This window comes from Pecten maximus, chromosome 17 (genome assembly GCF_902652985.1).
Source record: "Pecten maximus chromosome 17, xPecMax1.1, whole genome shotgun sequence".
Lineage (NCBI taxonomy): Eukaryota > Metazoa > Mollusca > Bivalvia > Pectinida > Pectinidae > Pecten > Pecten maximus.
This window is the reverse complement of record NC_047031.1, coordinates 19,933,944-20,078,122: the sequence shown is the minus strand read 5'-3', so window position 1 is coordinate 20,078,122 and position 144,179 is coordinate 19,933,944. Positions and strand designations below refer to the sequence as shown.

Below are 144,179 nucleotides of genomic sequence, written 5' to 3'. Positions count from 1 at the left end.
AAAATCAAGTTCCGTTGCGTCATCTTATTCATCTCATTCTTTAGAACGGTAAGCAATCGAACATATGTCTGTTCACGTTTGTTTGGCAGCAGGGCAAACGCTAAAGGGAAAACGTTTTCCACATATCCATGGATAGAATAAAGTTGAAAAAACAATCCCGAAAAAGAATAGATAGTTCCATCTCTAAACGTTGTCGGCGATGCAAGCAATCGTCTCGGGTTGTCCTCTATAGCAAATATAATGATCCTCTCCCCAGATGCTGTCTCTGTCCAGCTTCCTTGACGGTATATAATATTATCTCCTTGTCTTGTTGGAAGCTGCCGGGTGATCTTGACTCGATTTCTGTACAGTCGCTAAAGGTTGGGATCTTTCCAATCATTATCTCGACACTATTATCAAATTTTCTGTTGCAGAGTTTGCCAAGTTCTTCATCAAACAATGATGGGATTGGATCAGTCTCCTCGCGACATCGCTTCTTTACGATGTTCAGAAAATCATATGAAATTGCATTCAGAAAAGTAAAAAGAAACGAAAGTTGTGGTGAAGATAAAATCCTGAATGAGTTATTTTTAGATTGTAAGAATGAAATATCACCATGCATTACCAAAGATTTTAACAATGTCTTCCAATCTGGGTATTTTCCAAAAGCCTGGTACAAAGCATATGTTGTACCAATACACAAAAAGGGAGACGTGGATGACCCTAACATCTACAGGGACATTTCGTTATTAAGCTGTTTTAGTAAATTATTTACTGGAGTGTTAAATCAGAGACTACTTGAATTGGAAAGAGAACATGAAATAATTACCGATGCGCAAGTTTTTCGACGGTATATTTCATTTTTATCCCCCGCGAAACGCGTTTGCGGGGGATATTAAATTGGGCTCCGTCCGTCCGTCCGTCCCAGATTCTTTTCCGGGCTATAACTCTATAACCGTTCAACGCAGCTCCTTGAAACTTTCTGTATATATCAGACTAGTGCCCTAGTTGTGCCTTTTGCTGTTGCGGACCTTCCATTTCCGTTATTTTTTCTGTCACCATGGAAACTTAATCAAAAATAACAAATTACTGTTTCCTTTGTTTCCGGGCTATAACTCAAAAACCGTTCGACGCAGCTCTTTGAAACTTTCTGTAGGGAACAACCAACCAATTGAAAAAATATATTTTTGAAACAGCCCCTGTGTATAGAACGTTGAGCCAAGGATAAAATGTCTGGCAGCCACTGATTGGCCAGTATGTTATGAAGTGAGAAAATAGATATGTAGCCTGATAGGTAACTATCAATAAGAAATGATGATATAAATTTCTTAAGTCCGATTGGTTTTTTTCCCAAAAGTTCACGTAATAATAGTAAACAGGTAAACATTTAAGATTTTTGAGAATTTTTACTGCGAAATTCACCTATTTTCAAAATGGCTACCCTGGAGAAAATTTGAGCTGAAGGACCCAACTTTTTTTTTTTGATTAGGTGTTATATCAGATCCTAAACTTTTGTTATAAACCATAATCGTCATATTCAATTCAAGAATTTGAATGAAATAATCCAAAACGTTAACACTAAGGTCTATGGGAAAACAATTGGTTGGTTGGTCTCTTATATCAGATCCTAAACTTTTGTTATAAACCATAATCGTCATATTCAATTCAAGAATTTGAATGAAATAATCCAAAACGTTAACACTAAGGTCTATGGGAAAACAATTGGTTGGTTGGTCTCTACATATAGCTACCGCATATGACATTTTGTGCCATCTAGCGTCCCTGGAAACCAGATGATGGGACCGACTAGCACATTTTCGGACGGGATTCTCATCTTGGAGGCATTGTAGCAGAATTTGGAGAGAAATTGAGATTCAGGGGGGATTGATGATGAAAATATGACACATGTAGTGTTACAAGGAGGACCATAGACCGGACAGATACGGACATACATTCTATATTTCAATTGTAGCGGTATATATCGTGGCTTGGGGTACGGTGGTATGCTGGTTGTACTGCTGGCACTACCCCGGTTCAATGTGTGGGTGTGTGTCTGGTTGTTCTGTTGTCACTACCCCGATTCGGTATTCGGTGATATGTTTGGTTGTTCTGTTGTCACTACCCCAATTCAGTGTTTGGTGATATATCTGGTTATTTTTTGTTGTCACTTGCCCGGTTCCGTGTTCTGTGTCTGTGTTTCGACTCTTTTATCTAAATAATGGCTCCACTCCTATTTTTTTCTCTCGTTCGGCCTTTTTTTCTTCATTTTTTACAAAAAGACCAGAAATTAGGGGGAGGAGGAGATAACATTGAGTTATCTCCCCCTGATCTTTATTCTATATCTTATTTGTTTATATTTCTGAGTAGCACGATTTCTATACTTGGCTGTTAACTAAAAGCCATCACTTTAAATTCAAAGCTTACCAAGATATTAAAATTTACATTTCAAAATTAACTCAATTTTAATGTGGTTTTCTCTTAAGAATTTCATATCCGGTACCAATAGAAGAATCAACCTACCAGCCTAAGACTTGCAGTCAGGCACTGCATATTTTGATAGCATATCCTATGGTTCTATCCTGTTCCAGAAAAGTTATTTTTGAAAAATGTGAAAGATGCTATAGGGAACAACCAACCAATTGAAAAAATATATTTTTGAAACAGCCCCTGTGTATAGAACGTTGAGCCAAGGATAAAATGTCTGGCAGCCACTGATTGGCCAGTATGTTATGAAGTGAGAAAATAGATATGTAGCCTGATAGGTAACTATCAATAAGAAATATTGATATAAATTTCTTAAGTCCGATTGGTTTTTTTCCCAAAAGTTCACGTAATAATAGTAAACAGGTAAACATTTAAGATTTTTGAGAATTTTTACTGCGAAATTCACCTATTTTCAAAATGGCTACCCTGGAGAAAATTTGAGCTGAAGGACCCAACTTTTTTTTTTGATTAGGTGTTATATCAGATCCTAAACTTTTGTTATAAACCATAATCGTCATATTCAATTCAAGAATTTGAATGAAATAATCCAAAACGTTAACACTAAGGTCTATGGGAAAACAATTGGTTGGTTGGTCTCTACATATATCAGACTAGTGCCCTAGTTGTGCCTTTTGCTATTGTTAACCTTCCATTTTTGGTATTTTCTATTACCATGGAAACTTAGTCAAAAATACCAAATAACTGTTTCCTTTTGTTTCCAGACTATAACTCAAAAACAGTTTGACGCAGTTCCTTGAAACTTTCTGTATATATCAGACTAGTGCCCTAGTTGTGCCTTTTGCTGTTGCGGACCTTCCATTTCCGTTATTTTTTCTGTCACCATGGAAACTTAATCAAAAATAACAAATTACTGTTTCCTTTTGTTTCCGGGCTATAACTGCAAAACTGTTCAACGCAGCTCCTTGAAACTTTCTGAATATATCAGACTAGTTGTGCCTTTTGCTATTGCGGACCTTCCATTTTCGGTATTTTTTTCTGTCACCATGGAGACTTAATCAAAAATACCAAATTACTGTTTCCTTAATAACTCTTACTTTGAGCTTGATATATACATGTAATTGGGTTTTCATACCAACTGCGGGGCGCGGGGGATAATGCCAAGCTTTGCGGCTCCTTGTTGTATTACAAATCTTAATCAATAAAACACTTAAAGTGAAGAACAGACTATACTGTTTTAATTGAAAGAAGTTTCTTGTGGTCTAAGCTCATACAATATGGTGTCAAAAGGGAAATGTTGACTAATATTCAGTCGTTATATAAAAATGTAAAATCGTGTATAAAGTTCAATGGTTTCTTTTTAGATATTAATATCCAAATATTACAGGTGTGGGTATATAAGATTCCAAGGCCACTTCGCTGTTCATGATACTTTTTATTCTCCGTTAAAAAAACCTACAATTACAAGAAATACTTATCATACACACATACATTCTAAACTACAGACCTGACAATCAAGGGACATAACTCTTACATGTAACATACTAGTATTTGAAACGATCACAAACAGATGGCACAATAACTGTTTTAATACGTTAACAGACCCAAATACTAATATATTTGTTTTTAGAATACACATATTGATAACTAGAATATATTAAACTAGTTATTCACTCTTTATAGACAATAGATATACAAATATCAAATTAGCAAATTATCCCTACCTTTATCAGTTACATTGTACATTACTATTAATATATATAAACATGGATAATTAACCATAGACTAAATCACCAAATACATAATGTACTGTACAATTCACATAATTAAAATAACCAAAAATACAACTCGCCCCACATATCATGCGGAGGTTTCCAGAACAGTTTTCATTGCAACCAGATTCACAAGTGATCACCAGCTGTAATCAATGAATAATCTGGTCGAATATATATATACAAATAAAAAGGTCATATACAAAATATATTGTATTATGATATTTACCAATTTCAATAAAACAATAATACAAATAAAAAGGTCATATACAAAATATATTGTATTATGATATTTACCAATTTCAATTTAAACGTACATGAAGCAAATAACTTCTGACAAAGCACAAGATATGCTTTCTACACAGATCTATTCAAGATACTAATTCTATACTTAGTTAACATAATAGTATCAAATGAAAGTAGAAACTCACCAGATCTTCAATATAATTTAAGCTCTGACTTCTACAATGTGTTATCAGCTAGAGCGCCAGAAGAGAAGTGATTTGAAATACTAAGAGGATTAAAACATGCAGTACAGGTAAAAACTGTCCAATGAGATTGTCCATGTCATGTCACATGTCATACATACTCACATTCCTTTCATACCTATTAAGGTTTCTCGCACCAAACAAATACCAACAATACATTAAAGATGCACACTCCATGAAATATAACATATAATGCTTTTACACAAAATAGAACCCTGTCACACAAACAAAATCGCTTTATTCCAGGGAGAGATTACCTCGGCGATTCTGTACAGTCGATATGTAAATGATTGCGAAATGAAATGTATCACTAAAATTGTCCATCTATTAAAATAGGTCTCTTAAATTTGTTTTTACTTATATATGCAGATGACAAGGTATTGATTGCAGAAACACCAGAAGCACTGCAGAAACGTTGAGATTCATTATACGTATACAACTTAGAATGGAATTTAAAACTTAATGTTTCAAAAACTAAAATTAGTTTCTTTCGAAATTGTGGTAACATCAAAGATGGTGAAAAATGGACCTTCAATAACCAGGAAATTAATTTAGTAATTGGGAATGTTGATGAATTTTAATTCAAAGTTTAATGTTACTGATAAACACCTGCCCTGCAGGTAGGGCGTACGAATTGTACCTGCTGCCCCCATTGCATGATCGTAAGAGGCGACTAAATTTGGGATCCTATCTTTTCTCTTCTTTCTTAATAACTTTCTTCTTCCTAATGTCTCCCTTGACACTGCCTCACTTTTTGGCCTTTAGTTGAGCGTTCGCCCCTGTGAGGAAGGTTTTGGGTTCTGTCCCCTAGCCGAGACATACCAGAGTCTTTAAAAATGGTAGTTGCTACTCCTGCTTAGCGCCCCGCATATTTGGAGTGGGACGACTGGTTTGCCCGTTGTCAGTATAATGTGACCGGGTGGGGTATGCTGCTGGGTGTCTTCGGCAGTATGCTTCAGTGAGGTAGCACTTTAAATCGGCAAAAGTTCTGGCCTATCACATGGCGACTTAACACGAACATACCGCAGCCTCCCAAAACACACATACGCATTCACCACACACATGCATGTCGCACGCACGGGAGGCCGTCCTTAAATGACCTTAGCTGTTAATAGGACGTTAAACTAAATAAACCAAACCAAACTCTATTTGCAATTAAAAGTAAACTGAAGAAAACAAATTTTGAATATTAGCACAAAATGTTCAGTGTTTGATACATATGTCAACAGTATACTGGAGTACCTACGAGATATGGCGGCTTTCATAAAGCACCAGATATTGAAAAGGTCCATTCTGGTTTTTGTAAACGTTTGCTTGGCGTTAAAAAAGGTATAGTACAGGTACCGATTTTGTATATAACGAACATGGAAGACAGCCACGTTACATCAACAGAAAGTTTAAAGTGATAAAATACTGGTTAAAATTAAAAGAATCAAACAATTGTATATAGACCACATGTTTAAACTTTTTTTTTAAGATGGCGCCCGGGCATGCCGTGTATAAGCCTCGGAGATGGAGACGACTTTTAAGGATATTTTCGGTTGAGTACTGTTAATTCAGATGAACTATTGTCTTATTTAGCAGTGATGTTTTCTGTGGTTATAATCATATGTATGTGACTTTATTAAAAATTGGCTTTTAGAGACATGTTTTACTCTCCTATATAGCCTTATACGTAGTGCTATTTATAGCCATTGAATAGCTATGCTCACGCGCTTACCTGTACACCTGTAAAAGAGCCTCATCGTCGACTATTCGTCACGCTCTTTATTAAACTCTGGTGTTGCTTAGCACTCGTGTTGTATACCTTACACATACACTTATCTCATACTTACCATGGGTAAACAAAAGGGAAAGAGAGGAAAACTGAATCCGTCAGTAATATTGAAACGTCTGGTAATCTGTCCGTTAGCACGGCAATTAGGGAAGCCAATGAAACTCTATACGGATCAGATACGGTGACATCTACCCCTATGGCTACGTATTCTAGTCAAGATCAAACTCGATTCCAAAATGACATGTTCAAAAAGTTTGAAAATATCATGAAAAAGCTAGAAAGGCTTGAAATAATCGAAAGGAAAATCGACAGAATGGAATCGGGAATGGCAGCAAGCGAAAAACAAGGATTTGAAACACAGTCTAACTGAACATAAGTGGAGATCTATGAAAAACAATTTGGTATTCAGTGGTCTCGCCGAAAATCCAGAGGAAAATACAAAAGCGTTATTGAGAGAATGTATTGAAGTTGAAATAGACCAATACTTTTAATTTGGAAACGTTCATAGTTTTGGTAAACTCGTTGTTTGGAAGAGCAGGCCTATAGTAGCGCGCTTCATCTACAATAAAGATCGTGAAGGGGTATTATGGTGTGCGCGCAGGCTACAGGAACAACTTTTTACATTAATGAACAATTCCCGACGGAAATCCAACAACATCGTAGGGAACTGGGTCCAACAGTTAAGGATCTGCGGGGCAAAAGGAAACATGTGCGGTTAGTACGGGACAAACTTATTGTTGACGGGAGGCTGTAGGATGGTCCTATCATCAGAGTTTAGTACATGATCGACAACCGCCAACCTCAGGCGACAGCAGAGCTGGTACTAGTGCTCCTTCGTACAGTGATGTGACACGTGAAAGAACAACACCTTATAATGGTACACGCGACCTCAACTCGCGCACCAAAAATGTGTCTGAACCTGTAAGAAGCCACTCACATTCAGCGGGGAGTTCTCGTAATGGTCACTAGGACAGACAGAACAGTGATATCTCCTTAACTCGTTTAAAAACTAATATAAATTCATGGAACGTTAACCGTGGCCTTCAACAGAAACTAACTGATCAGAGTTTTGTAGATGTTTGTCGAAATCTGATATTATATTTTTATCAGAATGCTGGATATCCAAAGATAGTGATTTGGACTTCAGTAATTTTTATGACGAGTTCTTTTTTCTACATTTCCTCGACAAAAAGGTAAAGGCGGAGGCCTTGTGTTGTTGAATAAAATTATTATTAATGCATCTATTGTTTCTTATGTAGCAGATACGCTTATTTGGGTCAATTGCCCTGCAGGTAGGGCGTAAGAATTGTACCGGCTGCCCCCATTGCATGATCGTAAGAGGCGACTAAACTTGGGATCTTATCTTTTCTCTTCTTTCTTGATAACTTTCTTCCTAATGTCTCCCTTGACAATTACTCACTTTTGGCCTTTAGTAGAGCGTTCGCCGCTGTGAGGAAGGCTTTGGGTTCTGTCCCCTAGCCGAGACATACCAGAGTCTTTAAAAATGGTAGTTGCTACTCCTGCTAAGCGCTCAGCATATTTGGAGTGGGACGACTGGTTGGCCCGTTGTCAGTATAATGTGACCGGGTGGGGTCATACACACACTCATACATGTCGCACGCACGGGAGGCCGTCCTTAAATGACCTTAGATGTTAATAGGACGTTAAACAAAATAAACCAAACCAAACCAAATTCATCACCGAGTTTACTGTGCGCGATTTTAACGAATGGTCTGATCATGCGCCCATTGATTTTAAATTACGTGTCACAAGATGCATTTCGACTAATGATCCTTGTAATGTTCCTGTATACATAATTGTCCAGTTATAAGATTAGAGTAGTGGAGCCTAAATTGTATGACGTAGCATGATTCGTTGACCTGGGGCACGAGCGCGTGTTCTACAGGGAATCGGGCGGCCATGTTGGCTAATAAATGGTTGATTCAATTCGACGTTTGTGGTTAAATCCGGAACACGACGTAACAATCCTGTTAACAGTGATATTGCTAATAGTAGTGGTAATAGTTCTATTAAGTCACATGTGTACAGATGGAATGCTGATGAAGACCAGCAGATGAGTCATAATTTGGACAACGCCATTGTTTTATTAAATCACGTTGTTAATGATATCCAGTCTTCCACAGTTAGATCATGGAATCGATGTTTTCTCATCAGTGTTATGTGAAATATCTAGTCCTTGTTGTAAGACCCATTCCGTTCCTTGTTCTGTTAATAAGAAAAGGCGTCAAGTTCTTAAGTCCTGGTTTAATAATAAGTGTAGACGACTATATAATACCTACAAACGTGATCTCCAATTAACAGACTAGCTCTTGTTGAAACAAAACGTAATTATAAACGCCATGAAAGACTAGTCAAGCACAGGAACCTCAGATCGGAGGGTGACCGTATTAGTATGTTACGGAGGAGGAATCCAAAATTATCAGTATTTTAAGAGAAAATCTAGTTGTTGTTCCAGTGACCTGAGTCTTTCCGACTTTTTTGAACATTTTAAAGCTGCATGCGGTGGTGTTGCTGATGATGAGAACGCAGATAGCTTCCCTGCAGAGGCTAATGTACCTATTTATGCCGAATAAGATAGTCCCATTTTACCACATGAAATAAATGTTTTAAAAAGCGCCAAACTTGGTACATGTGTAAGTCTGGTATCGATAACATGATAACATGGGGGTTTTTGGGGGGGTTTTTTGGGTTTTTTTTTTTTTTTTTTTGTAAAATTTAAAGAAGTCTTTATTCCAGTACTTTCAAAATTATTCAATGTTATTCTTGATAAAAGGGAATTCCCATCAAGTTGGTCGAAAGGTATAATTTTTCCATTATTCAAAAAAGGCCATCCCAATGACACGAACAATTACCGTTAGTAAGTTGCTTATCCAAATTATTTACAACCGTTTAAAATAATAGGTTACTTAAATGGTTGGCGCAGTTTGATATCATCACTGATGCCCAGTTCGGCTTATAACCTGGTCACGGCACCATTGACGCCATATTTGTTTTACATGGTATGGTAAAAAAGCTACATGTACTTGCAAAAAGACACGAGCTTTACTGCTGTTTTGTGGACTACCGCAAGGCTTTCGGTAGTGTTATAAGAAATAAATTGTTTTTGAAGTCGTATCAGAATGGAATAAGAGGAAAACTATTGAATATTTTGAAATCCCTTTATGAAGGCTTAAAGTCGAGTGTTAGGTACAAGTCAGAGCTTTCTGATTTTTTCATGCACTCAAGGCTTGGTGCAGGGTCAATGGTTATCTCCATTCCTTTACTCTATGTATGTAAATGATTTTGAACATGAATTTATTAATACATCATGTGATGCACTTTTTCTAAGAGATATTTCTCTATAGTCATCATGCTTCGTCCGTCGTCGTGCGCCGTGCGCCGTCCGCCGTGCGTAAACTTTTCACATTTTAAACTTCTTCTCAAGTTCCACCAGTAGGATTGAGCTGAAACTTGCCTAAAATGATGCTGGGATGGTCCTGACCAAGTGTTGTTAATTTTCGGGTCGGTCCGAAATCCAAGATGGCCAAAATTGCCGCCATTTTGAAAACACATTTGAAACTTCTTCATAAGTTCCACTGGTGAGATTGAGCTGAAACTTGCCTGAAATGATCCTGGGATGGTCCTGAGGAAGTGTTGTTATTTTTGAGGTCGGTCAGAAATCCAAGATGGCCGCCATGGCAACCATCTTGAAAAACACATTTTAAACTTCTTCTCCAGTTCCACTGGTGTGATTGAGCTGGAAATTGGTGAGGATGTTAAGGAAGGAGAGCCAATAAAGTGTTGTTATTTTTCGGCTTCGTAAAAACTTTGACATGGCAGCCACGGCAGCCATTTTGTAACATGATTGCGCAATCATTGTTCTTCTGAACAACACCTATTTCAAACTTCTTCTCAAATTCCATCAGTGGGATTCAGCTTTAACTTACCAGAAATGATCCTGAGATGGTCCTGACCAAGTGTTGTTATTTTTCAAGTCGGTCAGAAATTCAAGATGGCCACCATGGTATACGTAGCCATCTGGAAAAACACATCTTAAACTTCTTCTCCAGTTCCACTGAAGTCATTGATATGGGAATTGGAGAGACTGTTAAGGAAGGGGAGCCATCAAAGTGCTGTTATTTTTCGGCCTTGTAAAAACTTTGACATTGCAGCCACGGCAGCCATTTTGTAAAATGATTGCGCAATCATGGTTCTTCTAAACAACACCTATATCAAACTTCTTCTCAAATTCCACCAGTGGGATTGAGCTCTTACTTACCAGAAATGATTTTGTGATGGTCCTGAACAAGTGTTGTAATTTTTCAAGTCGGTCAGAAATCCAAGATGGCCGCCATGGCAACCATCTTGAAAAACACGTTTTAAACTTCTCCAGTTCCACTGGTGCGATTGAGCTGGAAATTGGTGAGGATGTTAAGGAAGGAGAGGCAACAAAGTGTGGTTATTTTTTGGCTTCGTAAAAGCTTCGACATGGTAGCCACGGCGGCCATTTTGTAACATGATTGCGCAATCATGGTTTTTCCTGAACAACACCTATTTCAAACTTCTCAAATTCCATCAGTGGGATTCAGCTGTAACTTACCAGAAATGATCCTGAGATGGTTCTGGTCAAGTGTTGTTATTTATTGGATCGGTCAGAAATCCAAGATGGCCACCATGGCCAACAGTGCCACTATATACTTGCTACAGAGAATACATACTACAATAATAGAAGGTTTTTAATTTAGAGTCAGATGACCGTTAAGGCCCCTGGGCCTCTTGTTAGGTCATCTGACCCGAAGGGTCAGGATGACCTATAGTCATCATGCTTCGTCCGTCGCCGTCCGCCGTGCGTAAACTTTTCACATTTCAATCTTCTTCTCAAGTTCCACCAGTGGGATTAAGCTGAAACTTGCCTGAAATGATCCTGTGATGGTCCTGACCAAGTGTTGTTTTTTTTCAAGTCAGTCCGAAATCCAAGATGGCCGCCATAGCCGCCATTTTGAAAACACATTTTAAACTTCTTCTCAAGTTCCACCAGTGCTGTTGGGCTGAAACTTGCCAGAAATGATCCTGAGATGATCCCGACCAAGTGTTGTTATTTTTCGGGTCGGTCCGAAATCCAAGATGGCCGCCATAGCCGCCATCTTGAAAAACATATTTTAAACTTCTTCTCAAGTTCCACTGGTGCCATTGAGTTGAAACTTGCCTGAAATGATCCTGATATAATCCTGACCAAGTGTTGTTATTGGGTCGGTCCGAAATCCAAGATGGCCGCCATAGCCGCCATTTTGAAAACACATTTTAAACTTCTTCTCAAGTTCCACCAGTGCTGTTGGGCTGAAACTAGCCAGAAATAATCCCGAGATGATCCCGACCAAGTGTTGTTATTTTTTGGGTCGGTCCGAAATCCAAGATGGCCGCCATAGCCGCCATCTTGAAAAACACATTTTAAACTTCTCAAGTTCCACTGGTGCCATTGAGCTGAAACTTGCCTGAAATGATCCTGATATTATCCTGACCAAGTGTTGTTATTTTTTGGGTCGGTCTGAAATGCAAGATGGCCGCCATAGCCGCCATTTTGAAAACACATTTTAAACTTCTTCTCAAGTTCCACCAGTGCTGTTGGGCTGAAACTTGCCAGGAATAATCCTGAGATGATCCCGACCAAGTGTTGTTATTTTTCGGATCGGTCCGAAATCCAAGATGGCCGCCATAACCGCCATCTTGAAAAACACATTTTAAACTTCTCAAGTTCCACCAGTGCTATTGAGCTGAAACTTGCCTGAAATGATCCTGATATGATCATGACCAAATGTTGTTATTTTTCGGGTCGGTCCGAAATCCAAGATGGCCGCCAAAGCCGCCATTTTGAAAACACATTTTAAACTTCTTCTCAAGTTCCACCAGTGCCGTTGGGCTGATACTTGCCAGAAATAATCCTGAGATGATCCCGACTAAGTGTTGTTATTTTTTAGGTCAGTCCGAAATCCAAGATGGCCGCCATAGCCGCCATCTTGAAAAACACATTTTAAACTTCTTCTCAAGTTCCACCAGTGCTATTGAGCTGAAACTTGCCTGAAATGATCCTGATATGATCCCGACCAAGTGTTGTTATTTTTCGGGTCGGTCCGAAATCCAAGATGGCAGCCATAGCCGCCATCTTGAAAAACACATTTTAAACCTCTTCTCAACTTCCACCAGTGCTGTTTGGCTGATACTTGCCAGAAATGATCCTGAGATGATTCCCACCAAGTGTTGTTATTTTTCGGGCCGATTCGAAATCCAAGATGGCCGCCATAGCCGCCATCCTGAAAAACACATTTTAAACTTCTTCCCAAGTTCCACCAGTGCTATAGAGCTAAAAATTGCCTGAAATGATCCTGATTTGATCCCGACCAAGTGTCGTTATTTTTGGGTCGGTCCGAAATCCAAGATGGCCACCATAACCACTATCTTCAAAAACACATTTTAAACTTTTTCTCAAGTTCCACCTGTGCTGTTGGGCTGAAACTTGCCTAAAATGTTCCTGAGATAATCCTGACCAAGTGTTGTTATTTTTAGATTAGTCTGAAATGCAAGATGGCCGCCATATCCGCCATCTTAAAAAACACATTTTAAACTTCTTCTTCAGCTCCACTGGTGCCATTGAGCTCGAAATTGGTGAGGATGTTAAGGAAGGAGGGCAAACAAAATGTTATTTTTTTGGCCTCGTAAAAACTTTGGCATGGCAGCAATGGCGGCCATTTTGTAACATGATTGCGCAATCATGGTTTTCCTGAACAACACCTATTTCAAACTTCTTCTCAAATTCCACACCGTGGGATTCAGCTCTAACTTACCAGAAATTATCCTTAGATGGTCCAGACCAAGTGTTATCATTTATTGGGTCGGTCAGATATCCAAGATGGCCACCATGGCCAACAGTGCCACTATATACTTGCTACAGAGAATGCATACTACAATAATATAAGGGTTTTAATTTAGAGTCAGATGACCGTTAAGGCCCCTGGGCCTCTTGTTGTTGATGTAGGCTGATGATACTGTTCTTTTCTCAGAGTGAGCTTCTGCATGGTTTACAAAGATGTTGGAGACGTTGAAACTATATATTGACTGATGGCAATTGTCAGTTAACATAGATAAAACTAAAATTGTTGTATTATGAAATGGTGGTAGAGTTAGTGCCAATGACAAATTTTATTTTGAAAACAATGAAATAGAAATCGTTGATAGCTTTAATTATCTTGGTGTCTCCTTGAACTTTAACGGTAAATTTAGTATAACTAATTTGCAATAAATTAGCTCTAAATGTTGAATCTAAGTTGAATATGTTTGATGTATATATTTCACCTCTCCTTAATTACAGCTGTTTTATCCCGGCTGATCAGATAAAAAAAATACATACCGACGTTTTGAAAAGAATCTCGAATGTTAAAAAGAATACACCTACTTTTATGTTATACTCTGAGGTTGGTCGTTTACCTCTGAAAATTACCGGGAAATGCCGAATAATTAAATACTGGTTGAAGTTAACTATGACTAATAATTGTATATTAAAGTCAGTGTATGACGATATGATTGTATGTAATAACAGAAACTGTAATTGGCGATGCCAGGTTAAAAACTTACTGATGTCTACTGGCTTCGGTGATGTTTGGTTAAATCAAAGCGTTAATAACGAAAAAGTATTTTTGCCTCTTTTCAAACAACGCCTAACCGATTATTTTATTCAATTAAAGAGTTTAATGGGTTTACTGAAAATTCATCAAAATGTTGTTATCTGTATAAATCTTGTTAGACTCTTTTACTCTACAGTATTATTTAACAAAGTCAATTCCAGATATTTATTCTCGGCTAATATCAAAGTTTCGTTTATCATCTCATCGGTTAAGAATAGAAGAAGGTATATATCGTAATATCCCAAGGGCACATAGAATTTGTATTTATTGTAACCAAAATCAGGTAGAAGATGAATTTCATTTTATTCTTATTTGTCATCTGTATGCAACTTTACGTAAAAAATTGTCAATAAATACTATTGGAACCGTCTGTCGTCGTATAAACTTAAACAGTTACTAGCAGTACGTAATAGTAAGGAACTTTGTCATTTAGGTAAATATTTACGATGAAGATTATTATTACGTTTAATGCTTCAAGCTTAATATGTAACATGTATTGTTTAATTACCATGCATTTTCTTTCGGTTACCTCCTGCAAATGACATTTTCTGGCAATTTGTTTTAGATCATATGTTATGCCTGTCGTCTTCCAATCTATCAAATTATGAATATGACTTCATACAATTATTTCATATATATTTCACAGCTGTCCGTCATTCTATAAAATTCATTCTTGTCTTGTACAATGTAAGTTATTTTTCATATCATACTTAACATTTTGTATATGTTTTTGATATCCTTATTGTACGTGCACATGACACTACTCTGTTTTTGCTGTAATACCGATGGGCCGCAAGGCTTAAAGTGAATAAACAATGAACAATGGAATATCATTCATTTTCTTTATTTCCTCCAAAATTCGATTGAACAATGAAACATTGTTTAAGTGCATATTATATGAATAAAAGTAGAAAAAAAAGTTATGTGAAGACATATAAATGTATAATGATATGTATATAAATATAAAGTGAAAATTTAAATCTTAATGAGGGTCCTTGAAAAGGATGGATTGGCTTGATACCACACATTTAACAATTCAATCAATGACAATACGCACGTTGTAAGACAAAACATAAATTGCATTCATTGAAAGGTCATATTATGACATATACATATACATATAGTTGTACTGGATATCTATTAACAAATTTGGTAAATAAAGCATCACGCAAGTGAGAAATTTCTGGTTCTCTGCAGTCTAATAAACAATGGGCAACTGCATCTTTGTAAAACCCGCACGGGAGGCACGTCCTTAAATGACCTTAGATGTTAATAGGACGTTAAACAAAATAAACCAAACCAAACCGTTACAACGTGCACACAATAATTCACAAATAGGTGGAGTTATCCACATGTTCGCAACAACTTTACAAGCCCTATTGAAGTTAGGATACATTTTCGAAAAGGACCAGACAGCAGACGGGACCATTTCAAGGTGTAAAACTCGGAATCTAGAAAAATCCGTAGAACGATTAAGACGAGATTGCCAGTCATTTGTTTCTTTACATAAAAGAACAAATTATACTAAATTTTTCATCGAGACTTGGAAGGACATTTGCTAAAATTTAATAAAATCAACCAAAATATCTTCAAAGTTATATTTGTGCAAAGTAACCCAGATGTCACTAATGTAAGTATTTACACCAAGTCGCTTTTGATGCAACCGCAATAAAAATAATTGTTTAGACGTGCAGTCACCCTTAGCTCTGCATAAAGCACCCCAATAACGAAGTTTACATTGATCTACATATAAATGCAGTGACGATAAACCTAGCATATCTAGTGCAAAATCATATCTAGTTCCCAAGGGGAATCCTTGAATCAATTTGGCACATAAATGATGAACGGATTCAAGGCGACGCCAGTCATTAACATCAGCAATAAAAAGTGAATATGGTGAGTTACAAAGATCATTTAATAAATCATTAATATAATCAGAGTACAACCAAGGGGAGATAATACTTCCCTGGCAGGTTCCTTGGCTGATTCTGAATAAATTGGACGCAAAGTTTTGGTACATAACTACACTAAACATATCTTTATACAGTCATACACTCTTGGTTTTTCTATTGAAACCCAAACGAGCAAGTTTAAAAAAAAACAGTCCATCAAGCCAGACAAAGTCAAAGGCTTTGGACGCATCTAAAAATCACTAGAACAGCTTACTATCGTGTTCAGTACTGTACATGACGGTTTCGTGCACGAGAAAAGAAGTCATTGTGTTACTTAAACCTTTTTGGAATCCGTGTTGCAATGAGTTTACATGAAAAACATTGGAGGACTCTAATCTAGCCAACAGAAGTTTTTCATAAACTTTGAGTATGACAGGAAGCAGTGAAATTGCCCGATAACTATTCGGATCATTTTTTGGCTTATTATGACCCTTATATAAAGTGCAAATCAAACCCTGTTTAAGGGAGAGAGGCAAATATTCAAACTGAACAAATGCGTTAAATAAATTACATAGACATAGGTACAATGAGTCACAGGCGTATATAAGGTTATCATACACAATAGAATCAATGCCTGAAGATTTACCATGTGTGAGACTTCTACAAGAAAGTTTGATTTCGTCACTCGTAAAAATGAAATCGGAATTCCCTGGTAACGGAACATCATGACGTAATAATTCATCAAGCTCAGATTTTATTTGATGTTTAAAGTTATCGTCAAACGAACAATCTGACGTGTGAGAATAAATTCCGGCGAAGTATTCTCCCCAGTGCAGCGCTAGCGCTGGAGGGTCTCTGCCAAATACAACTTCGGCACCTGCCGAGCCTTTTCTGTATTCCGCTAATAATGTCATTACTATGACAAGGTTATTGTTTCTGTATTCCACTAATGATGTCATTACTGTGTCACTTCTCTGAGACGAGCGATTAGCAATGAATGATGATTGGCTAAACAAAATTAAACGAGGGGCAGATAAACTTGGTTTAAAGACGTACACCAAGGAAATGAGAGCAAGGACAGTTAATGCTGCCGGGATGACCTATATAAACATCTAATTGACCATTTTTAGGTCCTCTGACCCGAAGGGTCAGGATGACCTATAGTCATCATGCTTCGTCCGTCGTCGTGCGCCGTCCGCCGTGCGTAAACTTTTCACATTTCAAACTTCTTCTCAAGTTCCATCAGTTGGATTTAGCTGAAACTTGCCTGAAATGATCCTGGGATGGTCCTGACCAAGTGTTGTTATTTTTCGGGTCAGTCTGAAATCCAAGATGGCCGCCACAGCGCAATCATGGTTTTCCTGAACAACACCTATTTAAAACTTCTCAAATTTTCTTCTCCAGTTCCACTGGTGCCATTGAGCTGGAAATTGGTGAGGATGTTAAGGAAGGAGAGCCAACAAAGTGTTGTTATTTTTCGACCCCGTAAAAACTTTGACATGGCAGCCATGGCGGCCATTTTGTAAAGTGATTGCGCAATCATGGTTTTCCTGAACAACACCTATTTAAAACTTCTCAAATTCCACCTGTTGGATTCAGCTCTAACTTACCAGAAATAATCCTGAGTCTTGATCAAGTGTTATTTCTCAGGTCGGTCAGAAATCCAAGATGGCCGCCATGGCAACCATCTTGAAAAACACATTTTAAACTTCTTCTTCAGTTCCACTGGTGCCATTGAGCTGGAAAATTGGTGAGGATGTTAAGGAAGGAGAGCCAACAAAGTGTTGTTATTTTTTGGCGCCGTAAAAACTTCGACATAGCGGCCATTTTGTAAAATGATTGCGCAAACATGGTTCTTCTAAACAACACCTATTTAAAACTTCTTCTCAAATTTCACCAGTGGGATTCAGCTGTAACTTGCCTGAAATGATCCTGGGATAGTCCTGAGGAAGTGTTTTTTTTTTTCCAGGTTGGCCAGAAATCCAAGATGGCCGCCATGGCAACCATCTTGAAAAACACATTTTAAGCTTCTTCTCCAGTTCCACTGGTGTGATTGAGCTGGAAATTGATGAGGATGTTAAGGAAGGAGAGCCAACAAAGTGTTGTTATTTTTTGGCCCCGTAAAACCTTTGACATGACAGCCACAGCGACCTTTTTGTAACATGATTGCGCAATCATGGTTTTCCTGAACAACACCTATTTAAAGTCTTGATCAAGTGTTGTTGTTATTTGTCGGTTTGATCTAAATTCCAAGATTGCCATCATGGCCCACAGTGCCACTATACCTGCTACAGAGAACGCATACTACAATAGTATAAGGGTCTTTAATTTAGAGTCAGATGACCGTTAAGGCCCTTGGGCCTCTTGTTACATTAAGTAGTATTTACTGAAACCCATTGACTCTATCTATAAACAAATCTTTAGCCATTATGGGATTGTCATCACATCAGTTAAAAATTGAAAAGATATCGTATTAACATTGGTAGGCGACGCAACTTTGTGAATGTTACCAAAATAATGAAACTGAAGATGAGTTCCATTTTATACTACTATGTGTACAATGTTTATTTTACATAGAACTTAGACAAAAGCACTTTAAAAGGTATTATTAGAAATCACCTAGCGTCTTCAAACTCGTACAATTGTTAAGTGTATTGTGACAAATCCAGCCTCCGGCTGCTACTTGTGACGAATAAGCCTCCAGCTCTTTATATATCTAACATATATCTATCTATAGCAGCCTCTGGTTGCTTGCCTTTTGCTTCTGTCGAAAGTCTAAACCTCGTTATGTCCAGTTATGTCGACAACCGTCTGTAGTCGTTAAGTGGTGATCAGTAAATGTTTATAACTCTGTAATCAGAGTAGTAGTACCGCTGCCACCATATGAGCGTGACGATTGATTAGCTAAACTATACTTGCCTTGTTGAATGACTCTTGACCAGTCCCATATATATATGTATTGATAATTGAGACTAGTGCAATGGGTCAGGGCTCGATTTGACAGGCCGTCACTTAAGTTTATAAAAGACTTTACTGGTTTTATGGTTCAATGATAACGTGTTACGAGCCCGAGCCCTAAACGTAAACGATTCCAGTACCTTAATTAAAAGAAAACCATGATTCATTACGTACAATTATATACATTTATTATGTGCCAAGTTTTTACATAAAAGTTTGATATCCTGTGGCTCCGTAATCCAAAATATGGCCAAAATAATGGATTCCGCTGTCCCAGATTTCCACAATGGGCGTGCCCGGCATAGCTAAACCCTACCGCTCCTTCGAGTGCGTCCTCTCCGTTCGGCCTGTGCGCAGCTGGCGGTTAATCAACTACTCCCCTACAGTGCCTGGGAGGGATCGTGTTTCACCCTGGGCGGTGATAACTATTGGTCACTCCCGCTGATGAAAACCTAACACATTGGTCAACCGTAAGACTGTGATCACACGTACTCTTCTAATTGTAAATGTTATAAAACTAAACTGTATAACTGCCCGGTCGTTCAAGAGACGTGGAGAAAACTTGATGTTGTAAACAATTTCAAAGTAGAATTCCTCTAGAAGTATAAGCACCGGAAATTTAGAATGGCAACACATAGCATATGACATAGCATGAAAATCCCTGTCTCCTTATCGGGTAATATTTCAAGATAACACAATGTAAGACACCGTACCCTCGCTACACTACACTACACTACACCAACTGAATTACATGTATATACAGCAAACACATCAATCCTTAATGAATGTAATACACAATATAACACAATAGCACGGCACAGTAATCATATAAACCCCTCGTCAATAACACAAAAGCACTGCACGGTAGTCACATCAATCCCTCGTCAATAACACAATAGCACTGCACAGTAGTCGCATAAATCCCTCGTCAATAACACAATAGCACTGCACAGTAATCACATCAATCCCTATCAATAACACAATAGCACTGCACAGTAATCACATCAATCCCCATCAATAACACAATAACACTGCACAGTTTGCACATAAATCCCTCGTCAATAACACAATAGCACTGCACAGTAATCACATAAATCCCTCGTCAATAACACAATAGCACTGCACAGTAATCACATAAATCCCTCGTCAATAACACAATAACACTGCACAGTAGTCACATAAATCCCTCATGAATGTAACACAATAACACTGCACAGTTAGCACATGAATCCCTCATCAATAGCACAATAGCAATGCACGGTGGTCGGTCACTCCACATTTAAGTGAATTAGTGAATCCCAATCTGTAATGTTCTTTCAATGGGTTAACACTTTTAAGATGGTCTCCTGTATATTGTTCTAGTAATCAGGCATGGCAAAATGGTGATTTTATTATCACTGCTGTCACTCCTGTGACCACTGACACTGCAGCTAAAAATCACCCCCCTTCATGTCTGAGGATGAGATAAGGAGTTAACTACACACAAGTAGTTTAGTTAATTGATAAAGAGGGTTTGTTAGTGACTAACCACGGTTAGTGATACCCTTACATAATGAAAACTCTTATGTATGAAATACAAAGTTATCAAAGATTCTCAATAATTGCACTAATTATAATATAAGATCAATCTATAGTAATTGATGATCCTTAGAGCAAGTAACAGAACAAAATGATGTATTTACCCAACAGCCTGATAACACAGCTTGAGTCATCTCCTGTGATGTATCACTGCTAATGATGGGTATGTACCTCAATAATCCTTATCAAAATTCGTGTGTCCACCTCTCATCTGCTGGGTGTCTTCGGCAGTATGCTTCAGTGAGGTAGCACTATAAATCGGCAAAAGTTCCGGCCTATCACAAGGAGACTTAACACGAACATACCGCAGCATCCCAAAACTCACATAAGCACTCACCACACGCATGCATGTCGCACGCACGAGAGGCCGTCCTTAAATGACCTTAGCTGTTAATTGTTGGTTTGTTTGTTTGTGTTTTACGGCCCATCGACAACTAGGGTCATTTAGGGCCAAACAATATACTAACAAGTTATATTTTTAAAGTTAAAATCAGATAAAATTTGTCATTTTTAAAAGCATCCGTATTGTATATTTAGATCATAATGATAAAAAAGTTGGTTAAAAATGGTAAAATATATACATGTACGAATAGATTATATGAAATAATATGTACGAATAGATTATGTGAACTTTGTTATAAATAGAACGTCAAAGACAGTAACGTAAAAGACATCAAAGTCTATAAAATAGATCGATTTCTTTCAAGTAGCTAAATATTGTTTTCGAGTCCACGGAACTGAAAAGGGTTTTCATGTCCGGGACTCGAAAGTATTTATCACGAATGTGCTTGAAATCGGAACATTCTATTAAAAAATGCTCCACTGTGAATTGAGCATCACATGCATAACACATCGGTGGATCCTCTCGTTTCAAAAGGAACGAATGAGTAGGATATGTGTGCCCGGTACGGAGCCGAGAGAGGACTATTTCCTCTCTACGATCCTTCCGACTTGGTTTTGATGTTTTAAGTTTTGGTTGTACTTTAAAAAATGTGTTGCTCGTCTCGAGAGACCAGCGTTGCTGCCATTTACTCTGAATTGCAGAACTAATTACAGGTTTGAAATCTGTATATGGTATTTTAATATTTGTTTGTTGCAGATTTAGAGCAAGTTTTGCTTGGCGGTCAACAAGTTCGTTGCCTTTAATTCCGACATGGCTCGGAATCCAAAGTAATGTTATTTTGCATTTTTTTAAGATACGAGATATTCGTAAAACAAGGTTTTGTATGAGTATATTCTTTGGATCTCGTGATTGTAAATTCTGAAGGACAGATAGAGAGTCGGAACAAATTATTGCCTTTCTAATGCGTTGATCCTCGATATGGTCGAGGGCCAAATCGATGGCACATGTTTCCGCAGAGAAGATAGAGGCACCATCTGGTAAGCGGATTGAAGAGCAATGGTGGTCGGAATAGCATGCTGCAGAGACCTTTACTCCATCTTTTGAGCCATCAGTGTAGATCTGAATGTGATCGGGAAAATCTTTAATGCATTCCCGAAAGGAGGATTTGTGTTCTTCGGGTAATGCACTCGATTTTGCCCTCACGTGTAGAGTAAGGTTAATATCAGGTGTTTCGACAAGCCATGGCGGTACATCCGATACGGTGTATTCGCCTATGTTGTCTAAGCTTATGTTAAGTTCATGAAGAAAATTCGAAATTCTAATGCCAAATGTTGGTAAGAGTTTTTGGTTTTGAGTGAATATGTTTCGGTATTGCGGATTGACAACAAGATCAAAAGCCGGGTTTTTCGGGTTGGATTTCAATTGGGCGGCGTATTGAAGCGTAAGTTTTTTCCTTCGGTCATTTAAAGATGGTTCATTTGCCTCTACATAAAGGCTCTGCACTGGTGTTGTTCGGAAAGCACCAAGTGCTAGACGTAATCCTTGATTATGGATAGGATCCAACATTTGCAGGTAAGAATTCCGTGCCGATCCATAAACGATGGACCCATAGTCGAGTTTTGATCGAATAAGTGCCCTATAAAGGCGCAAGAGCATTTCACGGTCCGCACCCCAGTCGGTGTGGGATAGTACGCGTAAAATATTCATTGCCCTTGAGCACTTATCCTTTAGGTGTTTAATATGTGGAACAAAGGAGAGTTTTGAATCGAAAATTAGTCCGAGGAATTTGGTTTGCTCTACAACTGGAATTTTGCTTCCATTTAATGTTAGATCGGGATCATTATGTGGCTTTCGTTTTTGGCAGAAGTGCATGCAGACAGTTTTTGATCTGGAAAATTTGAAGCCATTTTCATCTGCCCATGTTTGTAGTTTGCCCAAACATTGTTGAAGTTGTCGTTCTATCGTGTGCATGTTCTTCGACCTATAGCAGATCAAGAAGTCATCAACAAATAGAGACCCTTCAGTTGACTTACCGAGACATTTAGTTATACTGTTGATTTTCAGACCGAAAAGAGTTACGGAAAGGATCCCACCCTGAGGGACTCCCATTTCCTGTTTAGCTGTTTCAGAATACGTTGAGCCAACGCGAACCTTAAAATGTCTGTCAGATATGTAGTTTGAAATGAATTTTGGGAGATTCCCACGTACACCAAATTCATGCAAGTCTTTCATAATACGATATTGCCATGTAGTATCGTATGCTTTCTCCAGATCAAAGAACACAGCAACAAGATGTTCCTTCTTTGCGAAAGCTTCTCGAATAAAGGTTTCTAATCTGACCAGGTGGTCTACTGTTCCTCTGCGGTTTCTGAATCCGCTTTGGAGTAGACTCAAAATATTATTGGATTCAAGGAACCAAACTAGTCTATTGTTTATCATCCGTTCAAGTGTTTTACAGATGCAGCTTGTTAGAGAGATAGGGCGATAATTATTTGGTTCATTGGCGTCCTTACCAGGTTTTGGAATCGGAATAATTGTTGATTCCTTCCAAGATTCAGGGATCTTACCGGAAGCGAATACTTGATTAAAAATATATAAGAGACATCGTAATGATGATTCTGGTAAATGTTTCAGGAATTGGTACGGAATTTCATCTGGCCCAGCTGCTGAATCGGTCGATCTTTTTAGCGATTCAAGCAACTCCTGGAGATCGAAAGGCTTGTTGTAACTTTCTGTGTTGGATGATTTAAAGTTAAGACGTTTCTTTTCTTTGTCTTTTTTGAAAGTTTGGAATTTTTTGGAGTGATTTTTGGCGGATGAGTTCTGAGCTATATTTTTAGCAAATGCATTTGCAATTTCAGATGTAGAAGAGAAGATTTGGTTACTTTTGATAAGATGGGATGCTGGTGCCGTTTTTCGTTTTCCACTTATTTTTCGTATCTGATCCCATATCTTTTTTGACGATGTGTTTGAAGATATTTTAGAAATGTATTCCTTCCAGCTATACTTTTTGTCGGACTTTATAGATCGCCGAGCCTTCGCCCTCCAAATTTTAAAATTATTGTAATTTTCAGTTGTAGGGGAAGTCAGGAATCGTCTTAGAGCTGCCTTTCGGCCGGATCTATTGATAAAAGATTCTTCAGATAAAAGGAACTTTGTAGGTTTTGGGACGGACTTTGGTATCGTTTTTGTGGCAATGGAAGTAATCGTTTCAGTGAATGTTTTAATTGGGTCATCGAGGTTAGTGAATTTTTCAACAGTAAGCTCCTCGTTGCATAGGTGTTGGAATTGGCCCCAATCTGCTTTGTGCACATTCCATCGAGGAAGTGGTTTATCAAGAGGGTTCCCAATATTCTTAAGAAATATAGGGAAGTGGTCACTCCCACATAGATCATCATTTACCCTCCAGTCATAATCGAGTAAGGAGCCCCACAGGCTGTTATGCCCATTAAAATCTCCGAGAATTATGTATGGTGTTGGGAGTTGCGAGACGAGGTTATTAAGTTGCTCACTAGTGAAAGCAATACTCGGAGGAAGATAAATTTAACAGACAGTTACTTGTCTGCGTAAAGTTGCACAGACAGCAACAGCCTGTAAATTTGTGTTTAACGTGATAATTCTGTGAGGAATAGTTTTATGGACAGCTACAGCTGCGCCACCCCTGTTTCCTACCGTTGCGATGCTATTGTAGAGCGAGAAATTTCTGAAAGAAATTGGGTTTTTTAACATGACTTCCTGCAGGCAAAATAAGGCAGGTCTAAATTCTTTTCATAAATTTTGAAACTCTTCTAAATTTGCCCTTAGTCCGCGTATGTTCCATTGTATGATAAAATTGTTCGTATTGCTGACCACTATCCAGGTTCGTGATGGACGCCCTTTGGACTGACAGGACTACTTGGTGTAGGTTGTCTGGTAACAGCAGCATTGCTGTCACCAAACTCACTGTCGTCCGCAAGAACGTCGAACCTGTTATGACCATGGATAGGGTCATTTGAGCCTTTGCTGGGCTTTCAGTTGTTTAAGGAAGGTAATCTGTGTAGTTTTACCTTCGGTTTTCTTTGGTCTTGAGGTGGTGTAGTTGCTGGTCGTTTATTGGTATTACCAGTAATCTTTTTAAGGTCTGACGACTGTGATACAGTCCGTCTATGGTGGGTGGCCCTCGGCGTCGATGTTTGTGTTATATGGCGGGCAGGTATATGTGCTGAAGGTGCTGGCATATTGGTCTTGATAACTGCCGTTTCGTCAGGCTGGGAAGGTCTAACTGATGTTGAGGTGGTCTTAGACGCTACCCTTCCTGACTTGAAACGGCATGCCAAACCGAAAAGAATCTTGTCATTCCTTTCGTCCATCAAAGGTGGTACCTCCGCACCGAAAGCTGGCTTATCAAAGTAAGCTTGTACTTTCGCATCGCTGACTGTAATTTGATGCTGTTGTGTTTTGGATTTTGTTATTGATGCATAGGACAACGCAGCAGGGTCATTACTCTCGACTGCTCTCCTGGTTCAGGGAAGGAAATGTTGCGGGTATACTTTACCCGCAGAACTTCCCTCTCCTTCCAGGAAAGACAGTCTCGAGATGAGGCTGCATGGTTGCCCTTGCAATTAACACATCGTTTGCCGGTGATATCGCAACTATCAGCGTCATTATGGCCCTCTCGTCCGCAGTGTTCACAAATCTCCCTTCGCCTGCATCTGTCCTCATGATGGCCGTATCTCTGGCAGTTACGGCATCGTAGAGGATTCGGTATGTAGGGCGAGACGTTACATCTCATGTAACCTACCATTACCGATGGAGGAAGGTTTGGCACCGCGAACGTGAGGATGAACGTATTTGTGCTTACTGTTTGGCGTTTTATTTTGATCCGCCTTACCTCCGAGATCGGGATATTCTCCGATTTGAAATGTTGCAGAATCTCTGCGTCAGTGTCGTTCTGCAAGGCAGGGCATCTGATTACCCCCTTGCTGAAGTTAAGAGACTGATGGGTGTAATACACGTATGGCATACAATGTTGTTTTTTTTACATGAGTAGTGCCAAATTAATAACTGTTTAATTGATTTATCAATTATTTATCTATTATTATTATTATATCACACCTTCGTGTGTGTTAATGCCTGTGAAAGCCTGAGAGGACTTTGCTGGTAGGGCTCTCCCCAACCGCTGGAAACCTCAGGCTTCACATGCATTGTAATGATTTTTGTATCATTTGCTACTTTCGTGACCTTTCATTATGTAGTTATTTAACTATTTCATTATGTATTCATTTACCCGGTCATCTCTGTAAATAATTGATGTGTTTATGTTTTTGACAACAATGTATATTTCTTTTTGTAACTCTTCAATTTGGAGGAAATAAAGAAATAATAATAATGGACACTGATCCCAGAGAATTCCGACAATTTCAGGAGATTATCCGCCTGCTGCTTGCGGAAAACCTCAACAAGGAGGTCTCCCGATCTCAAGGGCTTGACGGACTTGGCAGTACCAAGGCATCCTTTGATATTTTTCTGGATGATGATGGGCGATAGCGAAGATATTTTTTTCCCAGTCTCCTTCGCTGATATAAGGAGATACTGAGGGAAAGTTGTATCGGAAGTTGTGATGTTTGTGTTGTTTAGTTTCTCATTTTGGGGTTTGGGGTTTATTTTAGACATGTTAAGTAGTTATGTGATTCATTACTCGTGACCCCACCCTCCTCGGAGCCCAACAAGGGGACACTGCTTGAGGCGCGGCTCTCCAGCGCCGAAGTGTCAGGGTTACACAGAGTAATATACTCGAGAAAGAATACGATTTTATCTGTGCCAAAATTGTTATTCTCTCGCGATTGACCCTAAGCCACCGCCCTCTAGATATTAAATATCCCGGGCTCGGCGTGACCAGCCGATTGATATTACAGGGCCCGTACGATCTCTCGTCTCACCGGAGTCCAAAGCCAAAGTGGTGTGTTTAGCTGTTAATAGGACGTTAAACAAAATAAACCAAACCAAACCAAACCTCTCATCAATCTCCTTATCTCAACAAGTGCTAAGAAGGCCCGCACCTCCTTTTATATGACCCTCCGCCTATTTGCTAATTGACCAATCAAATTGGGTCTCGTGGGTTTTGGGTCCCGGATGGGGAGGAGACTGCCTCAGTAGCACGTGGCTGTTCTGTCCCCCCTTTGTTTATATGACGTAGAGCTCGCTTTTTATATCCAGGCAGTGGTCAGTCTGGGGTTAATAGCCCCTGAACTCTTCCAACTCTATAGAGGGGGTGACCTAATAGCCCCAATTTGATACACATGGAATAAATTTATTTAGACTGGACTTTTGGTCAGAGTAACCTTGGTTACAATATATAATATGAAGGAATTGAATAATCTCGAAAAATTTATGAAAATATATTTATCTATCGGTTAAGAAAAGAAAAACACACTTACACAAGCTAATAGAAAATACAAATGTAGTTTTACCCATTCTCTAAAATGAAATATTTGCTATAATCAAAATGTATACAAAATCTTTTTCGCTGAAAATCCCATCTGTGTGTCTATCGGTACAATACAAATTAGTGCTGATGTTGCACGACATATATCTATTAACCTTACAATTAAAGTGGTAGATTGGTTCAACATCTAGTAAACTTCAATTTGACTTATGTTAAAATTTCTTGTACTATATATCTATGTTGTACATGTGTGTTATACGGAGATGTTCATAAGTTGTCGAAATCACTCTCCAAATATGTATAACTGTAATTGCAACATGGAAAATATTGGCCGTAAGGCCTTCGGAATAAATAAACTTGAACCTTGAATGGCAACGCACGTGCACAGGTAACAAGGTCGTCTGTGTCAAGACACCACCCCTCATTATAGGATATTAGGATGTGAGCAAATTGAATCTACACAGGTTAGCCACACGTTAACCTATACAGAATGTATATGGTTAACTTTTGTGTGTCATGTAAAGCTAAAGAATTCAGAGAGGTTATCTCAAATTATTATTATTTTGTTTGTTTGTAAAACATGTACAATAATATCATTGTATTACTGTTTACCTATGTCGTGTCATGATTTTTTTATGAATATAAATAGCCGATTTGAATACAACACTATATAGACCATTTGAACGAGAACAAGCCTTGAACGACAGAGTTAAATACCAACAAAATTATATTACTGCAACTGTTTCACAAATAAAACATTTTAGATAAACTCTCTGAATTCTATAGTTACTGATTATATAGCAATTATTAACTACTTTTTATGTCATTTTATCTAATTGAGATCATTTCATATTGAAATATGTGTTTTTAATGTTTCTGCAACCGTCCTTTAACAAATATACCACATCAAAACATTTGTGGAGGGGTTTCTTTTATTGATTACACACCGTTTGGTAGTGTACTGAAGCACCTTTATTATATAGGTAATTCTGGCTGTTTTATGTTTTTATATAAGACTAGACATGCCCCTGTGTTTACATTGAAATCTGGATACCGAGTCAGAATCCTAGTTTTTTTCGGCATATGACGCGAAAGGTGGCGTTAATTACTGGTCAAGATGAAGTATGTGATTGGTCAATGTAGCGGTCAATGCAAAATGCAGATATGCAGTTAAAAACGAAACAAAGCTAAGATTGAATGCAAGCTAAATAAGTGGATGTATCTTTTCAAATGACACATTAATACAATCATATTCCTGATTAAAATGCAGTCTTATTATTACCAAAAATGATTCAAACTGATCTAATTTTGTTATCCGTGCTGAAACGTATTGTTTTTTATTAGTTCGTTCACAGGTGCCTGACTCTCATTTATATGTACTCTATATGTTATTATTTTATAAAACAAGTCAGGCACCTGTGGTTCGTTGATTTATTTCACCAACTGTTTTACATTAGAACCACCAGCATTAAAACTATGCCGTTGATCTTTTTTAAAGATATTTCTTGTTTATATTGTTTTCGTAAATAATGATGATCTACTTTCTGTATATATAACACGAATACATTATGTTATACTTCCCGGATTCTTTTTCGTCCGGTTTTCGGTTTTAAATTTAAGTGATAGTTTGCTACTTCCGGGTATTTTTCGCCGGTTGAGAAAAGAGCGACATCACTAAACTACACAGAGCCATCATGTCGTCGTCGTTAGTAAGAGTCATCGCAGATGAGTCCCAGTTTGATACGGAACTGACAAACGCGGGTGCTAAGTTGACGGTTGCTTATTTCACCGCAAAATGGTAAATATGATAGATCTCTCCACTATCTTGAAAACTTTTGATATAGTCATTATTAATCTAGAATATTCGAATCTTTTTCAGACATACACGATGAATTTATTTCTGGTGCGAGACTTTTATAATCATTCAGAACATCTATGTTAAGACATATTGATGTCTGTTGGGTTCGTTGTTTCCCCACTGATAGCACGTTGGTTTTCCCCCGTAGGTTTTCCTCCAACATTAAAAACAATATCTGTTCCATCACTGGCATCAACGTCGTCGTGATAAAAACTCCACAGAGCTTATGTTCTTGTTAACCATGTAAACGACGATAAAGATGTTATTAGTATTACCGATAAGTTTACCATGCCCTATTTTTTCCAACTGCTTCTTCCAATAACTCAGGGAACGTGTTATAGTTCTTGTCAGATGGTGACCTGTACATGTATACAAGATCTAGAATAGCTGAGGTAAAGATCATTCACTAACAATTCTTTGTTATCACTCTCTTACCTTTGTTTATCATCAGAGGTAAAAGAAACTTGCTACAAATAGTCTATACCATTAAATAGCTCAAATGACTTTCCGTTACAGAATTTAGTGGTTATTTATTAGTTATGTCTCTTCTATTGCCAAATATTAGCACTAAGTAATTACAGCATAGACATTCCCAGTTCAATGGACCCTGGATCGACTTGAAAAATTGAAGGAAAATCCCTAGCCATGAATACAGGTGCTTCTGTGATAAGTTTTATAACAGTTTCTTTTTATTTTGTATTTTTTTCATATTATTGGCTATATCTTTTAAAAAAAATAACCTTATGAACAATAAACATTCAAATTTGATGATATATTTACATTTAAAAAACATAAATTATTAATTATGAAAAGGTTATCAGAATTCGTTGATCAATAGTCTGAATATGCAAATTTTGTGACATATACAATAAAACGCATGCGCACAACAAAGTAAAACACATGAAAACAAAAATGGCTTCCAATATCAATCGGCTGCGGTTGAAAACAATAATAGCTTCCGCAATGAAGAAAAATGGGTCAAACACAATCCTAGAATTAAACTGGGGAAGCAGTGCAATAGATTGGAACAGTTCAAACATGAAAACAGCAGTAATACGGACGCTGCTCGTATTCTGCTTGGTTGCTGGATAGTAGGTCATGTCAATCTCTGTAATATTTACACAAACTCGGTAAAAATTACACAAATTTGGTAATATTTATACAGTCAGTACCAGTACATTGCTACTGTCACTATACTATATGTACAGTGTTTACACTTATTTACACATAAAGATGTGTGCCGGAATATATGCAGAATGTGTAATTTAACATATAAACCACTATATAATATCGTTATCCAACTAACCCAGATGGAATATTTCGCCTTGTAAACTATCGTGTGTTTGTGTTGCCTCTATTTCAAAACAGTCACATGATGATTTAAAAATAATTTCCGCGCTAAATTTAGAGGGTGGCTCCCAACTAAATCGAGTGGTCAAGCTGGACATAGGGATCGACTGTACATTGGGACAGCACAGAAACATAACTTGAAAGGAACAAAACACGTACATTCAATGAAAATAACAACATTTTTACGATGAAGTCCCTTTAAGTGCATGATGAAAGCAGTTGTGCATTTTTCCTGTATCTCCATCTCAGTAATTACCATTCGTGACATTAACTTTGTAGTCTTTATAGAATAACATTGAATTGCAAGAAGGCATATCAGGCTTTTTTCTCCTGGCATTGCTAGGGACGCCAGCTTTGTTCTAATATTCAATAGAAGACATTGTTCTGGGTCAATGTAGAGAATTCCTTCTTGTTGGTGACATTCAGCATGTTTCTTCCTTATTTGATTAAAATTATTTGCAGAGTGCAGACCTCGGCTATCATGGGAACATTTGTATGATCTATGATCAGATATTAAACTGATTTTCTCAGAAAAGACGATCCCCTGTCTAATGTAGGGGAAATAACTCTTATCTCTTATAAATTCGCTGTAATTATTAGCTCACCTGGTCCAAAGGACCAAGGTGAGCTTATGCCATACCGTGGCATTGTCCGTCCGTCAACAATTAACTTATTTGACTTCTTCTTCATAACCGCTGATCGGAATTTAACCAAATTTGGTCAGAAGCATCCCTATGGGTAGGGGACTCAAAATTGTACAAATGATGGGGCTGACCCTCTAGGGCGGGGCCAAAAGGGGTCAATTTAGCTATTTTGATATAAACGACTTCTTCTCTGAAACCGAGCAATGGATATCGCTCATATTTGCTTGGTAGCATCATTATGGAGTGGGGATTCTAAATTGTACAAATGATGGGGCTGACCCCCTGGGGGCCTCTGGGGCAGGGCCAAATGAGGTCAATCGGGCTATAGTATATTGATATAAACGACTTCTTCTCTGAAACCGAAGCAATGGATATCGCTCATATTTGCTTGGTAGCATCACTATGTGGTGGGGATTCAAAATTGTACAAATGATTGGGCTGACCCCCCAGGGGCCTGAGGGGCGGGGCCAAATGTGGTCAATTGGGCTCTATTGATATAAACGACTTCTTCTCTGAAACCGAGCAATTGATATCGCTCATATTTGCCTGGTAGCATCACTACTGAGTAGGGGACTCAAAATTGTACAAATGGTGGGGCTGACCCCCCGGGGCGCTGATAGTAATAGTAATAGGACTCGCATAGTAATAGGACCCCCCCCCCCCCCCCCCCCAGGAGTCTAGCTAAGCTTCTGACCCTTGGACCACTAGAATAGCTGTAAAATGTATTGATACATCACTCTCATTGCTTTAAGCTGTATTTCATGTAAACCTGGCCAGAAAATTGTCTGACACCTTTATGTGAAATTTGGTGGAAAATTGTGTTCACTTATTCTAAATGACATCATATCCAAATGTCTTTCTGGTTCCACAAGGGAGGTAATTCACCATAAAGTTATACATCTGTTAATTGAGATCTGACTAGATGGTTGTGTTCATTGCTTCAGATTAAAATGATGTAATATATTGGTGAAGGAGTGCTAGCATGCCAGAACAAAAGACAGTTGGTGGGCATATTTTTTCATATTTTTTTTAATAGTTTTGCATTATATAGACAAGCGATCTTGAAAAATCTTTCATTGAAAATGGCCCAAAAAGTACTACAGGGTACACATATGGAAGGGTAGTGTAAATGGAAACACAGGTATTTTTGTTGTTGTTGTTTTGCCTTTCTTTGCTTTCATTATCTATCTTGTTACAATCCAATGTTGGCTGGTTATCCTATGAACTTCATATTTTTTAATTCACAGGTGTGGACCATGCAGGATGATAGGACCGGTTTTTGAAAGATTAAGTAAAGAATACCCAAATGTGATTTTCCTCAAAATTGACGTGGATGACTCTCAGGTGATTAAATATATATGAACTGTATGAAGTAGAAGATAATGTAATGGTCTTCTGTCTGACATTTTATTATGTGATGTATAGATCATTATGTTGGACTGGGTACATAATGGTGAAAGATAACGGTCAACAGTCGAAACTCTTCCACCGAGGTGTTAATCGGAACCAACCTAATGAGCTGTCTGCCAGCAGCCTAGGGAAATAGTTCATTGGGTTGGTCGGATTGGTCGGAACACAGAGGGGAGAGTTTTGACTGTTGACTGATAAGGCATGAAACAACTGTTTTGTTACCTGAATAATCAACAGGATCCAGGGAAAGGCTATTTTATTAGGCTGTGCTCCACATAAAAATTCATCAGTAGGCTGTTTAAATCTGGCTTTGCTGCAATTTTGAAATTAAAAGTTAACTTTCCTTTGGTCAGTACATTGTAAGAATTTTTAAAGACCTTTTTATGATATTCTTTGTGTTTGCCAAATTTCTGTTTTCATTGAGATATAGCAAACCCTGGTCGGAGATTTCTTTGAGATAAAACAAACCCTGGTCGGAGATTTCTTTGAGATAAAACAAACCCTGGTCGGAGATTTCTTTTAGATAAAATAAACCCTTGTCGGAGATTTCTTTGAGATAATTAAAACAATTAAACCCTGGTCAGAGATTTCTTTAAGATAAAACAAACCCTAGTCAGAGATTTCTTTGACATAAAACAAACCCTGGTCGGAGATTTCTTTGAGATAAAACAAACCCTGGTCAGAGATTTCTTTGAGATAAAACAAACCCTGGTCGGAGATTTCTTTGAGATAAAACAAACCCTAGTCAGAGATTTCTTTGAGCTAAAACAAACCCTGGTCGGAGATTTCTTGGAGATAAAACCAACCCTGGTCAGAGATTTCTTTGAAATAATTAAAACAATTAAACCCTGGTCGGAGATTTCTTTGAGCTAAAACCAACCCTGGTCAGAGATTTCTTTGATCATGAGCTAAAACCAACCCTGGTTGGAGATTTCTTTGAGATAAAACAAACCCTGGTCGGAGATTTCTTTGAGATAAAACAAACCCTGGACGGAGATTTCTTTGAGATAAAACCAACCCTGGTCGGAGATTTCTTTGAGATAAAACAAACCCTAGTCAGAGATTTCTTTGAGATAAAAACAAACCCTGGTCGGAGATTTCTTTGAACCTTTCAGACTTTGAATGAGCAGCCATAACTACTTGTTTCTATGAATACTCTTTACAAATCATGACCAGAAAGATGCTTCATTACTATCATTTGAATGTTTGGGCCTGTGTAGATGTTCCTCGCCATGGTTTCTGGTAAACAGGCAGAAATACTTAATTTAGATTTACATAGAGAGTCAGGTAACAAAAACAATTACCAGGGTATGTTATTATGTGTTAATAGTTTCGCGTAAGTGCTTACGATATACTCTTAGGTAAGAAATGTAGATTGTTTGATTAGTCATGCAGCATAGTGAACTTACAACTCATCAGGTTTTATTAAAATCACCCATGCATACCAGATACTATTTGAATAAATGGGAGCTGAAATAAATCTGAACACAGGTAAACATTCTTTATTTCACACCTGATTACATTTCATTGCCCAGCTGTAAGAGAGTTGGGGAATACAGTAAATCCTGAGTGTTCCGAGTGCAATTGTATCAAGAATTCCAAATGGCATTTTCCAAAAGGGTTATTTCTTAAAAAGAATTTAGGTCAAATTTAAAACCGGGCAAATATGTTTTGTGTTGCTCAAAGTAGAAACTAAACCGGGACGGAAATCACCAGGTATACAGAACTTACAACAGTATAGTTAAATGGTGTTTGATTACGAACTTAGTGACCAATTTAAGGTTAGATTAGCTTCATGAAATATGTCTTTATTTTCAGGCACTTGCAGAAAAACATGGTGTAACGGCCATGCCAACTTTTATATTTTTCAAAAACAATGATGAAGTTGACCGAATGCAAGGGGCAGATGCTGCTACGCTGGAGTCGAAAATAAAAGAACGTGGAGGAAATTCAGAAGAAGGAGAGGATGACACAGCAGTCAAGGGCCACGTATGTATTCAGTCAGTGTAAAGTGAGGGTCTATACAGACCGCATAATACACTTAGATGGGACTAAAGGGGTGTTCTGAGGTAAATAGATATCTCATTTATCCATATATGTAAGGTAGGTGTTATTTCACACCCGATTTTATTGTATTCACACCAAATTCTTAGCGACGCCAAACGTTGTTGGATAATTCTACGTTTTCATGTAGTAGTGTGCTCTGCCCTACACCAGACATGGTGACAGGGCCAGAGAAAACAATCCCTTCCCTGTTGTCTGGTTTACTGGCCAGGGTTTTGGGTACTCTACTCAAATTCCCTATTGTCTTGTATACTGTACAGGGTTTCGGTACACCCTGTTTAGCGTCAGCTGGAGAAGATTTACCATCCCCTCCCTGTTGTCACACATCATAGACAAAGTTTTATGTTTTAATTATACACAGCGATCCTTTCCCTTAGTGACAAATACACTGGTCATGATTTACCAGTTATTTTTGTCACATTGCTTTGACAGCAAAAAAATTTTAAAAAAAAAGTAACTTTTTCATAAACTTGTATATCTTATTCTATCTAGATGGACCTTGCTTCATTTATCTGCAAGTCCGGCTGCGAATGTCTAAACGAGGCTGATGATCATCCGCTGGCTCATGCATTCACAACAAAGGGAGGCTACTTGGAGTCAGACTGTGACGAACAGGTGAGTTTTTTACGTCGGTATTTAATGAATGTGAAAATGTATTTGTAGATAATCATCAATCATGTGGGATGCGGTACACTATGAAATACACAGTAACATAGTAAAGGAAGGTAGTTGTTTGTTTAATTATCTTGGGCTTGCTTCGAAACGTCCCTATAAATTTGGAAGTGAAAAGGTACAGAGTCACCTGCTGCACTGCCTGGGTTTCATACGGGTACTCCAATATCATCCCACATTAAGATCCCTGCATGCCTCCATCCGGGTAATCAAGAGTTGATACATTATATTAGAAATGAAGTTGTTTCGCAATTGTTGTAAAATAAAGAAAGTTTACATTTTGCTATAACTAAACATTGTAATAGGTGTAAGAATCGATATATATTGTCAATGTATGAATATTACAATTGAAAAAGTTGGAAAATATGTTATTAATTGTTAAAGCCAGCATTAAAACAAATCTGTTCACTTTCTTTGCACAAGGTTCACTTCCCTTCATCAGTCCATGCAAGTGACATAATATAAAATCAATCATTATATTTAAAATTTCTGCTGTCAGATTACAAAATTTATCATACTGGACCAATGAATGAAGCTCAAACTTTTTGAGGTGCTAATTTAACGAAGGTTCCTGCTATGTACATTTATTGTGAATTTCCGAAATATTTGAGTGATGCTGGTCTTGTTTACTATAACATTTTTTCTTGAAGTAAGAAATGTATCTATTCCTTTGTGATCACCCAACTTGCTGCCCAGGTGACACATCCACTTCCATGGAATTCTTGTTTATCACGTACACTATAAGTCAGCTGTTTCACCTGTGTTTATATATATATACATCATTGTTACACAATTTACAGAATTAAAGTGCATTCAAGTCTGAGGTGGTATAAAACAATATCACCATGCAATGGAAATGCTGAATGTAATCACCTTGAGGCAGAGTGAAGTGAAATGTACAAATTTTAATGAAAACTATACACTGTATACATGTGCTGTGTGTAATTACAAAGGACTTACAGTGGTGAAACATGATATACCTGTTATTTAAGCAATGAACTGTGGTTTTAATGTTGTTATAGTCGCTATGAAAGCAAGATGCATGAGGGGCAAATGTCATGTAGGCACATGCTACATTTGCCCACCATACATCTTGCTGTCATATCGACCATGACAACATTAAAATCATTGTTCAATACTTATATTTACATTGTGTTACCATTTTCGTCAACTTTGAAAAAAAACTGAACCAACAAAATAATTCCACCTTTTTTAATGTCACATGACCCACTTGGTTTTATAGCCTGAGGCACTGGGTGTTATAGGCGTATGGTGGCAACTGCCTCATGTGTCCATGGGAAAATGTGGAGCAAATGTAAATATTTATCTGTGTGGCTCGTAGATCATGAGGCCTTTGCATATACCTGTACATTATGTATTTAATATGGACATTTAGTAATGATTGTTTTATTGTCTTACAGCTAATTATCAATGTGGAGTTCAACCAAAGTGTGAAGTTACATTCCCTGAAAATGTATGGACCTGCAGGTAAATACCTAAACATGATTTATGTTTACTTACATGGTAGGTATAACTTCTGACCTGTTTATCGAACAAGGATCAGTATATTGGTGTAGCTGTTCGCTGGCAACTTACTTCAGTTAAGAAATATTGTTACGACTGTAGTACTTAGTCAGTTGTTAGCTTACTTGTCCAAACAGCAAGTGAGCTTATGATGTGGTATACAAATCCATTGTCTGTTCATCCGACTGGCCATCTGTCCATCTGATTGTCATCTGTCCAGCTGTCCATCCATTTGCCATCTGTCCAGCATCAACTTTTCCATTTAAACATTTTCTCAATGATAGTATATAAACAAACTTGCATCACTCAAAATTTTTTACATTTAATTACCTGAATTCCTACTATCCTCCGAGTTAGTACAAACCAATACACAGATTTCCTTACAATAATCACAGTAATATAACGTAAATAAAAAATCACCAACAGGAAGACGAGTGGAAACGAGGGTGACCTCCGAGGTCAACCGCTGTATACAAGATAAACTACTGGTAAAAAAGTACCAGGTACAATACATAATACACAACCGGTGTATATGAAAATAAAGTATAATTTTGGTGATTACAAGCCCAGACACCTATTGGGCCTGGGGTATACCGGGGTGAAGACTTACCAAGTTTGTTCAAATGTTAGAGTAGCAGTGTCTAATTAGGAGAAGATCCATGCTGTTTGTGGATCGATCCCTCCTCAGGGTGGGTTGTGTTTCTCAGGATTCTCTCAGATTACAGGACATCCTGTTTGATCCTGGTGGTCTGTGGGAAATCACATACCTCTAATTATTAAGATGTAGTCACCACCGTCTACATTAAAACACTGCCTCTATGAATTCTTTTGACAGAAAATGGACCTAAAACAGTAAAAGTTTTCCAGAATCTTCCAAATTCCTTGGACTTTGATAAGGCTGAAAACATGGAACCAACACAAACTTTAGAGTAAGTATGAGCATGTCTGTAGTTATTGATCGTATGTTAGGTTTACATGAAGATTTTTGTTTATCATTGGAGGTGTAGTCTATTGGTAGGAAGCATTGGAGGTGTGGTCTAATAGTAGGAAGCATTGGAGGTGTTGTCTAGTGGTAGGAAGCGTTGGAGGTGTGGTCTAATAGTAGGAAGCATTGGAGGTGTAGTCTAGTGGTAGGAAGCGTTGGAGGTGTGGTCTAATAGTAGGAAGCATTGGAGGTGTGGTGTAGTGGTAGGAAGCCTTGGAGGTGTTGTCTAGTGGTAGGAAGCATTGGAGGTGTGGTCTAATAGTAGGAAGCATTGGAGGTGTGGTCTAATGGTAGGAAGCGTTGGAGGTGTTATCTAATAGTAGGAAGCATTGGAGGTGTAGTCTAGTGGTAGGAAGCGTTGGAGGTGTGGTGTAGTGGTAGGAAGCCTTGGAGGTGTTGTCTAGTGGTAGGAAGCATTGGAGGTGTTATCTAATAGTAGGAAGCATTGGAGGTGTAGTCTAGTGGTAGGAAGCGTTGGAGGTGTTGTCTAGTGGTAGGAAGCATTGGAGGTGTTGTCTAGTGGTTGGAAGCATTGGAGGTGTTGTCTAGTGGTAGGAAGCATTGGAGGTGTTGTCTAGTGGTAGGAAGCATTGGAGGTGTTGTCTAGTGGTAGGAAGCATTGGAGGTGTTGTCTAGTGGTAGGAAGCATTGGAGGTGTTGTCTAGTGGTAGGAAGCGTTGGAGGTGTTATCTAATAGTAGGAAGCATTGGAGGTGTTGTCTAGTGGTAGGAAGCATTGGAGGTGTGGTCTAGTGGTAGGAAGCATTGGAGGTGTTGTCTAGTGGTAGGAAGCGTTGGAGGTGTTGTCTAGTGGTAGGAAGCGTTGGAGGTGTAGTCTAATGGTAGGAAGCGTTGGAGGTGTTGTCTAGTTGTAGGAAGCATTGGAGGTGTAGTCTAATGGTAGGAAGCGTTGGAGGTGTGGTGTAGTGGTAGGAAGCATTGGAGGTGTGGTCTAGTGGTAGGAAGCATTGGAGGTGTTGTCTAGTGGTAGGAAGCATTGTAGGTCTGGTCTAATAGTAGGAAGCATTGGAGGTGTAGTCTAGTGGTAGGAAGCATTGGAGGTGTAGTCTAGTGGTAGGAAGCGTTGGAGGTGTGGTCTAGTGGTAGGAAGCATTGGAGGTGTGGTCTAGTGGTAGGAAGCATTGGAGGTGTTGTCTAGTGGTAGGAAGCATTGGAGGTGTAGTCTAGTGGTAGGAAGCATTGGAGGTGTTGTCTAGTGGTAGGAAGCATTGGAGGTGTTGTCTAGTGGTAGGAAGCGTAGGAGGTGTAGTCTAGTGGTAGGAAGCATTGGAGGTGTTGTCTAGTGGTAGGAAGCGTTGGAGGTGTTGTCTAGTGGTAGGAAGCATTGGAGGTGTGGTCTAGTGGTAGGAAGCATTGGAGGTGTAGTCTAGTGGTAGGAAGCATTGGAGGTGTTGTCTAGTGGTAGGAAGCATTGCTCAGGTGTAGTCTAGTGGTAGGAAGCATTGGAGGTGTGGTCTAGTGGTAGGAAGCATTGGAGGTGTAGTCTAGTGGTAGGAAGCATTGGAGGTGTAGTCTAGTGGTAGGAAGCATTGGAGGTGTTGTCTAGTGGTAGGAAGCATTGGAGGTGTTGTCTAGTGGTAGGAAGCTTTGGAGGTGTTGTCTAGTGGTAGGAATCATTGGAGGTCTGGTCTAATGGTAGGAAGCATTGGAGGTGTAGTCTAGTGGTAGGAAGCATTGGAGGTGTTGTCTAGTGGTAGGAAGCGTTGGAGGTGTAGTCTAGTGGTAGGAAGCATTGGAGGTGTTGTCTAATAGTAGGAAGCATTGGAGGTGTAGTCTAGTGGTAGGAAGCGTTGGAGGTGTTGTCTAATAGTAGGAAGCATTGGAGGTGTAGTCTAGTGGTAGGAAGCATTGGAGGTGTTGTCTAGTGGTAGGAAGCGTTGGAGGTGTTGTCTAATAGTAGGAAGCATTGGAGGTGTAGTCTAGTGGTAGGAAGCATTGGAGGTGTTGTCTAGTGGTAGGAAGCGTTGGAGGTGTTGTCTAATAGTAGGAAGCATTGGAGGTGTTGTCTGGTGGTAGGAATCATTGGATATGTAGTCTAGTGGTAGGAAGCATTGGAGGTGTGGTCTAGTGGTAGGAAGCCTTGGAGGTGTAGTCTAGTGGTAGGAATCATTGGAGGTGTGGTCTAATAGTAGGAAGCATTGGAGGTGTAGTCTAGTGGTAGGAAGCATTGGAGGTGTTGTCTAGTGGTAGGAAGCATTGGAGGTGTTGTCTAGTGGTAGGAAGCATTGGAGGTGTTGTCTAGTGGTAGGAAGCCTTGGAGGTGTGGTCTAGTGGTAGGAAGCATTGGAGGTGTTGTCTAGTGGTAGGAAGCATTGGAGGTGTAGTCTAGTGGTAGGAAGCATTGGAGGTGTGGTCTAGTGGTAGGAAGCCTTGGAGGTGTTGTCTAGTGGTAGGAAGCATTGGAGGTGTTGTCTAGTGGTAGGAAGCGTTGGAGGTGTGGTCTAGTGGTAGGAATCATTGGAGGTGTGGTGTAGTGGTAGGAAGCATTGGAGGTGTTGTCTAGTGTTAGGAAGCATTGTAGGTCTGGTCTAATAGTAGGAAGCATTGGAGGTGTAGTCTAGTGGTAGGAAGCGTTGGAGGTGTGGTCTAGTGGTAGGAAGCATTGGAGGTGTAGTCTAGTGGTAGGAAGCGTTGGAGATGTAGTCTAGTGGTAGGAAGCATTGGAGGTGTGGTCTAGTGGTAGGAGGCATTGGAGGTGTCGTCTATTGGTAGGAAGCGTTGGCGGTGTTGTCTAGTTGTAGGAAGCATTGGAGGTGTAGTCTAGTGGTAGGAAGCATTGGAGGTGTTGTCTAGTGGTAGGAAGCATTGGAGGTGTTGTCTAGTGGTAGGAAGCGTTGGAGGTGTAGTCTAGTGGTAGGAAGCATTGGAGGTGTTGTCTAGTGGTAGGAAGCATTGGAGGTTAGTCTAGTGGTAGGAAGCATTGGAGGTGTTGTCTAGTGGTAGGAAGCATTGGAGGTGTTGTCTAGTGGTAGGAAGCGTTGGAGGTGTAGTCTAGTGGTAGGAAGCATTGGAGGTGTTGTCTAGTGGTAGGAAGCATTGGAGGTGTAGTCTAGTGGTAGGATGCAGGGCTATGTGACAGATAGTTGCTGGTTAGAATCCCAGCACGGGCTCTGTGTTGTTTCCTTGAACACCATACTTTACTCGACCGTGTTCAAGTCAACTCAGTTGTAAATGGGTTGACGTAGGGCAGTGCAGTAAATGCTGAGGATAAGATATTGGTTCTGAAATGGCAGCTCAGTCTGTATGCTCACTAGGGAATTGAGGAAGACACTGGCCCTATAACTACAGATAATCTGAACAACTTTCAGATAGATATATGTCGCTGTGATATAGCAATATACAAATATATAAACTTATTGTATGGTTGGTCTCACTAAAGTGATCATTAAGGTGCTTAGTTTCTGTATTGCATCCGTTGGTTTTGATACTCCTTCTATGGTGCCGGGGGGGAGGGGGGAGTGGTTAAGGTTTCTCAACACTTTATCACTAGCCCTCCACCTCTGGGTTGTGAGTTCAAAACCTACATGGAGCAGTTGCCAGGTACTAACCGTAGGCCGGTGGTTTTTCTCTGGGTACTCTGGCTTTCCTCCGCCTCCAAACCTGGCACGTCCTTAAATGACTCTGGCTGTTAAAAGGACGTTAAACAAAATAAACCAAACCAAACTCTTTGATACTATACACTGTAGTTGCTTGTTAAATCAACCTTTTTCTTAATCAGAACATAGATGCCCTTGATATTTATGTTGATATGGTTGAAGATTCAGTTTTTACCTCTCAGTCAGGTTCTGATTTTGAGGATGTGATATCTTGTATTACCCTAATAACAGATGACATCAAGAAGCAGAAGGCCTTTAGCTGTCTGGAATACCTTATATTATTATGTCTCCCTCCGAGTTCATTTTCTAATATTTTGTTATGGCCATCACCAAAATGTGTTGAAGATATGTTGATGAAACTGGAGGGTACCTGCATCACCTAAAGCCGATTTTGCGGTGTACTGCCATTGGGTCACTGTGACCTTGACTTCAAAGTCAAATAAGTGTGAATTTTACATCAATTTATTGTCTGGTTTCAAAGGTTTACTGAGTACAAAAAATAGAAATTAAAAATCAGTGCCTAGGTAGAGAGAAGGAGTAAAAATATTTTTATTCACAAAAACAATCTCTAGTTTATTTTCCTTGTACATTTTCAAGAGTCTCCAATTTCTAAATTTTTGTTCATATGTTGTGGTGGCTTCATTGATTCTAAGTTAGAGTTATGGTTTTATTAGCTCACCTGGACCGAAGGTCCGGTGAGCTTATGCCATGGTGCAGCGTCCGTCGTCCGGCGTCCGTCCGTCAACATTTGCTTCAAATCGCTACTTGTCAAAAAGTTCTTATTGGATTTTGACCAAATTTGGTCAGAAACATCCTTGGCAGAAGGGGATAAGATTTTGCATAAATGGTGACTCTGACCCCCAAGGGGCCTGAGGGGCGGGGCCCAATAGGGGAAATTGAGGCAATTCCTTTAAATCGCTACTAGTCATAAAGTTATGAATGGATTTGAACCCAATTTGGTCAGAAACATCCTTTGGGGAAGGGGAACAGATTTTGCATAAATGGTTACTCTGACCCCCAAGGGGCCAAAGGGGCGGGGCCTAATGGGGAAATAGAGGTAATTCCTTAAAATCGCTACTAGTCATAAAGTTATGAATGGATTTGAACCCAATTTGGTCAGAAACATCCTTTGGGGAAGGGGAACAGATTTTGCATAAATGGTTACTCTGACCCCCAAGGGGCCAAAGGGGCGGGGCCTAATGGGGAAATAGAGGTAATTCCTTCAAATCGCTACTAGTCATAAAGTTATGAATGGATTTGAACCCGATTTGGTCAGAAACATCCTTTGGGGAAGGGGAACAGATTTTGCATAAATGGTTACTCTGACCCCCAAGGGGCCAAAGGGGCGGGGTCTAATGGGGAAATAGAGATAATTCCTTCAAATCGCTACTAGTCATAAAGTTATGAATGGATTTGAACCCAATTTGGTAAGAAACATCCTTCGGGAAAGGAGATCAGATTTTGCATAAATGGGGACTCTGACCCCCAAGGGGCCTGAGGGGCAGGGCCCAATAGGGGAAATTAAGGCAATTCCTTAAAATAGCTACTAGTCATAAAGTTATGAATGGATTTGAACCCAATTTGGTCAGAAACATACTTTGGGAAAGGGGAACAGATTTTGCATAAATGGTTACTCTGACCCCCAAGGGGCCAAACGGGCGGGGCCCATTAGGGGAAATAGAGGTAATTCCTTCAAATCGCTACTAGTCATAAAGTTATGAAAGGATTTGAACCTAATTTGGTCAGAAACATCCTTCAGGGAAGGGGAACAGATTTTGCATAAATGGGAACTCTGACCCCCAAGGGGCCAAAGGGGAGGGGCCTAATGGGGAAATAGAGGTAATTCCTTCAAATCGCTACTAGTCATAAAGTTATGAATGGATTTGAACCCAATTTGGTAAGAAACATCCTTTGGGGAAGGGGAACAGATTTTGCATAAATGGTTACTCTGACCCCCAAGGGGCCAAAGGGGCGGGGCCTAATGGGGAAATAGAGGTAATTCCTTCAAATCGCTACTAGTCATAAAGTTATGAATGGATTTGAACCCAATTTGGTCAGAAACATCCTTTGGGGAAGGGGAACAGATTTTGCATAAATGGTTACTCTGACCCCCAAGGGGCCAAAGGGGCGGGGCCTAATGGGGAAATAGAGGTAATTCCTTCAAATCGCTACTAGTCATAAAGTTATGAATGGATTTGAACCCGATTTGGTCAGAAACATCCTTTGGGGAAGGGGAACAGATTTTGCATAAATGGTTACTCTGACCCCCAAGGGGCCAAAGGGGCGGGGCCTAATGGGGAAATAGAGGTAATTCCTTCAAATCGCTACTTGCATAAAGTTATGAATGGATTTGAACCCAATTTAGTCAGAAGCATTCTTGGGGGAAGGGGAACAGATTTTGCATAAATGGTTACTCTGACCCCCAAAGGACCAAAGGGGCGGGGCCTAATGGGGAAACAGAGGTAATATCTTTAAATCGCTACTAGTCATAAAATTATGAAAAGATTTGAACCGAATTTGGTCAAAAACATCATTGGGGGAAGGGGAACAGATTTTGCATAAATGGTGACTTTGACCCCCAAGGGGCCAAAGGGGCAAGGCCCCATATGGGAAATAGAGGTAATTCCTTTAAATCGCTACTAGTCATAAAGTTATGAATGGATTTGAACCCAATTTAGTAAGAAACATCCTTTGGGGAAGGAGATCAGATTTTGCATAAATGGGGACTCTGACCCCCAAGGGGCCAAAGGGGCGGGGCCTAATGGGGAAATAGAGGTAATTCCTTAAAATCGCTACTAGTCATAAAGTTATGAATGGATTTGAACCCAATTTGGTAAGAAACATTCTTGGGGGAAGGGGAACAGATTTTGCATAAATGTTGACTCTGACCCCCGAGGGGCAAAAGGGGTGGGGCCCCATATGGGAAATAGAAGTAATTCCTTTAAATCACTACTAGTCATAAAGTTATAAATGCATGTTGTAAACTCAGAGAGTCTGGACTTCATTATTTCTTTAAAGCAGTTGGGATCCCCACGCTATAACCATAAATAGCATTGTTTGAGGTTAACAAACAAAAGGAATTGAACATGAACATTATTTTGACATTTGGTCAAATCCAACCAGGTGAGCGATACAGGCCCCATGGGCCTCTTGTTATAATATCAGTATTCTATCTTGTTTTTCATCACATGCTATGGCAGTGTTAACAATCTGACAAATATTCCTGAGGTTTGTTTAGGTGTTGTATCGTTTGATGTCCTATCAATAGTTTTGGTCATTGGAGGACATAATTATTCTGTAGGGGTATTGGGTCAGTCACTGTTACAAGTGAGGGAGATAGGGAACATTGTATTGCTGTAGCTCTCAGAATGTTTGTTATTATCATTATTACCTCTCGGACATATTTTCCATTCATTCGTGAATGCTGATCTAGAAATGACTAACTTTGCAAATGATTTAGACTCATCGGCTCTTCATGACTCCAATATCGGTAATGGATAGTATAGCTTAGCAACTATCCGAAAAATGTTATTTTTGTACAAATAATTGCAAATGATTTGAATTTGTGATTAATTCTCCTCGTGTGTTAACACAAAAACAAATCCTTCACTAAATATAAATGATTTACAGTATTATGCAATATTTTTGTTGATTTTGACATTGTAGACTCACGCCAGATGATGTGAAGGAGGGCACTTTAATTAATCTACGCTACGTTAAATATCAGAACGTGAAAAGTATAACGGTAAGTAAAAAAATAAATGAACTGTATATTTTTTAAAAGTTATATGCTTATAAAATCAACACAACCTAGATTATCAAAATGTAAAGGTATAATAATGGGTTTTATTACTGATATCACCTGTTGTATAACTCACTAGTGTAGTCAAATCTTGTTTTCTCGGTTCAAATTAACCAAACATATTCTATATGTAATTGTTTGCTGTCTGTAGTGAATTTTTACTTCAGTTAAGTTGGATCTTGGTGTTATCAAAAGTTTAAAATAACATTTTGACTGTATGCCATATTAAACAATTGAAATTCAAACTCTAATTGTGCTTAAAAAATGTTCTTCTATTGAATTAGACTTTAAAGAGATTAAGTGAAATGTAAATACTTAAAACTTAGATTATTTTATTGAGAAGAAATTTTGATGATTTCTGATAAAATGTTTAATTTTGAAGAAATGAATTATAATTTTATCTTATAACCAATGCCTACAAAATTTGACCAAATAATAATTTGAAAAAATCATGAAAAATTATCACACAGAGTTCTAGTGTTAACCAACAAATCTATCTTACAGATATTTATAAAGGACAACCTGGGTGAAGCAGAGACGACACAGATAGACTACTTGGGGTTTGTCGGCAGTACCAGTGCTTCTACAAATATGGCAGACTTCAAACGGGTATGTATAAATAAGATGTGTCTGCAGTTGTCAATAACAGGCTGTAAATTGATTGAAAATTAGGAAGAAATAGGGTGTGTTTATGGGTATGGGAAGTATTTCATATTTAACTCTGCTCCACCAAAGGACTTATGCTGTGATGTGGCGTCCGTCATCTGTCCATTGTCATCATTCATTCAAATGACTGCTTCTGAAGATTTAAGATGCCCAGAGGCCTGATATTGGGCCTGTAGCATACCGTATATGCTGGGATGAAGAGTTACCAAGTTTGCTCAAGTGAATGATCTTGACATAAATTTTTCTGAGTTACAAGTTTATTTATACCCAAGTAACCGTGTTCATGGGTTTTACTGGAATATTGGCATTAAAATGTCTACCTGACCCCAGGATTCCAAATTAAATCATTTCTATCCATGGTTGGATTTCCTTCCTATTACTTCTATTTAATGTGTTAAATAACTTATATGGGTGGTACCCCTTAACAATATGGGTGGTACCCCTTAACAAAACCAGGAATCCTTTGGTGGGGTAGATGTTTTACTAGAATAGCCCTTAAAATTTTTCATATTTCTACTTGAACCTCCTGTGAATCTATACTATAGCAAAGAGCTTGATCTGAAACAACATTGTTCAGCTGTATAAGTGATAACCGGATTTATTACATTTTTACCAGTGAAATATCAAAAATTATTCATTCTATAAAAGTGATATTTTTCAATCATATTAAAAATATCACTTTTGCTGATTTGACCAATCAAATTAATGATTAGAAAATACAAAAATAATTAACCAATCAGAAAGCCCGACATATATGTCAGCACCTGGACAGGGGGAACTACTTTTTTTGTTTACAAATTATCGCTGTAGGCCTAGTTAGCATACGGGGTAGGTTTTTCATTGATAAAAAATGTAATAAACTCGTGTGGCTAATATTTAGATATTTTCACTTGTGCTGCGCACTCGTGAAAAATATCAAAATATTAACCCCACTCGTGAAATATATTTGGTATTTACTGAAGACACTGTTAGATATCCTCTATATATTGATTTAGAAAGATGGAAAAACTATTGCATATTTCTAATTGTTTTATATGTATTGTTTTATATGTATTGTTTTCAGGTTGCTGGAAAGAAAGGAGAAAGCCATTAACATTTGGATATTACTGTTACTCGGAGAATTATTGAAAAAAAAACTCAAGAAATTCATTTGAAGATTTACCAGCTTCATGGTATGCAAAATTAAATATTTGACTCCCTAAAAGGTGTGAAAGACTTAAATTTTTTCAGATGTTTAATTTCTAGTTCTTGAAGGTGAAACAAATTCGAACAATTGTGACATTCTTGTATCATCGACAAATATTGTTATTTATTGCCATTTATTAAGGCAAATTGGAAGGATTCATCAATCAGGATCTGGGTTAAATTAAATTGCCTCTTTGCTTATGGAATCCAATTGAAGTGGGAAGGACACATCTATTAAATATCAATGTGAGATGGATTAACATTCTTGGAAGAGGATACAACACGATGGATTTTCTAGAACGGAAATTAAATTGTGACTTTGCACGATAACTGATGTGTTGGCTGGATGCTATATTGGAATAAAATAAGATTTCTGAACTGTTTTTGGGAAAGCATGTAATCTGCTCAATGCTTATTATTCATTTTTTCTTCGTAAAATTTAAGTTTCAAAATAACAAGATTCCATGTCACAATCATGTATTCTGTGCAGTAAATCCTGACATTACCGACACACTGTGGGATCATGTCAATGTATCGGGTATGGCTGTGGAGCATGTATACGTTCTGTTGGATATTGCCTTGATATTACAGGATGTTAAAGCCAGTGGTCGGTAAAGTCAGTGGTCGGTAAATTAAAGTCAGTGGTCGGTAAAGTCAGTGGTCGGTAAATTAAAGTCAGTGGTCGGTAAAGTCATTGTCTGCAATTACAGTGGAGTATGTAACCATTCTTTTGGATACTGTCTAATATCACAGGATGTATTTAAAATTAGTGGTTGGTAAATTCAGGTTTCACTGTATAAGTACATGTATGTATTACATCCTTCACTTGTAAAAATTCCCTTTATCTATCCAGCAGTAAGCCCAGGTTTACAACATGTAAAATAGGACGATGAATGTCATTTTGTTGACTTTTCTACTAAAGATGACAAGACACACTCGCACGCCATTTAAAACGTTTATTTACATGTAAAAATTCATACACATACGAGGAAATTAAAGGTTTTGGGGATACCAGTGTCTACTGAAGATGACAAGACACATACTAGACTAATTGTCTGAAAAGTAGAGAATTATTTAGGGGTTGTGAAGTAGAGCTGATAATAGTCTTCACTATTCTTAGTGTTTCACTTTCATTTCTAGATAGCAAGGAAATGTACGTGTACATCCTATAAGAAAAAAAAAATTTAAGACAAATTCCTGTACAAGATTAACAAACCGACAATTCATGTAGTCAGATAATGAAAGAGTAGGATTTATGCAACACTACAGATAGTTCTGAAAATATTTCATTGTATTTACTCAATGTAACTGAAATTATACAATTTATATACAATTTATTATTTAAATGATTTAATTGTATACTGTAAATACCATGAATTCAGTGTTGAGCAAGGATAATCCCGTTCACCTTGAACACTTTCTCTTCAAATGGATTTTGTTGAAATTTTGACTTAATGAGTTGACCACAGAAATTACCTCAAAAAGGAGTGGAGACATTTTACCCAACACAACAAGATGTGGGCACTTGTGTTTCCATTTTCTTTAAAAAAAAATCCTGGAATTATCACAGCACATTTTGCTATTGGCTAAACCCCCTGAAAATGGCATATTACTCTGTTTTCCACAGAATACATGACAATATTGCAGTCATGTGTTGAACAGAGTTATAGCCCTTTATTATGATAATATACAAAAGTTGTTGACATTCAGTTTATCCCATTGTATGACATGTCAATAATGAATGACAGGGTATGATATCACAACATGAAATCGGACAGGAGGTGAGGATATAATGTGTTATCTGTCGACATATTTCGTAATCAAGTATCAATTTTTTGTAAGATGGAGAACAAATAGAATTCATAATTATCAACGGATTCAATATTATAATTCTTTTTGGGGGGGGGGGGGGGGGAATACATGATCTGATAAGATTTTTAACCTTAAAGCAATTGTGGTATTGGATGAAACATGCATTCACCTTGTATTAAAGTCGTTCACTTCTTAATATGGTTGTTTGTGTTTACCTGTACCATCTGACAACTGAAAATTTATATACAACATTGTAGATGGCTTTTTTGGTCACCTGAGACAAAGTCGCAAGTGACCTATTATAATCGTCTTTTATCCGTCGTCATGCGTCCGTAAACAATTTATATTTTCGTCTTCTTCTCTGAAACCGCCAAACTAAATTAAATGAAATTTTGCAGGAAGCTTCTATGGGTAAAGGTCAAACAAAATTGTGAATTATAGAGTCCCCAACCCCAAAATGCCTGGGGAGCGGGGCTAAATGGACAAAAACTTCAAAAATCTTCTCTACTCTTAGATATGATTGTATCAAACTCTCTCCATAAATGGAAGGGTCTTAGGCGCTTAACTGAAATTGAGAATTTCATGACTTTGGAGTCTTAACATTTGCTCCTGGGGAGGGGTACACTTTATATAGGGAAATCACATTTTAGACTATGATTTGTTGGATTTGTATTGGAATTCATTCTGACCTGCTTAACATTATCAGCATGGATAATAGTTTGATGGTATGCACATGTTGGCCCTGACTTACCCCCAGGGGCTGATGGGTGGGGCTAAAAAGGGTCAAATTGACTGAAATTTCAAAAATCTTCTTCTCAAGACCCAAATAAGGTAGAATCAATTACTCTTCATAGATGGAAGGGTCTTAAGGTACCTGGGGACTAAACTTCAACTGTCAGCTGTTTTGTTTTCAGGATCAACTAAAGATCACACCAATTTGAAGAAAATTACGTCTGATGAATAATAACACTGTATGGTGTTAATTCTCACAAAGCAGTTTTCTAAGGGATGGTACTCTTGACACTAAATTTCTTACAACGGAAATGACTGCAAATGATAAAAGGAAAACGAAATTGATAGACGCGACCAAAATTTGTTGGTTTATAATGAACTCAACTATATCAGATGGAACAGATGACGCTTATCATTCTGAAACACCTGGTCTTGCACTCCTGGATATCTCAAAGTCTTCACCCATATTTAATTTTTATTTTGTCCTATTGAGTTTGAATTATGTTGGTACTCATTTTTGTTTTCTTTCTTTTATAGATTGATAGAATTACGATTTATTGTACATGTTGGTATTCTCTGTTTACCTAAAGATCATTCTGAAGTTTAAGGTCAGTAAATGTGATTGATAGAATGACATCTGTTGATACCACTGACCATCCAAGCCAACTAAGTTCATGTGTCATTCAAGGTCACAGAGGTCAAATATACTTAAATCTGTAAATGACTTCTTCTTGATAACCAAGAGGCCCAAAGACCCATAGGGGTCTAATATGCTAACATATATCTCGGGTGACCGTTAAGGCCAATGGGCCTCTTGTCTATTTATAGTAATAGTAATCTTTTTGATAAGGAAAATCTGTACTAAGTTTGAGTTTGATCGGCCAGAAGGAACTTGAGTCATCGCACGGAAACATCTGTGTGGACAACAAATGTACAATGTACAAGGAGTATAATGGCAATAATAATAAACAACAATTTTTTTTCTCCTCTATTTATTTCTCTTAAACTTGCACCTGTTGGTACTTTGTCTATAATAACTTTAAAGCTTGTTTTGTCCCACGGACAATCTAGGTATACGTTAGCACCTCATACATACACAACACTTCCCCACAACAACGACCAATACTTAGTTCACATTCAATCACATAGTTCAAAAACACCATAAATCCCGTAAAATCAACTTAAATTATTCGGATGTTTTGATGATCGTAACTTAATGAAAAAGATTTTTTTTGCTTTTTTCTTCTCTTTTTTTCATTGCTGATTTTCCAATAAAAAAGGAACATGATATATTATTCAATCATCCTTTGAAAAAATAGATCCTCGAATGTTAGCATAGTGACTTCATCTTATAGAAATATTATTACAATTTGAAAAATAGCAATTTTTTTGTAAATTTGCTGTTGCCATTGCAAGTTCAATAAAAATGAATATTTTGTGATTCAGGAACAAATATTTTCATATATTCAATATGTAGTTTTACAAGGTATCTATTTAATATTTAGACTTTATGACAAATTTCTTTTTATATGCCATGTTTGGGATTTTCGAGAAAAACATTTGTGTAGTACATGTATTTCAGATCAAACGGAAAATACCATTGCTGCTTATGTGTCATAGAAATATTTTACAACATTCTTGTTTTTAAGTTTATTTCACATGGGATATTTTCATATTCCATTTTTATGAGCATCAAAGATTCCATCAGGATTTTATAAGATTTTTTTTTTCCATTTCCTATATTTAAGATCTGAAGGAAAACTCTATTTTCAATATTACATGCTGAAGATTTTACGGGAGATTCTCTTTTTCGTACTATGTAATTTCATGTGATGTTGAGACTCATTCTCGCTACACTATGGGTATGACATTTATACATAACAGTAAGCTAGTAGAACTATGTATATAGTTATATATATATGTAATGATATCCAACATTGTACAGACATATATTCTAATAATATAATCATTTTGCCATTTATTTTTGTATCTTTTAAAATACTCATGTAAAGAAAATGAGGAAATGTAATACTCTTCACCAGGAAAAAGACACAGATTCCACCAACCAGCATCTGTAATGGTGAATCTAGCTTACAAAACACCCATTAAAGTCATCTTAGACTTTGTGACCACTTGAACAGAATGGTGAACCTTTCAGTGTTTCTGCTATATATTTCTAAAACGAAACTGACAACAATAGATTATCTATTGCTTGCACCAATTCAAATGTATTCATTATACAATCAATTAACCAATTCAAATGTATTCATTATACATTCAATTACCCAATTCTAATGTATTCACTATACATTCAATTTAGTCCACAACCATTACTTAACAGCATTCCAAATCATTCTCTTAGAATAGTGATATCCGTACATAAATATGATGCAGAGAATGTGCGTCTCTTTACATGGCAAGCATGATATATAAGGTGAACTTTGTGTGTATTCTATCATTGTAAATACACAAAAAGCAAAAATATTTCTTGCTTCATTGCGAACAACCTCATAACGTTAATAATTAAACATTGTGAGTTTATTTGCATAAATCAAACCTCACATTACACAGGAAATCATTTTTTGTTTTGTTTATTGGTAATTTGTTTACCAAACGGACTGTGATTTTCCTCAGATGACCAGTAATTACCGGAAATGTCTTTAAGTTAACAAGGCTTCAGCCTCCTGGTTCTTTTGATATTTGATTACGTAATATCAACATAACTCTTCTTTGATAATATTAATAAACACATCTTTAGTGGATGAATGTGCGCAGATAAAATAGTGTTTTGATTTATGCAAATGACATCAACAGCAAGAAGGATATACAAATACAGTAACTGAAATCATCCTCCAGATCTGTTGCAACATGTTTCGACTTAGTCGAAATGTCGCTCAAACCCTACCAGCAGTTTATTTGGACTAAAGATGAATATCAACATTAAACATTTTTTGATATGATTTATTAAAATGTATACAAAAATGAATTTGTAGATCCTAAATATATCTCAAAACGACCCTAAATTAAACAATATCTGATCTATTGATGTGAACTAGTCTAATGCTCAGGTGTCCGATAATAAAATGTACATCTCGTATGTCTAAAAAATACATCATAACCATTTTATGATATAACAATCTAGCGGTATGGCATAATATGATAAAATGCTTTTATTTTTTTCTCAATAAATCTATAATGAAACTTTATTAGTCTGGAAATTTTGACTAAAATCCAAACAAACTAACCAGAATAGATAATATACATCTTCAGCACGTCAATAAGGAGATATACTTTGGTCAGATTCATAAAAGGGAAATGGTAGAATTCAATTTCTTGAGAAAAAAAGTAATTTGAAACAAAACTTCTTAAATAGTGGATTGGAAAACAAAAACAAAACTTGGAAAGTAACCAACTTAATTTGTTTGAGAAATCAGTTTCTAAAGATATAGACTATAGGAATAAAATATCTCAAAGATTGCATTTTTTCAGATTTAATTTTGAAAAGTTTTTAACATGATCTTATACTAACAAAAAATATATATTAACTGCCTCATCAAGGACAGGCATGTTTTAATTCACATCGAATTGTGAGGACAAAAATCTTGACGACACTGATTCACGCATGGATAACGGTTGTATCTCCCAGTTTAGGTTTAAAAGAATATCTTTGTTATACAATAAAACTTAGGAATCAAGCAAACCATTGGGTAATATAGTTACAATGCAAACTAATCGCCACAATTTACTGGCTAATGGTAGAAACTAATGAGAAATTTCAGCAGATCATTTAAATCCGACGTATGTCAGTTTTTAAAATAGATATGTATAATATTTTCTTTGGCTATATCTTAACAGCTCTTTAAAGCTCATCACACCACTAATACTTGGTTTAACTTATATATTACAAAAAATCACAATCCTAACAGGTAACCATTTATTTTCATATAAAATTTAGTTTAAACTGAAACGGTAAGTTAAACGGCACTACGTACAGAGGTTAATGTACAACATCTGACAGTAATAATATGTAAACAATGAGAATTTAAATTTGGTCAACAGAATTAGATGGCTAATCAATAGTGGTTATGCAAACAAAATATGTGGAATTTAATGCAGAACATATAGATAATATTCTTTATCTTGCTCGTCATTTCATTACCATACTTACAGGCTAAAGAAACTGACCTAAGGATATTGGTAACTAATAAGACAATAATGGACCCATTTTTACTTTTAGCAATAACACTTTAACCCTTTCAACCCTAAGAAACTTTATTGGACTCTGCCACTCTTTCATTATTTGAAGTCCAATATGGTCAGTAGGGGTGAAAGGGTTAACAGAGTTACTTGGAAATAGTTTTCATATGTTTTGGCATTCCATATTTGTTTACAGTGGAAAGTTTGGTTAGATTGCAGGAAAAGATAAATTAGCATGAAGAAAAAATAATATCAGTGTAAATTAAAAGTTTGAAAAGCATATTTCACCTACCCAACAATAGTTTCTACCATTCAAATAAATTTTCTACGGAAAATGAACAACAAAAGTCTTCGTAAAACGCTTGCATACATTGATCCATACTTGGTCCTACATGCAAAAAAATAACTACAATGTTCTACCCTGTTACAAATATTCACTTTAAACCAATCAGCCCAACAAATAACAAAAAATACGAAAACCATCTTCCTTTACCCATATATTGACAGTAGATATAAGTTCTGAAGGTTTTGATGGATTGATGTACATTTCTTACAATTGTGTGGTGCATTTGTATCTGTTAATTAGCCCATGTTTAAACACGTTACTTGTGTATGTTTCCTACTATATCAACTGACTTTTGTCGACACAATGTAGGTCTCTCGACAAATCATAGGGCGCCCTTGGGCAAGATACAATATTTTTGACAAGATTACATTGTTCTTGGGGTGGAAATCTCGCCTAAACATGAAGAACATTGCTGCATTCTGTTCTTGTGGCAAATATTTATCAGAAGAAGAAGGAAGATGGCTGTCCAAGCATAGTCATGGCGGTTTTCGTTTATCGAACCAGTTATCATTCGTGTATGAAATAAGAGTGGACCTAGTAATGTTATGTTGTTTTCAGAAAAGCACTGACATTGTCGGTTTGTGTTTCTTGGGAAGAAGCTGAGAAACAGGCCGGCCTTTGCTGTCATGGTTGTGCCCTTGGGCAAGACACTTTACCCTTATTGCTCTGGATGGCATACGACGGGCATGCTGTTCAGTGAGGTAATCACCAACTACTACAATGAGACCCTACCACAAAATGACCTTGACTGTTAACTGGGCAATAAACCCAGCAAACAAACAAATATTGACAAAGCCGAACTGGTTTGCCCGCATAAATTAAGTCCCAATATGGTGAACTAAAACATATTGTTCTTGGTCATGCTGTTTTTGTTTTGGCGATATTTACCTAGGGTGTGTTCTTGTACTACTCTGGTGTCAACTTAACTACCACCCTCAAGGACACCTTTGCACCTTACCAGTCAACTTCAATAATTTTAAGCTATTTTGATTTTGAAAAATGTTTATTTGTAAGAACTGTCCTAAATCATATCGCTCATAATAGTTCGGTGAAATTTTGTTATATTGAGTTATGAATGATTTTATTTTTGTATATTTTTCGTATATTTTTGTATATTCGGATAAATAATTAAAACAAAACAACTTACAAACCCGCCTTATGGTGAATAAAAATAACGAGCATTTCCGGTCTTGGACCGTTCGGTGGGGATATCACCAAACTGGAGTTTATTTTACGTAATGTTTATATTAATCCTTATTTAATCTGTAAATGAGAAGAACAGAATTAAATGTGCTGAAAATCAATTTAACTTAATTTTCAAATATTTAAATGCTGAAAAGGATGTCTGGGCTCTATCATTGAACATGAATTCTAAACAGGTACAATTGAAGAGTTTATGGCAAGACTAGCAAATCTGTGATTTAGTCACAGACTAACAAATAACATTTCGTTATCTATGTGTTAATAATATACCAATCATTGTTTTCCTATTTCTAACATTTGCCAAACATATATTTCAGTAATGTCTGGAAAATAAAGATACTAACTTAGTATATTTCAACACTATGACATTCAGAATGTATTAAGTTGAAATTCACCTATCTAAATCTGGTAGTTAAATGTTTTTGGTATATGTATTGTGACATATTTTCGGAGGAAGAAGTTAAGGGAAGAAAGACTTCATGAATAAAAACGTTCTTCGTCAAAACAAGCATTTATTGCTTCTAGCTTTAAAATGTAATGATACCTTTCAGATCATATTATAGAAACTGGTCACAACAATTCAAAGATATTTGATGGAGGGTCAGGGCATCCAGTAGACCCTTGAGAATGTTTTTGACTTCCCCAAATCAGAACAGGTCTATTTGACATATGTTTTGACCTTTCAGATTTCTTAGAAATATTGGTTTTACTTGTTAAAGGTCAAGGGTCAACAGGATGCTCTGGAAGGTATCTTTAAGGAGCGTGTATAGTCCCAAGTCACCCGCCATATACAAGGGCGAATAAAGCAAGTATGCACAATGACAAAATGTCCTTCACCATGGTAACTATAAAAACATTGATCAAATAAAACTAATACAACTATCACTATATCCTCACTGATATAACTACTGAGTTATATCATATATGTGTAGGTTTTTTGTAATTTGTGGAGTGAAAGATTTAAAGCTGAATACAACTGCAATGATAACAATAAAACTGTATACATTTTGTAATACCATCTAATCATGCAAAACTGGCCCCTATAAAACACAGCCTCCTTTCCAATTGCCCCGTGGACTTGTTTTTACTGATAAAATTTTCACAGGCGATCTTCAATCTTCATCAGTCAGTGCAAGAAAATTCATAGGTAGAATTGGTTTCCTACAGCATATATCTGTAATTATCTGCCAATTTATTGAATTGTATATATGTTATATGTACTGATGAGCTGTAAAGCTTAAAGTCAATAAAATGAATTGAATTGAATTATACCCAAAACATAATACCCATACAAGGGATGGATATATACAGTGTGTATTAAACAGTAAAAACATCTTATTTATCAACATTGAAATTATCCTAGGATTATGCTGAATAGTGAAATTGTTATGAAACTGTTTGTAAAGCTAATCCACAGGGTAACTGGAAAGGAGGATTAAATACATGCTGCTGCTTATCAGCGAAATCTAGGTCATGGTCCCATGCAGTAACAGAAAATAATAATATCGCAACATTAACATTTAACACAAAATAATCCCTCTGATCTCTTAAAATATTTTATCTGCAGATAGTAACAGGAATTCTTTTTTATTCTTAAGTTGATCTTATTTTAATAGGACGGATTAGGTTTAACTGTCAGTTGAAAATGAATTATTTATGTTAAAAATTAAAACTTTTTTTTATGAAATACTATAAAATGAAGTAACCATCTTTCCATAAGAAGCATGTTTGTGCACTTATCTTTTACCTAATTAAAGCATAACAAATCTTAATAATTCAACAAAATCATTTCATTTTTAAAATTATATAAATTCCCTCTATACTTTATGAAAATTCACGTTTTTTGTGATCCTTTTCTGATGATTTGAATGAAATCCAGCAATCAATTTCAGTTTCCTTGATGACCAACCCTAAATTTATTGCGGGACATCGTAATAGGGATACATTTTACTGCATAGTATCCAGCTATTGTAATTTTTAATTAACTTGGTTCTACTGCTTATACATCGATAATATAAGGCTAATGAACAGCAGCACTATATATATATATACGTAACAACTACTAAAATAATATCAGCTAGCAAAATGGTGCTTTATCATGTGTGAAGGAAATAGGTTTATTTCACAAACTACCAAAAATTATCAGCTGATTATTTGTATAAATGCTTTTCAACTTTTTTGTCGATCACAAATTATAAGAAATTTGTTCAATCGGATGTGTTTCAAATTTCATGATTTTAAGATATGAATTCGCTATGAAATTACACTACAGAAAAAAACCTTCAACAGTCAAAATCAACATATTAAAATACAGGGCACTTAACAATGTTGACAATCAGAGAAGCACAAAAAGAAATAAATTAACTGATATTCAATTATATCAATTGATTATATATTTACTTGTATTAACAAACAAGTCTAGATTTGTTTATGCATCAATATAACGAGCTTTATAATCAGACTGTAAAAAATAGAGTCTGAACAAGCCATTCTGAAATTATTATTTCTATAACTATATAACTATATGGATACAAGAGTGAAAGGATCTAATGCAAAAATATAATGCTTCTTAGTATAAATTGTCTCTTAAAGCAACAACCATTTCATGGAATCATGTGTGGAGAACGAAACAAGTGCTTTATAATAATAGAGAGAGAAATCAAACAATTTTGGTTTTAATAGAACAGACCAGTCAACTATCAAGTATAAGTTGTGGAAATGAAAACAGAAACAAATATTTTTACAAAAATAAACAGGACAGAGTCAATTGCGACAAGAATGTTTTCTATTATTTTCTTTTTTATTAATAAAATCTTTCTGTTTTTATTTGATGTATTACATTTCAGCTAGTTATTACTCATAAAAATAAAATTAGAAATATCATTAAAACTATTTTCCAGGTCAGATATGAGAACTTTGGTATTATGCCCAGCAATGAGACACTTAACTCCTTAAATCCCTCGAATCAATGTTAAATTAGATGTTTGGCAAATAAGTGCAATATTTGGAATAAAATTTAGTGAACAAACATCTCTTCCCTGAACACATGAAATATGATTCACTTTATACTGCTACAGATTTAATCATGTCTTCATTAACGTCTATAACATGTATAGCAATTTTGTGTAGCACAAAAAATCACAACAATATACCAAACTGATATGGTCCCACCTAACTACCTTTAAACGCATGCAAAGGTATAGATACCTTTTCGGCTTATAAATGCGTTAGAAAATTTATAAAATTGGAAATTGTAAAACAATTTTAAATCTAAAATTACTTTTAAACATATCAATACCAATTTTACAACTGACTTGAACTGAAATAAGAAATTCTTGCAACTAACGGGACAAACATGAACTTTAAATGTAATAGTATAGCCAGCAGCTTAACAGACTGGCCGACAAAAATGGCACAGGTCGATACAAATCACATCAAGTTGTTTTGAATCAATACTTTAAAACTAGCTATTAAGCCAGTTCAACTGTAATCATAATTACACAAAATTCTATAATCAGTTTATATACCTATGTTTTATGGAAGTTGTAGTGTCAGATCACTCAACCACTAGCCATATGTATTTTCCAGATGAAAATGTATGTAATAAAAGATGGACTAATAAAATATTAACAATAAAAGCACCTTCTAACAAAAATAAAAATGTATATATAACAACAAGTTATGTAAAAAGCCTAAAAAGCGTGAAGAGTACAACGATGGCACCAACTTATATATATATATATATGAGACATTCTTCAAATAGCATGGTCACAAAACTATATATAGAATAAAAGAGAAAAGACGAGAGACTGACATATTTGATCAATATTGCTTAGTTAAGTAACACTTAAACATTCTGACAACAAATGTCAAATCAAGTGTTCCCTTCTCACAAAAACAGATATTTATTCCTTTTTTTTAATTTTTCCAATTACAAAAAATATCATAATAGTGATTTCTTTGAAAAGACGGATACAAAATCTTAATAAATATTGCATGAGAGTATGATAGGAAAATGATATTTTATTGCATTTTCATTTGTAGTTATTCAAAGTAACTATTAAAATCCATAGAAACACATGGGCCAACTTTCTCAAAGCTTAGTTAGTTATAAAGAAACTGAAAAAATCAGACATTATCAAAACAGAAACTTACCGACATTAAACTAATCACGCTTTGAAAAAGAAGGCCCTGGATTTGATCTTAAGCTATTAAAGATATTGCTAAATTGTGGACAGAATTTTGTAGAATGAAACCTACATAATGAAATTCCTATATGCATTGTATTAATCTAGTGTAAATGCATGTAAGGCGATAACAAGCTGTTCCGTTTGATATAAGAAAACAAAGATACAATAACTTCCCAACGGAATTAAAGAAAAAAACATGTTCAAAGAATGAAAGTGAATACATTTTGTGACAGGTTTATAGGAAATTACAAAATGCTGTGTGGTAATTTGGCAAAAAAAATTGCTACATACCGGTTTAAAATAAAAGCAGTTTTGAGTAACTTTTAAACTGGATATGGCATCATTATTTGTTTTTGACAAAAACATAACTGCTTTACTGGCAAATTTAAACAAAAAAAAAAATTTTAAATGAAAATATTTCACAAATTTACGTTTTAGAAACGTAGCAATTTCTCGACTTTAGTATTTTCATTTTAACATTTTTTGGAATTAATTACATATTTGTGGGAAAATGTAAATTGATCTAGCCTATGAAAAGATGAAATAACAATAACGAATGAGAACCAATTAGTTGTGGCAAACTACACTTTGTGTTATAAATGCTTTAAACAATGTAATACACAGATATAATGTTCTAGGAACTAAAACAGACATTTTGACAATGGATGCACAACACTAAATTAATAATACACGTATATAGAGCTTCTTATGCATGATAATTATTGCTTGGGAAGGAATAAAGGAAACGAAAATGGAATTTGTCTACAAAAAAAAAACCTACAGTGTGACAATGAAAAGTTTAAAGAATGATAACAAAATAACACCATTTCTACAGAAAATACCTACAGCACTATTATAAAATTAGAAATCATTGTTAGTAATTAATTAACTTGTTTGTTCATTTGGTATATTTGACAAAAATCGTCTAGAAATAAACATCTTAGGAACATCTTTATTCAGAATGTTTTTTACTATTAAAATACGGAGTTCAGCACAATATTTGATGTGTGGGGAATAACCATGTACTAACAGTAGTGCTGACAAGTTATGTTTATAAAGTACACTGTAGATCAATATTGTTTATACAGAAAATACAGCATTTGCACACACAGAAATAGATTCTTAGGTTTTTTACTTCCAGAAAATTAAGAGATTCTTAAATTCAAATAAGGAATATTTGAGTGAATGGAAGTACCTTTGGTAGTCCTATAGCTTTAAACATATTCAATATAAATATATATAACTCTGCATTATAAAAATGTGTGCAGGTAATAACTTGTGCAGAAAAATAACAAAAATTTAGAAATGATTTAGCATATGCTTATAAACAGAATCACTTTACATAAAATATATCCCCGTTATATATCATGTACATTGGACTACTTCAAACACTCAAAATGTCTTCTAAAATAGTGGCACCATGTTTGTCAATTTAATTATATAGTATTATCTTGCAATTCAACTCCATCGCCGGAATTTGTCAAGAAATCAACTTTTATTTATATATTTATATTAAACATGGTATTTTGATAAGTGTTTTGACCAAAGATGTTAATTTTTTACTAGCACAAATATTTTCATATTAAAGGCCGATGCCATTTCATCATCCGACATCTGAACCGACATACAAATGGTAGCCATTCATATCTCTTTTAGAAGACATTTTCCCACAGAAATGTGTGAGTTCTGGAAATAAACCAATATAATGCATGAAGCTTTAGAAGGAATGAAACCAACAAAATCACAGAAGTCAGTTTTGAAAAAAAATGACCCCAATTGATACTGCCGTACTATCAGATCTACAATGTAAAAAAGCTGAAAAAATGTCATGATTTTTACATATACACATCCAAAAACCAGCCTCTGTTACAGCTAAATAAACACGTTTCCTATTTCTTGAAACTTATTGCTTCCAAGCAAAGCACTTCATTTTCAACAAAACATTTCATAATGACATGGATGTGGACTTCCATAACTCTGCTTTGACAGTCTGTATTTACTTCTATGTTTTGTATTTAAATTGCCATCTTTTAATATTTTTTTTGTCAGAATCACATATCTACTTCCATGTTATCAAGATACTTTTTACTGACTTGCTTTTCAATTTATTAGCAGGACGATTTCCAGATAGGTTACAAAAAAAGGAAACATTTTTTTTTTGTATTTTAGACCTAAGTAACAAACCAAGCAGTTTCTAAGAGTTTAGGCAATGATCGAAATTTCTCTTCCCTACAATATGAAATTTATTTCAAATAACCAGTATAATTTTTCCCTTTAAAGTTTCACCCAGAAAATCAATATCAACAGAAACAGGACAGCACTTAAGTAAAAGCTATAAAAGCAAACTTCATTTCAAAAATTTTGAAATCTGCTCTCAACTATCAGAAACGGAATGTAGGTGAAATTCACCCAATGATAAAATATACAGAAAAATACAAAAAAACAACCAAGTTCTGATGTCGATCAAATGAAATGACTTTTCAAACAAAAAGATGTACTGTACACATGGTCACTTCCGTCAGGGGGTTTAATTTCACAATTTTGAGAGGTAAAATACACATATGGGTGTTATTTCCGTGACATTTTTTTTAAATCTGATCTGTGAATACCACATACATTACAAAATAATATGTGTGGGGGATTTTCGCAGCAGAATGTCATTCAAGTATTTAGCATTAATCCACCGTTCCCCTTGCGTAAATTTCCACGTTTACAGAAAACAAGTTTTGTAAGTTGTCATTCTACTCTTACAGCATTTAAAAAACTAAATCAGTTAACAAATTAAGACAGGCGGCAATGGGCGACATAATTCGGCTAAATATATATATATATATATATAATAATCATGGTATGAAACTCTACTAAAATACTGAAAATATCATGGTATACATTTCACATGTATTGAATACAGGTTTGATATATATGTGCAATGTCTTGTAAACAATATCGAACAGAAATACTTTGTATTGATCTCCATAACAACCAACAATAAATGAACAGCACTAATAAGAATGATATAATTGTATTTCAAATACGTAAACACAACAACGATTCAAGCACCTATGTATAGTCAATATTTAACCCAGGCAAATATAATACATGTTCATCTTCAAGAAAAATATCTACGTTTATTTGACATGTAGAACTAGTACAATTATGTAGTCATAGTCAATATAATAATAACACAAAGTCAAAAAGCACCTAAATAACTATAATATATATTTATATATATGTTTACTAGTACAACATCTATGGCAATCTTCATTATCAGACAAAACAGATAACAACATTTAGCTAAACTACAGTCATATACATGTACATACAAAGCCCAAATACATAAATTTCAATCTCTTTGTAAATTCAAGTCAGTTCATATGATTATGAAAAATGGCCCAATGTACATGATTATATACAATATTTATTTCCATTACAACTCTTTAGTCCATCAAATTATATATGTATATATATATATATATATATGATAGATGTACACATTTCTATAACACATCAGAATTTATACGCAACGTTCATTATATCTCTGCCTCATATGAAAGTTGTTGAATTGTTGATAAATACAACTAATCTAAAAAGAGGTGAAGTAAGCATTAATTAAAATACAAAATAATAAATAATTTTGATAGAAACGTTTTAAAGTTATTTGCAGTATTCATCTATAAAGGCATTTTGGATTTGAAATTGTTTTTGGTTTTAAGGAAATAAAAATATCAAAGTTATTGCCATAGAAAAGATGAGAAAAATGTAGATCAATATTTGGCAAATGAAAATAGTGCTATCTCAAAAAAAGTCATCTTTTTCTTAAACAGCTCAATGAAAATAACTTGCATCATTTTATTTTGATCAGTTAAAATTATCTATTTTGTTTGGGGTAAACAAGTTAAAATTTCAAAAAGAAATTCCACACTAAAATATACAGCTACCAAAATGTTGTGTCCTTATAACAGGCTAACAATAACCTCTGGTACTATTTGACATGAATATCTGATAATTTATAATATATATATATAACTGTAAAAATAGGGAACGATGAATCGAATTGCATAAAAGCTTTGCATTCCCCCTAATGATGTATGCAAGTATTCTAATGATATTCAAAAATGCTCTTACGAATATATTGATAAAATGTTTGATAAAATATTTTAAACCAAATCTATTTTAGGAGGGAGTGGCCATTATTGATAGTATTGAATGTTATTGAGACATATATATATGAAAATTAAAGAATGCTATTTGTATAAAAATATAGAGCCATTTAGAATACGTTTATAGCTATATATTTTATAAATTGCTTTGGTCATTTCATAAAAACTAAATACATCCTTCATCACAGAGATATGACGTCGATACCAACCATTTCCTCCCTTGCGATCTACCAAACATTTTTACATAGCAGGTAGACTGCAAAGGCTAAAATATAGTAAACGATGGGAGGTAACTCTTACATGTTCAGAATTTTAGGTTACACACCACTTTCTGTAACAGTTACACTCGAACATCTGCTAATATCGGAAGTACATTGAGACAACTAATCTATAATATAACCAGCATTTTAAATGCTTCTTCTTTATACATAGTCATTGAGATACACAACTTCACTACATTTTCTTATCTAATTCATATTTTTTTCATTTACATAATGTATATTTTTTTGGAATGAAAAATACAAATTCACACCTATAAATTTGGAATCTTTGCAATCTACTTTCTCATTTTATCACACACTTTTCGAAAAATACAAACAACATTCGATTTTCTAAACAGTTTTATAAAGTTTCTTGAATATTGCTTTTTTGATCTTCAAATATTTCATACAAATTTATTGAAAATCCTAACCCTTCAATATTACCATTTCAACACTATATAGCCCATTCCAGTATACAGGAATCGGTATAAACTAATACCTGTTGAGGACGTCTCTGGATAGCGATGTCTCCGACACACCGTTGGCAAGCCTGTAAAACACAGTAAATATCCATTGTTAACAGCACCTACGCGACAGCAGTAGACTTGTGACCAGTCCACCATATTATGATGACAACCTGGAAAACAAGGCGACACAACTATAATAATACATTTAACTTACTGAGGTTAAATACATGTTTAGTCAAAGGCTTATCATCCACTTGGTCGTGTTAGTAGAAATACATGGGGTAGATAAAAGTTACATATATATCAATAGTTGTTAAGGAATATCATGTTGATAGTAAATAATGTTCAATAGAGTTCAATGTAAAGTTGACTATATATTGCGAAACAAGTTATATCAAGCAGATGGAAGTTTGGTTTGGATTATTTTGTGGGTCATTTAAGGACATGCCAGATTTTGGAGGCGGAGGAAAGCCGGAGTACCCAGAGAAAAACTAATGGCCTACCGTCAGTACCAAGGAACTGCCCCACATGGGATTTCAAACTCGCAACTCGGAGGTGGAGGGTTAGTGATAAAGTGTTGAATTGGGACACCTTAAGATGGAAGTACACAGGGGGTCTTAGTTTGGGAGGAAATGGCTGGAGTACCCATGGAAATCCAACATGGTCAGGCTAATGACCCTATTGAACCTCATCGATCTAGGTGAAAGACCATGTGTGCTACCAGTGCTATCCAACCCCTATCCACTTAAAATCAAACTTACATTGTACATGTGTATTTAAGTATATATATTAGATGGTAGAAAATCCAGTTACGAGCAGTTATATTGCATGAATTCCCTTTTTCACTCTGACAGTGAAAATATCACCCCCCCCCCCCCCCCAAAAAAAAAAACACACACACACACACACAAGTTAATACAGAGAGACCCAGCAAGGTTTCCAAGAAGGGCCACTGAACACTGTCAGGATGGGGGTCTTCTCCAGGTGCAAATTTAAGCCCCCCCCCCAGGATAATTTCAATTCTGAGCCTTTCAGCACTGTATAATTGACTCTAGTTTGGAAGAATGTAAGAGAAGATGACTAGAGGTAACTTCAAAACAAAGGAAATCAAAGACAAAGCAGGGCTAGTTTTTAAGATAAAAAGGGAATTTTAGCAGCTAGGGGAAACTACCCAATACTGGTAGTAAAACGCTAGATTGATCCCAGAGTATCCACCCTATGACAGCCATCACTCATGCTCAGCCTTCTCTACTTTAATAGTTATAGAATTCATTCACAGAGGGACCCGATTAATAAGGGATTTGCTGTTTCATTTGATACTTACTTTATATGGCTGGTCAAATGGCAATTAAACTCTATGCGGTCCCGGCACGACGTTTTACAGATGACACATTTGAATGGATCGGAGTCATGAGAGTGGAAGCCATTATGAAGCAGATACAGAGTGCAATCTTCAAACAGGATGTGGCAGTGTTCGCAGCGATAAAACTTGCCACCAACTAAATCATCAGATATATCTTCTTCTCGGATGGTCTCGGAGTGATTCGAGCTTGTCTCTACCAGGCTAGTGGTCGGCTGGGTGGACGTATCTGGTGCCATGCAACTGCTGCCACTATAGCGACGCATTGGATGGCGTTGTTTCCGCGAGTTTGTCGTGGAGATCATACGCGAATGGAGATTCTGTCGACTGATGCCAATGCTCTCTTCATTCTGTGCACTGTCTGAATGGTCACTGGTCAGACTCGAGTCTTCAGATCCTGTCTTGCCACCAACTGTGTCAGCTGTCATGTTTTCCAGAAAATTTCCATTCTTTTCACTTTCAGCTCGACCATTGCCTATGTCGCAACCAGGATCTGGTGTGGAGACAGAGCGGGAAGTGTGAGAATCTGAACTGTACTTCCTGTCACGAGCAGTTGTGGTGCTGACTATGGCAGTATCGTTTCCGTCCTGAACGATAACGGGCGGCGGTTCTGTATATGGCACAATGTTAGCAGTAGTAGTAGTTGGCAAGGCGTATTCATCCAGAATTTGTCGGGTCGGTATATGCATGGCATCAGCACGCAGAATGGCAGAAGAAAATACGTTGACTGGGCTAGTGATGTCAGTCGCACTTACAGATATCCCAGGAAAATGCAGGGCATTAGCAGAAACTAGGGGCGGTATACCAGCAGGAAACGGAAAACTGTGGGGAGGAAGGTGATCCGGGCGACTTGTAAATGTTTCAATCGGTGGGAGGGTTTCGTCTGATACTTGGGCGGCAAGGACTTGATGAAACTGCTGTAGATCTCCCTCAGTCTTGAGAGCTTTTGCCAGGTCATTCTCCAAGAAACCGTTGGACTCCACAATTTCTGGATGCCTGGCTATAATCTCGGGATGTGTTGCTAGATGCTGTTTTGCATCTTCCCATCGCTGGAACTTTACTGGACAAACCGGGCATTTATTTAGCATTTCCATCATGTGACGACGCTCGTGCATGCGAAAACTTCCGCTTTGGGCAAAAGTCTGGCCGCAGATTTTACAAATATATGGCTTTTCTCCTGTGTGGACCCGCTCATGGGTACGAAGGGTCCCAATCTGTGTGAACGACTTGCCACAGGTCTGACATCGGTACGGACGGTCCCCACTATGTATTCTTTTGTGTGTGGTCAAACTACTGGCATTGGCAAATGACTTCCCGCAAATTTTGCAGACATATTCAGGTGATCCCAAATCATTTTTCAATTTTGGTGAAGAGTATGATGATTGAACAAGAAACATAGAGTGTTTGGTCATGTTGTGTGCTTTATCAGGATTGATGCCCATCTGTCTGATGTGAATTCTCTCATGTTTCTTCCAGTTGCTGCAGTCGCTGAAACGTTTAGGACAAAAGGAGCAAGCGAATGGCTTCTCTCCCGTGTGCAGTCGCATGTGAGCTTTGATGTAGCTGGACTGGGCGAACTTTTTCCCACAGAAATGACAGCTGGGCTTGTTGTCCTCATCGTTCGCCGACTGGCCGGAGTCTGTGCTGCTGAGGTTGATAGCTCCGTCAGCGTAGGATTCTGCCATTACATTAGCATCCGACATCCTTACTCAGACACACACGACTCCAGCCGTTATCTGCAATCTGTCAACAGAAATCAAACATTGTAAGTAGTATTCAGCTAAAACAATCTAAAAATTTGGCTGATCTTAATTATAACAGTAACTATTGGGATTCTGGTATCCGAGTCCTGGATGAACTCAAGCTTTTCCTGCGGGACTTACTCAAAGTTTAAGTATTTTAAATAGGTGTGAATGTTTTCTGACATGTTGTAAAAAAGAAATTAAAATGATTAGTTTTATGTCATCACAATTAATAATCATTTAATTATTATCTTCTAACAATTAAAAAAATAATACAATACATATTTATGCATAATCTTCAATCTTTTGCCTTGGTTTTACACAGAAATGTAACTTCCATTTGAAACAATACAACATAAAAGTTAATCATAAAATAAGTTATAATGAGCAATGATAATTAAATTAATATTCAGGTAGGGTTGGTATGCAGTTTATGCCACTACTAGTCTGGTAATAATCTTCTGTCTTAACTTTACACCTGTATATATATAAATTATGTAAACAAAGGCTTCATGGTGTGTTACGCTTATTGCTTTATCAATGCAGTGTGAATTCCAACAATACATGTACGTGATGAAACACCCTTAAATAGAGACGGATAATTGGATTCATATTGTAAATCGATGATCGTAAATAATTGGAGGATTCATAATCGATTATTAATCTTTTATAATCGGATTTTTACTTTTCATACTAAATCGGACAATTAAATGAATCTCTGTTCTCTGTGTTGGGTTCACTGTTTGTAAGCACTCATTACCTGGATTTTTAGGAAAATAGAACAAATGAGTGATATATATCACAGGACTGTTTTATTGTAATGCTATTAAATACCATAATTTGAAATTTGTGTATGAAATGTAATGAAATATCATCTGTAATTACTAATAAGTGTTATGTTTTCTGTTTTGTACTTTAAATATAAGTAATTTGAATTTCAGGGAATAATCTTCACTTGTTAAAGCATTTAAGTCAGACAAATCGCCTTTCAACGTATGTTACTTTGGTCGTAAAATCCAGGAAAACACTTATTTTTTATTACTTTACTTTAATATCTAGATTTTTGAAAGTCATTCTTATTCAAATAATCAAAGTTTTCCAAACCGTAAAACCAACTGTAAAAACTATGAAAATAAATTGCAGTTTTAAAGGACTTTTCCAAGAATTTTACACTTGTAGTTCTGACCTATATGTTTATTTGTTAGTGTTTATTTTTCATTTGATTGGATTTCTATTTATAACTACCAAGTGTGAAAAGTGCCATTTGTTAGTGTTTATTTTTCATTTGATTGGATTTCTATTTATAACTACCAAGTGTGAAAAGTGCCTAAAAATTTGTGCATATTTCTGAAATACCAAAAACAGGGCTAAAACTTAACAAACCCTTGCTGGGCTCGCGCTACGCATTTGCATTGTATCAAAATGCAAATTGAAATTCGTAAATGCGAAAGCAAAATCAAGTTGAAGAGTAATATTTACGAATAAATAAAACTCCCTATTTATCGACTATACCATCCTGGCTTCACTCGTCCGCTTCAGATTCTAGCTTGCGCTTGAATCACTTCGCTAATTAAGGTTCAAGCGTTTTGTAGACAAATCCATCAACACTGTGTTTACAACACACTTAAGCAATATGGCGACTCCTGATCACGAGCTATCAAATTGTTTGCTATCGGACAGCCACAGAAACTATACGGCTGTAATATAAAGGCCAAAGAAGATGGCAACTGCCTATTCAATTCCATTTCAATCGTGTTACAAGATAAGCGATTTGTATTTATATTAATTGATGAAGTTTAATGCTGTATGTAGTTCACGATTGACACGTGTCGGAATATCAATCATACAGTCAGCACATGACTCGTTCAATATGACCAGTATCGTGTTCAACGAGGAGTTAATTGTTAAAGTCATCAATAAGGAGTTAATTATAGAGGAAAAATACGGAATATTTCATTGATGAAAAGCGTCCATTCAATATTTATTTCACTTTTTCATTCATCATCCGAGAGACATGTGACGTCATATTGACCCTATGTTTTGAAATCGGAACACAATACAGTTTTAAAACCTAATACCCTATCTTTTTAGGCTTATTCTTTATATTCTATAATTAATTACCGAAGATATAGATTGATATTGATGAATTCGATATTTGATAAAAATTTGAATTTTCAATTTTGATTTAAAAACATCATACACTAGGCCTAGGCCTAATTGCGAAAAAAAAAAAAAAAAAAATTTATAGAGGTATATATATATATAAGTGTCATTTCGTTAGTTTGAATAAAATGTTGGTAGTCAAAATGAAACTAATTGAAGAAAATATCTATATTGCCTGTATTTTTTCCACAAAAAGTAAAAGTTATAAATAAAAGTTACATTAAATTAGTCCTGAAAATTAATAATTCAACCAGATTGACCAATTCAACCTAAATACAATGACTGCAAAAATTGTCTGTATATTCTATGTTGTCTCATTCAACAAGACCCTTGTTGACTGCGCTTAATTGCTTCGCCACAAAGTATCAAGTGTCTGGTTGAACAAGATTATGATTAATGCAAACTAATGCCTGAAAAAACCTTGGATACAGAAAGATGGAAATCCACAATTTCGGTGATTCAGTGATTTTCACATTTTTATTGTAATCAATTAATAGCATCTGCCTTTTGAAAGACCATTAATTGATCATCAGCGATAATCTCTCTATCTCTACCCTTGACTATTATTTTATTATCTATTTTTTGTAATATTTGCCATGACATTTTTCTGTGTTGTTTGGAAGTTTTAATCTATTGCCACCATTGGGAATTTTTATTTCCTTTTTGGAAAATTGAGGATTAAATATCTGGGTAAACCAGGGTTTATATACATCCAGTTATATAGGCAGGGAAAACACATGACATTGAAAGTCTTTGTCACCGCTCTTGCAAATAAAATCACTAAGTAGCCTATTTTGTATAAAAATAACTGCCCAATTGTTTCCATGGTGATAACCAAAATCAATCATGAATGAAACAAATTACAGCTAGTCACTAGAAAAATTACTGAAGTAACGGATCTGGATTTTAATAGTGGTTGTCTTCTATTGTTTCTCTGATTTTTTTTTAGATGATGGGAACCATATTGGTAAGGGAATAGGAAGACAATATACTTATATTTTAGGACATATATATATTGTTAAGCATTTGACTGTCAAAACGTAAAACAATGTGTAACAATAACGATATATTTTGTAATTACAAATTTTATATGTAGAACAAATGCCATACATATTTTGGATGCCATTCTTTTCAGAAGAATCCCCGACATCATTTTGAAAAAAATTTATGCTACATGTTACTTCTAATTAAAATCAACGACGTGCCGCATAGGAAAAGCACAGTTTCTTCAAGACTTGTAAAATGAAATCCGTGTCATATATCTATCGTTTCAGGAAAAAGAACACAGTCAATAACAAGACTAGATGTTTCTGAACGATTATTTAAATGCATCTTAATCTGTACATCACATAGGTATTTCTGACAAAATAAAAGATCACTACCCTATAAGAATACCTTGGAATGTGGTAAAGTATTTTAGTTGAAATACACAACGGAGTTACCGTTCTTGGTTGGATTCCATGCCTATTTTTTTTTATCCTGCACGGGAACTTTCAGTTTTTACAATTTCTAAAATGTCAAGCAAAATAAAAAGTTAACAGCAGCTCAAAGAAATTAACAATTGCACCCTTTTAAGTTATTTAAACACAATACGTCTCCTCTAATTTATGTGAGACTACTTCAAGTACTTGACATATTTTCGGTTTTGACGATGGAGAATTTTCGGTGACCTATCGACAGAAGATATTTCAACAGTTCTATGATAATATTGATGACCTTCCTCAGATATTTGTGTCCATAAATCCTCACCTCAGATATGGCAAGATTTCCCCGAGCGGTCAGTACCTCCCCTGTTCACGGCATTTTAAAATCTGTCATCTCAACTCTTTGTTCACGACTTTGCAGATGGCGTTTGTGTATTGCAATAATTTATCTATCTCCGACATTGAAGAGCTCGCCTGTCTGACTTGATTGGGGTCCCCAATGGGTTCGCGTTCTACTGTCTGGCTCACTGTGGGGCCATTACAGGGTGAATTTTGATATTGTTTTCTATTTTAAACAAACACACAATTTAATATCAAGATATTTTTCAAATTGATTTTTATAACAAGTTAATGGTCTTTTATACATTTAAAAAAATCTGAACAATAGTATAAAACACACGTAATTATAGACTATTTGATTTATAAATGAACAAATATGTTCCAGTGTCATCAACAAGTAAAAGAAAAGAGAAATGTGAATGGCGAATATGCTTTTAGCACAGTTTGTTGCAATAATACATCGTTTGGATGAAACAACATGTGATTCAATTTATTTATTTATTTATTTGTAGCAACAGTATTTCATAATGTAATATATAATATAAATATTGGTCAAGCTTGTATAAAAATAAGAAAAACATAAAATAGACATTAATACTGGTCAGGCGAAGTGAGCTAAAAAATAATAATAGCAATAATAATAATACATGTATTCGGACATGATAGTTCACCATTTCTCGCCTGTCATAAAGATTAAAGAAAACCGTATAAGCTAATCACTTCACCATAATGGAGTTACTTTTTCATCCATTTTTTATTTAGCTTGTTGGTTTACTGCCTATAACTCTACCATTTGCTAGGCTTCGTATCACCGACTATAGTCACTGTTCTTTCCTTTGATAAGTTTATGGATAGTTTCTCAAATAGTTTCGGTCTTCAGAGTGTCTTATCCTACATGTATGTGATTACGACGTCACCGTGATGGACTATGACGTATCCGCCATGAGAGTACTTACCATTGACGTATACACGATTTCGTGAGATGGTCGCACTTTCATTTTTTAAATAAATATTAATGCTATCTCTGAATGTTTAAGTTCTTCATCTAGTCTATTTGCCGATGATACATCTATTATCAAACCTTCTCTATATATTGAAATTGGAACTGAATTAAATTAAGGCTTACAATCACTTGATTCCTGGGCAAATCAGTGGCTAGTAAAATATAAGTTTTTACCTTTGTAAAACTGAAAGTTTGTTTATATAACAAATTCTGTAAATAAAAATAGCCAGCTTGATATTATTTCTTCACACATAATCAGATGGATGTTGTGTTTAATTCGAGCCGGAAATGGTATGATCATGTCTATTGTATTTATAATTTAGTAATGAAGAAAATAAATGCTCTCATGAAGTTGAGAAATATTCTTTATAGGAAAACTTTGTTAACAAGTTATAACACTTATTTTACAAGTATTTGAATATGTCTGCGAATTATGGGATGGGTGTACTCTGCATGAATCAGAACTACTCGAAAGGCTCAAGGATAACCCTACGTATCATTACCGGTCTTCCATCATATGTGTATATCACTGCTCTATATTTTGAAACAGGCTTAGAAAAAAATATCAGAAAGAAGGAAAAAGAGGATACTACAGTTGTTATTCAAAATGGAAGATAGTATCACTCCCCAATTTTTTAATTACCTATTGTCACCTTGTGTTGCTTTTAACAATCCCTGTCCATTACAACCGAAATGATTTTACGGTTTCTAATTATAGATTAAACAGTACTCGATCTTCCTTTTTACTCTCAACATTACTTTCTTGGAATAGTTTAAACTTGATAACAATATCTTCTCCTCTATTTTTAAATCCGTTATTTCACATCCGGTAAATCATAAAAAGACACCTTCATTTTGCAGTTTTGAGGGAAGAAAATTAGATATTTTGCATACAAAGGTGAGGTATAAATGTAGTTAATTAAACCATGATCTTTGTTTATAATTCTTTTATTTTTTAACGATTTTTCACATATTAAACAATATAATAGACATATATGACAGAGGCAAAAACATACACCAACATACTCTCACACTTACATGCTGTGTTTTTATCATCATCGTAATCATCATCATGGTCATCATCATCATCGTCATCATCGTCATCATCATCATAATCATCATCGTCATCATCATCATGGTCATCACGCATCATCATCATCATGGTCATCATCATCATCATCATCATCATCATCATCACGCATCATCATCATCATGGTCATCATCATCATCATCATCATCATCATCTTTTTAATGTAAATCTAACTGACACTTCTGTGATATACGTAAGATAATCACTTCGGTGATTACCATCACAGGGTTTTTGCGACATTTAAAGGCATTGTGTTTCATGTAGCAAACTGAACTACGGTGTTTCACAGAAATGAACGAAGAACATTTTTGTTCAGAGCCCTAATCTATTACCTTTTTGTCCAGAGCCCTAATCTAATACCTTTTTGTCCAGAGCCCTAATCTAATACCTTTTTGTCCAGAGCCCTAATCTATTACCTTTTTGTCCAGGGCCCTAATCTAATACCTTTTTGTCCAGAGCCCTAATCTAATACCTTTTTGTCCAGAGCCATAATCTATTACCTTTTTGTCCAGAGCCCTAATCTATTATCTTTTTGTCCAGAGCCCTAATCTATTACCTTTTTGTCCAGAGCCCTAATCTAATACCTTTTTGTCCAGAGCCCTAATCTATTACCTTTTTGTCCAGAGCCCTAATCTATTACCTTTTTGTCCAGGGCCCTAATCTATTACCTTTTTATCCAGAGCCCTAATCTATTACCTTTTTGTCCAGAGCCCTAATCTAATACCTTTTTGTCCAGGGCCCTAATCTAATACCTTTTTGTCCAGAGCCCTAATCTATTACCTTTTTATCCAGAGCCCTAATCTAATACCTTTTTGTCCAGAGCCCTAATCTATTACCTTTTTATCCAGAGCCCTAATCTATTACCTTTTTGTCCAGAGCCCTAATCTATTACCTTTTTGTCCAGAGCCCTAATCTAATACCTTTTTGTCCAGAGCCCTAATCTAATACTTTTTTGTCCAGAGCCCTAATCTATTACCTTTTTCCGTCGGCAACATATTTTGAAAGCATTAATGATCTATACTGGGTGCATAAGAAACTCTCTCATGGAAATATAATCTAAGATGAACCAGGAATCCTTTTATGAAAAACAAACTGATAAAAGCCATTAATTACAAAAACAAAAACAAAACAACAACAAAAACATAGACTGTGTGGCAAAATGCCGGAGAACGCTGACCTCCAGCTAACATTCATGTTTAAAATGGTTGAGAGGTTGGTGACGGCAATACCTCCTAAAATTTACGAGAAACCAGAAAGGTAAGCATGTCTTGTGCGTACACACCGGTTTCTAGATCTTCAGTCGATCCTGATATTGCTGTGGTAGCAAAATGGAGAAAAGGAATGTACATAATGTACCTTTTTTTAACAACAAACGGCAGACAATTTTAAAACTCTCCCAATCTGGTGATAAAAAAAAAATCTCACAACTTTGACAGATCGTTTTGAGGATGCAGTCAACACATGTAACAAGAAAATAAGGATGTTTAAGTCTTCAGGCAAATGGGTTATCCTCCTAAAGACTATGATAGATTTTAAAAAGTTACAGTGCTGTGGGAATGCTTACATATCTGTATGTGAATCTAAGTGTTCTAATAAATTTTGGAAAGATGTTTTCAGAATATGGAAAAAATTGAGAAATTCTAGACTATTTAGGAAAAGGGCATTGGATCATGACTCTTTTTTGAAAACTCCATTATGGTATAATACAGATATAAAAGTTGGAAATAGCACCATCTTTTACAAAAACTGGTTTAATGTTGGAATTTATACAATTTCTGACTTGGTTAAAAATCATGGTAATCTAAGTTTCTATACAATTAATGAGTTTCTAGAAAAATTCAGAGCCAACACTAACTTTCTCCAATACCACGGACTGATATCTGCAGTTAGATCTTTTATGGATAATTATGTTTTAGAGCCTCCATTTGAAAATCCAGTTCAGCCATTTATACCTTTGCATTTAGAAATTTTCTATAAGAACCATAAAGGCTCAAAAGACTTTTATAATTGTCTCATCACACCAGCTTCTGTACCAACCGGTGTTAGGAAATGGCAGGAACAACACTTCTACTTTAATGAAGACAAATGGAAAAAAATCTTTAAAATTCCCTTTAATGTCTTCCGCAGTCCAAAGTTACAATGGTTTCAACTGAGAATTATTCACTATATCCTAGTCACAAATACTTTTCTTTTTAAAACACATATAACTGCTAGTCCTTTATGCACTTTCTGTTATAGTGAACCAGAGAAAGTAACGCATTTGCTCTGGGAATGTGTATGTGTACAAGATTTATTGCAGGAATTTGAAAACTTAGTTGATATATTGTTTATTGCTTTTTCTATGAACAAAGAATCTTTCTTATTTGGTTTATTATCTTCATATGCCAACCCTGTTGATAATGAAATCATTATTATAATTAAATATTATATCTATAAAACAAGATGTTTCAACAAAGCTTTAAATATAACAGCCCTTGTTAATGATATCAAGGATCATTTTACTGTTCAAAAATATATCAACAATGGAAATAATGTACACAAAAAATTGATTTTTGAAAATAATTGGAAGAAATGGATGCCATTATTGGAACTAAACTGAATATTTTCCTTCTGGCAGTGTCGAATCTATTTAATTTTGGTAAAGAAGTTTTTGAATTAAATTATTTCATTTTAATATATACATCTTTATTTTTGAATCTCCCTCCCCCTCTCCTCTCTCTTTCCCTTCTTTTCTCTGCCTTTTTTCTTCTTTGTTTTCATGTATAAATTAATTATGTGTGTATGCGAGTTTGAAAGTTTGTTGTGTGTGTATGTGTGTGAGTGTGTGTACGTGTGATGGTGTGTGTGCATGTGCTGTTTGTATGAACATGATGTTTACAAGTAATTTATAAGTGTGAATATGATGGTTGCTTTTCTCTCTTTGTTGTATGTATACAGTATATATTTATATACCGTCTTTGTTTTCATGTACAAATTGATTATGTATGTATGAGTATGTTTTGAAAGTTTGTGTGTGTGTGTTGTTCTGTGTGCATGTGCTGTCTGTATGAACATGATCTTTGTTTACATGTAATTTATTAGTGTCAATATGATGTTTTGCTTTTCTCGCTTTGCTTGTGTATGTATTATGTATACAGTATATATATATATACCGTATACCGTACTATGTTAATATATCTCTGGATATAAGATTGGATGTGTGTAAATGTATGCAGTATGCAATATGCGTGGGAACTTTATATGCAATATTTTGTCGATGTACGTGAGAGCAAGCAAATGATATATATAGATTAGGTTTTTGTGTATGTTTGTGTGTGAGTGTGAAAAGGAATAATTGTATTTTATGTATATTGATGAAAATCCTGAATAAAAAGATAATTACAAAAAAAAAGAAAATAAGGAGGAGTGCCGATTTTGGCCCTCTGGTGGCTATCACCGATACATTTTATTTATTTATCCATTTTTTGTGGTGGTCATGATATGACATGAGCTGAAGGTTGGGCCCCCACACCCCTCGCCAAAAAAAAAAAAATTCGGCTCGCGCCTACAGCGCTCGCATTACCACAAAATTACTGGACCCCCCTTTTCAAATTCCTGGATCAACTCCTGGTGGGGGTCAATTAACCTTTTGGCTCAATTTTGATATTTTTCTAATATTGTTTTTTCCCCCCCTAACTTTTTGCAACATTTGTTGTGATTAATACAAGTTGTCTACCTTGCCTTCGTGTTACGGATATAATTTCTATTTTTGAAATTTGTGATATGTTAGTCTTTTAAGTACCTTTTGAAAATCAAGGCTGCTGATGCTGAATTCGACCTACATTTCTACAATTTTTCAATGTGGTAAATTATGCAGCCTATATTGGAGAGACTGGACGCAATATCGCGCCTGCAGGTTTTGCCATAAATCAAGCTACTAAGTACATTAAATATGAAAAAAAAAGAAAAATTGAATTGACTCAGTCGGGTGTATCGATTTGCGGCGGTATGTGCCCTGCTAGCTGCTGATATATATATTGCCGGCAACTCTAAATATCAGGCCGTCATATGTTCAACAGCTTAGGACTAACAACTATACAACATGATCAACGGGTGAGTGTGCACGCGAGTGAATTGGTGTATAGTGGAGGGTGTACAATCGTTATAGTGAAAACATGCATTCAATGGACATATAAGTTCGCCATATTCTGTCTAATTACAGAATTATCGGTGAAGTTTAAACATTTGTAATTATTTTGAATTAATACAAAGACAAACGATTATAAGTTTGTATGGAAGTTTCGTCGTGTTCTCCCTCCAGACGGGAACTCTGGCGGACGAACTCGCAGACAAGCAGGTAATTTTACATTTTATAGTTTATATCCTTTATTCCATTTACTAGTACAAGTATATTAATATGATATTATAATTTTGTAAAAGGGCTTGATTTGATTTATTTCTAATTAAGTCATCTGTCCGATAAGTCAACTCTTGAAACGGAACGCTTCACTCTATACCTGTTGTGACATACCCGAGTTCGTTCACATTCCTGAAGGACATGCTTCATGATACTAAATATCTAATGATAAAGAATTATGATGTTCCATTGGAAAAACCTTTTGCACGTAGACAGTTATGTTCAATGTTTTCATATTTTCAGGTTTACGTTGTATCTTTGATATACTGTTAACGTACTGTTTTAGCGGTTATGTTATTTTGGCGTTGTCGACACTGGTAGCATTGCACTAATTACGCTCTCAATATTACAGTATTTCTTCAGAAAATTATCAAGTCATGATTATCCTAAAAATATGAAGATGCATTTTTTCAGTCGATTCCTGTATAATTGTTGCGATTTGAATCTAAGAACTAAATCAAAATTTCTTACTGACGTCACAATTGCCTCTCAGATGAAAATCTTTACTGCGTCAGCCCAAGTCAGATTAATGCTACGAACACATTTTCCAGGAGCCCGCAGATAGTATATGATCACCGCAATGTTAGACAACTAAAGTATTACCAAATTAAAATGAAATCCATTTTCAATGTCTTCACTTTTACAGAACGAATATATTCTTTCTAAAGTGTTATACCTACCAATTTTAATATTTGATTTGTGAGATGACAATTTAACTCTCTTTATTGCTCTTAGATTTTGTCAACGTTTGGCTTTCATTAATATGTTTGCAAGCAGAACGTGTACAATGAACACCTGGAAGACGATTTGTTTCCTTTTCATTCTTGTTTTGATATATCACACAATCTATATTTAATAATGTTTATAATAAAGACTGATGTATATGTATATACCCACATTGCAATTCCCATTCTAAAAAATCATTGTTATTCCATTCAGCCATTCCATTTCCATTTCTAACATTTCTTGATCACATGCCTTTAAAATACGATTGTCAGCGTGTATTAATTTCAACCAGTATTTGAAAATTTTGAATTTCCTCACTATAACAAAAGACAATCTCCACAATTCTTGATAAACCATAACATTTGCAGTAGTTTTCTAACCCCTAATGATCTTTTACAAAACTTGAATGAATTTTCTCAATAACTGGAGCTTTATGAATATCACAAGCTTCCGCTCCATAATTAAAAATACTAACGGCTAATGTATCAAAAACATGAAAAGGAGTTTTGACGTTAAAATATTTTCTACGTACACACGTCTGACATTGAAAACAGTGCTTTTCTTTCCTGTTCAGCAATTTGTTGAGTTTATTTAAATTTACCATTAAATATAAGCGGGTTAAAGTAAGCAGCGGATTCGTTATTCGTTATCGGGGATTCGAATAACAAATCAGCTGCCAGCAGCGGATTGAGGATTCAGTTGTTTATGTGTAATTAATATTTCTTATTACCGACATTTTGACGTTAGGATTCACATAACGAATCTGTGGCAGCAGCGGTTTGGAGATTCAGTTTCTTATGTTCAATTGGTATTTTTTTATAAACAAGAAGCCCATGGGGCCTGCATCATTCACCTGGCTGGATTTGACCAAACGTCAAAATAATGTTCATGTTCAATTCGTTAATATGTAGCTTTATTTGTCAATCTAGAGCAATGCTAAATATGGTTATAGTGTGGGGATCCTAACTGCTTTAAAGAAATAATGAAGTCCAGACTCTCTAAGGGAGTGAAAAGACCGCAGGGATTACTTTTACAACATGATTGTGTTTGAACTAAGTCCCTTAGGGCGGGGAAAGACCCCTGGGCCTATTTTTACATCAGAATTGTGTTGATCCCTTAATGTCCAGTGATGCCATATATGTTAATTTAGTTTAAATCAATTTTATTGCATAATGGCAAATGGATTGGACAAAAGTTATGCAACTTACCAACGTCCTTTCCGTAACAAATGTGTATATACAATGTTTCACGTGACATAATTATTAAACTTTTTTTTTAAACAAAAGGTTGGAAAATGTAAAGCAGCGAAATAGATTGTGAACACCAAGTATGATATAATGTTTATCGTTTATACATGCAAGAGGTTTCAGTGGCCCTGACGGCGCAAGTAAAACACTACTGTTCATACACTCCGATCCTTCTACTTTCTAAGAGTTCGTCACATCCTGTGCTTAGAAGCTTTCTCCAGTCAGACGTTGTCCATCTTTGATCACTCCATGGAATACCTAATTACTTAACCTTACTTCGCCGGCAGGACCACTGAAACACGATGCAGTCTATATATGTAATTTCATGATAAAATAATATGATTTAAATGATACTTTAGGATACTTATGATATACTTATGGTGTTCGAAAAAGAGGTTTAGATTTATTAAAAAAAAATAATTGAAAAGGGAGAAAACAGTAAGGAGAAAAAAGAAAGGAAGAAACATAAGAATAGCACTAACAACCCGGCTTTTGATACAAATGGTAGATATCTTATTAGTAGAAACAAGCAAGTAGATACTATATGTTGAATCTTTTGGAATCTAGAATATATGTTAATGAGATGGAGGGTCACACCAAAATGTGTTCCCCTATCCCCAAGGATGCCTCAAGATCTGAGCAAATTGGGTTCAAATCCGTTCAAAACTTATAACTAGTAGCGATTTAAACAAAATATCTATTTCCCCAATTGACCCGCCCCTCTAGCTCCTTTGGGATCAGAAACGTCATTTATGCTAAATATGTTGCCCTTCCCCACAAGGATATTTTGGACCAAACTGAGTTTAAATCCATTCATAATTTTACGACTTGTAGTGATTTAAAGGAATTACCTCTAATTTACATATTGGGCCCTGCTCCTTTGGCCCCTTGGGAGTTAGAGTCACCTTTTACACAAAATCTTTTCCCCTTCCCCCAAGGATGTTTCTGACAAAATTGGGTTAAATTCCATTCATAACTTTATTACAAGTAACGTTTTAAATGAATGACCTCTAATTTTCTTATTGGGCCCCGCTCCTTTGGCCTCTTGAGAGTCAGAGTCACCGTTTATGCAAAATCTGTTCCCCTTCGCCCAAGAATGTTTCTGACTAAATTAAGTTCAAATCCATTCAAAATTTTATCACAAGTAACGTTTTCAACGAATTACCTCTCACTTACTTATTTAGCCCTGCCCCTTTGGTCCCTTGAGAGTCAGAGTCACCGTTTATACAAAATCTGTTCCCCTTCCCCCAATAATGTTTCTGACTAAATTAAGTTCAAATCCATTCAAAACTTTATGACTTGTAGCGATTTAAAGGAATTACCTGCATTTCCCCTATTGGGTTCCGCCCATTTGGCCCCTTGGGGGTCATGCAGAGTCACCATTTATGCAACATATTAATTTTAGACACGCCTTATACACTGTATTGAGTGCCTTTTCCCCTGTTCAGCAATTTGTGCTGTTGAGTTTTCTTACATTTAACATTAAAATTAATTAATATCCCCCAATGATTAAATTCATATACAGTTTCTCAAACACATCCATAATTGAAACAAATTATCTTCTTTTCTTAATTGACCCCCATTTCTAAAAAAAAACCATTGCCTTAATTGTTAACAGTAAATCCCATTTCTTTGTATAAAGTGATAAGATATCTAACATGTTTTGCAATCATTCTGGAGTGTCTGCCAATAATACAATTCATAACATTTTTACCAGTGAAATATGAAAAATTAACAGTATCTTTAGTAATACCAAACATAAGTCACTCGTTGTTATTTTTCATTTCGTGTTGCAACTTCGTGAAAAATATCAAAGTATTACAGCTGTAGTCTCACTCGTGATATATATTTGGTATTGCTGAAGATACTGTTAGATATCTTCTATATCTGCCCTATATAAGTCACTCGTTGTTATTTTTCATTTCGTGTTGCAACTTCGTGAAAAATATCAAAGTATTACAGCTGTAGTCTCACTCGTGATATATATTTGGTATTGCTGAAGATACTGTTAGATATCTTCTATATCTGCCCTGCAGGTAGGGCGTAAGGTAGGGCGTAAGAATTGTACCTGCTTTTGCCATTGCATGATCGTAAGAGGCGACTAAATTTGGGATCTTATCTTTTCTCTTCTTTCTTAGCCCCTCACAATGCCTCACTTGAGCGTTCGCCCATGTGAGGAAGGCTCTGGGTTCTGTCCCCTGGCCGAGAAATTCCAGAGACTTTTAAAATGTTAGTTGTTACTCCTGCTTAGCGTTCAGCATTTTGGGAGAGGGACGCTTGGTTGGCCCGTTGTCAGTATAATGTGACCGGGTGGAATGTCCTGCTGGGTGTCTTCGGCAGTATGTTTCAAATAGGTAGCACTAAAAATCGGCAAAAGTTCCGGCCTGTCACAATGAGACTCAACACGAACATACCGCAGCCTCCCAAAACACACAAACGCACTCACCACACGCATGCATATCGCAAACACAGGAGGCCGTCTACTCCAATAATATTAGAGGTTTACACGACAGGAAACTTTTGACAGGCTGTCATGTAACCTCTAATCACCACCGCACATAAAACCTGTGACCCACCTAATTAAAGTCGTTTAAAAGTTATCTTTACTCACATTTCATATGATCTGACCTACCTTATTCTATTTATCTATCATAAATACACAAAGTCACACAACGTGTGTCCATATCTATATCCAAGATCAGTGATTATTAGCCTCTTTTGTCGTTTAAGCGTAGGTCCCATTTGTATATACCGCCATACTTGTTTTGATTGTGACCTCTCGAGGTTATTTCCGGTTTATCCAAATATGGAGTTGAAATAGACAAAACAAACGAAACGCTGTGAAAATATTACGCTACGTTTTCCGTTTTATTTGCATTCCGTATTTTATAATAACCGCAACAGCAAAGTTGTTTTAGTGACCCAATATTTAACACAGTAGGTTGCAAGTGAATTATTGTGGATATAATTATATTTAAGAGGTGTCCATCAACATCAATGCATAAATGGATTGATACTTCATCAACAAGTAAGCGTACACATATTTGTTAACATGAATTATCGTTTTAGATGGTTTATGACACTTTTTCGTCGCGCCCTAGAATCAGGGCGCTGGCAGCTACAAGAAAAACACGCTGAGGGGATATGAGGTCGCAATATCCACCAATGTAATCAGGTGGAATATGACCTCATATACGTATAGGAGTAGAGGCCGTCCTGAAATGACCTAAGCTGTTAATAGGACGTTAAACAAATAAAACCAAACCAAACCAAACTATTCTATATACAATGATTATCGATATAAATATGCAAGTCATGATGGGGAAGGTGGCACGAACTGTTGGATGAGAAATAATTATAAGTTCAATAAAGAACAACAAGTATTTTTTTATCTTCTTCAATCTCACATTTTTATGATTCAGACAGAAGTGCTGTCGAAACAAGAATGGTCCATGTTATAATTTGTGTGTTTTATTTAATTGATATTGTGACATAAATGCATACATGTACAAGGTATCAGATCAGTAATTATAGGCAGCAGAATTGTAAGTCAGGGAAAATACTATTATATAGACATTTGCTCATACAAGTTCCAAACCCGGACTTGGAAATGTGATATACTTAATGATAATCATGAACTGACATCATACAAATTAATCGATTTCTCACAGTGTTCTATTAGCTAAAAGCGAATGGTTTTCAATAAATCAAAAACACTATTGGGTTCGTTTCTGCCACTTATTCCGTAAAAAAAAAGATTCTGCAGGGGTGTAGAAAAATTCTTTGGTCTAAATCATCCAATCATATGATGGGAAGTTATATCACTCAGTATGTACTTGTAAGTAAAGCTCTACCAGTTTCCTAGTTATTCAACCTGTACCTTCAATACTTTGAGTCAAATTAGTCTAGTTAAAAATATGCAGTTGTTAGCTATGACCAATAGAAATGTCCGTAGATGTCAGGTGACTAAAAGTACTCACATTCCACACATTCTTACATAGTGTTTGGTTTGGTTTGGTTTATTTTGTTTAACGTCCTATTAACATCTAAGGTCAGTAACACACAACATTAAGGGTCCTTACACCACTATCTTTCATCACACAACTATGCTATTGCGCAACCATTTTAGGTTCCTTACATCAAGACCTTCCATAATACCAACCTCCAAAATATCGCTCTTACACAAAATAAACGTATATCACCCTGTACTAGCAAGAGTTTTTGTACTGTGTACTGTTGTATTTTTGATGTGTTGTGAATTGAATATTATATTGTATGTATCAAATAAATTAGAAAAATCATTCTAAAAACATATGAAATTCAGTGATTACAGTCATGGTAATGCACTTCTTGAGTAAAATACATACAAATGTCATCAAATACACGTTCATAAACCTACTATCCATCTCCCGTAAACCTGAAATATACATATGACACGAATTACTAAGAAAAGACAATGATGAAGAAATACTGTCATTAGGATAGAATCTATAAAATACAGATCATATCATTTAGTAACTATACCTGCATGTCCCTAAAAAAGGTATGTACCATATAATATAAATGCAGATAATTTGATGGCATGATATGTTTCACGATAACATAAGACTATTCGGGGAAAGGCATGTCATAGTTTAAAAACGGCAAATTAATAAAGAAAATACTTTACTATGAAATATCCAGATTTCATTTCTTTGCGATATCTACCACTAGAATTAAAAATAAAATCCCAAGGATACACTAATGAATGTCGATCGATAAGCGGTGTACATAACTTGTAATAAGAAATAACCAACATATAAAATAATAGCCCCACTCGTAAAATATATTTGGTATTACTGAAGACACTGTCCTATATATCGTTTGCATAATAATTAAAAATAGGTTAATATTTTGTAACTCAAAGGACACATTTCTGTTAAAAATTTCATTCCGCTATCATTAACGTACATGGAATAATCGATTTTGGCATTGAAAGATGTCCGATATGTTTTTCTTATATTTAACACAATATTTTAAAATGTCTATAAAAAGCCCAAATAATATTCAGCATATTTCCTTTTACACCTCCTTTGATAAGTTTGTATTGCAAATTTTGTCTACAATTAAAATGGAATGGTTTTTTTTTTGTAGTTTGGTTTAGTTTAAACATATTTTATTCAAAAAGTTTACAAACGGATTGGGTACAAGTTATTAGAACTTATGTGACCACCTTTTCCTTAACAATGTACAAAATAAAGAAGAATATGCAATTAGTATATTATACATAAACTTACATTATTGTACCATTTTTTGGAGTGAGAAAAAGAGAAAACGGGAGAGATAGGGTTGGGGAGGGAGAGAGAAGGGATGAGGAGAAACTGAAGGGTGAGGAGAAAGGGAAGAAAAGAATTATCTGAATCTATTGGTAGTGTTGATGAAAGAATGGACATGCAAGAATATTTCTGAATTACATTCAAACGATAAATCTTCGTTACCGTTTTGTAATCAATAAAACAGCAATATAGTGTTTTTAAATATTTCAGAATTTTACTTATTAATGTTTAAAATACGTGATTGGCGAATCAAAATTTACTATTATTTCATATGGGGCGGACTATTGGAGAAAAAAGTCGAAATCTATTAAAAATCTGTTCTGGAAATAAGTCCTTGAAAATATACATTGTTTTTTGTACCTTCCATGCAACGAAGAAAGTGTTTTGTATCGTCCCTTGTCGCACAATCCAGAAATAAAGATTGATAACAAGACCTTACATTTTAAACAATGGTCACGAAAAGGGATATGTTATGTGTATGACTTATGTAATGACCAAGGTAAATTAATTGAAAACTATGAAGAATTTTGCGAAAAAAAATTCCTTTTTACCAATACTAACTCAGTTTTATGGCATCAGGAATACCATTCTGTCTAAATGGCCTTTTCTGAGAAATTATAATTCCATTATTATACTTCCACATTGTCAAAAGTACATTTATCACATCTTAACAAATAAACAACGAGGACTCTCGATATATAATCTTTTTATTAAAGATTTAACTACAAATGATAAATACAAAGTCAAATGGTCACTTGAACTTGATATACATCAAAATCAATATTGGTGGGAAAAGATTAACTTTATAATATTTAAGTTAACCTCGGACTCAACACTTCAATGGTTCCAATACCAAATCATTAGCACAAACAAATACCTGCGTATGATAGGTGTAATTGACTCGCCTGTATGCTCATTTTGTAAAGCAAATATAGAATCAATAATCCACTTGTTTTGGGAATGTACTCTTGTTACAAAATTTTGGCAAGAATTCACCACATGGGTAGAAAACAAAACCGGGAAAACTCTGAGTTTGATTAATTCAGATGTTATCCTTGGGAAAACGGACAACGAAATAAACAACATAAACTTAATTATTGTTTTAGCAAAATTACACATATACAAGCAAAAGTATAAAAAATCATCTGCCTGCTCTATTTATATTCAAAATGGAACAGTACATTCATAGGAAAAATATGACTGTCCAAAAATTTGAAAAACGATGGGTTGATTTGAAAGCACTTGTAACGTAACAAATTAAAAAAAGAAAAACTTGTTATTGTTACTTTTTAGAACTCTATTACTGTTAAAGTATGAGTCTGTGCTTGTAAGAAGTCTTTATGTATGTTTTTTTTTTTTTGTATATCTACATGTATAAAAAGTTTTCTTCTGAACTAATATGGCAATATCCTTACCTGAAGTATACCACAAATAGCTATAGCAACACAATAAAAAAAAATATATATATAAGAGCATGTTCTATCAGCCACATTACACAATGAGATAATATGAAATCGTGATGAACACATTCATTTTATACGATTGCACGATTTAATGTATTGTGACGAAACTGCATCTGAGGTATACTTCATGTATTGATAAGCGAATTTTTATTAAGCGTATGAAAAAGTGTAATTGTTGCAATTAAATATACACCAATATTATGTATTGCTACATGTATGCATATGTATGGAAGAAAATAAAAAATTTCCAAAACAAAAAAAAATGTTTAAAATACAAAAATGGCTTCAAAGTAGATCAATTATTCTTTAAACCACATGCGCTGCTTCTGGTTATTATTAATAGAAAAATATACCCTACTCATACTATATACACGCGAACTGAGTGTCACTTAATTTTGAATAATCACAATCGAATTTAATTAGAAGCTCATTGAGAATTGATGTAACATGTTTCCCTAAACAACAAACTCGATTAGTTCCTTAACGATGCTACATCTCCGACAGAATATAATAAATTGTTATTATTTTGACAATGAATGTCATTTAGTCCAGATATAAGACCTACAAATAATAAAGAAAATTATAACGTCAAAAAGTGCTGTAATGAAGCCGAGAAGCTACGAACTTTTGAATAGCTCTGCCTATGAAAGAGACCAACATTATAATCTACTTTGCATACACTTTACCTTGATCGCATGCATTCTGGGAGAGATTTACATACAGAAGAAAACAAATATGGTGGGCATATTATTTTATATTCAGATGTATACTGCTTTTGCCTATCATAACTTCAAATTTTAAATGCCGAGGTTTTAATGCAAACAGAAAATAAAAACTAAATAAACATTTCAATATTATCCGTTGCGAAAAATCACGATCCTCTGCACGTTGCCGCCCAAAAACCGAAACGCTTTTTTAGCGTTACCCCCTTTGGCCCCTATTCACTGGATTGATACAAGTGTGATTTATCAACAGGTTAAGCTGGTGAACTATAAATAGTGAATCTGCAATCAATACATATCATTCCCTTCCTTCGTTCTTTTACACAATCTAATTTATGCTTTCTTCTTTCTTGAGATGTTCGGCTAACACATGTGGCCTTTCGCTTTGCCAGTTGGTTCCTTCTCGTGTGTTTTTGTTTTCGGCGCATACGCAATCATTATTTCATTTAATATGGAGGCGGATTGAAATGGAATTTCTTCTGGACGCATTTTTTTTTAAAAGTTTAAAGTTAAATAAGAAGATGAAACATTCCGAAGGTGGTAATAATGTAAAGTGTGTAACTATTATTGCTGAAGAAAAATACATGTACATACGAGTCTATTCGGGTTTTAATTGATACACAATACTATTTGTCGGAGGTGTAGGACATTTAAAGATAGGAATAATGTTGCCTAATGACCATGATGTAGAATAACACCCAGATTTAAAAAACATTATTGAACAGTACCACAAGACACGGAAAACGTACATCTTTACCCTTAACTTGTTTAGACTAACGACCATGCGGTATTTTCAGCATTACCCTAAATCTAACATTGTTAGACTAACGACCGTCCAGTCTATTCACCATTATACCTCCCTGTATTTTCATCACTGTACTTTACGTATAACATGGCTAGACTAACGACATTCCTGTTTTCATCTTTATAACTACGTAATCAGATTTACGACCGTCTTGTATTTCCAGAAGCATTACAATGGGCCATTTTGAAGTGATATACTTGTTATTTCTGTCGACTGTAGCCAGTTACTGTGAGTATGTTTTATTTAGAAGTAAAATCTGAATCAATTTTTTCTTTAAAAAATTATATTCATGAATTTTACCGGAAATATGTAAACATGTGATTTTTTGTTATTATCCTCAAAAACCACATTTCGGATAAGGTATATCAGTATGAACGGAGGTTTCGTTCGTTGATGATTTTGAGTTATAAAAAAAATGTCGTTACTGTATTCATAATTAAGAATAAAACCCCCACTCTATTATTGGTTATATTTAAAACCAGCAGATCAAGCTAACCAAGCTTGAATGTACTGACAACACGTGTCAGCTTTTGTTTGCTATTGATTCGCAAATGAAACATTTATAAGAGTTTGACAATGATTCCAATGTATGCACATTTTTAGTGAAAGGCTTATTTTTACAATTGTCTTTCTATTTCTTTCTAGAAAAAAAATTCAAATAGGGTTTCTGTTTTCATTTTTATGTTTTCATTTAGTTTTTGTGTTGTCTGGATAGTTATATATCGGTTATGTAATTCTGACTGGTAAGAATTCCCAAGCCAGTGAAACTTCACCACTGCCAATTGAATTTAAATAACATTGAAATGATGGTCGCCTCCAATTGCATGCCAGCCATGCTTAATGTGATCAAATACAACAGCGCAAATGACATGCTACATCTTTGTTGTATAGTTTGGGTGTCATTGTCTATTGAGCTGTTGGGATAGATTATTCATGGTATAGGGAATATCCACCCGTACACACGGAGGACCCACGGGATGAAATGATACGGACATGCTTCATAAAAAATGTGTTTGAATGACGGACTTGCATTCATCCCTGTATCAACACGTGGAATTAACGTTTTTGACACGACCAGTGCTAATCACACGACATTTGTATTCTTTTGTAAGCTGTGCATATATAATGTTTAATTCATTAAATCTCCGTTGTTATGATATATTATGTTTGGTTTCATACATTGGTTTGTCCCGGACATGTGTATAGTAAACAACTGATGAATTTGGGACTTTAACGTCATTGCGTATTTCCATCCGTAGAAACACGGTTATATCGAACCAACGGATAAGTCGAATATTTTACTTGGTCGAGACCATATAATTCACAATTTGATTCACCTTTGGTCATGGAAGCTTCCTGCCAAATTCCATTAAATTTGGTACAGCGGTCGAGGAGTCTAAAATGTAAATTGTTTACGGACGGACGACGGACAACGAAGGACAAAAGGCGCTTAGAATAGTTTCGAGATAGAGACTTCGCAAGTAGCGATTTAAAGGAATTACCTCTTTTTCCTCTATTTGGGGTCAGAGTTACTATTGATGCGAATTATGTTCCCCTTCTCCCAAAGGATGTTTCTGACCAAATTAGGTTCAATTCAATTCATAACGTTATGACTAGTAGCAATTTAAAAATAACTTCTATTTCCCCTATCGGGTCCCGCACCTTTGGCCCCTTTGGGGACAGAGTCACCACTAATGCTAAATCTGTTCTCCTACCCCCAATGTTTCTGACTAAATTAGGTTCAAATCCATCCGTAACTCTTTGACGAGTAGCGATTTAAAACATTACAATGTACTTATATTTCCCTTTTTTGGCCCCGCCCCTCTGGCCCCTGGGGGTCAGAGTCACCGTTTATGCAAAATCTGCTCCCTTTCCCCATATGATATGTATGACCAAATTGGGTTCGAATCCATCAATAACTTTATGACAAGTAGCGATTTAAAGAAATTACCTCTATTTCCCCTATCGGGCCCCGCCCCTTTGGTTCCTAGGGATCAGAGTCACCATTTATGCAAAATCTTTTCCCAAGGATGCTGCTGACAAAATTTGATTCAAATCCATTTATAACTTTATGACTTGTAGCGATATAAAGCAAATGTTAACAGACCACGGACGGACGACGGACGCTGCGCCATGCGATAAGCTGCTTTTTTAATTAATATAATGTTCGTTTACATACTTACGCTATTACCCAATCGAAAAATTCTCTTTTCTATTAGACCTTGTAAATAAAACAGTAAACAAATAATTTCATCGAGCATTGATTCAACCTTACGCAGTGTCTATATTTTGTACGTAATTATTGGGATAATTCTCTGGACGATGTTATTATTCTTTTAATTTTTTGGTATTGATAAGAAATAGTCATATCTCGTTGGTGCCATTTTATCAAAAGCAGTGTGACCGGCGTAGAAGCGCAGCTTTTAAAAATCAACCTGATCTTTTAAATAAATGTTATTGTTATAATAATAACGGGTTTTCTTTGTATTTACCCATAGCACTGGACCTTACTGGATCACCTATAATAAAGTTCCAGGAAACAATGACACTGACGTGTACGACAGAGCATCCATTTTTCTTACCGCTGACGTGGTTTTTCGGTGGCTCTCACCTGGGAGAATTCGAGATACAACCAGACCAGGGCAGGTGGATGTACAGGACTACAATTAGAACTTCAACAAGCTCTGATAACGTAACGTCCAGTGTTCTCCGGATTGAGTACATGTCCATCGGTGATATGGGTGGCTTTACCTGTCGCTCGAGCCTCCTCCGGCCGAATTCAAGCCACTATATCTCAGTGATTCGGCTGGTGCTTGTTCATTATGGTAGGTACATTTAGATGTTTTATTATACATGTACATACAGTCACCCTTCGTGAACTCCAACCCGGATAACTTGACGACTTCACTTTACTCGACATAGAGATCGAATATTAAATCAGATATAACAAATCTGGAAACTCGCGTACATTTGTAACTCGAATGCCCGAATAACAAGAAGATTTTTTCTACGACATCGTAACATTAATATTTTAACTTTCACGATTTTTTTCAATGCGAACAGATAAAGGGACAATATGCGGGTATGACCAACTATACTGTTTCCATCTTTGTCGCAAAATATAATCTGAACGATTGTTTTAGAAAGCTGACCTTTAATTTCTTGAATGAAATCATTGCGCTGATAAAATAGTTTCTGTTACTCAGAGATGTGAAAGCAACACTTTTAATTGTACCCATTTAAAAAGAAAACAGAAGATGATAAAAAACAAAAGCTGATGTTTCTAATCAAAACATCAGATGTAAGAAATATCCACGCTGTTTAGCGAAGACGAAAAACATTAATTAATTGACATTGTTTTTGCTGTTCTATCTACCCCTGGTGTTTGATTTGGTTTGGTTTCAATTTTTTTAACGTCCTATTAACAAATAAGGTAATTTAATGACGGCCTTCCGTTGGTGTGATATGCATGCGTGTGGTTAGTGTATATGTGTGATTTGGGAGGGTGTGGTATGTTCGTGTTAGATTCCCATTTGATAGTCCGCATTGTGCCATTCTGTTTACAAATAATTACATAAGTGTATATGTTCTTTTATATGTTTGATTTTTAGCTGCTTTTAGATCCAAATTACTGATGGGAGGTAGATAAAATCCCGATTCATTACGATACGTGGTTTTATTCTATTTTATTTAATTAGAATTATAAGGGACCATGCAACTATATTCATTTAAACATTGAACTGTTACAAAATGGTTGTATAAAGTCGACATGAATACAGTTTTGGTGACAGATAAATAGAATGTCACCGTTAGGGCGACAGTTTATATTTATCTGTCACCCAAATTGTATTCATATCGACTATACTACCATTTGGTAATAGTTCAATGCTTATATTAACATTCATAGATTTTTTTACTGCAGGTTTTGACGCGTTAAAATTTGCTTACCATATCAAAGACGTCATCTAGTTCAAATCCTGGAACAGCCGAAATTTCCAGAAGGAATGATAGTCACTCCTGTCGCTATAAATAACAAACACACATAAAATAAATAGAGATTACACAACGAGTGGTTGTTGGATATGGAATTCATTTCACAAGTGAAAGTTATTTTTTAAAAGTTACAAAAGACACGAGCTTTAGCCAGTGTCTTTTCAACTTTTAAAAAGTAACTTACGAGTGTGAAATAAATTCCATATTTAACAATCACGAGTCGTGTGACCTGTTTATACCAGAATAATATTGGCTTGAACCAAAGGGAAACTTGGCAAAGTATAATTTCGCGTAAGCAAATAAAATGTACCGGTGACGTCTGGGACCCGGTTATGTGACGTCATTCGATTATTGATGACGTCAATAACAATTGCAGCTTGGGTCAAAGTTCGAATTCCTGACCAATCAAAAGACCGAAAGGTTATATACCACAGTGGTATATAACATATATTTATCCAACAGTCGGCACATTTATACAATGGCTTGAAATTAGAAGAACACGGCGTATTGTGGTAGAAAAGTTTTTACACAAATTTGTCTTGAAATCTAAATGAAAGGCGATTTGAAAGTAGGTGAAAACGATTCATTGGATATTTCGTTTGAAACGGATTCTATGTCTAACCGGTCAAATCATTCTCGCTAACTTAGCAGACGATTTTCAACTTCACATGGGCTTGGTTTCGGATTTTGGAGTAAGGTAGGCCTTTCTCATCAGTGATTAATCTCAACACTAAGATCCAGTATACATACACAACGTCGATATTTTAAAAGTTTTCCTTATAAATGTTGGACTTCAAATGTGCGTGTCTTGCATTCCTCCAAAAACACTCCTACGCACTCACCACACGCCTGCATGTCGCACGCACGGGAGGCAATCCTTAAATGACCTTAGCTGTTAATAGGACGTTAAACAAAACAAGTGACCCAATGGGCCTGTATCGCTCACCTAGCTCTACAGCAAATTTGCAGTTGATTGAGGTCATTTCTAAAGATACTATGCTGATAACCACTTTATTCAAATATCAGAGTAAGTAGGTTTATTCATGTCAATATATGTTCTAGTCCTTCATTCCAGCATACTATTGGCCTAAGATCGGGTCTTGGTGAGTCTTGGCTCTAAGCATGCTACAGACAGGCCTAATATCAAGTCCCTGGGCCTCTTGGTTATTGAGAAGTCGTTTGAAGATTATAGCCTATTTGGCCCATGTGACCTTGAATGAAGATCAAGGGCATTTTTTTGAACAAACGTGGTAGCCCTTCAACCCAGCATGCTACAGGCCCAATATCAAGTCCCTGGGCCTCTTAGTTATTGATAAGAAGTTGTTTGAAGATTATAACCTATTTGACCCATGTGACCTTGAATGAAGGTTAAGGTCATTTATTTGAACAAACTTGGTAGCCCTTCACCCCAGCATGCTACAGGCCCAGTATCAAGTCCGTGGGCCTCTTGGTTATTGAGAAGTCGTTTGAGGATTATAGCCTATTTGACCCATGTGACCTTGAAAGAAGGTCAAGGTCATTTATTTGAACAAACTTGGTAGCCCTTTACCCCAGAATGCTACAGCCCCAATATCAAAACCCTGGGCCTCTTAGTTATTGAGAACGGGTACGGAATTTAGAATATTTTGAAATACTATCAAAAACTGTATTCCGTAAGTTTTAGCGCTTCCTTACTTGACCCAAGCTGTTGATAGGATCATCAATGATGCAAAGCCACATTTTAATGATTTAATACATTAGCTTTTCTTTTATACAGATCCTTGCGTAGACAAAGACAATGTAGAGAGTATTTTTGTGCCGAGGTAAGTATGTAGATAACATCGCAGAGAAACAGCGCGTCACTTCCTCGATTATGTCAAGCACTGTTATACATCAGAATTAGCAGTTAAGACAATCCGATTCCATGGTATCATTTAAATACCTCTAGTAGTTATGAAAATGAAAATATTTTGGATTAGTCACTGCAGAAATGTTTAATCGAAAAAATAGAAAAAGTAAGAAAGGAAAAAATAGAAAAACATTTTCATCTAAATACAAAACTTTAATCAGGAAACAGCATATTAAACAATTTAACATTGAATATTTGCAAAACATATATGGTTCATTTCTTTGTATTTTTAGAATGAATCAGGAAAAACAAATTTTTACATATGCACAGTAGTTACATATAGATATTAATACTTAACGGCCCGTCAATAGTATAAAGGTTATCAGAGCGAAAGAACGGAGAGTAAAGAAAATGAAACAACATCAAATCAAGTGTAAATTTATAATGGTACACTCTAACTTAGGTTTTAAAATGAAAAAAAGTGACTATAGTTACTCAATTATTGTGATACAGACAAGCAGCTATTACACAGTTCAAATTTTTTTTTTATATGATAAGCATGTTGTAAAATCTTTCTCTTGTCGGTTGTAGATCAATGCAACTCAATAAAAAGAGTGGCCCATTTCACGCGATGCACTGAGGATGGTTTATTTTGTTTAACGTCCTATTAACAGCTAAGGTCATTCCTCACGCTTCAATCAGTAGGAATGCGTTATAAATGTTTGGCCTATCCCAAGATGGGCAAGGACAACCTCGTCTCAGTCAGTCTCTATAGCAGGAAGACAATTGGAAACCATAAACTATGATGCAATTAATTAGATATACCGTTTCAGCCCTAATTACATTACAGTGTTGACGGGCCATACAGAATGTAATAACAGCCCTATTAAGGTATAAAACAGTTCAGGTCATTAATATGAAAATAATGTGTTAATAAAACTTATTCCTATAACAAGAGGCCCAATGGGCCTGTATCGATCACCTGGCCTTACAGCAACTTTGAAGTTGATTTAGGTTATTTCTGCAGATACTATGCTGATAACCACTTTATTCAAATATCAGCGAGGCTAAGTTTCTTCCTGTCAATACATTTTCTAGTTCTTCATTCCAGTACACAACTGGCCTAATATCGGGTCTCTTTGCTAACGAGAAATCATTATTTAAAGAATTCAGACTATTTGACCTTGAATGTAGGTCAAGGTTATTCATTTGAACAAACTTGGTAGCCCTTCACACCACATGCTACAGGCCCAATATTAAGTCCCTGGGCTGCTTAGTTATTGAGAAGAAGTCGTTTGAAGATTTAAGCCTATTTGACCCATGTGACCTTGAATGAAGGTAAAGATCATTCATTTGAACAAACTTAGTAGCCCTTCACCCAAGCATGCTACAGGCCTAATATTAAGTCAGTGGGCTTCTTGGTTATTGAGAAGAAGTCGTTTGAATATTTTAGCCTATTTGACCCATGTGACCTTGAATGAAGGTCAAGGTCATTCATTTGAACAAACTTGGTAGCCCTTTGCCCTAGCATGCTACAGCCCTAATATTAAGTCTGTGGGCTTTTTGGTTATTGAGAAGAAGTCGTTTGAAGATTTTAGCCTATTTGACCCATGTGACCTTGAATGAAGGTCATTCATTTGAACAAACTTCGTAGCCCTCCACCATGGCAAGCTACATGCCTAATATCAAGTCCCTGGGCCTCTTGGTAATTGGTAAGAAGTTGTTTAAAGATTTTAGCCATTTGGAGCCATGTGACCTTGAATGAAAGTCAAGGTCATTTATTTGAACAAACTTGGTAGCCCTTCATCCCAGCATGCTACAGGGCAAATATCAAGTCCCTGGGCATCTTGGTTATTGAGAAGAAGTTGTTTGAAGATTATAGTCTATTTGACCCCTGTGACCTTGAATGAAGGTCAAGGTCATTTATTTCAACAAACATGGTAGCCTTTCATCCCTGCATGCTACAGGCCCAATATCAAGTCCCTGGGCCTCTTGGTTATTGAGAAGAAGTTGTTTGAAGATTTTAGCCTATTTGAGCCATGTGACCTTGAATGAAGATCAAGGGCATTTATTTGAACAAACATGGTAGCCTTTCATCCCTACATGCTACAGGCCCAATATCAAGTCCCTGGGCCTCTTGGTTATTGCGAAGAAGTTGTTTAAAGATTTTAGCCATTTTGAGCCATGTGACCTTGAATGAAGGTCAATGTCATTTATTTGAACAAACTTGGTAGCCCTTTATCCCAGCAGGCTACATGCCCAATATCAAGTCCCTGGGCCTCTTGGTTATTGAGAAGAAGTTGTTTGAAGATTATAGCCTATTTGACCCCTGTGACCTTGAATGAAGGTCAAGGTCATTTATTTGAACAAACTTGGTAGCCCTTCACCCCAGGATGTTACAGGCCCAATATCAAGTCCCTGGGCCTCTTGGTTATTGAGAAGTTGTTTAAATGAAAAGTTGACGCCGGACGGACGGACTGCCGGACAGACGGACGGACGACGGACGCCGCACCACGGCATAAGCTCACTTGCCCTTCGGGCAGGTGAGCTAATAATACAGGAACATGAAATTGCCATTATCATAACCATCTATTTCTTGTTTTACCCCTTAATATAATCTAGATATCATCTTGGTTAGTTGACGTCACGTGGTCGTCGTCAGTCCACAGCATGATGTTGTAGATGACATAATTACCGTCGACGTCATAGTGTACACCGTATCAATATTAACAGCTGCAGATTATAATTTTCGTTACCATTGTATTATCAATGATATATATGATATAATTTTCTTCAGTGATGAATTACTCCACACGTTATTATATATGTTTTATATTTATGCTACAACATTACTACTCGTATATACAAAAAAAATGTAGATAATGATGATACATATATCTTAAAATAAGCATGAGGGTTACTTTTCATCGGACATGATCCTCGATAAAATTAAAAGATTTATTTGATTTTATTGTGTGTTTGGACAAAAGCTAATTAATTAATGATATTTTGTTTGTCCTCATACATCATACTTTTTGCAGTTGCTATCGGAAATATTGCAATTTCAAATGTTCATGATTCGTAAGAAGTTGAGTTGCAGAAGACTTTTTTTTTATTAAATCGACACTTTTAATTGCATTTTTAAAAGCAAGTATATCATTTAAGTAAATGTGCTAGCTTTTTTATCATATAATGGAAAATACTCGTTGAATTCTAACCATATAAACTATTGAGGGTGTAGTGCCTTGAAATAAGGTAATATATCGGAGTGAGTTTCTTCACGAATACGGATGACTGGCCATCGTATAATGTACACTATGTTTTTATTTTAGAAAAGGGTGTATTTCTGTGAGTTGGAACATCGCTGGTGATGTCCCCTGTAACCGCATCACAATCTCTAATTGGAAGGACCAGTAAGTCGCCTCTGACGTCATAAACAAATATTTAGATTCTGTTCGAATATTTACTGATGATATAGTGAATATTTTGATTGGTAAGCAGGAATACCTTTATTGTTATCACTCTTTGATGATTTTGTGTCAAATTTCTTTTTCATGTGGCCTTTATAGCAACGAGCGTTCCAAGAATGGGATACATTTTTACTATAGATAAGTAATCAAATCCTGCTTGTCACTAGTATTTTCATTCGTTTAGAAATTAAATTACAAACCGATATCTTATATTGAAACATATTTATTGAGAGTACCGTAGGAGTTGTCTTTAAGATTCTGTTTACCGAATTATTTCCCCTAGATCTGAACAATGGCGATAGAAACTTCCTGTGGAAAAACTTTATATGGGACAACTCTAAACGCCTCACATACACAGCCTGGTAGGTAAACTAATGACTCTAGCAACAAAAATAATATTTCTCAACTATTGGATGTGACTTGGTTTATTTGATTTACAAATCAATGTGTCAATCAACAGGTAATTTTATAATCTATTGGCTTTTCAAGGAAAGACTATGATTACGTGGACGAGTTCAGCGGTTGTGTAGCAATTTCACCCTCGTTAAATGATGTCTTCAGTAACTGGGTATATAGTAGATGCTCTATGACATATACCTGTCTCAATTCTACAGATGCGGAGGAGCAAACAGTTCAATTGCGTAAGATCAATACATTACTATTTACTTTGTATATCGCATTTGTACTTTTTTGAGTAACAGCATATAGTTAAAGAGAGACCACATGCTTTTGACATCGGTAAAACAGCTCACCAGAATTAGATTATGAAATGAAAGTAGTATTTGTTACTGAGAAAAGGCATTTTCGTAAAAGTTGATGAGAAATTTTATTGTTACTTTCGTTATCATCAGTATTTCCAATTACTTCTCATTTGCTTTATTTAATGTTTTATCTGATGTTGTCTGTTTACATCAACGTCATCAAAAGGTTTGAGGCTTTAAAAAGATATTAATTGCACTTTTGTTACTGATAATATATTGTGCTCGTAGTATTTCTTATCAGTATATGGATGATTTAAGTAGATTATTTCAAGTTTCTATAACTTAAACAAAATGCGTATCAATTAATTTGGAATATTTTTCTATTACGCATTATGAAAATAAGGAAGGGAAAACACTCTTTGTAATATAAGACTCCCCAACATATCCGTGTTAGAATTAAAACCATTATTAAATTATATTCCAGCAACACGTGTACCTGATACCAATGAAATAAGCATATCTTCTAAGATCATTGACCGCCTGCTGAGGTGTAAAGACACTTGTGAATACTTACTTTCGTACTTTCGTTGTGATCACCACCCAGACTGCTTGGATCAGTCAGACGAAGAAACATATCCGACATCAAGGCGTAAGTTTATCATTATATTATTCACAAGTACTTGATTTGTATGTCCTTGGTCAAATAATTTCCTCTCCTGCAGAAAGTGTCAATAGACATCGGTTATCGAAGTTGGCTAATTAGAGCTATTTTTGCTTTTTGCTCTATATATATAGTTACAGCAGTAAAAATATGTATATTAGCACACCTTTTGATAGCATTGACCACTTGTGCACATGGACGAAAGTGTAGACACAGTAAGAACCTTGACTACAGTGGGAAATATCTTTTGTCAAATAATGTTAACCGAATTTTATGCAACCGAATTTTATGCAAAACAAAAACTATCTATCAGTCGTTCAAGACTAGAGCCATTTACATGATTTACCTAATTTGCCCTCTGAGCCCCGCCCCCGCAGTGTCACGCTTCGTTTATGTCACCGAAGGGCGTTAATATAATCCAGATATCAGTTCAATGATTCTATTTTTCTTTTGGAGAAAACCAGGCCTTCCAACAGTCTCGCTGTATCCAGGCCCTTTTGCAGGTGTTTGGTTTGGTTTATTTTGTTTAACGTCCTATTAACAGCTAAGTTCATTTAAGGACGGCCTCCCGTGCATGCGAAATGTATGCGTGTGATGAGTGCGTATGTGTGTTTTGGGAGGCTGTGGTATGTTTGTGTTAAGTCTCCTTGTGATAGGCCGGATCTTTTGCCGATTTAGAGTGCTACCTCACTGAAGCATACTGCCGAAGACACCCAGCAGCACACCCCACCCGGTCACATTATACTGACAACGGGCGAACCAGTCGTCCCACTCCTAATTTGCTGAGCGCTAAGCAGGAGCAGCAACTACCATTTTTTAAGACTCTGGTATGTCTCGGCCAGGGGACAGAACCCAAAGCCTTCCTCACAGGGGCGAACGCTCAACTAAAGGCCAAAAGTGAGGCATTGTCAAGGGAGACATTAGGAAGAAGAAAGTTGTTAAGAAAGAGAAAAGATAAGATCCCAAGTTTAGTCGCCTCTTACGATCATGCAATGGGGGCAGCAGGTACTATTCTTACGCCCTACCTGCAGGGCAGTTTTGCAGGTATACAGGACAATATATATATCGATGAGCACTTCTGTGGAACCTGCTTTCGCGAGCACTATCCGATCTAGAGTGCAAGAAAGAGTAGTGGTGGCGCTTGTCGGAAATTAAATTTGTGGGAGAGACTGCAGGACGTGTCGTGGTAAGTGAGCCGTCAATCTCAGAGGTCATGGTATATATATAGGACGTACGTTACATGGATAGAAGATATAACAGTTGCGTAATCACAACACAAATACACCACACGCATGCGTGTCGCACACACGGGAGACCGTCCTTAAATGGCCTTAGCTGTTAATAGGACGTTAAACAGAACAAGAGATCCCAGATGGATCTTATGGATCTTAGCGCCCATCATATAATGATCTTGATAGGTTCCATGTCAGATTGATCTCTATTTTTTCCTTCCTCTTACTAATCTGTGTGAATTGAAGACATCCCTCCAGTACTTTTCAATCAAGGGGAACTTATATATGAAATTTGAAATTTAGCGAAATGGCTGTCTATCGACCATGTTGTTTTCAGATTGGTCCAAAATGCAATACAACATACCACGGGGAACCTACATATTAAATTTAACAAAGATCCCTTCAGTACATTCTGTAAAATAGCGTTAACAAACTTCAATTGTCAAAATCCAAGATGGCTGCCCGTCGGCCATGTTGTTTTCCGATCAGTCCCAAAATGCGATATGCATAACAAATGACCAAGGGGAACCTACATATGAAATTTGAAAGATCCCTTCAGTTCTTTCTGAGAAATAGCGATAACAAACTTCAATTGTCAAAATCAAAGATGGCTGCATGTCGGCCATGTTGTTTCCTATTGGTCCTAAAATGCAATATGCATAACAAGGGGAACCAGCATGTTAAATTTGAGAAAGATCCCTTCAGTACTTTCTCGGAAATAGCGATCACAATAATTGTTTACGGAACTGTGATCTACTCCTGATTTTTGTGTTGGTTAGTAATTGTTTAGCCTCCTATGGTTATGACCATTATTTGGAGAAAAAATGTGATTGTGGTAACTTTGAAAATCTAACTGTCATTGTCCTTTTAGTGAAGCTAAAGTAGTATTCAGTGGTCATATTTGTAACGATGACTAAATGCTTCAGTAACACTATATTAATCTGAATGATTTCTGGTGCTAAATTCAGAAATTGTGAAAGTTTCAAAAGACACGAGCTTTAGCGAGTGTCTTTTGTAACTTATGAAAAATATCTTACGAGTGTGAAACAAATTACATATCCAAATATCACGAATCGTGTGACCTGTTTCTGCAACACTACTATAAGCTTGAATCAAAGGGAAACGTGGCCAAGTCTTATTTCGCGTATGCAAATAAGGTATACAGGTTACGGCCATGACCCGGTGATGTGACGTCATTCCATTATTTATGAAGGCAACAACAATTGCAGCTCGGGTCAAAGTTCGAATTATTGACTAATCAAAAAGCATATCCAACAGTCGGCACATTTATATAATGGCTTGTGAGTTGAATAGCATAGCGTATTGTGGTAGAAACGCATGTATTTAAACCCGTGTCATTATTCAAATGATTTAAAACTTCCTCCTCTTTTACAGCAGAAACAAATGCGATCACTTTCCTCTGTGACAATGGAAAGTATATATCTCTGAACCTGGTGTGTGATTTTTACCTCGATTGTTATGACGGCTCCGACGAACATAACTGTTGTAAGTTCTTTTACCTTAACACCATTAAAACTATACATTTATCATCGTTGAAAAATGGCATTATTATTATTATTCAACATTGCGGTTATTCTGCTATTTATTAGATATGGTTGTACCTATAATAGCGTACTTAATATATGCGTCTAGAAAGCGATTAATCAGTTTAAAATCATATAACTTACCAAAATTTAAGAAATTTATTGTAACGCCATCATTGTCCGACCATCATTCTAAAAGAAAGGCATTTTGTAGGGGTTTTTTTTCCGGGAAAATGAGGGTCTCCTTATTATAACCCCTGGGTACGCTTATGCTAATATATATGTAAGATCCTCTCGTGTTATTTTTTGTAGATAAACCTCCTTGCTTGTCGGGTCAGTGGACATGTCACAATGGTCAGTGTATTGCTGACTACGACGTCTGTGATAGTGAGGAGGAATGTTTGGACGGATCAGATGAATGGCCATCAACATGTAATGGTATGTATTTAATGCAGGTATTGTTAACTGCACCTAAATATTCAACTGCATTCAGTTGGCATTGATGACAAATATGTATGCCGACTGGACATACTCAATCAGATGTTCTTACCTCCAGTACTCCTATTAACGCCTTTCAAATAGACCCTCAATACTGTCCTGAAAGTATTTTTCATTACACACCAGCTATTTATTTTTAAAGACAACCTTTACGTTAGATACAGTAGAGAAAGTGATAATTGAACTTCACCATACAGCTATTTCGTCCTTCTGGAACTCGTTGGTGATTCAAAGGACCCGAAGAGTGACGGTACGTAGGAGGGGACGAAAGAAATGTCAAAATTAAGATGAATTTGATAGAAACATGATAAGCAATATAAGATGAATTTGATAGAAACATGATAAGCAATATTGGATTTAAAATGAACATTACACACACGTGAATAATCTGTACCGTATAACATTTCAAATGAAGTATATTTCTGTTTCACTGAAGACAATGTTTTTGTTTCCCTCTTCAGTAAGGCCATTTTATAAACCTATAATCCCGAATTAATTTCCATGCTTTTTATTTTTTCATTTTCTGAACACGATGTAACTATTACTATTTATATCATGATTTCGTATTAGAATATATTTATTTTAGTGTCTTTTATACCATTCTTTAAATCCTATCTATGTTTTCGTGACAAAGAATTTGACGATATTGCAAAACTGTATAAAAAATGTATAAAAGAAATAACAAACCCATGCGTTTAGATTTTCATCTGGGGCGCGCAGGGGTGATCCAAGTTCTGTTTTTGATTTTTCATGTTTATTACATACTTAATTGAATTGTTGACATTACTGAGGAGATTTGAAGAGAATTAAATGAAGATACTTGCATGTATACAAGGGATTATAATTTACTTAGATTACGTTTTCATCTATAAACAAAAACAATGATAGGCCTTAACACGTATGCTGGTGGACATTTATACCATGCGAGGTATGTCTTTCTTACCCTGTCCAGCAGGTAGGGAGTCATGATAGTACCTTTTGACCCTATTTCAGGATCTTGCTTTTTTTGTTCTTTCTTAGTATTGTCTTTTCCCTAATGTTTTCATTTGACACTGTCTCTCTTTTTGCTTTAAGTTGAACTTTCGCCCCTGGGGTAGTGTTATTTCCCGAGGTATGCTGCTGGGTGTCATCGGCAGTATGCTTCATCGAGGTAAAACAGGCAGCCAACTCACGCACACACACGCTCGCACGCATACAAAGTAGAAGGACACCCGAAGATGATCATAGCTGTTGATAGCACGTTCAACAATACCAAGCAAAACCTACCTCACATTTTACGTTTTGAATCCGAAATGAATTGTGGCATTTGTCTTGGTTTAGGTCCAACTTGATGTTTGCAATAGGCCCTTTGATTTGATAGACCAACGTGTCCAACGCATTAAACGATACATATTTAGTGATCTTACCTTGATTTCGGTACACTATATTTGTAATATACCAATTGCAAGACAAGTTAAAACATCTTATATTAATCACGCCTGTTGATCCGAATTAAAGCATCGCCCAGAAAGACGTTCACAATTGGTGCTATGATTTAAGATTTTTCTTCTTCTGTTAGGCTATCCTAAGCAGATAGAGACCGTATGGCCTTGCGCAACCAGTCGACATGTTTCTAAATATAGAATGTGTGATAACATTCCTGATTGTCGTGACGGAAGTGACGAGGACAAGGACTTATGTTTCCTTGGAAATCCGGCCTATTCTTGCTCGACACAATGTCCTGACAGATCATGTAATGATACATTGGTGAGAGTCCATCTTGGAAACAATGGTCAGTACTTTATCAGTTTAAATGTTCTTAATCATTCATGGAATTAGCAACATACTTATTATTTTAAACTTATATCAGCCCCCCAAAACACACATACGCACTCACCACACGCATGCATGTCGCACGCACGGGAGGCCGTCCTTAAATGACCTTAGCTGTTAATAGGACGTTAAACAAGATAAACCAAACCAAACCAAACTTATATATCATCGTTGGTAAAATGATGTATTTTAGAATGAAAATGAAATCTATAAACCTGGGTAATAACACCCCCCCCCCCCCCCCCCCCCCCCCCCCCCCCCCCCCAACACACACATGAGACTGATCACTGGTTTCCTTAAAAATCAAAAAATCTAAAGCGATATCAATTATTAATTTAAAGAAAGTATGTCACCTGTTAGTATTTTGACGATCAATATAAAATATGAAAAGAGCTTAGCAACTATATGTTCATCGGGTCTCCTAGTGGGGTTCACATTACGGAAGTATTTCCTACAATGTTTGCGATAAAAAATATTGAAAAAATGCATTTTGCTTGTACAGAGGTTTATGCATGTAGTTTGTATATTTATACACTTTACTTTCACGCTGTCGATAGGTTATGAAACGGTCAAGTGTTCCTACAACCCAGATATAATACAGATGACATGGCCATTCTCCACTTTCACGGACACCTCGCTGAAAGAGGAAGAAGAATGTTACTTCAAGAATAATGAAGCCTGGTCACTAAAAATCGAGCTAATAACTGAACAGCCGATATCTATCGAGTATAAAAGTGAATACATTCTACGTACACTGCTGTCGCGTTCACGACATTGTCAACAGCAGGTGGAACTCTGCTACTCCTCATTTTTTTTCCACAACCATACATCCAGTTCACGAATGACCGGGACGGACGACACATGCGCAATTTAACCTATTGTGGAAATGTTAGAAGCATGTGTGATAAATATTTAGGGTAAGTATAATATGAGTCTCATGTTTGTGTTTTTTTCTATGTTAGGGTCACCTAAGACGAAGACTCTGTTGACATATCAAAGATTGTCGCCTGTCGGCCATGTTGTTCTGCGGTCAGTCCTCTAATGAAATATATAAAACTATGGACTAAGGGAAGCATACATATCAAATTTCAGAAAAAGGCTTCTACTACTTTTTCAGAAATAGTGATAGCAAATTTTAATTGCCAAAAACCAAGATTTCCACCTGTCGGCCATGTTGTTTTCTGATCCGTTCAAAAAGGCAATATGCATAACCAGGGGCAATCGGGAACATACATAATAAATTTCATATAGATTCTTCCACTACTTTTGCTGGGTGTCCTTGGCAGTATGCTTCAGTGAGATAGCACTATAAATCGGCAAAAGTTCCGGCCTATCACAAGGAGACTCAACACGAACATACCGCAGCCTCCCAAAACACACTTATGCACTCACCACACACATGCATGTCGCACGCACGGGAGGCCGTCCTTAAATGACCTTAGATGTTAATAGGACGTTAAACAAAATAAACCAAACCAAACCAAACTTGAGAAATAGCGGTAAAACAACTGTCAAAATCAACTATGGCCACCAATCGGCCAGGTTCATTTCCGATTAGTGCTGTGATGGAATAAACCAGGGACTTAGAGAAACATACATATAAGATCTCAGAAAAAAAAATTCTGTTACGTTTTTAGAAATAGCGAAACCTAAGCTTCAATTGTTAAAATGCAAGATGGCTGCCTGTCGTCAATGCTGTTTTCCGATTGATCCCAAATGCAATGTGCACAATTACGGACCAAGGGAAACCTAGGTATGAAATTTGAGAATATCCCTCATGTACCTTTTTAGAAATAGCGATCACAAGAATTGTTTACGGAATAACGGACGGACGACAGACCTCGGGCGCAGGGCGATTTGAATAGCCCACCATCCGACGATTAGAAAATAATCTGAATAATCATCCGTGAAGAAGCGGGGAACGAAAATGCTTCTGCGTAAGAGGCGACTAATTGACCTCCTTTCAGAGTCTACTGTATTTCGATGGATGATGATCGTTGAAAACGACTGAAGGTTGTTTTAACTCACCGTTGTCGCCGCCATTGTTAGTCCGTTTTGGTCCGTGTCTCTAGTTAAGGAAGATTGAAAAGACTACAATAGATGCCCTGCCACAGTGCAATGCTTTGGGCCTTAAATCTTTTATTTCTTTTCAATATTGTCTTTTTGTCCCCTTATCCATACGACCAATACGTTAAATCCCAAAAAATTATGTTTAAAAAAAATATCATTTACAGTTCACCCAAAAAATCAAATACTCAAAACGTCTATTTCCTTCGCATAAAACAGCACTGATTTTTAGTTTTTAATTCTTTGCCTTATCTTCACAGCTGTTTTCGTAGAAAAAATGTGAATCAAACGTCATGCCGTGGCACGACCACATTGTTGACTGACGGAGATGTTCCGATCCGCTGGATGCAATTGAAACGAAACGACAAATCATTACCTATATTACGTATTTCACCAATTCGCTGTATTGAAGGTAAACACTACCATTTTAAATGGAAACACTTTGCGTGTCTTCTGTTTAAACAAATCCATAATATCATATAAATAAAATGATGAGTAGATAAATAGTATGAATATATAGTATTTATATATATATAGCTTAGAAACTTATTTTCATTTATATATATTGAATATATATCGATCGATTTATAATAGAACTTTTGTTTATTCTATTCAATACAAATACAAAATTAAGGAATTATGAAAAATAAAAATGATATTATTTATGTAGAATTTGCCATATCGGCTTATTTTTACCGCTTTCAGTGTGAAAATAAACAAATTGTTGAATTATTCAGCATAGACTAACAATCTACATCCAAAATAACCAAATGTTACAATATTTATGTTAGTTTCCGGACAACGCCGTTTCTGGATTTTGCTTTACTTATTAGTGTCCTTGTACATATTTTTGAAAACAAAATGATAAACAGTTTATAATATGATCATTTTGATATCACATCCCTTACCATCCCTCGAGTCTTGATATACGTTCTCGGGCCGAAGACTCCCAGGTTGATAAGGGGTGTTATATCTTAATGGTCATATACTAATCTCTAAACATAACTTGTTTTGATATTATAAAATAAAGTTTCCATTTTAAACGCCAATACTAAAACAGCATTTATGCAGCTTTAAATGTCCATGCCCGTACTTTATTTTGTATTTTGCCCTCGTTTTATTGATTAATTGATTTTTAGTTAGAATTAAGACTGTGCCATTATGTTGATATCCTTTGTTCTTGTTTTCCACATCCAAAGATGAAGACCTCATCGACTCAAAATATTTCGAGCCCCAACTTCTGTGTCAGAACGGGATGGGCTACTATCCACATCATCGGTGTTTGATGGACTTTGACCTAACTGGTGAACCAAGCTCATGTCGGGACTTGACACATCTAAAAAATTGTGGTAAATATAGATAAACTCATATTTTTGTCTGACCTGTTAAAGCCCCATACGGTGTTAGCTATTCCCGTGAAAAAAGTCGAAGGTATATGGTAAGGTCATGCCGCATGCTGCAATAGCGTTACAGTAATGACCATGATGGATATCAGACTAAAACGGTAGACTTTCGATCTGTTTTTCTCCTTTTCATTTCAGAAACGTTTACTTGCCCAAAAGATTTTTTTAAATGTCCAAGCTTCTACTGCGTCCATGTAAGATTATTGTGTGATGGCGTCCCACATTGTCCTGAAAGTGAAGACGAGCAACATTGTGGTATGTCTATAGGCAACGTGTGACGTCATGTTCTGACATCAAAACGATCACGAATCAGCACATTTATGTAATGTTTTTAATGGAAATTTGGTCAATATTTATATTAACATTAACATGACCCTTCTGTTGTATTTTTTGTTTGTATTTTCTATTATTCTTATGGTAGAAAAGCAGTTATTCAAGTGAAAATTATAAGTCATCGCGTAGTGATTATGACGTCACAATAGTTTGCGATGAAAGTGCATTGGTCAAATTTCTGCAATTGTTAACGCTTTCAAAAACGATTATCTACTTTAGATATATAATTGTTAAATAACGTTTATAGATTAGCTTCAGAAATTGTTCGAAATGCAACATTTCTTGCTCACTGAACCGTCTTAGTATGGCAATCATTTCAATGTGAATGACAGTTTCATAGATAGATACGCCATATCTTGTTCTAGAGATATTTCAATATCAAGTGTGATTTAACATTATACCACGTCAATAACTTGAATTTGAATATTTTATTGTATTTTTATGGTCATCTGACCCAAAGGGGTCGTCAGCCGTGCGCCGTCTTCCGTGCGTAAGACTTTTTGCTTCAAAATCCCACTCCTCCTTAACCCTTTGGTGGATTTTATCCTAATTTGGTGTAAAACATCATTTTGGGAGAGCAATCATATTTATATAAATGAGGCTGATCAGACCCCTAAGGACAGAGGGGTGGGGCCCAAAAAGGGGAACTTTGCTGAAATTTTGCTTTGAAATCTTACTCCTCGTTAACCATTTGGTTGATTTCATCCTTGGCGTGAGAAATCATAGGGGGAGAGCAATCATATTATATATCAACCAAATTTGGAAATGACATGTCTGACCCATGTGGAAAGAATGGAGGGGCCTCAAAAAGGAGCACTTAGGTTAAATATTGCTTTAAGACGCTACTCATCCTTAATACATTCATTGATTAAAGCCATATTTAGTTTTAAACATTATTCGAGAAGGGCAATCGTAATTAATATAAATGGGGCTTTTTCGACCCATTGGGACAGAGGAGCATGGCCCAAAAATGGGAACTTGGCTGAAATTTTGCATTATGATGCTGCTCCTCCTTTAATCCAAAATGGATAAAAACCAAATTTGATCTGAAACATAACTGGCTGCGTATAGATAATTTATAGTAATTTATTATAATGATACTAGATTGAGGGATGTGTTCCTGCTGTAAGTGTTTGGCAGATGACCGTTAATGCCCATGGGCCTTTTTCGTTTTTCAGATACCTTCACTTGTTCCGGATATTTCCGTTGTCACAGGAGTAGAACATGTATACCATTAGAACAGGTCTGTGACGGGGTTAGTCACTGTCCGCAAGCTGACGACGAACGCCATTGTGACATCATCTGCCCGGACGGCTGCTCCTGTCAGGGCTTGACATTTCACTGTGTAGACAATACAGTAAAGAAATCATCTTTATTTCGTGTACTTCCGAGAATGACACGAGGATTAGATGTGAAGATTCGTCTTTCTGACTGGACTGGACACCTTCCACTTACGTTCCCTGCTATTTTCTCACTTTCCATGCAACACTGTCAAATTAATTCACTTTTCTTTGGCAACGATTCTGTTTTATCTGGTGTAGAATCGCTAATTACCCTTGACCTTAGTTATAACGATATACACACTATACCGGCAGACACATTCGCAATACTTTCGAATTTAGAATATCTCATTTTGAATCATAACCCTATTGTCAATATGAATGTCAGGGCGTTTTCAGGTTTACATTTACTGAAAGAGTTAAGTCTTATTGGTTCGCAACTCCACCATCTCTCTTCGAACACATTTCATGAATGTGGTGCTCTGACTTATTTGAATATCAGCTCAAACCAAATAGAAAATATAGGCCATGGTACATTTAACAATCTAGCTTATGTCAAGACACTTGATCTACGTAACAATAATATACGGCTAAAGGAACACATGTTCAAGGGTCTGTCAAGCCTCAGAGTTCTGTATGTCGACTCCTACACTCTTTGTTGTGCTAAACCTGCCTCAGTTACGGATCCGAACTGTTTCTCTCCGCGTGACAGTATCTCTTCCTGTACAGATCTGATCCGCTTGTCTGTTTTACGAGTTGCTCTTTGGATCATTGGGCTATGTGCAGTCCTTGGCAATTTGTTCGTTTTAGTTTATCGCTTTAATTACGACCGGGCTAATCTGAAGAAAAGTTACTCCATTTTTGTCATGAATTTGGGCTTGTCGGATATCCTGATGGGAATTTATATGATAATAATTGGCATTGCTGATGCAGTTTACAGAGATCGCTATGTATGGGAGGAGAATGCTTGGCGACGCAGTACTACGTGCACAGTTAGTGGGATTTTGTCCACAATATCAAGTGAGGCATCCGCTTTTACTATCCTTTTTATAACTATTGATAGAACTGTGGCTATTGCTTTTCCATTTTCATTACGACAATTTACAATGAAATCTGCTCTTATTACATCCGTCATCCTATGGATTATTTCCATAGTGATAGCCGTACTTCCGGTGTTTACTTTCACAGATTACTTCCGGGGAGAGTTTTATAGCTCTTCCGGTGTGTGTATTGCACTTCCGTTGTCAGATTACACAACACCTGGTTCGGAATATTCAGTAGCTATATATGTGGGTCTGAACTTTGTCATCTTCATTATGATCGCAGTTTGCCAGTTTGTGATATACCGAAAGAGCCGAACCAACTTGACACTCAGAAAGACGACAAGTAAACAAAATAAGGACATCACTGTAGCAAAAGGACTCGCCGCTGTTGTCGCTACAGATTTTTTCTGCTGGTTTCCTATTTGTGTCTTGGGTATGTACATTTCAGTTTTTAGACCTTCGCCAATTAAATACCAAATACTTAAGAGGTAGCTGAATAGCATGTCCAATGATGTTTTTACAAGCCTATAAATAAACTCTCTGTGCAAGGTAACTTTATCAGTTGTTAGTATGTATCATGCCTATTTTGTCTACATAATACTTGATATCCTTTACCCAATAGTGTTCAAGACCATATTACATCAAAATCGATCGAATTTTTCAATACAGGTAGCAATTTAAAGGATTTACCTCAATTTCCCATAAACCTTTGTTCTATTTTGACGAGCATTGATTAGGTTTAAGTAAGTATACAAATCAATCGGGGAGAAAAAACTCCACAGGAGGAAACACTATTTTAAGCAAATGCAGAACGAAATCCTTGTTGTTACAAGTTCATGTCTACGCCTCGTTAGTTATATTTTTTATTATATTGTACGCCTCGTTGGTGATACTTATACATATACAACTGCTGTAGGTCCATGGACGTCACTTCGAGGCAGTTTGTTTGGATATATGTATGCCTCTGTAGTGACATTTGTATTATATTGTAGGTCCATGGACGTCACTAAGAGGTAGTTTATTTGGATATATGTATGCCTCGGTAATGACATTTGTATTATATTGTAGGTATATGGACGTCACTAGGAGGTAGATTATCGGGGGATACGTACGCCTGGGTCATGGTTCTGGTACTGCCGATCAACTCTGCGCTTAATCCGTTTCTCTACACATTTCCTAACACGTGGAGAAACAGAAAGGTATCCAATATATCATACGAGTATGGTCAAGAGTGTTATTTTGACCTAATTAAGTAGCTACAAGAACAAATATCCTATTGCATCCTGCTTATTGTCTTTGGCAGTATGTTTTAGTGAGACAGCATTATGACGTCGGCATCAGTTTGCTATGACAAGGAGACAAACATGAAGATACCGGAGCCTCCTAAAAAGGACATCCCAATGGAGTCATGTGGCTGCGATTGACGAGTTCTGCTGACGAGCTGTAACATGCATTCTTTTAGGACCTACAGAATTTTTATGTTACTTTTTTAAAATTGATTTAGGTATTAAAAATCTGGTTGCGGAACCTTTTAAATTTCGTATTTAACGGAAAGTTTTTGTTTTATGATACATTATTTGCAAAGATAAAAGCTTCCAGCAGTGTCCTTTTCAAGCATAGTGGCCTTAAGCACTGTACGTCCATTGCTATGGATACAATGCAACCGACCTCTGGTCTTTTATTTAGAGAAATAGACACAAGGAGCTACAAGAAAGTCCCAACTTAAAAATGTCCCTGGTTATTCAAGGGGCAATAAACCCAGAAAACAATAAAACTGCACAAAAGCACAGCCAATAACAATGAACTTGAGTAACCGATACGCATAGTGGGTGTATTTGAGCTTTTAATGAAAAGAGGAAACACTGTATGCGAAACTGTAAGGGACGCATAGCATTCAACAGGTATATTTACATTTCGTATGTCTTGACTACACAGGCAATATTCCTTCACGTGAAATTTTTCACGTGAATTTCACGTGAAAAGGGAAAAAAAGTGAATTTCACGTGAAATTCACGTGAAGAAATATTGCCTGTGTAGAACGCCGAAATTTTGCTAATTACATCATGTCTTTGTAATAACGATTTTCTGTTACAGACCCACCATCGCCGACATTCCAAGTATGGGCGCGAGAAATCAGGTAGGTAGATCCTGACAGGAAAAGGACCTTTGGGGGGAGGGGGTTTGTTATAGAGATCACCATCCAAAGAGTCTTATTACATAACTCGTTAGTTTGAGTTGCAGAAAGGTTACATTCAAAAGACATTATTGAAACATTTTCTGCTGAAACTCAGACAGTGAACAAATGTTTAACATTTCAAAATGGCTTTAGGAAAAGGAACAAGATACTTGGGCTCTGATAAGTAATATTTTGTTTAAGAATTAACTTATTTTTTTTTCATATAATGTCATTTTTTTATTCAGAAGCTGAGATGACCAATGTGGTTTTGGAAGTGTTGAACACATTCCGCCACAAAAGGGGAAGCAAGTCTCTTACGGAATATCTGTGTGACTCCGAAACAGATTTACAAGTGAAAAATGCCTTCAATATCGTCCATCACTTGTCCGCAAGTTTGGTCTACCTTCACAAACAAGAACTCGTCCATGGAAATATTTCTGCTGAATCAATAGAGATATCTTTGGAGAATGGCGTGAGTAATATATTAATCAATTGATGAAACCTGACAAATATATAATTCATTCGATGGACTTGAGATGTCTTCCAATAACTATTTTTATTTGCATTTAAAAGTTATCTCCCTTAGGGACAATAAAACACGCTTCCTTTTATAAGATTGATGAAATCTTAAAAGCCTGCACTTTCTGCCTGCAATTTCCGATTAGAGATTTCTGTGATTATATCTTTCCGTTTACAGAAAGTGAAGTATGTCCTCACAACACAACTATGTGTTATCCTATAGAGAGTGCTATATAATATATTCTAAAATAAATTCAACGTGTGCTGTTTACAAGGCGTGTATTCTCATAATACAATATATGTTATTTCTATTTGTTGAAAGTGACAGATGTGATGTTTCCACAGTGTTTACAGAGAGTTGTTCTAACAATTTGTTTTTCGGTTTACAGAGAGCGATTGTTCTGTGTTCTCCCAGTATTAATGTCGGTTTACAGAGGGTGACGGATTCAGTAATCTCACAATGTGTGTCTGTTTACAGAGAGTGACAGATGCGGTATTCCCAATGGATCATCACCAAGTGCCCCATGACTTTGGACAATTAAACGATATCTACGATCTTGGTATGGTAGTGAAGATAATGCTGAAGAAAATAAAACTTCCATAAACACGTCATCAGACCTGGATGTGACGTAATCAGACGCTAAGAGTTATATCTGAAAGCGTAAATTCCTGTTACGTGGGACGCGTGCGATGTTGTATAGTCGGAACACCTACAAAGACAAAAACATGTAGTCTTCATGTACCATCACGTCATTATTTTCCAATGAAGATATTTATTACGTGTATAGTCGCACAAACTAACATATATGGACACAGTAATTCGTGATGGTTGTCATTAGATGCCTTGCATTTCAATGTTATTTTTATTTTCTGATTTCACTAAGTGTTAGTATTTTCAGTGGAGGAATTGATGCATTCACAGGTTGAACGATGATAGAAACTATATTACAGACCCGCATTCGCTATGGATCAGAATTTTGAACTCTACGTTTTTTTTTAATTTTATTTTGACGGTACAAAAATTGTATTTCCCTAGCTGGAAATATCCTAGATGTGTGTATACAATTATGACTAAGCAGTAATTGTATACACACTTCTGTATTTGATAGAAGTTGCCAGGGTTGGGGAGCCCTGGGTTCATCTCCCTGAACAATAGTGCTGTCCTCACGCAGGAGGGCTCTCATACTGTACTTGCAAATATAACTTATAATATTCATAACGGTATAGTCATTTTTGGAGGTATCTTATCATAAAGGTTAACGGGTAGCAATATTTGGGGAAATTTTAATTGAACAATCAAAGGGGAGTAATTTGTTAAATTGATATGGATACTAATATACTCAATTAAAACATGTGTATGAGTTAAATGAGAAAACAAGAAGTCAAATCATTGATAGGCCAAACAATGAAATTAAATGTTTATCTTATCTTCAGTTTCATTCCTGCATGGGGAGTAAAATATTTGTAAAGACAAGACGTTACATTACAAAAATACAATAAATAAAAATAAATTTTTAAAAAAAACAAAAAACATTATAAACACATACACACACAAAAAAAAGGATGAGAAAAAGGAGAACAATTAAATAATAGTAATAACTACACAAGCACACAACATCTCTTACAAATACAGGTACAGGTACTATGCACACTATAAGTCAATTGGCATATTACTCTTAAACATATATACTCAACTGCTGTTGTATACTAAATTGCTGTATCAAATATTTTTCTTTGAATTTCATTTTGCAAAACAATGGTCAATTACAATGTGGTATATTTTATTACACTTTATGGATAGCTATAGGTTGGTACACATGTACTAAATTAGTTTATCAAAATTCAATAAGATAAACAAGAAGTATCTAAATCTCAACAATCTGTGAACTACAACAGCAATGAGTAAATACAAACTAATTTTCGAACATCACTTTCCAATCTCTCCATATTGATCAAATTTTTCAATACAAGCATTTTTAATTGACAATTCTTTCCCAATATCATATTTGGAACTCAAAAACTCATTCAAATTATTTAGATGTAGTCGTTGTTTTTTCCTAGACGTAGAATGTATATAAAACTTCACATACATAATTAGAAAATTTAAGGGCAATGAAAAAGGGTTTGCTTCCCCAAAAACTACTTTGAACTCGACTTTGCTCTTAAAGGTGGCGAGACGCGATAGTGCTTGTTTAAAGATCTATTCATGCTGGTCAATGTACTTATCATGTGTTGTTGATAAACCTCGATTTCCCTGAATATATATATATATACTAATTTTTTATGTGGTCTTCAAAAGTAACTTTATATTCGTATCCGTTTTAGTTAATTTCTTCGACGTTTCAGACTGTATTTAAATCGGTCACCAGACTAAAGACAGTGTCAATTTATACCCAGAAGATTACAATATGTTCAACTGAATCGTGACAAGTGGGTAATTCTGATGGTGAATATTGCCAATCAAGTACCCAAACCGATCTCGGTGAAAAACACGTTACTATGATTATAGTTATAGATGATTTCCGCATTTCACGTAAAAACATAATCCGGTTACACTTTATACAACGACGTCAACAAAATGATAACTCCAACAAGAAACTATCATACCAAGTACTCAAACAAGGCACTATCAAACTAAGTAATCAGCTAAGACACTATCAAACTAAGTAATCAACTAAGACACTATCAAACTAAGTAATCAACTAAGACACTATCAAACTAAGTATTCTAACAGTACACTATCAAACTAAGTATTCTAACAGTACACTATCAAACTAAGTACTCAACCAAGACACTATCAAACTAAGTACTCTAACAAGACGCTACCAAACCAAGTACTCAAACAAGACACCATCAAACCAAGTACTCAAACAAGATATTTTTACACTAAGTACTCAAACAAGGCACTATGAAACTAAGTACTCAAACAAGACACTATGAAACCAAGTACTCGAACAACACACGATCAAACTAAGTACTCAAACAACACATTATCAAACTAAGTACGCGAACAAGACACTATCAAACTGAGTCCTCAAATAAGACAATATTGACCTAAGTACTCAAACAAGACACTATCGCACTAAGTACTCAAATAAGACAAATCAAACTAAGTACTCTTACAAGACAAACTAAGTAGTCTAGCAAGACACTATTAAACTAAGTATTCAAACAATACACAATTAAACTAAATATTTAAACACTTTTGGACACTATTACACTAGGTACTCATATAAGGCGGAATCAACCAAGACACTTTCAAACTTGGTATTCAAACAAGACACTATCAGACTATGTACTCAACCAAAACACTATCACACTAAATACTCTGTCACATATACCAGTGGTTAAAGGGAGACAACTCTTACAAAAATATAAGACTGTTGCAACCTTATATGTAAATAAATTTTTCTGGAATCTTTTTGAATAGAGATGTGTCATAATATTTTGTTAACGTGTTTGCGTTTATGTGTGTTAGAGAATTCTAGAAAAGAAATGGCTGGAAAATGTACCTGAAAGATTTTGCAATATAGTATTAATAACAGGAGAGACAAATTGTTATTCAGAACTGGTTTACAATTGTCTAGGAGAGCTATACAAACTAAAAAAATGTACATGTATATTGGATTATTGATTGCCTGATACTGAGAACTGATTTACACCTGTTACGGAGAACTGTGTGACTTTTGTTGGATTATTAATTGTCTGAAACTGTGGACTGTTGGATTTACCAACTTTCTTAATTCTGGAGAAATGGATATGAAAGGATTACTAAGGACAGCTGTTATAGGATAAGTAATAAACAGTGTTGATATAATACACCACCTGGTACAACACGTTATTTTTAATTGTGAATTATCTCTGTAACTTTCTAAATTTTGTATATATCATTAAAATGTGGTTTGGTTTGGAAATAGCTGCTGGGTTTCATCTTTCTTTTATTATCACGTAACAACTCTAACAAGACACTATCAAACTAATAATTTAAACAGATTCAGAATAGTTTGCTAGTGTCTTGTTTGAGTACGATGACCTCTTAAATTGGTGTCGGTGTAACGTTGAAAAAGGACATTTGTTGAAAATTGACCATCAGCGCATTCTTCACTACGACACCTTGAATATAGATCCCGTAGAAAATAAATTACAGAGATCGTTTTTTGATCTGTCAGTGTTCTAGTTTCTTTTCGTTAATTTGACTACCTTGTAACATGGAGGGTTTATGGAAGGTATATGGAAGATTAATCTAGCCCTCCCCAATCCACCAAGAAAATTCGCAAAAAAAAAAAATCAAAAAAAATCAAAAGACTCCAGACAAGAATATAGGGCCAACTACACATACAGTTCTATAACTGATTCTGATGTCCCTGTTAATTCAGGGATATCCATGTTCACTTTGGCTGGAATCATGATCACTTGAACAAGCTTTGACGGTAGTTTGAAGCGCGCTAAATTTCTCCGTGCATCACACTCCATTCGGTGGGAATCACGTGATCACGCTTTATTCTTGTCGTTTGTGCCGCGTAAAACTGCATTTCCCTACGATAACCATGGAAAGGAAGACGAACAACGAGATTAAGAGCTTTTAAAGAACAAGGAACATATATTTTCATAATTCATAGAAAAATGACACATTTTTGTTTTTGTTGAGACACAAAATCAAAGGCTGATTAAATAATTCTATATAACAATAACCGTGGTAACAAGCTGACAATTAAATATAGATTCATGTCCCTGCTGGGAATCGAACCCGGAATCTTTGGATTGCCAGACTAACGCCCAACCAATCGCGCTAAAGAGAAGATATCTCTAATTGACTGGTATATTGCGGCTATTATTTACTAGGCTTACTTACGGATGACTGGACAATGTGCATACAAACATACAGTTAAAACATGTACTTTTCCATATGAATAAAATAAAATTAGGTGTCGCATAATTATGTATAAAAACTACAAAGCCTTAAATTTGAAAAACGGAATGCATTTAAGAAATATTCAAATCTGAAGGATCACAAAACCAAGAAATCAAACTAATTTAGTAAAAGAGTTTAACCCAAACTGATTAATTGAATTTGAGAAAAGAGATTACGGACTTGTACGGTATATACGTCTCCAAGTAGACCACATCGACCTAGTCACCAAGTAGGTCATGGACATTTTTTAACTGGTACATACAGCTGGTATTATAATCAATGTTGAAAAAAGACTTCTCCATGTATGTGTATATGGGTATAGCTCTATATCTCGGTTTTATTTTCAATGCTGTGCCCGGTTTCAGGGAAGACCAAGGTATGTGCATTGCCGTTTTCTGATATCAAAAATTGTTTCGTTTATCAGATACATGTAAAAGGTTTTTACACATCAAAACATAAGTTAAGTTTTGATATAGAAAAAATAATTTTCTGATATCAAGCAAATATATCAAGAAATATCAAGCAATCAAAATGAAATTGTTGATATCAGAAAATAGGGAATAAACTAGTAATTATCAATGTTAAAATAAAGAATGAGGGGAACATATGGGACTCGTGGATATTGCAGAAATCTGTACATCAAATGGTGTGTCAGGACACGACCAAGTTATGTCAATAGCATAGTGTTGACTTTTATAATATGAAGTGGTTTTGTTTTGTTTATCGTCCTATTAACAGCTAATTCATTTAAGGACAGCCTCCCGTGCGTGCGACATGTATGCGTGTAGTGAGTTGCGTATGTGTGTTTTGGGAGGCTGTGGTATGTACGTGTTAAGTCTTCTTTTGATAGGCCGGAACTTTTGCCGATTTATGGTGCTACCTCACTGAAGCATACTGTCGAAGACAACTAGCAGGACACCCCACCCGGTCACATTATACTGACAACGGGCGAAGCAGTCGTCTCACTCCAAATATGCTGAGCGCTAAGCAAGAGTAGCAACTACCATTTTTGGTATGTCTCGGCTAGGGGACAGAACCCAAAGCCTACCTCACAGGGGCGAACGCTCAACTGAAGACCAAAAGTGAGGCATTGTCAAGGGAGACATTAGGAAGAAGAAAGTTGTTCAGGAAGAAGAGAACAGATAAGATCCGAAATTAGTCGCCTCTTACGATCATGCGATGGGGACAGCAGGTAAAATTCTTACGCCCTACCTGCAGGGCAGAAAATAGGAAGTCTGAGGACCAATCATATGGTTCCAAGATCAATAACAACGGAAGTTTACCGGGGGTAAAGTAGCGGTCAATTTACCGATTGGCTCAATTTTTATTTTGTTCTAAAATGGGTTTCTTTTTTATATATATACTTTGTTTTCAACATTTGTTCTAAATTATTGAAGTAGTCTACCTTGGTGACGTGAGTGGTTTTGTCTGGTCTAACTCTAAATGTATGGATCCGAGTTGCGGAAATAATTTCTATTTTTTTTTATGTTAGTCTTTTAAGTGCCTTTTGAAAATCAAGGCTGCCAACGCTGAATTCGACCAACATTTCTAAGATTATTTAATGTGGTGAATTGTCGGCCTTCATTGGAGAGATTAGACGCGATATGGCGCATGCAGGTTTTGGCATAAATCAAGCTACGAAGTACATTAAATATGAACAAAAGAAAAATTGAATTGACTCAGTCGGATGTATCGATTTGCGGCGGTATGTGACCTGCTGGCTGCTGATATTTATTCCCGGCAACTCTAAATATAAGGCCGTCACATGTTCAACAGCTTAGGACTAACAACTAATATGATCAATAGGTGACTGTGTACGCGAGTGAATTGGTGTATATAGGAGAGTGTACATTCGTTTTAGTGAAAGGATGCATTCAATGGACAAATAAGGTCGCCGTTCTCTGTCTAAATACTGGATTACTGGTATAGTTTAACATTTGTAATCATTTTATTAATGTAATCATTTTAAAATTAATACAAAGACAAACAATTATAAGTTTGTATGGAAGTTTCGTCGTGTTCTCCCCGTAGACGGGAACTCTGGAGGACAAACTCACAGACAAGCAGGTAAAGAAGAAAATAGTAAATTGGGTCCTTGTAACACCTAAACAAGGGCCCAATGGGCCCAAATCGCTCACCTGCAATGCAGTGATCTTTTCATATATGGATCCTGCAGTTATTTGAAAGCATGCTACAGGACCAATATAATGTCTCTCTGCACTTTGGCTTTTCACTAAAAGTCATTTAAAGATTTAAGCATACTTGATCGACGTGACCTTGAATGTGAGTCAAGGTCATTCATTTGAACAAACTTGGTAGCCCTTTACCGCAGCATGCTACAGACCCAATATCAACTCCCTGGGACTCTTGGTTATTGAGAAGAAGTCGTTTAAATATTTTAGCCTTTTGACCCCTGTGACCTTGAATGAAAGTCAAGGTCATTCATTTGAACAAACTTGGTAGCCCTTCACCCCAGCATGCTACAGGCCAAATATTAGGTCTCTGGGACTGTTGGTTATCGAGAAGAAGTCGTTTAAAGATTTTAGCCTTTTTGGCCCCTGTGACCTTGAATGAAGGTCAAGGCCATTCATTTGAACAAACTAGGTAGCCCTTCAACCCAGCATGCTACAGACCCAATATCAACTCCCTTGGACTCTTGGTTATTGAGAAGAAGTCATTTAAAGATTTTAGCCTTTTTGACCCCCGTGACCTTGAATGAAGGTCAAGGTCATTCATTTGAACAAACTTGGTAGCCCTTTACCCCAGCATGCTACAGACCCAATATCAACTGCCTGGGACTCTTGGTTATTGAGAAGAAGTCGTTTAAAGATTTTAGCCTTTTTGACTCCTGTGACCTTAAATGAAAGTCAAGGTCATTCATTTGAACAAACTTGGGAGCCCTTCACCCCAGCATGCTACAGGCCAAATATTAGGTCTCTGGGACTCTTGGCTATTGAGGAGAAGTCGTTTAAAGATTTTAGCCTTTTTGACTCCTGTGACCTTGAATGAAAGTCAAGGTCATTCATTTGAACAAACTTGGTAGCCCTTCACCCCAGCATGCTACAGACCCAATATCAACTCCCTTGGACTCTTGGTTATTGAGAAGAAGTCGTTTAAAGATTTTAGCCTTTTTGACCCCTGTGACCTTGAATGAAAGTCAAGGTCCTTCATTTGAACAAACTTGGTAGCCCTTCACCCCAGCATGCTACAGACCCAATATCAACTCCCTGGGACTCTTGGTTATTGAGAAGAATTTATTTAAAGATTTTAGCCTTTTTGACTCCTGTGACATTGAATGAGAGTCAAGGTCATTCATTTGAACAAACTTGGGAGCCCTTCACCCCAGCGTGCTACAGGCCAAATATTAGGTCTCTTGGACTTTTGGTTATTGAGAAGAAGTCGTTTAAAGATTTTAGCCTTTTTGACTCCTGTGACCTTGAATGAAGGTCAAGGTCATTCATTTGAACGAACTTGGTAGCCCTTCACCCCAGCATGCTACAGACCCAATATCAACTCCCTTGGACTCTTGGTTATTGAGAAGAAGTCGTTTAAAGATTTTAGCCTTTTTGACCCCTGTGACCTTGAATGAAAGTCAAGGTCCTTCATTTGAACAAACTTGGTAGCCCTTCACCCCAGCATGCTACAGACCCAATATCAACTCCCTGGGACTCTTGGTTATTGAGAAGAATTCGTTTAAAGATTTTAGCCTTTTTGACCCCTGTGACCTTGAATGAAAGTCAAGGTCCTTCATTTGAACAAACTTGGTAGCCCTTCACCCCAGCATGCTACAGACCCAATATCAACTCCCTGGGACTCTTGGTTATTGAGAAGAATTTATTTAAAGATTTTAGCCTTTTTGACTCCTGTGACATTGAATGAGAGTCAAGGTCATTCATTTGAACAAACTTGGGAGCCCTTCACCCCAGCGTGCTACAGGCCAAATATTAGGTCTCTTGGACTTTTGGTTATTGAGAAGAAGTCGTTTAAAGATTTTAGCCTTTTTGACTCCTGTGACCTTCAATGAAGGTCAAGGTCATTCATTTGAACGAACTTGGTAGCCCTTCACCCCAGCATGCTACAGACCCAATATCAACTGCCTGGGACTCTTGGTTATTGAGAAGAAGTCATTTAAAGATTTTAGCCTTTTTGACTCCTTTGACCTTGCATGAAAGTCAAGGTCATTCATTTGAACAAACTTGGGAGCCCTTCACCTCAGCATGCTACAGGCCAAATATTAGGTCTCTGGGACTCTTGCTTATTGAGAAGAAGTCGTTTAAAGATTTTAGCCTTTTTGACTCCTGTGACCTTGAATGAAGGTCAAGGTCATTCTTTTGAACAAACTTGGTAGCCCTTCACCCCAGCATGCTACAGACCCAATATCAAGTCCCTGGGTCTTTTGGCTATTTAGAAGAAGTCGTCTAAAAATTTTTTAGCATATTTGACCCCTATGACCTTGAATGAAAGTCAAGGTCATTCATTTGAACAAACTTGGTAGCCCTTCACCCCAGCATGCTACAGACCCAATATCAACTCCCTGGGACTCTTGGTTATTGAGAAGAAGTTGTTTAAAGATTTTAGCCTTTTTGACCCCTGTGACCTTGAATGAAGGTCAACCTTATTCATTTGAACAAACTTGGTAGCCCTTCACCCCAGCATGCTACAGGCCCAATATTAGGTCTGTGGGCCTTTTGGTTATTGAGAAGAAGTTGCTTGAATGGAAAGTTGACGCCGGACGGACGGCCGGCCGGACGGCCGGACGGCCGGACGGAATGTTAAAACTCAAAATCGTGAAACGATTTTGGATATTTGATATTTTAGGTTTTTGGTCAAAAACCTAAATATCTAAAAACTCGTTAGCTCCGGTGAGCTTATGTCCGTCCGTCATCCGTCCGTCGAGTCAACATTTGCTTCAAACCCCTACTGAAAAAGTTATTATTGGTTTTTGACCAAATTTGGTCGATAACATCCTTGGCAGAAGGAGAACAGAATGTTCTCAAACGGTGATGCTGACCCCCAGGGGCCAAAGGTACAGGGCCCAAAAGGGGAAATAGTGGTGCTTTCAAATCGCTACTAGTCATAAAGATATGAATGGATTTTGACCCCAATTTGGTCAGAAACAAGGGGAAATGATTTTGTTTTAATGAGTATTCTGACCCTCAGGGACCACGGGGCGGGGCCCTATAGGGGAAATAGAGGTAATTTCATTAAATCGCAATTTTGCATAAAGCTATGAATGGATTTGAACCAAATTTGTTCAGAAACATCCTTGGGGGAAAGGAATCAGATTTTGCCTAAACAGTGTTTCTGACCCCTAAGGGGCCAGAGGGATGGGGCATAATAGGACAAATAGAGGTAATGTCTATAAAGTTGTGAATGGATTTGAACCCAATTAGGTCAGAAACATTCTTGGGGAAGATGAACAGATTTTGCATGCACGATGATGCTGACCCCCAGGGGCGAGAGGGGCGGGGCCCAATAGGGGAACTATACAACTGTAGGTAATGCATTTAAATCGCTACTAGTAATAAAGTTGCGGATGCATTTGAACCAAATTTAGTCTGAAAGATCCTGGAAATTGTCAGGGGAAATTGAGGTAATGCCTTTAAATCGCTACTTGTCATAAAGTTATGAATTGATTTAAAACAAATTTAGTCTGAAAGGTCATTTGAGGATGGGAAATAGATTTTGCATAAAAGTTGACCCCCAAGGGACCAAAGGGACGGGGCCCAATAATTAGATTTAAAACAAATTTAGTTTGAAAGGTCATTTGGGGAGGGGAAATAGATTTTGCATAAAAGTTGACATCCAATGGAACAAAGGGACGGGGCCCAATAATTAGGTTAGAAGTAATTCCATTAAATCACTACCAGTCGTCAAGTTATGAATGGTATATGGTCAGAAACATCCTTAGGGAAAGGGGAACATATTTTCCAGAAAGGTGACTCTGGCCCCAAAGTGCTAGAGGAGTGGGGCCAAATAAAGTAAATGGATGTAATTTCATAAAATCCCTACTTGTAATAAATATAATGATGGATTGGAACCAAATTTAGTCTGAAAGATCCTTTGAAGATTTTGCATAAGTTATGGTGACTCTCCATCCCATAACCATGTATAACATCGCTTGAAGTTAAGGGTTTGGTTTGGTTTGGTTTATTTTGTTTAACGTCCTATTAACATCTAAGGTCATTTAAGGACGGCCTCCCGTGCGTGCGACATGTATGAGTGTGGTGAGTGCGTATGTGTGTTTTGGGAGGCTGCGGTATGTTCGTGTTAGGTCTCCTTGTGATTGGCCGGTACTTTTGCCGATTTAAAGTGCTATCTCACTGAAGCATACTGCCGAAGACACCCAGCAGCACACCCCACCCGGTCACATTATACTGACAACGGGCCAACCAGTCGTCCCACTCCAAATATGGTTAGCGCTAAGCAGGAGTAGCAACTACCATTTTTTAAAGACTCTGGTATGTCTGGGCTAGGGGACAGAACCGAAAACCTTCCTCACAGCGGCGAATGCTCAACTAAAGGTAGGGCGTAAGAATTGTACCTGCTGCCCCCATTGCATGATCGTAAGAGGCGACTAAATTTGGGATCTTATCTTTTCTCTTCTTTCTTAACTTTTTTCTTCCTAATGTCTCCCTTGACAATGCCTCACTTTTGGCCTTTAGTTGAGCGTTCGCCCATGTGAGGAAGGCTTTGGGTTCTGTCCCCTAGCCGAGACATACCAGAGTCTTTAAAAATGGTAGTTGCTACTCCTGCTTAGCGCTCAGCATATTTGGAGTGGGACGACTGGTTCGCCCGTTGTCAGTATAATGTGACCGGATGGGGTGTGCTGCTGGGTGTCTTCGGCAGTATGCTTCAGTGAGGTAGCACTATAAATCGGCAAAAGTTCCAGCCTATCACAAGGAGACTTAACATGAACATACCGCAGCCTCCCAAAACACACATACGCACTCACCACACGCATACATGTCGCACGCATGGGAGGCCGTCCTTAAATGACCTTAGCTGTTAATAGGACGTTAAACAAAATAAACCAAACCAAACCAAACCCTACCTGCAGTGAAGTTAAGGGATAAACACAATTCTGATGTAAAAACAGGACCAATGTTCTTTTCCACCCAAAAGGAATTAGTTTCTTGAAATACAATTATATTGTAAAAACAATCCCTGGGGTCTTTTCACACCATTATAGAGTCTGGACTACGTTATTTCTTTAAAGCAGTTCAGATCTCCACACTATAACCATATATAGCCTTGTTCAAGATTGACAAATAGAGCTACGTATTAACGAGTTGAACATGGACATTATTTTGACCTTGGGTCAAATCCAACCACGTGGTTGTTTCTCTTTTAAAATTTGATATTTTATGATTTTTGTCAAAAATCTAGAAATCTAAAATTCTGAAATATTTTCGAATTTTGAATTGTTAAGTGTTACACGGACCACAGATTTCGCATAATTTGATTAAAATTGTATACTAGTGTGGTGACACCTGAAGGATGTTACAGAAAGAATGAAGTGTAGTGAGGGGCGATAACTCTGTTCTAGCAGTTTTCATGAAAACCGCTCACTATCTACATTTCGACCAATAAGAAGACCTGTGTTGTGGGCCGCTGTAGCCGAGTGGTTAAGGTGTCCGGACACTTTATTACTAGCCCTTCACCTCTGGGTTGCGAGTTCGAAACACACATGGGGCAGATACCTTGTTCTGACTGTAGGTTGCTCGTTTTTCTCCGGGTACCCCAGCTTTCCTCCACTACGAAAACCAAGAACGTCCTTAAATGATCCTGGCATTAAATAGGACGTTAAAAAATAAGTAAAACTGTTTTGCTCACAAGAAAATGAAACCCATTAAGTTTACTTTGCTGTCCCATAATACCCCTATTTCATTGAAATCAAACAATATCTAAATTTGGACCAATCAGAGGCTAGAGAAATTGGCAACCTTTTCGGTAAAATGTGATTATTGTGAAGTGAGGTTACAAGAGTAACCAGTGTCCTATGATATACCTACATACCAAATTTAAATTTCATTGCAATTGGACAATAATAAAATCTTCGAAAATTAATACGTTCCGTTACCATACTCAATTCTTTATAATATTCTAACGTCAATTTATCCATCGGAATCCTGAGATCTCATTACCACGATAGTAAAGAAATAATTAACGATGATTCGTGTAATGTTGTAAGATATACAACGAGAACGAGGATATTTTGCAATTAAATTAATAACGAAGGCCGTAGGCCTGAGTTATTAATTAAAATTGCAATATATCCGAGTCTGAGTTGTTTATTCTGCAAAATTCTACCATGTACTGTTTAGTTCTGAAATCTATATAGAAAAACGACAAAGAAGCCCCTACCATGTACTATTTAGTTCTGAGATCTATATAGAAAAAAGGCAAAGAAACCCCGAAAAAACCTTGAAATTTATTTCTTGAGTATTGCATTATTTTGTTGCTAAAATATATATTTCTTTACAGGCACTTCAACTACTACAAAAACATCCATCATATGGCATTGATTTTGAAAATTAAAAAAAAAGGGGATGAAAAAAGGAGACCTTCGTAGGATTCGAACTCACGTTTTGATAAAAAAAGAAGAAAGACCATTAACCCACTCGGCTACAGTTACCGTATAACTGGGTTAATTAATATATTAGATATATAGCTTTGCAACAGCCGTGACTCACAAACGTGTATATTGACACGTGCGTGTATATTGGAAAATAATACGTGGTTTTTAACCAATCAAAACTGTCGTTGCATAGCAAACATGGTAGAATAATGATTAATTGATCAATTTCGTTGCTTATACTGCCGTTCATTATATTTTAAAATTAATTAAGTCTTTTTATTCCTAAGTTAAGAATACCTCTTGAGTATTAATACTAAAAAAAAAATAAAAAAATTCCATAAGCGTACACAAAATCCTAAACATCACTTCTGGTTATAAAATCATATATAGGGCCGAGTTCACAATAATCTTCGTTTTATGTTTCATTGTAATATTAAAATTCATAATAACTTCCTAAAATTTGATTTACAATTTTTGTTTATTTCACTTGGCCAAGATCAACATCTGAGAGACAAACGTATAATGGTTTCAACACAGCATGTTGGACATAATCAGGAGATGTCTGTCAACAGCTGTCACCAAATACAGATTATATACATCCGGGTCAGCCGTAGAGGTCAAATCCGCACCCAAAAGTGTGTTATCGATTTGCGTAACACAACCGGCCAATCAGCTTGTGTTTCACGTGAACCAAGTTCCTGTGTAGAATGCGTTTCTGTGGTTTGTATCTGTTTTCCCGAGTAAATACATGTAAGACATGAAACGGGTACTTTGTAAATGGTACGAGGATAAAGAGTAGTGTGTTGAGATTTAGAAAATCACAAATACACACTTACTGTGGAAATAGAATGACGTAGGATTCTGGTGTAAAAAAGGCGGGAATTCCCCAGGCGCGGGTTCCCCAGTGCAGTGTAAATGTCGGGCTTACTGTCTTTCGATTATACGTACCCGTGTGACCTCAGCGGAAACTTTTGCATCACGGACACGACAGGAAAAAGAATATAATGTACCATATATGTAGAAACAAGATTAATTATGTATTTTGGATAGAGATGTTTGTGATAAGTATGTAAAAAAAAAAAAAAAAAAAAATGTAGAGAATTGTATCATGTATTTTCTCTGATATTGCGAAATTGTAAGAAATACTGGCAGTGACAATAAATACAAGCAGCTCACCAAGCGCTACAAGTTCAATCAAACAGAACAGAGACTTAGTAACGTCACCCATGACGTCCGTCCGTCCGTACATGTAATAGACTCTCCGGAATGTGTGGCCTCGCGGTACATAGTACCTATGTTTAAAACCCTATTGTGACCGTTCTGTGATAGATATAAAAAACTAAAGATACAGTTTTCGTTGGAATTACATGTACCTGCGATGTGTGGAGTTTCAATAAGATGGCTTTATGCGTCAATTCTCTAGGCCGAGTTGTGCAGAAAACGGCAGTCAAAGTGTCGAATTTGGCGTGTTTGTACTCAAAATATAACTACATTGTTCACAGATATAAGGGACATGCCAGGACTAGATCACACCGAGTTTTACAAGTGTGGAAAGTTTAATCAAAATGTATAGAGTCGTTTTTCAGTTAGCTCCGGCAAAGTAGTCTGAACTAGCCGCAACTTCAATACACTACATTCCACGCATTCTTGGTTACGTCACGTACTCGTGACGTAACATCCGTAATCTTTCGAAAAATACGACCTATTTTCAAAACACTATTGTGGCCGTTCTATGAAAGGTATAGAAAAACTAAAGATATCCTTTTCTTCAGAACTATCTCTACTTGCTATGTTTGGAGTTTCAGATTTTCGGATTGAAACGCTGATTTTTAAGGACCGGTTAAACAGAAGCTGCCAGTCAAAGTGACGATTTTGGCATGTTTGACCCAAAATATCTCATAAATAACAATTTTCACAGGAATACCCCACACATCCAGACCTAGATCGAGTCGAGTTTTACGATGGTTCAAAAAACCAAAGATTTTATGTGCCATTTTTTCCACCCTCAAATCGCTACAATAGCCGGCAAAATGGGTGAATTAGCCCATACTTTCATTTCGCTCCGCAAGGAACGATAACTGAGTTATCGCCCCTTACTACACTTCATTCTTTATTTCAGAATTCATATTATTGATTTCATTTTTATCAATACATTGTTGAAATGATGTGAAAGGACTTTATCTAATTTCGATTAAGTCAATTGCCCGAGTAAGGTGACTGGGTGTCGTCAACGCTTTAGACGACACATTTCATTCCTATACCGGTTGTGACATAATCGAATTCGTTCATGAAGAACATGTTTCAAGATATTGTAATTATTCATAATAAAGTATAATGAGGTTCATTTGGGGAAAACAATTTGCGCGTACACATGTAGACAGTTTTGTTATGATCCATGTTTTTAGATTTTTGGGTTTACATTGCATCTTTGCTATACTGGAAACGTACTGTTTTAGCGGTTGTTATTTTTTGCGCTTTCTGCACTGGTAGCATTGTGCTAATTGCAATAGTAATTGTATAGCAAATTGTGTTGGTACTCGCGTCATCATTTGGCTATCCTCAAAACGTGCAGTCTTTTCATGATTAATCAATACAAGTATAAATCAAAATCTTTATTAATTTTATCCGATGTATAGATGCATTATATGTCGATTCATGTAAAATTGTTGTGATTTAAATAAAATCAATATTTCCTATCGGTAACAATTGCGTCTCATATGAAATATTCAAATCATCAGCCTAGGGCATATTCATGCTATAAACACAATTTCCAGGAGCCCGTGGATAGTACACAATTACCACAATATTTGACAACTAGATGATTAGCCAATCATTACTCACGTTTATCTACACCGAAAGCAATCAATGAAAAAAATGGTGGCAATTAAATGTAATAATTCCAGGCGACGGCTTCAATCAGCCTAGCAAACAATATTGATATTATTTATACCAGTTAATATGTTCAATTTATTTTTATCAATAGATTGGAATAATTGAGTTCATCATATGTTTGGTATGTATGATAGGAAAATTCTACCCAAGGGTGTATAAAATGAGGGTCAAAACAGAGGCTTGCCGAGGTTCAGATCCCAAATTCTTCACCCGAGGGTAGATTTTTCCTATCCCACATGGCTAACATACATTGTATGAAGGACTGTTTTTCTCAAACCTTTTCGTGAAATACATGGGGAAATCAATCCAACATGGCGAAAACATATATGTGTAGAAACTTTGTATTTTTTCTTGGACACCAACAATAAAACCAATACCATATTTGGAAAGATGAGAAACAAAAATATGTTGTGCATTTCGTACTAGTACTAGTATACCAGGAACAATAGGCTGACTAAAAGTGACAAGATAACAACAAATCCACAATAATGTTTGTCAGAGGCGATCGGCTTTCCGGAAACTGCCGACTGATGTTTGACATCACGCTATAGTCCTCTGTCTATGCTGGCTTGCACAACGAAAATATCAAGTCTTTCCTTGTAGTGATAATTTCTCGACAAAACAGTTACAATATGACTTATTTATAGGTCAATGATCAAAATTAATAATTTTATTCAAATGGCACATAGAAAACATGATACAGTGCATTGAAAGTAATTATACATATACACAACCAGAGTCTTTAAAAATGGTAGTTACTACTCCTGTTTAGCGCTCAGCGTATTAAGAGTGGGACGACTGGTTCGCCCGTTGTCAGTATAATGTGACCGGGGGGTGTCTTTGGCAGTATGCTTCAGTGAGGTAGCACTATAAAGGTCCGGCCTATCGGAAGGAGACACAACACAAACATACCGCAACCTCAAAAAACACACGCACTCACCACTCCCATGCATATCGCACGCACGGGAGACAGTCATTAAATGAACTTAGCTATTGCTAGGACGTCAAACAAATAAACATAAACCAAACCAAACCAAACCAAACCAAAGGGGTCAATATCAAAAATTATTCCCGGACCTGAGGTTACTGGGGAGACATATGCGGGATAGCAATAGCCCACATGAGTGTTCCACACGGGACAAATGTATCTTACATAAGCAAATGTGTGAAAAAAAATTGTACATACTATAGGTCGGTTATAGTAATATTTCTTAATAAAATGCTTTCTTAAATCTCAAATCTGAAAGATGACTTTTTCCCATTTTTATTCTTGTTAAGATATATCACACAATCTACATATAATAATGTTCATAATAAAGGCTGATGTGTATGTACACCCATCTATCCTTCTACACCTCCTTTAATAAGTTAGTACCACAAACTTGGTGTATTAATAAAGTCGAAAGGTATTTTTTGGTAATCAATAAAACAACAAAATCTTTTTCCATTTTTCAGAATTTTACTTATTTATGTTTATAATGCGAAAATGGCGTCAGCAGTAGATAAAGTCTTCTTGAAACAAAACTGAGCGTTACTTAATTTTGAAGTAACTCTCGAATTTCATAAAAAAATCTCATAGCGAATAGATGAAAACGAATCACGTAAACAACTAATTAGAATAATTAATTGTAATGTTCTTATCTCCCCTCCTGAAGATAGGATTAATGTAGCCTAATGGCTATGATATACAAATATTATTAACAAAGAAAAAGACACGGAAAAATGTTTCCTTAATGAAATAATATTCATTTATCAAGTCTTGCTCGCATGCATTCGTGTTATTAAATTGATTGATAGCCTTGATAGCCTTAAAAAACTTCATTATCGGATATCTGAGCATCTTATTCATACATTGGTTTGGTTTGGTCTATTTTGTTTAACGTCCTATTAACATCTAAGGTCATTTAAGGACGGCCTCCCGTGCATGCGACATGTATGAGTGTTGTGAGTGCGTATGTGTGAATTGCACCTGCTGCCCCCATTGCATGATCGTAAGAGGCGATTAAAATTGGGATCTTATCTTTTCTCTTCTTTCTTAACAACTTACTTCTTCCTAATGTCTCCCTTGACAATACCTCACTTTTGGCCTATAGTTGAGCGTTCGCCGCTGTGAGGAAGGCTTTGGGTTCTGTCCCCTGGCCGAGACATACGGTACCAGAGTCTTTAAAAATGGTAGTTGCTGCTCCTGCTTAGCGCTCAGCAAATTAGGAGTGGGACGACTGGTTCGCCCGTTGTCAGTATAATGTGACCGGGTGGGGTGTGCTGCTGGGTGTCTTCGGCAGTATGCTTCAATGAGGTAGCACTCTAAATCGGCAAAAGATCCGGCCTATCACAAGGAGACATAACACAAACATACCGCAGCCTCCCAAAACACACATACGCACTCATAACACGCATACATGTCGCACGCACGGGAGGCCGTCCTTAAATGACCTTAGCTGTTAATAGGACGTTAAACAAAATAAACCAGACCAAACCAAACCAAACCTATGACAAGTCTCGTCGATTTCCCTCTAAATAACACAGTGACGTATCTGCATGATGCTCATTCCATTTTACGTTTGTACATTATCGATATAATCCGGTAAATTTAAATTTGGCTCCAACGACTTAACCGTGGTACCAATTAGTGAAAGGTCTGAAAAATTACCACCTCCGAAATTGAATTTTTTTTTTATTAAATCATCACATGTCAATATTAAATCCTCCAAATAAAAAAAAATTGCTAATATTAAGATCACCTTCATGACGCCCATTTACAATTATCAAGTAGTTTTACATAGTATTAGAAGGCATTAGAAGCTATCTGCCAGATTGATTAATACACAGATCAGAGTTGGCGCGTATTGTTAGACTAACGATCATCCTGTATTTTTTCAGAAACATCACAACATGCCTTGTTGCAGTGATATACTTGATATTCCTTCTCATTGGACCAAGTAACAGTGAGTATGCTTGGTATTTAATCAAGGAAAAAAAGTTAGAAAATATTCTATTTCAGAAAAAAATTAACTGTAATACAATTTATTTTCGCGTGCGATCACAATTCGCGAAAATCATCACCGTAATTGTTTCAATCACCAATACATCATACCTTTTATGATTGTAAATCATTCCCCCATGCATTTACGCTTATGGTAACGTTAAGTGGGTAAGTTGGTGAGTTATTTAGCGGTATTTTTTTTTATAAGGAATTAGGTAAAACAAATGGCACTTTTGAATTCTTAACTGCCACTTAACATTATAATAGTCATAAGAGTAAAAATTATGAGCAAAATGGGGAAAACGAAACAACATTGAACAAACGAAACATGTAAAAATGTAAATATTAGTAAAAGTTATCTAGCAGCATTTTTAAGGGAATTAAATTAAACAATTGGCATTTTTGAATTCTTCACGGCAAAGCAACACTGTAAAGGTCATTAGGGTAAAAATGATGAGCAAAACGGGGAAGAACGAAACATGTCAAAATGTAAATATTTAAGCAATGGTTGTCATATCTTTTACATGCATTTGGGTATAACAATGTAATGTATGTTATGCCACAATGCATGTCAAAAATATGACAACAAATGCTTATATTTACATTTTGCAATGTCATTGTCGTTACCCAAATATAAGGAAAATTAAAATCAAAGGAATAAAAAAAAATATACGCATGTTTTGAAATACATTGTAGAACCCTTTTGATGGAATAACCTTTGGTTTCGCTGACATCGTGCTGTTGTCACGGACCACCGACTAAACATTTTAAGTTCAACACTGTTATTTATTTCAAATACTTTATTTCCAATATCTATGTAATATTGATCAATTTTCATATTTCATTACAATATCTTTCTAATATAAAGATTGGTGTACTGTTTTCAAGCAAGAATACATGAGAAAATTCCGGATAAAATATTCCATGATTTGTTTCTGTGCAAAGAGGACTTTCATTTAGAAATACATATTTGTCATGTGGTCTATGGGAATGGCCTTTCAACGATGATCACTTTTGTTACATTTTTTTCAACTAGGTGAAATCACACAACGGTCGGAAACCAGCATGTTAATTCTAGCCCACGCTTCAATTTTGCTTTGTGATTCTCACATACTTCACTTGGCGATCTCGTGGTTGCTATGATGGGGAAATTGATATCACACGAGGTTTGGTAACTTATTATTGTTTAACGCCCTATCAACAGCGAACCCCCTATCCTGCCCTGCAGGTAGGGCATAAGAATTGTACCTGCTGCCCCCATTGCATGATCGTAAGGTGCGACTAAACTTGGGATCTTATCTTTTCTCTTCTTTCTTAACAATTTTCTTCTTCCTAATGTCTCCCTTGACAATGCCTCACTTTTGGCCTTTAGTTGAGCGTTCGCCGCTGTGAGGAAGGTTTTGGGTTCTGTCCCCTAGCCGAGACATACCAGAGTCTTTAAAAATGGTAGTTGCTACTCCTGCTTAGCGCTCAGCATATTTGGAGTGGGACGACTGGTTGGCCCGTTGTCAGTATAATGTGACCGTGCGACCGGTGGAGGGTGGTGCGGCTAGGTGTCTTCGGCAGTATGCTTCAATGAGGTAGCACTATACATCGGCTAAAGTGACGGCCTATCACAAGGAGACTTAACACGAACATACTGCAGCCTCACAAAACACACATACGCACTCGCCACACGCATGCATGTCGCACGCACGGGAGGCCGTCCTTAAATGACCTTAGCTGTTAATAGGACGTAAAACAAAATAAACCAAACCAAACGTGGCTTGTTAGGTGCTAGCAAGCAAATTCTTACGCGAGAGTTGTGATATTCTTATTCGCGGAACAGCTCCATTTCTTTTATTTTCTCATTACTTTCAAGCAAAAATAAATTTTTTGAAAGTATTTCATTGCGTCATCTAAATACTCTTTGGAATATGCGCCAAAATTGATGACTTCATCATTTACGACTTGGTTACTAAACGTAAAATGATATATTCTCACACACTTAAATGAAAAGCAAAAGATTTGTTGTGAAACCTTTTCATCGTGCTATCATCTATTTTCTTGAAATGTACGTCAAAATCGATGATCAAAGCGTGTGTGAGCTGCCATTCGCTTGCCCCGGTAATTACTGTAGGATATATATAATGTTTGTTTACAAACGCTATTACTCCGTCCAAAAGGTTTGATTCTCTTGTTTGACCTTTTATATCAAAAGAAAATACAAAATTATTTCACAGAGCATGAATTTAATATCGCGCAGTGTACGTAATTATTAGGATAATATTTAAGACGATGTTATTATTTTGTTCGTTTGGTGGTGTTGATCAGACAATTATATAGCGTTGGTGCCACATTATAAGTTTGATAAAAAAGTAGTGTATAAAACGATGCCGGTGCAGCTTTTAAAAATGAAACTGATCTATTAAATGAACGTTTTTATGATAGTAATAATATGTTTTCCTTTGTATTTACCCAAAGCTCTGACCATAACTGGACCAGATAAAATCAAGTTCCAGGAAACGTTGACACTGACCTGTACAAATGAAGGCCCACCTCTCTTTCCGCTAACGTGGTTTTTCTGGAAGAGTAGAAATGAAGAGATATATGTACAACCAGACCAGGGCAGATGGATGTTCAGGACTACAGTTACAGATTCAATATCCTCAGATAGAGTAACGTCCAGTGTTCTCCGGATTGAGTACATGTCCATCGGTTTGACAATTGAAGTTTGTTATCGCTATTTCTCAGAAACTAATGAGGGGATCTTTCTCAAATTGCATATGTAGGTTCCCCTTGGTGCCTAGTTATGCATATTGCATTTTGAGACCAATCTGAAAACAACATGGCCGACAGGCAGCCATCTTGGATTTTGACAATTGAAGTTTGTTATCGCTATTTCGCAGAAACTAATAAGGGGATCTTTCTGAAATTTCATATGTAGGTCCCCCTCAGTGCCTAGTTATGCAGATTGTATTTTGAGACTAATCGGAAAACAACATGGCCGACAGGCAGCCATCTTGGATTTTGACAATTGAAGTTTGTTATCGCTATTTCTGAGAAAGCACTGAAGCGATCTTTCTCAAATTTCATATAAAGGTTCCTCTTGGTGCCTAGTTATGCATATTGCATTTTGAGACCAATTTGAAAACAACATGGCCGACAGGCAGCCATCTTGGATTTTGACAATTGAAGTTTGTTATCGCTATTTCTCAGAAACTAATGAAGGGATCTTTCTGAAATTTCATATGTAGGTTCCTCTCAGTGACTAGTTATGCACAGTGAATTTTGAGACTAATCGGAAAACAACATGGCCGACAGGCAGCCATCTTGGATTTTGACAATTGAAGTTTGTTATCGCTATTTCTCAGAAACTTATGAAGGGATCTTTCTGAAATTTCATATGTAGGTTTCCCTCGGTACCTAGTTATGCATATTGCATTTTGAGACTAATCTGAAAACAACATGGCCGACAGGCAGCCATCTTGGATTTTGACAATTGAAGTTTGTTATAGCTATTTCTCAGAAACTTATGAAGGGATCTTTCTGAAATTTCAATTGTAGCTTTGCCTCGGCGCCTAGTTATGCATATTGCATTTTGAGACTATTCGGAAAACAACATGGCCGACAGGCAGTCATCTTGGATTTTGACAATTGAAGTTTGTTATCGCTATTTCTCAGAAAGTACTGAAGGGATCTTTCTCAAATTTCATATGTAGGTTTCCCTCAGTGCGTAGTTATGCATATTGCATTTTGAGACCAATCGAAAAACAACATGGCCGACAGGCAGCCATCTTGGATTTTGACAATTGAAGATTGTTATCGCTATTTATCAGAAATTGCTGAAAGGATCTTTCTGAATTTCATTTGTTGCCCTCTGTGTCTAGTTATGCATATTGGATTTTGAGACCAGTCAGAAAACAACCTGGCTGACAGGCAGCCATCTTGTATTTTGAAAATTGAAGTTTGTTATCGCTATTGTACAGAAGGTACTGAAGGGATTTTTCTCAAATTTCATATGTAGGTTCCCCTTGGTCCCTGGTATTGCATTTTGGGACCAATCGGAAAACAACATGGCCAACAGACAGCCATTATTGCTAAATCTTAAATTTTATATATAGGTTGCCCTTGTTTGAAAAGTACTAGAGGGCTGTTTCTGAATTTACACAGATTAGTAAGACTTTGAGGAAGGGAAAAGTAGAGAAAAGATCAATCTGACATGGAACCTATAAAGATCATTCAATGGTGGGCGCCAAGATCCCTCTGGGATCTCTTGTTGATTAATACATTGTTTTTATACAGATACTTGCGTAGACCAAGACAACGTAGAAAGTATTTTTGTGCCGAGGTAAGTATAGGGATATTTTCGCATAGTAACAGCGTGACGCTTTCTCATTGACGTCAGGCAATGGTATATATGTGAATTAGCAGTTAAGACAATCAGATTCCAGTGAATTAGTTGGATACTTATATCGGTGCTAAATAGGAAAATATTTTATATGTTGCTTTACCAGATGGCTAATACTTTAACATAAGCACATATATCTATTTTTAAGGAGGGGATTTAAAATTAGTCTAAATGCTAATATGATATCATTTATGTCATTGTGGTAGCCTTTTCGATTCCCCATTAAACTGAATTCGGAGTGGGGGTGTCCTGAATATGTATGGCTGGCCATTGCATGTTTTTATTTTAGAAAAGGGTGTATTTCTGTGCGGAACATCTCTGGAGATGTCCCTTGCAGCATCACGATCTCTGATTGGAAGGACCAGTTAGTCGCCTCTGACGTCATAAACAAATATTTCGATTATTACCGAAATGTTAGTGCCGATGAGCAGCATGTTTCGATTGGTAAGTTCGAGGATCTTTATTTGTTTTATCAATTTTCTATTTAATTTCTTTTAAGCATGGCTTTGGAGTAATGATCGATCAAAGAAAAACAAATCTTTTGCTATAAGTAAGTGATTTGATCCTGTTTGTCACTAGCGTTTTTATCCGTTTAAAACTATGTTATCAACAGATGTTTTATATTCAAAGATATTTTTGAGATTGCTGTTGGATTTTGACTTCAACCTAATGTTTAATGGATTATTTCTGTGGATAATGATTTTTCTGTAGGCCTGACCAACTACGATAGAGACTTCCAATGGAAACACTTTATATGGGACAACTCTAAACGCCTGACATACACAGCCTGGTAGGTACAACGATGTCCATAGGGCTAGTTTTAACACCACCAATGACCGGGTGATTTCCCCCAATAGCCAAATCAATATTTACCAGCTATTTGGTATGAATCGATTTACAAATCAACGTACCAATAAACAGGTACTTGCATAACCCATTCGTTTTTCCAGGAAAAACTATGGTTACCAATTCGGCAGTTGTGTTGCAATTTCACCCTCGTTAGATGTCTTCAGTAACTGGGAATATAGTAGTTGCTCTATGGGATATTCCATCTGCCTCGATTCTATCGACTTGGAGGAGGAAACAGAACATTTACGTAAGATTTATAAATCATTGTTTACTTCGTATATTACTTGACTGAGTAAAGATATTTAGTGAAAGAGACCCTAGTCTTGTGGAATCAGAATGTGGCATCAGAAAACAGTTTTTCAGGGACATTCCCGTCATACTTTCAGATTCACGATGAAAGTAGCTTATGTCAATGATAAGACATTTACTTAACTTTCGATATTATCAGCATTTCGAATTACATTTCACTACTTTTGACATATCTTGAAATCCCCCTTTGCCATTTAAAGTAAATATGGATTAATGTTTTCAAGCAGATGTAGTCTGTTTACATGAACTTCATCAAAACCCGATGCTTTCAAAGGGATGCGCATTGCTCGCTTGTTACTGATAATATATTGTGCTGGTAGTGTTTCTTATCAAGATGTAGATAACTTAAATATTTAATTGGATCTGTTAAGCTTTCAATAGATTAAACTCGATGTTGTTTTTTCGAATTGTTTGTAATATAAGCTGGTAGTGTTTCTTATCACGATGTAGATAATTTTAAAAAATTACTTGAATCTGTTCAGCTTTCAATAGATTAAACTCGATGTTATTTTTTTCGAATACAAATTAGGAAAATATAAGATTCCCAGAAAAAAAACGCGTTAAAATCAAAATCGTTATCAAATTACATTCCAGCGACACGGGTACCTGATACAAGTGAAATAAGCATGATATCCCCCAAAATCCTTGACCGGCTGTTCAGATGTAGACAGACAGGAGAATACTTACTTTCGTACTTTGTGTGTGATGATCGCCCAGACTGCATGGATCAGTCGGATGAAGAAGCATTCCCAGAGTCAACGCGTAAGTGTAAAATGTTTGTCACAAGTGCTTGTTTTAATTGTCTTTGCTCCAATAAGTGCCTGCCTTAAAATAACTGTCGGCAGACACCGGCTATCTATGTTGGCTAATAGGTGTCAATCTAATTTCAAATTATCACTTTTCGCGTGTTTTCGTCCAAACAAGCAGAAAAACCATTTGGCACTTTTCAAAAAAAAAAAAAGAGGAAAAAAAGAAAAGAAAAAAAATCAACAGTTTCAAAAGTTATTTTCCGTTACAATAGCTAATATGTATTTTGACACACACTTTAAGAACATTGACCATTGTGTGCACACGGAATATCCATTCAGTCGTTCAGAACTAATAGCAATTTACAGATTTTACATCAATATCCCCACTGCCACCCCCTCCCCCGACTCTAGTGGAACTCCTACTTCGTTTATTCGTTTATTATCATACATGTACGACTGTGATGTTTGGCATTTTCTGAGGAGAACGAAATGTGCATGTGGCATATTGATAGCATTTCACGACTAAACTAGTAATAGGGAATTCACCGAGTCGTCAGTATTTTACCAGTAGTAAACATACATAGGAAAACACCAACTTCACCAAGGAGACATCGGTGAAGATATAACGCGATTATTAGGGCCCCGTATCGGATATACGGGTGCCCTAAAGTAATCAGTCAGTCTGTCCGTAACTTTTACTCCTGTTTTTATTAGCTCACCTGGACCGAATGTCAGGTGAGCTTATGCCATAGCGAGGCGCCCGTCGTCCGTCCGTCCGTCAACAATTTCTTCAAATGGGAAAATGGGAAATTGAGGTAATTCCTTTAAATCACTACTTGTCATCAAGTTATGAATGGATTTGAACCCAATTTGTTCAGAAACATCCTTTGGGGAAGGAGAACAGATTTTCAATAAATAGTGACTCTGAACCCGAGGGGCCAATGGGGCGGGGCCCAATAGGGGAAATAGAGGTAATTCATTTAAATCGCTCCTTGTCATAAAGTTATGCATGGATATGAAATTAATTAAGTCAGAAACATCCTTGGGGAAATTGGAAGGGGAACAGATTTTGCATTAGTGGTGACTCTGATCCCTGAGGGGGCCAAAGGGGCGGGGCCCAATAGGGGAAATAGAGGTAATTCCTTTAAATCGCTACTAGTCATAAAGTTATGAATGTATTTGAACCCAATTTGGTCAGAAAAATCCTGTGGGGAAGGGAAACAGATTTTGCCTAAATGGTGATTCTGACTCCCGAGGGGCCAAAGGGGTGGGGACCAATAGGGGAAATAGAGGTAATTCCTTTAAATCGCTACTTGTCATAAAGATATGAATGGATTTGAACCCAATTTGTTCAGAAACATCCTTTTGGGAAGGGGAACAGATTTTGAATAAATAGTTACTCTGACCCCGAGGGGCCAAAGGGCGAGGCCCAATAGGGGAAATAGAGGTAATTACTTTAGATCGCTCCTAGTCATCAAGTTATGCATGGATTTTAACCCAATTTGGTCAGAGAAATCCTTGGGGGAAGGGGAACAGATTTTGAATAAATGGTCGGTCTGACCCCAAAAGGGGCCAAAGAGGTGGGGCCCAATAGGGGAAATAGAGGTAATTCCTTTAAATCGCTACTAGTCATAAGGTTATGAATTGATTTGAACCCAATTTGGTCAGAAACATCCTGTGGGGAAGGGGAACAGATTTTGCATAAATGGTGATTCTGACTCCCGAGGGGCCAAAGGGGCGGGGACCAATAGGGGAAATAGAGGTATTTCCTTTAAATAGCTACTTGTCATAAAGTTATGCATGGATTTGAACCCAATTTGGTCAGAAACATCCTTAGGGAAAGGGGAACAGTTTTTGCTTAAATGGTGACTCTTACCCAAAAGGGGCCAAAGGGGCAGGGCCCAACAGGGGAGATAGAGGTAATTCCTTTAAATCGCTACTAGTCATTAAGTTATGAATTGATTTGAACCAAATTTGGTCAGAAACATCCCTGGGAAAGGGGAACAGATTTTGCACAAATGGTGACTCTGACTCTAAAGGGGCCAAAGGCGCGGGGCCATATAGGGGAAATAGAGTGAATTCCTTTAAATCGCTACTAGTCATTAAGTTATGAATTGATTTGAACCCAATTTGGTCAGAAACATCCTTGGGGGAAGGGGAACAGATTTTGCATAAATGGTGACTCTTACCCTAAAGGGGCCAAATGGGCAGGGTCAAATAAGGGAAATAGAGGTAATTCCTTTAAATCGCTACTAGTCATTAGGTTATGAATTGATTTGAACCCAATTTGGTCAGAAACATCCTGTGGGGAAGGGGAACAGATTTAGCATAAATGGTGATTCTGACTCCCGAGGGACTAAAGGGGCGGGGACCAATAGGGGAAATAGAGGTAATTACTTTAAATAGCTACTTGTCATAAAGTTATGAATAGATTTGAACCCAATTTGTTCAGAAACATCCTTTGGAGAAGGGGAACAGATTTTGCATAAATAGTGCCTCGGACCCCCGAGGGGCCAAAAGGGCGGGGCCCTAAAGGGGAAATAGAGGTAATTCCTTTAAATCGCTACTAGTCATAAAGTTATGAATAGATTTGAACCCAATTTGGTCAGGAACATTCTTGGGGGAAGGGGAACAGATTTTGCATAAATGGTGACTCTTATCCCAAAGAGGCGAAATGGGGCGGGGACCAATAGGGGAAATAGAGGTAATTCCTATAAATCGCTACTAGTCATAAAGTTATGAATGGATTTTAACCCAATTTGGTCAGAGACATCATTGGGGAAGGGGAACAGATTTTGCATAAATGGTCGGTCTGACCCCAAAAGGGGCCAAAGAGGCGGGGCCCAATAGAGGAAATAGGGGTAATTCCTTTAAATCGCTACTTGTCATAAAGTTATGAATGGATTTGAACCCAATTTAGTCAGAAACATCCTCGAGGGAAGGGGATCAGTATTTGTATAAATCGTGGCTCTGACCCCCAGAGGCCAAAGGGGCGGGCCCAATAGGGTAAATAGAGGTAATTCCTTTAAATCGCTACTAGTCATAAAGTTATGAATGTATTTGAACCCAATTTGGTCAGAAACATCCTTGGCAGAAGGGGAACAGATTTTGCATAAATATTGCCTCTGACCCCCGAGGGGCCAAAGGGGTGCGGCCCAATAAGGGAAATAGAGGTAATTCCTTTAAATCGCTACTAGTCATAAAATTATGAATAGATTTGAACCCAATTTAGTCAGAAACATCCTTGGCAGAAGGGGAACAGATTTTGCATAAATGCTGACTCTGACCACAAAGGGGCCAAAGGGGCGGGGCCCAATAGGGGAAATAGAGGTAATTCCTTTAAATCGCTAGTAGTCATAAAGTGATAAATGCATGTATGTTCTAAAAACAATTCTTGAGGTCTTTTAGACCTTAGAGAGTCTGGACTTCATTAATCTTTAAAGCAGTTCGGATTCCCACACTATAACCATATATAGCATTGTTAGAGATTTACAAATAAAACAAACTGAATATGAACATTATTTTGACATTTCGTCTAATCCAACCAGGTGAGCGATACAGGCCATATGGGCCTCTTGTTTAAAACCCTATTGTGGCCGGTTTATGAAAAATATAGAAAAACTAAAGATACCGTTTTCTTCAGAACTATCTATACTTGCTATGTTTGGAGTTTCAGATTTTTGGATTCAAACGCTGATTTTTAAGGACCGGTTAAACAGAAGCTACCGGTCAAAATGACGATTTTGGCATGTTTGACCCAAAATATCTCATAAATAACAATTTCCACATGGATACCACACACATCTAGACCTAGATCGAGTCGAGTATAACAATGGTTCAAAAAACCATAAAAATTGTATCTGCCATTTTTTCCATACTCAAATCGCTACAATAGCCGGCAAAATGGGCGAATTAGCCCATACTTTCATTAAGCTCCGCAAGGAACGATAACAGAGTTATCGCCCCTTACTACACTCCATTCTTTAGTTCCCCCTCTTTTACAGGCGAAACAAATGTAATCACTTTCCTCTGTGACAATGAAAATGATATATCCCTGAACCTGGTGTGTGATTTTTACCCCGATTGTTATGACGGCTCGGACGAGCGTGAATGTTGTAAGTTCTTTTTTGTTTGACACCATTGAAATATTTCATTTAACTTTATTGAAAAATGACATCGTTATTTAATAAAGTGAGTATCTTTTATTTATTCAGTACGTCAGTAGGGACGTAACATTTATCGCACATACAGCGATTATTCAGTTCAAAATCAACGCAACCCCCCCAAACGCGTAAGATATTCATTATGATGTTATCATTGTCGGATTAATAATTTTGAGAAATACATTTTATATGTGTTTTTGTTTTCTTCCCAAAAATTGAGGGTCTCCTAGCTATAACATGACTACCTATGAAGACGATTAATGTGGCATATAAATAATAAACATGTAGGATCTATTGCTATATTCTGTAGTAAAAACTCCTTGCTTGTCGGGTCAATGGACATGTGATAATGGTCAGTGTATTCCTGACTACGACGTCTGTGATAGTGAGGAGGAATGTTTAGACGGATCAGACGAATGGCAATCAGCGTGTAACGGTATGTATTATATATAGGGCACATACATGTATTATCTGCATTAAACCATTAAACTGCTTATTGATATTTTCATACAGTGGAGCCAAAATGAATCGAACTGCTTCAAGTAGCTGTTTCGTCCCCCTGAAATTCAGCAGTTATTCCAGTAGGGGTCAAAAGGTTGTCCAAAATACAAACAAACAAGATATCATTGCCTTTTAATACAAATTGAGGTATAGCTAAACAGTACCTTAATTCTATTCTGATGCATCATTCTTGACACACAATCTATTGTCACTTTGAAATAAACGTTAACGTTTGATAAAGTTAACGATAACTAAACTTCAACATACAGCTGTTCCGTCCATCTACAACTCTTTCGTGATGTCAAGGACTTGAAGAGTGTTGATACCTAAGAGATGACAGAGGAAACTTAAAGTAACAGGACAAAAAATGTCAACTTTAGACGGACATGTAGCCCCATGGTTGATACATAATAAGCAATATTGGATCTTAAAGGAACATTATATTAAGCATACGTATACAGTATGGACCGTGTATCATTGGAGAACTATTTTTGTGTTTTTCTGGGACCAATATTTAAAACCTCTCCATGTTTTCGTAACATGAAAAAATTGAAAGTCAATGAGACAGCAAAAGGATCGGGTAACCGGACAACATTACGACTTACACGGCCAACGTGAGCCTTTTAGACAAACAGCTTAGATAGGTTAAATGTGAAAAATTGTCGACATAAATTAACAGTAATACTTCTCGACAAACCTTGCTTTTCTGTTTATCATCCGGGGCGCGCAAGGTTGATTCAGATTCTATTTTAAACGATGTGTATTGCATACTTTACTTATAAATTGTTGACGTCAATGAAGATTGTTAGGTCATCTGACCCGAAGGGTCAGGATGACCATTAGCCATCGTGCTTCGTCCGTCGTCGTACGCCGTCCGCCGTCGTAAACTTTTCACATTTCAATCTTCTTCTCATGTTCCACCAGTGGGATTGAGCTGAAACTTGCCAGAAATGTTCCTGAAATGGTCCTGAACTTTGAAATCCAAGATGGCCGCCATAGCCGCCATTTTGAAAACGCATTTAT

At 36.5% G+C, this 144,179-nt stretch overlaps 3 protein-coding genes across 4 annotated transcripts; 2 read left to right on the top strand and 1 right to left on the bottom strand.

Moving 5' to 3' along the window:
• Positions 1–28,968: 28,968 nt before the first annotated feature.
• Positions 28,969–49,113, top strand: LOC117315765 (thioredoxin-like protein 1). The gene is made up of 9 exons (XM_033870122.1): positions 28,969–29,127; positions 32,429–32,525; positions 34,410–34,580; positions 35,148–35,270; positions 36,749–36,815; positions 37,687–37,780; positions 45,119–45,197; positions 45,759–45,863; positions 46,984–49,113. The coding sequence occupies exons 1-9, from the start codon at positions 29,024–29,026 to the stop codon at positions 47,011–47,013; spliced, it is 870 nt and encodes a 289-aa protein (XP_033726013.1). The 5' UTR covers positions 28,969–29,023; the 3' UTR covers positions 47,014–49,113.
• Positions 49,114–61,379: 12,266 nt separating this feature from the next.
• Positions 61,380–71,592, bottom strand: LOC117315764 (myoneurin-like). Of its 2 annotated transcripts, none has more exons than XM_033870121.1 (3): positions 71,487–71,592; positions 65,797–67,575; positions 61,380–64,642 (listed from the first exon to the last, which is right to left on the bottom strand). In XM_033870121.1, the coding sequence occupies exons 2-3, from the start codon at positions 67,533–67,535 to the stop codon at positions 64,630–64,632; spliced, it is 1,752 nt and encodes a 583-aa protein (XP_033726012.1). In that variant the 5' UTR covers positions 67,536–67,575; positions 71,487–71,592; the 3' UTR covers positions 61,380–64,629. The 2 variants fall into 2 exon arrangements, with proteins under 2 accessions (XP_033726012.1, XP_033726011.1); XM_033870120.1 differs by having other exon boundaries at positions 61,380–64,555.
• Positions 71,593–109,024: 37,432 nt separating this feature from the next.
• On the top strand, positions 109,025–113,431 carry LOC117315201 (G-protein coupled receptor GRL101-like). The gene is made up of 5 exons (XM_033869345.1): positions 109,025–110,565; positions 111,201–111,331; positions 112,227–112,269; positions 112,554–112,780; positions 113,306–113,431. Exons 1-5 carry the CDS (start codon positions 109,203–109,205, stop codon positions 113,429–113,431), a joined length of 1,890 nt encoding a protein of 629 aa, XP_033725236.1. The 5' UTR covers positions 109,025–109,202.
• The last annotated feature ends 30,748 nt before the right edge of the window (positions 113,432–144,179 follow it).

Coding starts and splice junctions, on each gene's coding strand:
- LOC117315764 (XM_033870120.1), bottom strand. CDS start 67,535: ATGTCGGATGCTAATGTAATGGCAGAATCCTACGCTGACGGAGCTATC. Junction 64,556..65,796: donor CATTTGACCAGCCATATAAA/GTAAGTATCAAA, acceptor TGTGTTTTACAG/GCTTGCCAACGGTGTGTCGG.
- LOC117315765 (XM_033870122.1), top strand. CDS start 29,024: ATGTCGTCGTCGTTAGTAAGAGTCATCGCAGATGAGTCCCAGTTTGAT. Junction 32,526..34,409: donor TTGACGTGGATGACTCTCAG/GTGATTAAATAT, acceptor CTTTATTTTCAG/GCACTTGCAGAAAAACATGG. Junction 36,816..37,686: donor GAAAATGTATGGACCTGCAG/GTAAATACCTAA, acceptor TTCTTTTGACAG/AAAATGGACCTAAAACAGTA.
- LOC117315201 (XM_033869345.1), top strand. CDS start 109,203: ATGACACGAGGATTAGATGTGAAGATTCGTCTTTCTGACTGGACTGGA. Junction 110,566..111,200: donor GTTTCCTATTTGTGTCTTGG/GTATGTACATTT, acceptor ATTATATTGTAG/GTATATGGACGTCACTAGGA. Junction 112,270..112,553: donor GTATGGGCGCGAGAAATCAG/GTAGGTAGATCC, acceptor TTTTTTATTCAG/AAGCTGAGATGACCAATGTG.